The 135,007-nt window shown below is 42.0% G+C and overlaps 41 non-coding genes and 94 pseudogenes across 41 annotated transcripts; 133 read left to right on the top strand and 2 right to left on the bottom strand.

Annotated features, from left to right (window-relative positions):
• Positions 1-31,463: 31,463 nt before the first annotated feature.
• Positions 31,464-31,578, bottom strand: LOC136733972 (U5 spliceosomal RNA). Its single transcript, XR_010810352.1, has one exon. It is a non-coding gene; the product is annotated as a U5 spliceosomal RNA (small nuclear RNA).
• Positions 31,579-47,992: 16,414 nt separating this feature from the next.
• On the top strand, positions 47,993-48,111 carry LOC136733924 (uncharacterized; annotated as a pseudogene).
• Positions 48,112-48,326: 215 nt separating this feature from the next.
• LOC136733917 (uncharacterized) lies at positions 48,327-48,445 on the top strand (annotated as a pseudogene).
• A 219-nt stretch (positions 48,446-48,664) lies between these two features.
• On the top strand, positions 48,665-48,783 carry LOC136734268 (uncharacterized; annotated as a pseudogene).
• Positions 48,784-48,999: 216 nt separating this feature from the next.
• Positions 49,000-49,118, top strand: LOC136733996 (5S ribosomal RNA). The gene has a single exon (XR_010810376.1). It is a non-coding gene; the product is annotated as a 5S ribosomal RNA (ribosomal RNA).
• Positions 49,119-49,328: 210 nt separating this feature from the next.
• LOC136734451 (uncharacterized) lies at positions 49,329-49,447 on the top strand (annotated as a pseudogene).
• A 222-nt stretch (positions 49,448-49,669) lies between these two features.
• On the top strand, positions 49,670-49,788 carry LOC136734483 (5S ribosomal RNA). Its single transcript, XR_010810502.1, has one exon. It is a non-coding gene; the product is annotated as a 5S ribosomal RNA (ribosomal RNA).
• A 225-nt stretch (positions 49,789-50,013) lies between these two features.
• On the top strand, positions 50,014-50,132 carry LOC136734122 (uncharacterized; annotated as a pseudogene).
• A 225-nt stretch (positions 50,133-50,357) lies between these two features.
• LOC136734006 (5S ribosomal RNA) lies at positions 50,358-50,476 on the top strand. The gene has a single exon (XR_010810386.1). It is a non-coding gene; the product is annotated as a 5S ribosomal RNA (ribosomal RNA).
• A 220-nt stretch (positions 50,477-50,696) lies between these two features.
• Positions 50,697-50,815, top strand: LOC136734404 (uncharacterized; annotated as a pseudogene).
• A 215-nt stretch (positions 50,816-51,030) lies between these two features.
• LOC136734156 (uncharacterized) lies at positions 51,031-51,149 on the top strand (annotated as a pseudogene).
• A 215-nt stretch (positions 51,150-51,364) lies between these two features.
• On the top strand, positions 51,365-51,483 carry LOC136733957 (uncharacterized; annotated as a pseudogene).
• Positions 51,484-51,704: 221 nt separating this feature from the next.
• LOC136734289 (uncharacterized) lies at positions 51,705-51,823 on the top strand (annotated as a pseudogene).
• Positions 51,824-52,042: 219 nt separating this feature from the next.
• On the top strand, positions 52,043-52,161 carry LOC136734267 (uncharacterized; annotated as a pseudogene).
• A 215-nt stretch (positions 52,162-52,376) lies between these two features.
• LOC136734061 (5S ribosomal RNA) lies at positions 52,377-52,495 on the top strand. The gene has a single exon (XR_010810440.1). It is a non-coding gene; the product is annotated as a 5S ribosomal RNA (ribosomal RNA).
• A 210-nt stretch (positions 52,496-52,705) lies between these two features.
• Positions 52,706-52,824, top strand: LOC136734149 (5S ribosomal RNA). The gene has a single exon (XR_010810470.1). It is a non-coding gene; the product is annotated as a 5S ribosomal RNA (ribosomal RNA).
• A 210-nt stretch (positions 52,825-53,034) lies between these two features.
• On the top strand, positions 53,035-53,153 carry LOC136734450 (uncharacterized; annotated as a pseudogene).
• A 224-nt stretch (positions 53,154-53,377) lies between these two features.
• On the top strand, positions 53,378-53,496 carry LOC136734178 (uncharacterized; annotated as a pseudogene).
• Positions 53,497-53,711: 215 nt separating this feature from the next.
• LOC136734060 (5S ribosomal RNA) lies at positions 53,712-53,830 on the top strand. The gene has a single exon (XR_010810439.1). It is a non-coding gene; the product is annotated as a 5S ribosomal RNA (ribosomal RNA).
• Positions 53,831-54,039: 209 nt separating this feature from the next.
• Positions 54,040-54,158, top strand: LOC136733991 (5S ribosomal RNA). The gene has a single exon (XR_010810371.1). It is a non-coding gene; the product is annotated as a 5S ribosomal RNA (ribosomal RNA).
• A 209-nt stretch (positions 54,159-54,367) lies between these two features.
• On the top strand, positions 54,368-54,486 carry LOC136734448 (uncharacterized; annotated as a pseudogene).
• Positions 54,487-54,703: 217 nt separating this feature from the next.
• On the top strand, positions 54,704-54,822 carry LOC136734176 (uncharacterized; annotated as a pseudogene).
• A 221-nt stretch (positions 54,823-55,043) lies between these two features.
• LOC136734086 (5S ribosomal RNA) lies at positions 55,044-55,162 on the top strand. Its single transcript, XR_010810464.1, has one exon. It is a non-coding gene; the product is annotated as a 5S ribosomal RNA (ribosomal RNA).
• Positions 55,163-55,386: 224 nt separating this feature from the next.
• On the top strand, positions 55,387-55,505 carry LOC136734121 (uncharacterized; annotated as a pseudogene).
• Positions 55,506-55,728: 223 nt separating this feature from the next.
• On the top strand, positions 55,729-55,847 carry LOC136734067 (5S ribosomal RNA). Its single transcript, XR_010810446.1, has one exon. It is a non-coding gene; the product is annotated as a 5S ribosomal RNA (ribosomal RNA).
• A 220-nt stretch (positions 55,848-56,067) lies between these two features.
• Positions 56,068-56,186, top strand: LOC136734402 (uncharacterized; annotated as a pseudogene).
• A 215-nt stretch (positions 56,187-56,401) lies between these two features.
• Positions 56,402-56,520, top strand: LOC136734155 (uncharacterized; annotated as a pseudogene).
• Positions 56,521-56,735: 215 nt separating this feature from the next.
• On the top strand, positions 56,736-56,854 carry LOC136733956 (uncharacterized; annotated as a pseudogene).
• A 221-nt stretch (positions 56,855-57,075) lies between these two features.
• LOC136733853 (5S ribosomal RNA) lies at positions 57,076-57,194 on the top strand. Its single transcript, XR_010810332.1, has one exon. It is a non-coding gene; the product is annotated as a 5S ribosomal RNA (ribosomal RNA).
• Positions 57,195-57,414: 220 nt separating this feature from the next.
• Positions 57,415-57,532, top strand: LOC136734019 (5S ribosomal RNA). Its single transcript, XR_010810398.1, has one exon. It is a non-coding gene; the product is annotated as a 5S ribosomal RNA (ribosomal RNA).
• Positions 57,533-57,748: 216 nt separating this feature from the next.
• On the top strand, positions 57,749-57,867 carry LOC136734471 (5S ribosomal RNA). Its single transcript, XR_010810501.1, has one exon. It is a non-coding gene; the product is annotated as a 5S ribosomal RNA (ribosomal RNA).
• A 225-nt stretch (positions 57,868-58,092) lies between these two features.
• On the top strand, positions 58,093-58,211 carry LOC136734113 (uncharacterized; annotated as a pseudogene).
• A 218-nt stretch (positions 58,212-58,429) lies between these two features.
• Positions 58,430-58,547, top strand: LOC136734393 (uncharacterized; annotated as a pseudogene).
• Positions 58,548-58,763: 216 nt separating this feature from the next.
• LOC136733943 (uncharacterized) lies at positions 58,764-58,882 on the top strand (annotated as a pseudogene).
• A 224-nt stretch (positions 58,883-59,106) lies between these two features.
• Positions 59,107-59,225, top strand: LOC136734056 (5S ribosomal RNA). The gene has a single exon (XR_010810435.1). It is a non-coding gene; the product is annotated as a 5S ribosomal RNA (ribosomal RNA).
• A 216-nt stretch (positions 59,226-59,441) lies between these two features.
• On the top strand, positions 59,442-59,560 carry LOC136733946 (uncharacterized; annotated as a pseudogene).
• Positions 59,561-59,780: 220 nt separating this feature from the next.
• Positions 59,781-59,899, top strand: LOC136734356 (uncharacterized; annotated as a pseudogene).
• A 224-nt stretch (positions 59,900-60,123) lies between these two features.
• Positions 60,124-60,242, top strand: LOC136734279 (uncharacterized; annotated as a pseudogene).
• Positions 60,243-60,453: 211 nt separating this feature from the next.
• LOC136734460 (5S ribosomal RNA) lies at positions 60,454-60,572 on the top strand. Its single transcript, XR_010810500.1, has one exon. It is a non-coding gene; the product is annotated as a 5S ribosomal RNA (ribosomal RNA).
• Positions 60,573-60,782: 210 nt separating this feature from the next.
• Positions 60,783-60,901, top strand: LOC136734485 (uncharacterized; annotated as a pseudogene).
• Positions 60,902-61,111: 210 nt separating this feature from the next.
• LOC136734028 (5S ribosomal RNA) lies at positions 61,112-61,230 on the top strand. Its single transcript, XR_010810407.1, has one exon. It is a non-coding gene; the product is annotated as a 5S ribosomal RNA (ribosomal RNA).
• Positions 61,231-61,446: 216 nt separating this feature from the next.
• Positions 61,447-61,565, top strand: LOC136734305 (uncharacterized; annotated as a pseudogene).
• Positions 61,566-61,781: 216 nt separating this feature from the next.
• LOC136734047 (5S ribosomal RNA) lies at positions 61,782-61,900 on the top strand. The gene has a single exon (XR_010810426.1). It is a non-coding gene; the product is annotated as a 5S ribosomal RNA (ribosomal RNA).
• Positions 61,901-62,110: 210 nt separating this feature from the next.
• On the top strand, positions 62,111-62,229 carry LOC136734365 (uncharacterized; annotated as a pseudogene).
• A 217-nt stretch (positions 62,230-62,446) lies between these two features.
• LOC136734449 (5S ribosomal RNA) lies at positions 62,447-62,565 on the top strand. The gene has a single exon (XR_010810499.1). It is a non-coding gene; the product is annotated as a 5S ribosomal RNA (ribosomal RNA).
• Positions 62,566-62,784: 219 nt separating this feature from the next.
• LOC136734042 (5S ribosomal RNA) lies at positions 62,785-62,903 on the top strand. The gene has a single exon (XR_010810421.1). It is a non-coding gene; the product is annotated as a 5S ribosomal RNA (ribosomal RNA).
• Positions 62,904-63,113: 210 nt separating this feature from the next.
• On the top strand, positions 63,114-63,232 carry LOC136734422 (uncharacterized; annotated as a pseudogene).
• Positions 63,233-63,449: 217 nt separating this feature from the next.
• LOC136734296 (uncharacterized) lies at positions 63,450-63,568 on the top strand (annotated as a pseudogene).
• Positions 63,569-63,787: 219 nt separating this feature from the next.
• LOC136734282 (uncharacterized) lies at positions 63,788-63,906 on the top strand (annotated as a pseudogene).
• Positions 63,907-64,124: 218 nt separating this feature from the next.
• Positions 64,125-64,243, top strand: LOC136734396 (uncharacterized; annotated as a pseudogene).
• Positions 64,244-64,464: 221 nt separating this feature from the next.
• LOC136733872 (uncharacterized) lies at positions 64,465-64,573 on the top strand (annotated as a pseudogene).
• A 210-nt stretch (positions 64,574-64,783) lies between these two features.
• LOC136734246 (uncharacterized) lies at positions 64,784-64,902 on the top strand (annotated as a pseudogene).
• A 208-nt stretch (positions 64,903-65,110) lies between these two features.
• On the top strand, positions 65,111-65,229 carry LOC136734100 (uncharacterized; annotated as a pseudogene).
• Positions 65,230-65,438: 209 nt separating this feature from the next.
• On the top strand, positions 65,439-65,557 carry LOC136734107 (uncharacterized; annotated as a pseudogene).
• Positions 65,558-65,767: 210 nt separating this feature from the next.
• On the top strand, positions 65,768-65,886 carry LOC136734045 (5S ribosomal RNA). Its single transcript, XR_010810424.1, has one exon. It is a non-coding gene; the product is annotated as a 5S ribosomal RNA (ribosomal RNA).
• A 219-nt stretch (positions 65,887-66,105) lies between these two features.
• On the top strand, positions 66,106-66,224 carry LOC136734116 (uncharacterized; annotated as a pseudogene).
• Positions 66,225-66,442: 218 nt separating this feature from the next.
• LOC136733941 (uncharacterized) lies at positions 66,443-66,561 on the top strand (annotated as a pseudogene).
• A 210-nt stretch (positions 66,562-66,771) lies between these two features.
• LOC136734219 (uncharacterized) lies at positions 66,772-66,890 on the top strand (annotated as a pseudogene).
• Positions 66,891-67,120: 230 nt separating this feature from the next.
• LOC136734099 (uncharacterized) lies at positions 67,121-67,239 on the top strand (annotated as a pseudogene).
• Positions 67,240-67,449: 210 nt separating this feature from the next.
• LOC136734204 (uncharacterized) lies at positions 67,450-67,568 on the top strand (annotated as a pseudogene).
• A 211-nt stretch (positions 67,569-67,779) lies between these two features.
• LOC136734164 (uncharacterized) lies at positions 67,780-67,898 on the top strand (annotated as a pseudogene).
• A 210-nt stretch (positions 67,899-68,108) lies between these two features.
• LOC136734259 (uncharacterized) lies at positions 68,109-68,227 on the top strand (annotated as a pseudogene).
• A 211-nt stretch (positions 68,228-68,438) lies between these two features.
• Positions 68,439-68,557, top strand: LOC136734106 (uncharacterized; annotated as a pseudogene).
• Positions 68,558-68,767: 210 nt separating this feature from the next.
• LOC136733912 (5S ribosomal RNA) lies at positions 68,768-68,886 on the top strand. Its single transcript, XR_010810338.1, has one exon. It is a non-coding gene; the product is annotated as a 5S ribosomal RNA (ribosomal RNA).
• A 219-nt stretch (positions 68,887-69,105) lies between these two features.
• LOC136734334 (uncharacterized) lies at positions 69,106-69,224 on the top strand (annotated as a pseudogene).
• Positions 69,225-69,439: 215 nt separating this feature from the next.
• On the top strand, positions 69,440-69,558 carry LOC136733995 (5S ribosomal RNA). The gene has a single exon (XR_010810375.1). It is a non-coding gene; the product is annotated as a 5S ribosomal RNA (ribosomal RNA).
• A 220-nt stretch (positions 69,559-69,778) lies between these two features.
• LOC136733965 (5S ribosomal RNA) lies at positions 69,779-69,897 on the top strand. Its single transcript, XR_010810345.1, has one exon. It is a non-coding gene; the product is annotated as a 5S ribosomal RNA (ribosomal RNA).
• Positions 69,898-70,113: 216 nt separating this feature from the next.
• LOC136733994 (5S ribosomal RNA) lies at positions 70,114-70,232 on the top strand. Its single transcript, XR_010810374.1, has one exon. It is a non-coding gene; the product is annotated as a 5S ribosomal RNA (ribosomal RNA).
• Positions 70,233-70,456: 224 nt separating this feature from the next.
• On the top strand, positions 70,457-70,575 carry LOC136733948 (uncharacterized; annotated as a pseudogene).
• A 219-nt stretch (positions 70,576-70,794) lies between these two features.
• LOC136734401 (uncharacterized) lies at positions 70,795-70,913 on the top strand (annotated as a pseudogene).
• A 545-nt stretch (positions 70,914-71,458) lies between these two features.
• Positions 71,459-71,576, top strand: LOC136734292 (uncharacterized; annotated as a pseudogene).
• A 219-nt stretch (positions 71,577-71,795) lies between these two features.
• Positions 71,796-71,914, top strand: LOC136734438 (5S ribosomal RNA). The gene has a single exon (XR_010810498.1). It is a non-coding gene; the product is annotated as a 5S ribosomal RNA (ribosomal RNA).
• A 210-nt stretch (positions 71,915-72,124) lies between these two features.
• LOC136734367 (uncharacterized) lies at positions 72,125-72,243 on the top strand (annotated as a pseudogene).
• Positions 72,244-72,467: 224 nt separating this feature from the next.
• On the top strand, positions 72,468-72,586 carry LOC136734012 (5S ribosomal RNA). Its single transcript, XR_010810392.1, has one exon. It is a non-coding gene; the product is annotated as a 5S ribosomal RNA (ribosomal RNA).
• A 212-nt stretch (positions 72,587-72,798) lies between these two features.
• On the top strand, positions 72,799-72,917 carry LOC136733932 (uncharacterized; annotated as a pseudogene).
• Positions 72,918-73,132: 215 nt separating this feature from the next.
• On the top strand, positions 73,133-73,251 carry LOC136733904 (uncharacterized; annotated as a pseudogene).
• Positions 73,252-73,465: 214 nt separating this feature from the next.
• On the top strand, positions 73,466-73,584 carry LOC136734254 (uncharacterized; annotated as a pseudogene).
• Positions 73,585-73,803: 219 nt separating this feature from the next.
• On the top strand, positions 73,804-73,922 carry LOC136734146 (uncharacterized; annotated as a pseudogene).
• Positions 73,923-74,139: 217 nt separating this feature from the next.
• On the top strand, positions 74,140-74,258 carry LOC136734447 (uncharacterized; annotated as a pseudogene).
• Positions 74,259-74,482: 224 nt separating this feature from the next.
• Positions 74,483-74,601, top strand: LOC136734119 (uncharacterized; annotated as a pseudogene).
• Positions 74,602-74,811: 210 nt separating this feature from the next.
• Positions 74,812-74,930, top strand: LOC136734446 (uncharacterized; annotated as a pseudogene).
• Positions 74,931-75,154: 224 nt separating this feature from the next.
• Positions 75,155-75,273, top strand: LOC136734118 (uncharacterized; annotated as a pseudogene).
• Positions 75,274-75,482: 209 nt separating this feature from the next.
• On the top strand, positions 75,483-75,601 carry LOC136734360 (uncharacterized; annotated as a pseudogene).
• A 214-nt stretch (positions 75,602-75,815) lies between these two features.
• LOC136734174 (uncharacterized) lies at positions 75,816-75,934 on the top strand (annotated as a pseudogene).
• A 219-nt stretch (positions 75,935-76,153) lies between these two features.
• Positions 76,154-76,272, top strand: LOC136734239 (uncharacterized; annotated as a pseudogene).
• Positions 76,273-76,488: 216 nt separating this feature from the next.
• On the top strand, positions 76,489-76,607 carry LOC136733907 (uncharacterized; annotated as a pseudogene).
• Positions 76,608-76,831: 224 nt separating this feature from the next.
• LOC136734287 (uncharacterized) lies at positions 76,832-76,950 on the top strand (annotated as a pseudogene).
• Positions 76,951-77,159: 209 nt separating this feature from the next.
• On the top strand, positions 77,160-77,278 carry LOC136734109 (uncharacterized; annotated as a pseudogene).
• Positions 77,279-77,489: 211 nt separating this feature from the next.
• On the top strand, positions 77,490-77,608 carry LOC136734445 (uncharacterized; annotated as a pseudogene).
• Positions 77,609-77,824: 216 nt separating this feature from the next.
• On the top strand, positions 77,825-77,943 carry LOC136734274 (uncharacterized; annotated as a pseudogene).
• Positions 77,944-78,157: 214 nt separating this feature from the next.
• On the top strand, positions 78,158-78,276 carry LOC136734218 (uncharacterized; annotated as a pseudogene).
• A 220-nt stretch (positions 78,277-78,496) lies between these two features.
• On the top strand, positions 78,497-78,615 carry LOC136734444 (uncharacterized; annotated as a pseudogene).
• A 216-nt stretch (positions 78,616-78,831) lies between these two features.
• Positions 78,832-78,950, top strand: LOC136734309 (uncharacterized; annotated as a pseudogene).
• A 223-nt stretch (positions 78,951-79,173) lies between these two features.
• On the top strand, positions 79,174-79,292 carry LOC136734418 (uncharacterized; annotated as a pseudogene).
• Positions 79,293-79,502: 210 nt separating this feature from the next.
• LOC136734426 (5S ribosomal RNA) lies at positions 79,503-79,621 on the top strand. Its single transcript, XR_010810496.1, has one exon. It is a non-coding gene; the product is annotated as a 5S ribosomal RNA (ribosomal RNA).
• Positions 79,622-79,838: 217 nt separating this feature from the next.
• On the top strand, positions 79,839-79,957 carry LOC136734065 (5S ribosomal RNA). The gene has a single exon (XR_010810444.1). It is a non-coding gene; the product is annotated as a 5S ribosomal RNA (ribosomal RNA).
• A 216-nt stretch (positions 79,958-80,173) lies between these two features.
• Positions 80,174-80,292, top strand: LOC136733905 (uncharacterized; annotated as a pseudogene).
• A 224-nt stretch (positions 80,293-80,516) lies between these two features.
• LOC136734183 (uncharacterized) lies at positions 80,517-80,635 on the top strand (annotated as a pseudogene).
• A 209-nt stretch (positions 80,636-80,844) lies between these two features.
• On the top strand, positions 80,845-80,963 carry LOC136734221 (uncharacterized; annotated as a pseudogene).
• A 210-nt stretch (positions 80,964-81,173) lies between these two features.
• LOC136734443 (uncharacterized) lies at positions 81,174-81,292 on the top strand (annotated as a pseudogene).
• A 222-nt stretch (positions 81,293-81,514) lies between these two features.
• LOC136733898 (uncharacterized) lies at positions 81,515-81,633 on the top strand (annotated as a pseudogene).
• Positions 81,634-81,843: 210 nt separating this feature from the next.
• On the top strand, positions 81,844-81,962 carry LOC136733914 (uncharacterized; annotated as a pseudogene).
• A 216-nt stretch (positions 81,963-82,178) lies between these two features.
• LOC136733998 (5S ribosomal RNA) lies at positions 82,179-82,297 on the top strand. The gene has a single exon (XR_010810378.1). It is a non-coding gene; the product is annotated as a 5S ribosomal RNA (ribosomal RNA).
• A 209-nt stretch (positions 82,298-82,506) lies between these two features.
• Positions 82,507-82,625, top strand: LOC136733886 (uncharacterized; annotated as a pseudogene).
• A 224-nt stretch (positions 82,626-82,849) lies between these two features.
• On the top strand, positions 82,850-82,968 carry LOC136733945 (uncharacterized; annotated as a pseudogene).
• Positions 82,969-83,188: 220 nt separating this feature from the next.
• LOC136734225 (uncharacterized) lies at positions 83,189-83,307 on the top strand (annotated as a pseudogene).
• Positions 83,308-83,526: 219 nt separating this feature from the next.
• On the top strand, positions 83,527-83,645 carry LOC136734463 (uncharacterized; annotated as a pseudogene).
• Positions 83,646-83,859: 214 nt separating this feature from the next.
• On the top strand, positions 83,860-83,978 carry LOC136733951 (5S ribosomal RNA). Its single transcript, XR_010810342.1, has one exon. It is a non-coding gene; the product is annotated as a 5S ribosomal RNA (ribosomal RNA).
• Positions 83,979-84,199: 221 nt separating this feature from the next.
• On the top strand, positions 84,200-84,318 carry LOC136734185 (5S ribosomal RNA). Its single transcript, XR_010810473.1, has one exon. It is a non-coding gene; the product is annotated as a 5S ribosomal RNA (ribosomal RNA).
• Positions 84,319-84,529: 211 nt separating this feature from the next.
• Positions 84,530-84,648, top strand: LOC136733899 (uncharacterized; annotated as a pseudogene).
• Positions 84,649-84,854: 206 nt separating this feature from the next.
• LOC136734442 (uncharacterized) lies at positions 84,855-84,973 on the top strand (annotated as a pseudogene).
• A 222-nt stretch (positions 84,974-85,195) lies between these two features.
• On the top strand, positions 85,196-85,314 carry LOC136734415 (5S ribosomal RNA). Its single transcript, XR_010810495.1, has one exon. It is a non-coding gene; the product is annotated as a 5S ribosomal RNA (ribosomal RNA).
• Positions 85,315-85,523: 209 nt separating this feature from the next.
• On the top strand, positions 85,524-85,642 carry LOC136734022 (5S ribosomal RNA). Its single transcript, XR_010810401.1, has one exon. It is a non-coding gene; the product is annotated as a 5S ribosomal RNA (ribosomal RNA).
• Positions 85,643-85,852: 210 nt separating this feature from the next.
• Positions 85,853-85,971, top strand: LOC136734431 (uncharacterized; annotated as a pseudogene).
• A 223-nt stretch (positions 85,972-86,194) lies between these two features.
• LOC136734077 (5S ribosomal RNA) lies at positions 86,195-86,313 on the top strand. Its single transcript, XR_010810455.1, has one exon. It is a non-coding gene; the product is annotated as a 5S ribosomal RNA (ribosomal RNA).
• A 209-nt stretch (positions 86,314-86,522) lies between these two features.
• LOC136733940 (5S ribosomal RNA) lies at positions 86,523-86,641 on the top strand. The gene has a single exon (XR_010810341.1). It is a non-coding gene; the product is annotated as a 5S ribosomal RNA (ribosomal RNA).
• Positions 86,642-86,851: 210 nt separating this feature from the next.
• On the top strand, positions 86,852-86,970 carry LOC136733870 (uncharacterized; annotated as a pseudogene).
• A 222-nt stretch (positions 86,971-87,192) lies between these two features.
• LOC136734308 (uncharacterized) lies at positions 87,193-87,311 on the top strand (annotated as a pseudogene).
• A 210-nt stretch (positions 87,312-87,521) lies between these two features.
• On the top strand, positions 87,522-87,640 carry LOC136734266 (uncharacterized; annotated as a pseudogene).
• Positions 87,641-87,858: 218 nt separating this feature from the next.
• LOC136733878 (uncharacterized) lies at positions 87,859-87,978 on the top strand (annotated as a pseudogene).
• Positions 87,979-88,187: 209 nt separating this feature from the next.
• Positions 88,188-88,306, top strand: LOC136733890 (uncharacterized; annotated as a pseudogene).
• A 208-nt stretch (positions 88,307-88,514) lies between these two features.
• LOC136734412 (uncharacterized) lies at positions 88,515-88,633 on the top strand (annotated as a pseudogene).
• Positions 88,634-88,856: 223 nt separating this feature from the next.
• On the top strand, positions 88,857-88,975 carry LOC136734034 (5S ribosomal RNA). Its single transcript, XR_010810413.1, has one exon. It is a non-coding gene; the product is annotated as a 5S ribosomal RNA (ribosomal RNA).
• Positions 88,976-89,194: 219 nt separating this feature from the next.
• On the top strand, positions 89,195-89,323 carry LOC136733938 (uncharacterized; annotated as a pseudogene).
• Positions 89,324-89,542: 219 nt separating this feature from the next.
• On the top strand, positions 89,543-89,661 carry LOC136734082 (5S ribosomal RNA). The gene has a single exon (XR_010810460.1). It is a non-coding gene; the product is annotated as a 5S ribosomal RNA (ribosomal RNA).
• Positions 89,662-89,877: 216 nt separating this feature from the next.
• LOC136734075 (5S ribosomal RNA) lies at positions 89,878-89,996 on the top strand. Its single transcript, XR_010810453.1, has one exon. It is a non-coding gene; the product is annotated as a 5S ribosomal RNA (ribosomal RNA).
• A 226-nt stretch (positions 89,997-90,222) lies between these two features.
• On the top strand, positions 90,223-90,341 carry LOC136734211 (uncharacterized; annotated as a pseudogene).
• Positions 90,342-90,564: 223 nt separating this feature from the next.
• LOC136734286 (uncharacterized) lies at positions 90,565-90,683 on the top strand (annotated as a pseudogene).
• A 216-nt stretch (positions 90,684-90,899) lies between these two features.
• LOC136734080 (5S ribosomal RNA) lies at positions 90,900-91,018 on the top strand. The gene has a single exon (XR_010810458.1). It is a non-coding gene; the product is annotated as a 5S ribosomal RNA (ribosomal RNA).
• A 215-nt stretch (positions 91,019-91,233) lies between these two features.
• Positions 91,234-91,352, top strand: LOC136734350 (uncharacterized; annotated as a pseudogene).
• Positions 91,353-91,893: 541 nt separating this feature from the next.
• Positions 91,894-92,012, top strand: LOC136734488 (uncharacterized; annotated as a pseudogene).
• Positions 92,013-92,228: 216 nt separating this feature from the next.
• LOC136734328 (uncharacterized) lies at positions 92,229-92,347 on the top strand (annotated as a pseudogene).
• A 224-nt stretch (positions 92,348-92,571) lies between these two features.
• LOC136734329 (uncharacterized) lies at positions 92,572-92,690 on the top strand (annotated as a pseudogene).
• A 6,515-nt stretch (positions 92,691-99,205) lies between these two features.
• LOC136733985 (U5 spliceosomal RNA) lies at positions 99,206-99,320 on the top strand. The gene has a single exon (XR_010810365.1). It is a non-coding gene; the product is annotated as a U5 spliceosomal RNA (small nuclear RNA).
• A 24,385-nt stretch (positions 99,321-123,705) lies between these two features.
• LOC136733966 (U5 spliceosomal RNA) lies at positions 123,706-123,820 on the bottom strand. Its single transcript, XR_010810346.1, has one exon. It is a non-coding gene; the product is annotated as a U5 spliceosomal RNA (small nuclear RNA).
• Between the last annotated feature and the right edge of the window lie 11,187 nt (positions 123,821-135,007).

Here is a 135,007-nt window from a genome sequence, read left to right as displayed (position 1 = left end):
GTTTCAGTTAAAACAAAATGTGTTCTTCAAACAAAGAAAATACTTGTGTTTCTTTTCCCTCTTTACCTGCTCTTATCACAAAGCTTCTCAACACAATCTCAGGTGCAGGTGCACTCTGCGCTATCCTTTGCCCGAGCTTTGTCCAGGAAAACTCACTGTAGCCATCTTAGTTCAACACGGGCTCTCCTTACCTGCGAGTCACACGGGTCCAGTTCACATTGCAAGTGAACAGTCTCTTCTCAGAAACAATAAGGAAACTTGGAAAGAAACACAATCCCAGGTCGGTGTTAAAAAAAAGTTCTTTGTTTTCATATTAAAAGAAAACATTTGTATTTTCTCTGCACACTTCACAGCTCCAATTAGCACACTCAACTAATCCCTGCCCCCCTCAGAACCGTCACTAAAGAAAGGTACTCACAGTCATTTTAAATATGACATCCTGTAGTGCTTGTTTTCAAAATATGATCTTATTATCACTTGAACCAAATAAATCCTTTGACCCACTAATACCAAATTACAGTTAGGGGGGCCACAGATGTGATTTGAAAATACAATCTTCCATGTCTTTCTGTTGTGTTTTGACCTGGGGATCTGTAATTGTCCAAGTGGCTACTGCACATGTACTTATTTAATATTAAATGTGTTATTTAATTAGGCTTGGTTCTGGTGAGCATGTACAAGACGTCAGCTTTTTAAATAACTGTGTGTATTGGATCATACACATTTTAGAAATACTCTCTCAAACTTCCCGCACTGGTACCTCACCAGGGAGGTAGAAAACAGCAATAGCATTGAAAAAGTGTGATTGTAGTTCTGCTCTTCTGCAATATATTTCTACAATATCTTTAACATCTTCTTTAACATTGTTTTAAAGGCTGGGACCAATATGGTGGAATATCTCCAACACACGGACATTGAGAGACTCGACCCCTTTGTGCTGCTGCTCAGAGACCAACTCTCAGTTGTCTCTGAGTAGGCTATGGATCAACTTCCTTTCCTAATATGAAGGAGACAATGGATACAAAACCTATAGGCAACTATGAAAAACAGGCGATTATTGTTATTCTTCTCATTATAAACTACTTAATACATCTCTCGCATAAAGTACAACAGGATAGTGGTGACGTCATTCAGGATTGGATTGCCATTGGTCAAAAGCCCTCTGAGAGAAATTGTGTGGCGACACTCCACACTCTTAGAAGAAATTGTTCTGCACAGAACCATAAAGGGTTCCTCGAGTAATCGCTCTGGTGGATCCCTTTATGGTTCTATGTAGAACCCCTTCAAAGGGGTTACATGAAGAACCCCCAAACATAGCGTTCTACACAGAACCATTCGTTTTAAAATGTTATATATAGAACCCATTCAAAAGGGGGACACGTGCTATACCTGAATTTGTTTTCCAAATACAATCTTTAAAAAATGTATGAGTTCATATATACAAACACACATACACAACGTAGAAATCACACTACTAGTGAAGTAACTTCATTTACATTATATGCCACAACTCCTCAATTTGGAAAGCAAAAACAAGACATATGATGTAAAAGTGTAAACTAATTACGAACAGCACTTTTGATTTTTATCTTCAATTCAGGGGCTACTTATTCGCACAGTAAACTGTATTCTCTCTTCAGAGTGACTGGAATGTTTTTGCCTACATTCAACTTAAATATGAAAGTTTCCAAAAACGGCATAGTTTTCTTTAAGGCTATTCAATGCCAAACACAAAATTCTCTCTGCTTTCAGTGCTTGTCCTTCAGCACAATTACACAGGTTCATGATGTTCTCATTTCAATACATTGTTTTCTTATTTAAACTATTTGACTTTGAGCTTACATTGAGAATAAAATCACTTTTGCAAGTAAAACCTGGCCAAGAAAGGAAGCAGCACTACAATAAAACAATACACAGAATACAAAGCAGTTCCTTCAAAAGTGAAAGTGATAAAGAGTGATGTCTGTCAGTAAATTACGTTGAGATACATATTGGTTATTTTGAATTAGGAGTCCAACTTCAATAACTTCTATTAACAAGCCAAAATACAAATCAGAATTACGGGTAATTGAAAAGAATATGTAGCGCCTAGGTAAGCTTGGATGTGTTCAGAGAAACACTAAAAACGGATTGGCTTCATTTGTGGAATGCAATCCTGAAGAGTATTTGATATTTTGGGTAATAAGCTGACCGAAAATATTAGGAGAGCCATATGCACAAAATAGTATAGTCTCCTAGTGCACGTCACCGCCCTCTATTGCATAATCTACAACACCTTATACATCAAACCCAATTTACTAATATTATTGTTATGCATTCATTTGTCACATCTGCCTTTGCTGGTAAGGATAACAGTACAGGATCATCAAAATGTACTGTAACGAAACCTGTCCTAGTAAGGTCGTGTCCTAACTGGATTTGACAGAGGAGCGTGTAGCTGCCACCACCTTTGGTTTACCGGACGGTCTGGTCGAATAACCCTGGAAGCTAAAATTAGTGATGTTAAAGGGAGAGTGAAAAGCCAAGAGGAAGTATATAACCAAGTCTTTTTAATAACCAATTTAATACGCTGGGTACACAATGTGCAATTTAGGCAAATAGAATAACAATCACAGTATCACTAAACAATCCATAAAAAGTCAATATCCATTAAACAGTTAAGTTAATTTCTCCCTCAAATACATACGACCAATTAATATAATAAAACCGCAATTGACCTTCATTAAAGAAATACTAAAATAAACCATACAATAAACACCAATGTAAGTGAAAAGAAACCACAATATAAACATCAGATAAACCATACAATAAACACACCAATATAAGTTACCACAATTACAACAGCAATTTCAACTATAAAAGCACAATACAAACTCTTCAATGTAAAGCCAAAAAAAAAAAAAAAAATGGGTTAATTGTTGTTTTAGATCAATTGATTGGAATATAGCTAATAGGATCAGCACAATCCAATCAATCAATCACTCACTTGGCCCTGTTACACAGACTGATTAATAGCAGTATGTTTAAGTCTAACCATAAATTCATAAATTAAAGCAAAGAAACTGATACTATGTTTAAACTTGGTTTTATACAAGTCCTTGCCCAATGAAAACATGTAATCAAATACACATAATCCCACAAACAAACACATATAGATTTAAAATAGAGTCAGAGAGCTCCCGTCAACTGAACAGCTCCCCAGCATTTGGCGCACACTGCACACTGCACACTGCACACTGCACACTGCACACTGCACACTGCACACTGCACACTGCACACTGCACACTGCACACTGCACACTGCACATGTAAAAACAAGCAGCCCCCTATTATCTGCACACAAACCAACACAAGCAATGCTAGCCGTAGAAAGAGTCTCTCTTGTGTCTTCTGAGCACTGCTTATATCCCCATCTGCTCCCGGTATGACATCCCGTGATTGGTCGCAATGCTCAGTCCAATTAGGGTTAATAAGAGCCAATTCAATCAGTGACAGAGCCGACTGGCTCATCACAGTACTACTATATTTACAGCATGACATAACAGCGCGGCGCTGGAGCGGGAAAGTGCGCTTCTTTTTGCACATCGTCTACATGCGCGAAAAGCCTGGACACTTGGGCTAAAAAAAAGACAAACATAGAAAGTGTGAAATATGAACGTTAACATTGTAGCGCAAACATTGGGCTTCGAGCCACGTGTAACAGACAGTGCGATTCAGAACAAAGTCAAAAATAGCTTCTGCACAACAATACAACTCTTAGCTAGTAAATTCATGTGGAAAATGGACGCCCCGTCTACAGGGCTGCGGCAAGTCGTGGCCTATTTGTTGGGGAAGGATGTTGAGCTCGGTTTTCCAAACGAGCCGCTGCATATTGACCTATGTCTATTGTCTAAATGTCTATTTATTTATTGATGTATTCATTTATTTCTTTCAACATGTATTGATTCATTGATGATTTTCTCTGTGTATTCATTTTTAATTCTGGCATGGATTATCCTGCATACAAAAGCAAAGGCCCGGGACAGTGCGAGCATGACTTATACAGCGCAGTGCAATCATGGTCGCTGCTTGACATCGTCCTGCAAATAAAAAAACATTGGCTGGATGTCAAGTCACACATTGCCGGGCCAGACCTCGAACCCGGATCCTCCGGATCGTCACCCTGCTGCTCTCCAGCTGAGCTACTCCGGCAACGGAGCATCGGCGCGGAAGGGCGCTATTAACTGTGCGCTGTTTCTGCCGTCACTCATCTCCTGCAATGCCGTGTTTATGTGAGAGCTGTGACGCGCTGTAGCAGCAACTACATGTTTACTACATCTCATCTCCTCTGGGGTTTCAGTGTTTGTGAGACGGTGACACTAAACGCTGAAGTATAATGTCGGCCAATAAGCGCACTGGACACCGCCCACTGGCTGTGATTGACACAGCGGGCTTGTATGACGTCATTCACTGCTACAATGATCGAGCGCAGAGATACACCGTGGTCGTGCAAAAATGCTTTTTCTACTCTTGCGGTTTTTATTTTACACTACAGGAATAAATAACTAAACCAATATTAAATACATAGATACATGTCCCTGCCGATTCCAATGTTGGCGATTCATTGAACATGTAGCACTATTTGCACATGCATGTATTTATTGTCTCACATTAGAGATGAGATGTAGAAAACATGTAGTTGCTGCTACAGCGCGTCACAGCTCTCACATAAACACGGCATTGCACATGCCTGTAGCCAAAGTCCGTTTTTTTGTCTTCATTAAAATGATCCTTTACAGGAGTATTACATGCGAAGCCAAGGCCGGCCCTATCGGAATAGGCAAATGCTAGGGGCGCCCGAAAGAGTGAACATTTGTACGGAGGTTTGTTGCACTCAGTGCTTGTTATTGTGTGGAACCAAGTCACAGCAATTCCTGGTTATTAGCCAATAGGATGTGAGTGTTAATATGGGATGTCCTGTATAGAGCTGCTGTTAGGGAGTCAGTCAGTGAGTTGACTGCGCGCAGATTCCCTGCTCTCTCTGCACTGGGCAACAGCGGCACTTTGTACTGTCAAAAACAACACAAACACAGCTATTGGGTTTTGCTGATTTCTATACATAAGCAGCTCAAATTGGACATTGTCAACCTCGCCTCTAAAATATAAAAGTGCGCACACGACCGGGGGTCACGGTGCCATAGCTTGTGTTCACCTAGAAACTCGTCCGGCAGCGGCGGACGCAGCGGATTTCAGTGCAGACGCGTTTCAGCAGCGACACGTTTCCATCACACCCACCGGCACCGCGTCCAGTTTGCATATATAATGTTGCTTGATATGGGATTTTCCGCTGCTGATGTGTGGTTGTGAAGCAAAGATATGTTTGAGTCCAAATCTGCCTGATTTCATGGAGATTTTGAGCTGTTTTTTGACTTGTCTCCAGTTGTTAAAATCTTCCCCAGAACCCGCACCCTGAATTACTCAATCGTCTTCGCCCTCATTTTTCAACACTAATTTTGTGCAGTGCACAGTGGGACAAAGGGAAATGGTACAGACTTTAATCTAATAAGACACAAAATGCTTGAAAGTTTCTATTATGTTTATCTATATGACTACAATAATCTTTAACAAATTAAAATGTAAGTGGTCTGAAACCGTTTTAATACAAATATATACATTTATTTAACCAGTTGATTTTTGTACTTTGTGAAATGAATGTACTAAATATAAGCAACGGGGTAAATGACTAATTCACAGATTTAGTCCATGTCTGGACCTTGACTATACCTTGACCAAGAAATGTGGACCCTGACACAACATAATTGACTACCCCTGCTGTAGAACATTGCTACATTATGCATATTGCACTAAGGTGTCTGTAATATCGTTTTTTCGTGCAATACTTTTATAATACTGTATTTATAATTCATTTTATGTCACTTGTTTCTTTAATACTGTTTTTATACTGTTTGTGTGGGGGTTTTGTTTCTAAAATAAAGAAGATCTCAAAGACATAAAGCTATGCAGTCTGTGAGTGTATGAACACAATGACCCTGCGATGCAGGGGGCACCACTTAAAATCTTGCCTAGGGCACCAAATTGGCCCTGTGCGCAGCAACTGACGTTATGCAAACGACATCAAGCTGGATAGTGAGTATGGGGTGAAAAGAGCAGGAGAGACGGGAGAGAAAGCAGGCAGCAGCGTCATTGTCGCAGAATATTGAACATATGTTCAAAAACACTGCCAAACAGGGTAAGGTTGTTATATTTACTACCTAATCTAACAGTTGAGATAGATAACGCTAACTACGTGCTAGCAAACAGTCGTCAACTCCACGCAGAAGGTAGCTAATGTTTTTACTCGTGTGTGTCTGTGTCTGTCAGATTACACAAAAACTACAAGACCGATTTTCACGAAACTCAGTGGAGGGGTGTAGCATGGGTCAAGGAAGAACACAGTAAATTCTGACCATTATCCATCCAGTGGGACTAGCTAGCTACAGTGACCGATTCAGAAGATTTTTACCCTGAATATGTGTGATGTGTCGGCGCTCCATTCACGTGTGTGTGTGTGTGTGTGTGTGTGTGTGTGTGTGTGTGTGTGCGCATGTGTCTGTGTGTCTGCGTGCGTGCATGCGTGTGTTTGGACTGAAAAAGGTGGTACATGATCTTGGTAAGCAATTTGACAACATTGTAGTAAATATTTTCGGTGCATCAAAAAGCGTCCTCGTTAAGATACCAGCAGACAAGCTAATCCAGCACAAATTAGTGCATAAAAAGTAACCAAAATGAAGTATTTAAACCTCATAATTGAATACAAAATGAGGGGAAAAACTGCAAAAAGGTCCACTTTTTGAAAAAAAGAACCCCCCTTCCACTAGGCTGGCTACGGGCCTGTTGCAGGAGATGAGTGACAGCAGAAACAGCGCACAGTTAATAGCGCTCTTCCGGGTCTTTCCGGAGTTGCCCGAGTAGCTCAGTCGGGAGCGCGTCAGACTGAAGGTATGAAGCCCCAGGTCCGATCCCTGGCTCTGGCAATGAGCTACACTGTTTCCACTTCCACACTTTTACTCTGCACAACAATCTGACGCAGAGCAACCATGATTTTACAGCAAAGTGAAATCATGGTCACTCTGCTTCAGATTGTTCTGCAAAGTAAAAGCTTTCATTTCATGTTGTGTAAAAAAAGTGCAAAAGTCCAAAAGTGTCTTGACAAGTGTTGAAATTAAAGCTAGACCCACGCTAAAGCGATTCTTTAAATCCCAGACGATATTTAAAATGGTGGGCTGCTCACATTTAACGACAGGCAGGATTTCACGGAATTTAGGTCTTTTGCATCATGATGCCCCAAAACAACTATTGTTATTTGAGGTATTTGAATCAATACTTATGAAAGTCAAAATCAAAAACTCAAAATAATGTAACTTGTTTTCGTGGATGTGCTCGACTCTCATTGGCTGCTGCCGGTCTCGGACCCGAGTCGCATCTTTAATATGAATTGTGTTGGATCTACTCGCCTGCCTGGCGAGCTGCAGGTTTGAGCAGAGGGCAGCGGCTCATCGGTTAGGCCCCGACCTGCTGCTTTCTGTTCAACCGGACACTCAATGACTCCATTGAATGAACAACCGGCTTAGATTGTACTTTTCAAATTGTGTAAAAAATAGTTGGTTCTTTAATATGTTATTCATACAATTCTATGCTTAACTTAAACCCTCTACAGTTAAAAATAATGAAAATGCTCTGATTAAGGTTCAATTAAGCAATCGAGAGCTCTGTTGGAACAGATACCACAGGCAGTGCCCATCTTGCCCATCTTGCCAAAGACTATCAACATCAATATTATTAGCATTAGTAATGTAACTATTCTCAATTTCCCAGCTGAGCTCACAGACACTTTCACTGACCCCCCCCTCCTTCCTGGGGGGTGAATCCCTTCCTAATTGATAGGGTATTTCTGTTAGTGAAAGGACTATTTCCATACAATATCATGACTTTAGACTTTAAACTATATCTCATTCAATGATTTATTTATTTTACATTAAGTTATACCTTCAGTAACTTCCTTATTTTCCCTCATATTCCATTCAACCACCTTCACAACTCTCATGCTGAAAGTGGCAGCACATGTCTTTCACACATATCAAACTCCCTTTTTCCAGCTTCCCAAGCCTCATCAACTCTTAAACCCCTCGTCAACTTCCTCAAACCTTCCTCAACATCGCCCAGACCCACTAAATTGCTCTGTATCCTAACAGCTGTTCTTTCTCCTTTTCCTAATTTCTTACAAGAAAATTCAAGTTATATTTATTGACATGTATTATTACTATTTATACACACATTTCACTCCATTATTTTAACTAAAATATTTACTTAACAAAATATCTTTTAGAAAATAAGCCTTTTAATTGATTTCAATAATGATTCCCAGGTACCTCAGGAAAACAAAGTTTCAAAAAATGTGTCCAGTCAATGATTTCCCCAATGAAGAGTTTGCGTGGGCACTAAGACTGTCCACCTGCGCGGCTCATATGTCCTTATTGTGTCAACTTCCTCCTATTGAAGTCCAATCTACACCGGTACATGTTCAGAAGAACTGTTCCCGAAACTAGGTTGAACTGATCAATAGTTAATTTCTTACCTACACATTGTATTTAGGGATCTTATATTTGGGAATTTCAAAAACTCTTCATTGTGGAACTCACAGCTACCAAACGACCCTTTAATTTCCTGGAGTATCTGGTTATCTATTGAAGACTCTGTAAAGGAAGTTGAAGAAAGTGTTTTGTGATAATTATATAATGTTTTATATTAATACTAGCATTAGAAGTAGTTTGTATACAGACTGAGCAGATTAGATTTAGCAGCACAAGTAAAGGGTCAACAAGGTTGATTTGTTAGAAACTCCTGTCAGAAATGAAAGATCACCCAGTGCCGAAATAGCCTACAGATGTCTGCTGAGAATTTGTTTATGACTTAATCGTTTCTCCAGATAGGCAGGAATTGTTTCTGTTAACGAGCGATTGACACTAGGTAAATGACGACCGTGGGATCGCATCTTCCTAGTGCACATCAAAGACGGACATCTGCTTTGGATCCATCACCTCTTCACGGGAGGACAGATCATAAAACGGACCCGGACCTGTATCTTCTGATTGGATGAACGGCCATAAGATGTTACGTCATTTTCCTATAAAGCTGCACTCATGTTGGTAAACATTAAGTTCTCACTGAAGGAATTATTCCTGACGTGGGGCTTCCGAGCGGCTTGATTAAAGTTCTATTTGCTTTATCTCCACGATTTCTCCACTTATTTGCGAGACGGTTCTACATCTATGTATTCATATCTTCACCATATTTTACTGTTTCCTCAGATTCCCATTTCAGAAATTAGCTCAAATTCAATTTTCAACATTTTATTTTGTATTTCTGGGTTGTAAAATAGTATTTTATTTTTATTTTCTCCTTTAAATGGTTCAATGTTAATTTAGCTCACTTCTTCAATGCTTGTCATTTTATATTTCTATAGTATCCTTCAAATTCGTACCCTTTGACTACTTCACTCATCTTAAATCCAAGGTCTAATTTATTTCAGGTATTTTATGCTGGCCCCAAACATTTTCTGAAAATAAGACTATAATATATCACTATTCTGTTTACATTCTCCTGCCTGGATTTTACATCAGGCTGTCAGGGCTGCACCAGAGTGCTGCTCCTGTGGATGTCAGCCTTTCATTTCCCTTTAATTTGACTTTATAGAATTTGTCCATAATATGATTTTTAACAAACAAACCCTTGTCCTTCTGGGTCTTAGACGACACCATTACTATTTATTTACTTTATTATTACTTTATTTTTATTATTTAGTGTATATTGTGTATTACTTTAACATTATTCTCATAATAGAATATATAATTTATTTATAATTTGTGATGCCTTATGCACTCTATATACAGTTAAATGTTTAGATCCAGCCTGGAGCTGAACCTCTGGAGCCACTGGGGAGCTGTTCAGTTGACGGGAGCTCTCTGACTCTATTTTAAATCTATATGTGTTTGTTTGTGGGATTATGTGTATTTGATTACATGTTTTCATTGTTTAAACTTGGTTTTATACAAGTCCTTGCCCATAGTAACAGTTTCTTTGCTTTAATTTATGAATTTATGGTTAGACTTAAACATACTGCTATTAATCAGTCTGTGTAACAGGGCCAAGTGAGTGATTGATTGATTGGATTTTGCTGATCCTATTAGCTATATTCCAATCAATTGATCTAAAACAGCAATTAACCCGTTTTTTTTTTGGCTTGTTGTGAATTTTGGCTTTACATTGAAGAGTTTGTATTGTGTGCTTTTATAGTTGAAATTGCTGTTGTAATTGTGGTAACTTATATTGGTGTGTTTATTGTATGGTTTATCTGATGTTTATACTGTGGTTTCTTTTCACTTACATTGGTGTTTATTGTATGGTTTATTTTAGTATTTCTTTAATGAAGGTCAATTGCGGTTTTATTATAATAATTGGTCGTATGTATTTGAGGGAGAAATTAACTTAACTGTTTAATGGATATTGACTTTTTATGGATTGTTTAGTGATACTGTGATTGTTATTCTATTTGCCTAAATTGCACATTGTGTACCCAGCGTATTAAATTGGTTATTAAAAAGACTTGGTTATATACTTCCTCTTGGCTTTTCACTCTCCCTTTAACATCACTAATTTTAGCTTCCAGGGTTATTCGACCGGACCGTCCGGTAAACCAAAGGTGGTGGCAGCTACATGCTCCTCTGTCAAATCCAGTTAGGACACGACCTTACTAGGACAGGTTTCGTTTCAGTACATATTGATGATCCTGTACTGTTATCCTAACCAACAAAGGCAGATGTGACAAATTAATGCATAACAATAATATTAGTAAATTGGGTTTGATGTATAAGGTGTTGTAGATTATGCAATAGATCTCAACGTAATTTACTGACAGACATCACTCTTTATCACTTTCACTTTTGAAGGAACTGCTTTGTATTCTGTGTATTGTTTTATTGTAGTGCTGCTTCCTTTCTTGGCCAGGTTTTACTTGCAAACGTGATTTTATTCTCAATGTAAGCTCAAAGTCAAATAGTTTAAATAAGAAAACAATGTATTGAAATGAGAACATCATGAACCTGTGTAATTGTGCTGAAGGACAAGCACTGAAAGCAGAGAGAATTTTGTGTTTGGCATTGAATAGCCTTAAAGAAAACTATGCCGTTTTTGGAAACTTTCATATTTAAGTTGAATGTAGGCAAAAACATTCCAGTCACTCTGAAGAGAGAATACAGTTTACTGTTCGAATAAGTAGCCCCTGAATTGAAGATAAAAATCAAAAGTGCTGTTCGTAATTAGTTTACACTTTTACATCAGATGTCTTGTTTTTGTGTTCCAAATTGAGGAGTTGTGGCATATAATGTAAATGAAGTTAGTTCACTAGTAGTGCGATTTCTACGTTGTGTATGTGTGTTTGTATATATGAACTCATACATTTTTTAAAGATTGTATTTGGAAAACAAATTCAGGTATAGCACGTGTCCCCCTTTTGAATGGGTTCTATATATAACATTTTAAAACGAATGGTTCTGTATAGAACGCTATGTTTGGGGGTTCTTCATGTAACCCCTTTGAAGGGGTTCTACATAGAACCATAAAGGGATCCACCAGAGCGATTACTCGAGGAACCCTTTATGGTTCTGTGCAGAACAATTTCTTCTAAGAGTGTGGAGTGTCGCCACACAATTTCTCTCAGAGGGCTTTTGACCAATGGCAATCCAATCCTGAATGACGTCACCACTATCCTGTTGTACTTTATGCGAGAGATGTATTAAGTAGTTTATAATGAGAAGAATAACAATAATCACCTGTTTTTCATAGTTGCCTATAGGTTTTGTATCCATTGTCTCCTTCATATTAGGAAAGGAAGTTGATCCATAGCCTACTCAGAGACAACTGAGAGTTGGTCTCTGAGCAGCAGCACAAAGGGGTCGAGTCTCTCAATGTCCGTGTGTTGGAGATATTCCACCATATTGGTCCCAGCCTTTAAAACAATGTTAATGAAAGGTACTCACAGTCATTTTAAATATTACATCCTGTAGTGTTTCCTTTCAAAATATAATCTTATTATGACTTGAACTAAATAAATCCTTTGACCCACTAATACCAAATTACAGTTAGGGGGGCCACAGGTGTGATTTGAAAATACGATCTTCCATGTCTTTCTGTTGTGTTTTGACCTGGGGATCTGTAATTGTCCAAGTGGCTACTGCACATGTACTTATTTAATATTAAATGTGTTATTTAATTAGGCTTGGTTCTGGTGAGCATGTACAAGACGTCAGCTTTTTAAATAACTGTGTGTATTGGATCATACACATTTTAGAAATACTCTCACAAACTTCCCGCATTGGTACCTCACCAGGGAGGTAGAAAACAGCAATAGCATTGAAAAAGTGTGATTGTAGTTCTGCTCTTCTGCAATATATTTCTACAAGATCAAGAACGGGCTCTGAAAACACTGAGGGTACAGGACGAGGACAGCGAAGCAATGAGCAACACTTGATACAGGATAAGAGCAATGGATACTTAGAATTTATAGGTGTAGGCCCCGTAGTAAAATATTCCCATCCGTTTTCATGGTACAATACTTTGATAATGACCCCCAATAGTCTTTCAAATGCCTGAATATCTGATAAACATTTTTTTTTCTGAATTGAAAACCCCAGCTGGCTATGCATTCGTTTGGCACCATATAACATTTCGGAATCTGTGCATTCTTTACCCTTCCACAGGCGGTACACACTGGCAGCAAAACATAAATTGTTACCTTGGTTTATGTCTATTATTTTACTAAATAATATACCTTTTAAGCGCCTCCGCACACCACCACCACCTTGCATATTTCTAATCACAGTGACCGTTATTCGCAAACTCACATGTGATAGAATTTTGTTGTGACTTTGTAGTAAATTAGCTATGCTCTCTAAGAAATCTGCAGCGTCCAGCTCCCCCACATTTCGCCTCCTCGATTAGAAAGGATTATTTAATGACCCCGAGCTCGGTCTCAGCTGTACAAAATCATTAGGACCCACATTGTGTGATATTTCATTTAGCAATCCTTGCACAGCTGCATGCACAATACGGACAGCATTCATATAAGATTGTACCAGATCCAGGTTCACAAACCTGAATTCTTCATAAAACTCCATAGCCCGAAACCTATTAATTTCTCGGTCATAGCGACGAATAATCTCCAAAAACCCCCGAGGAGGGTCCCCGCCAACGCCACCCTCAGCCATTTGTTCATCATTTTCATTATTCATCTCTAACATTGCAGCATCACCACCCCCGATCTGATTATCATTGTTATTAGCTACCGATGCTAGTTCCTTAGATACATCCTGATCTATATATTCCTGAATTTCCAAGTTTACCGGATGGCCTCCCGTCTGGAGAGTGTGCAACAGTGTCTGTGACCGTGCTAATTGTGACACATTTGTTCTAAATTTAAGCCTACGCAGCATTCTTTTCGCAGCATTAATTTTATTTCGCATTACCCCCCTAATTACACAAGCAGACTGACAGTTTTTGTGCTTCTCCTTTTTCATTGTTTGTCAATTGTTGTTTTCAGAATTGGTTGTTTTTTGTAACAACCCTTCTCGATCTTGCAGAGACTGATTGATTCACAGTGTGAATTACAGATTCATCAAACTCTCATCAGAAACGGGTCAATTCCCTATTTGTTTTAACAAATTTGTCAAAACATGTATTTTGCACTGAGCGGTGTTTAACGCCTCCACAAGCTGACTGCATATCTTGCTAAACACCAGGGCCCTACAATCACCAGGGGTCTGTATGTCAACACAGGGTGATTGATCACATTTCATCTCAGTATCCCCACTAGTGGTGGCTTTAACTGTGCTTTTACCCCGTTTACCTCTTTTTACAGTAGCGGAGCTCGGTCGGTTCACTTTCACACATTGCACCCCCACATCGGTGGTGTCGTGTGCCACCCGGTTTGTCTTACTCAGGGCTTTTCTGGGCGCTGTGTTTCCCCTTTGTGTGACTGGTGGCTGTCTCCCCCGCTGTAGAACGGACCTCCCTTTATCAGCACGATCGGATCTCTTCAGCTGTTTTCCACTTGACACGCCTCTCAAGCAGGGCAATGCAGGCTGTGCCGCATTTTTAGCTATAATAAAACAAACATGTCAATTACACTTTATACAGTGACTTTTCACTACATTTCGAACAAATACAAAATATAATATTATTATTATTATTATTATTATTATTATTATTATTATTATTAATAACATTGGTAAAAACGGTGAATGTTACACACCTCCATTCAAAGTTTGCTCTGTGACTTGGGGTGGGTGGGGGAGTGTGTAGTTATGTGGGTTAAACAACTGTCAAATCAAAAAACAAACATTGGTCACATAAATGTACACGATATTATGTTTTAGAAGATGTAATTAATTCATAATATGTAACAACTTGTTCTATGGCATACCATGAAATCTGAATAAAACTGGCCATTAAACACATTGCTTTGGCCCACCTTCAGAACACGTGTCTCCTGCGGTTTGGAAGGCGCTGTTCGGGACGTAGGCGTTGGGGGTTGTGAGTTCCACTCTCCGTGGTCCCCTGCGGGGTGCTCGGCCCGACAGTCTCGGCTCTGTTATTCTGTGCTGTAATATCTCGGTTCTCTCTCACCTTAAATTATACAAACCATGAACTATGCATGATATACTAACACTTTTAAACCCAACTCTATTACTATAAAAAACATTCTTACCATCAATACATGACAACGCATTTACTAGCTCTTCCTCATCAAATGGACCCCAGTCAGATGCCATTATGAAGAGTGTGTCCCTTCATATATTATATTGGATGTGTAAAATTAACTGCTTGGAGCGGCTTATTTATGGGGGGGCAAAATGGTATTTCATAATTTTTCTAAGAATCACACAAAATTGTATTCCACATAACATACCAGGAAACCGCCAAAAATGTTGTTCTTATTACAGAATTCAGTTGGGGCGGTATGTTGGGGTGTCTATTTCACTCCGATAAAGTTGATCTCCAACAGACATCTGTATCTATGCGTGCTATGGTCATGGTCTCACGTTCAAAACAACGTGTACACACTGGGTGAGGTGACCATTTGGAGAGATAAATTGTTATCACATATTTGTTATGGACACGAGCCTAATGGGTACAAATGACTGTACCCACGTGGCACCCATACACGCACCCAACTCCGCCCACACTCCTCCTCCTCTGTAGAGCCACTGCCCCCCATTTACCCACGTGTCCCCACACACGCCCCCAACCCCACCCACACCCCGCCTCCTCTGTAGAGCCGCCGGCCACCATTTACAGTATAAAGAGCATGCTGGTAAACACAGAAAACATGTCACCCGTTCGGGACAGAACAGGTCTGCGGTAACTGGTGGAAACCCCCATAGCGCACTATGGCTACACCAGCTAAGAAGACACCCCCTAGCGACCACGCTGCTGATGAAGATGCGGGGGCACCTAACACAAAATTAAGATGGTCGGAAGACAGGGACCCAAAAGAGGTAACACTTTATTTTACTTTAAAAACGTGTTTAGAATATTATTATTAATTTTAAACGTATGCCGGTGTTTACATGCTGTTAGGCCGTATGTGTGTATATATAAATTTCAATGCAAAGTGAATTTAAATGCATGTTTTCTTCTTTGTATGTTTATCAAAAGAATAGTGTCAGCGCTCCTCCTCCGAGCCCCAGGGATGCTCTCCCAATGGCTGATGAAGACGAAGGTGTCAACACTGGTGATGAGTCTGAAGATGATGACAAGGACCATGAACATGGCAGGGAGGATAAAACCTCAGACACTGATGATGGAATTGGACCATCAATGGAAAGAGAGGTAAATATAGAGGTCCTACAACTGTGTATAGTTGTGTACTTCTTTACTGACCGACACACATTACAGTTTTAAGTGTTATTTTCTTTTCTCTTCATTAGAATAGTGGAGTACCAGACACCAGTGATATGGATTCCTCTGTCAACTCTTTAAGACCCCGAACAAGATTGAACATTGCATGCTTCTGTTCTTGCCTTGCTAGAACCCACAAGAGTTTTGATTCAGACAGGGAAGTTCCGAGATATAATTGTAAAAACTATGATGATCATGTAACACTAGTGATGACACACACCATAAAGGGCATTATTGCGCTAGTGTTACAACATTGTATTGGCCGTGAATTAGTTGATAAGTGTGAGGCCTGTCTGATAGGTGACCCCAGCCAAGCACAGCATCTCTGTCTAACTTTAGATCACGAGCAAGGGAGTGTCTGGAGTAGTGTCGCTCTTATATGTAACAAAATAAGTGTCACCCACTTTCTAAATGTTGTGTTATGTGTTGCACGTGCCCTATGTGGGCTATGCATCACCAGACAGACTGAGAAAGAAGTGAAATCTCTTTTGCATAGCTTAGAAACATGCACAACGGAATTAATGTTTAGTTCCCCCCCCCGCTGTACCGAACCCATAACGAACCGAGACTTCAAAACCGAGGTATGTACCGAACTGTCAGTTTTGTGTACCGTAACGTTACACCCCTAACAAATGCTGTTAAACGGCATATTTGAAACAATACATTTTTGGGAAACAGTCGCGGCTATCTAAGTTTATTTATTCAACGTTGCAGAACCTGAAGGGCAGGGAGTCATATCTCAAAGGAGATCTGATAACACTTTATTTTAAGGGGCCAGAAGTATGCATTAGTTAAGCACAAACACACTCGTAATTAATTTTTAACTTTACATATTAGTCATTATTTATTAAACATTTGAAGGATCCACATTCATGCAATGAATAAACATAAACCTAGTAATTAATGATTAACCGAATGCACAGTAAATGCATTTTAGCCATTATTTACAACTTAGCAAACCATATATTATTGTAGTGTTATGTTGGGTGTATTTTGATAAGAGCATTTTAGCTCTGAGCTGAAGCACTGATCTAAAGAAGACTTCTCCCCCCACCAAAAGTTATCAGAGTTCCTTAACTCATCAGCTTGGAACTGGTTTACATCAAAGTGACAGTTTTGGGGAGGATGGCACCGAGAATAGGCCAAATAGTTTGGAATCCTGCTATGAGATAGGAGAAAGGGGCCAGTAGGTAATAAAAACTCTTTGAAGTGGACGAGAGCCGAAATCCCGACATAGAGCTACGAACCCGGGCCAACCGGCATTTCCAAAAGATGGCATGGATTGACATCAGTCATAAATCAAGCCCCCCTCCAATAGGACACTGGGGGCTGAAACCGAAATCCAATCTAAAAAAATCAAGAACCAATCACCTATTGATCTGACAGACTATAAAGAACAGCGCACGGTCTCTCTCTCTTACTCTCTCTCTCACCTGAACCAGAAACTCGCAACCTGTAGCTCTGTTGCCAGAACCGGAACCAGAAACCAACCAAGTCTTTGCCGGCAACAGAAGAATTAAACTGGGAGAAGGAGATTGAGCCGTACGAAGAATTCTTTTAAAGGACTTTATTAAATAAATAACTTTACAGACCCACCTGATCAGTGGAGTTTTACAGCTGGACAATTGACTAAGTCGACTGAATACGAAAGTGTCAGTCATTTAAATAGCTATTTGAGTCTTAAGAAACTTGACCCTTGGAACGAACAGGGCCCTGCTTTCCTCAAAGACTTTGTCTTCAAGTAACTACGGTGGAAACCTGCTTACAAAGAAGATTTTGTGCACAACCTTGGAGCCTTCAAACCAGTGGAAAATCTGTTTGGAAAAGACTCTACATTCGCGAAACCCCAACTTCCAGGTGCATCGACTGAGTGGAAGTTCTTGGACAAAGCCGAACCGGACTGCCTTTGTTCCAAACCACACGGACCTCGTGCCGTGTGCTGTTATCTGAGCCCGAAGCCAGAGAGGCCTCTCTGCGACGAAGTTCAGATAAGTTTAACAGTTTGGAGTTCGTGATTCATGACATTTGAGAAATCAATTAGAAATGTTAATCTGTGATTCATAACTCTAGAATGTGTAATATCATTTAGTTTTCTTAAATATAAATGTGTGTTGCATTCAACTGTTTTGTTGATAATTTTAGAAATAAAATCTGTCAACGCCGAGAAATATCTTCTCATTCCTGTTTAACTGTTTAGTCTGAAATTGACACAAGTTAATAGACACCAGATTATAGGTGGCCCTGGCTATCCTTAATGATTGAATAATAATCAGTTAAGGGAAATTGTGGTAACAAGTAATGATAGGATCGTTCTCTCCACCTAAACGTTAATGAGACTGATATATATATAACGAGAAGTTACCTGACATAAATACTAACCTGCGTAGTTATTTAATGTCTGACTAATAATACTAACGAGAGACTCACCTTCGTCTTACTAACCGGTATTGTAGTCAATGTGTTTATAACCTTTTTTGTTTAACGATTTGTTAAACGGAATGTACGTGCTCTGTGCTGTCATAGCAGTAAGCTGAGAGAGGCTCGTCATGTCATCGCTGAGCTGGCTGGCTGGCTGGCTGGCTCTCTGTGTGTGTGTGTGTGTGTGTGTGTGTATGTGTGTCTCTCTGTCTGTCTGTCTGTCTGTCTCTCTCTCTCTCTCTCTCCCTCTCAATTCAATTCATTTGTATTGTCAAAGCAATTGGACATGCATACATACATACATACATATATATGGAAAATAAACAATATGTGTACATCTCTTTCGGCATTAGTGGTGCCCTCACAGATGTGCAAGTTACATGACAGACAGACAGACAGACACACACACACTTTCACACACACACAGATAGACAGACACAGACACACACAGACACACACACACATACTTTGACAGACAGACAGACAGACACACGCATATTATGGGTCTTTGTTGGGTAGTGAAATGGGTAGCATCAGTCGCAGTGTGGGTAATGTCAGGGAGCCAATCATAGTCCCCGTTATTTGCATATCGTGGCGCAAAGCATTCTGGGAAAAGCAACTTAACACGTTTAGTCATGTATTTGTCCATAGTTTACACATGAGATGAAAGAGACAGTATGACGTATTGAGCACCTGGGATTCCTCATGTGTATGTGAGGGGCAGAGGAACCGGATCCCAAGTGTGCGTCCCAGGTGCTATAGGTTTCAAAGCATGCAGGGGAATAGGCACCCCACCCTGACACCTATAGAAGACTGGATAGGGAGATATAAATAGCAATGGGGAGACTCTTGTACTTGGTGTGGCTCTATCCATATAGTGGGGCCAGCAGCCACTTAGCAGGTGTAGCAATAGAAGCTCAGCCTGGGGAGACTGGATTTAGCATTTCCTCTCCATTTTGATAACTATCCATAATCATTTCTGCAAAATACTTCTATGATACCTATGTATGTTTTTTACTTGTACTATATTATACTATCAAGTATCAGTGTACACATACAATGTGACCTGTTACATTAATACAGAGGCCACGGAAGGCCAGATCACTAATAGCCACTGTCCCCTGATATTACACTTTTTTACAATCACTTTGGCACTCATTTCAGAACCTTGATGTCATTTTTCAAAACTCTAGACACTAAACTCACACCCGATGATCAAAATGCACATTTTTCAAAACTCTAACACTTTTTTACAATTGCTTGGATACAATACACATCAACCTCAGATCATTTGTTCATTGAACTAAAATGACACAACTTAACATCAAAGTATTACCATTTCAAAATGCAATTCACACATTACATCTGAGATCACTGTCTATTCATTTCATTACAAAGATCTAACTATCAATTGATACAGCTGCTCAAAATGATAAGTGACTGTTGCATTACTCTTAATGCATAGTTTTATGGAAACTGACAAACAGTATTCCATGTTTCGATCATGAAAGTTTCAGGATAATGAGATCCATTGACACCAATAACCGAGGAGCATGGTTTCTTAGGGTTACCATAGACTTGACTGTGTCTTCTTGTTTGTGAAGGAACAGGACTGTGTTTTCCTGTCTGGGTTCCCGCAGGCTTAAGTGTGTTTGTAAACTGCAGCGTAGGTTTGACCTACTATTAGAAAAAAAAAAAAAAAGGAGCGCTAATTAATTGTTCAATATCTGATACGCCGGTGATAATATAAAATAACGTGTTTATAGTTTATAGAAGTTTATAGTGTTTATGGTAAATGAAGAAAAGTCATTAAGTTATATACAAGTTCTATAAATGCAAACATTGAAAAGCATGTTTGTTGTTATTCCTATATAGGATTTAGTATTATTTGTGTTTTCTTGTTTTTTGCTATGTTTTCTCCCCTGTCGTTTATTGTTATTTTGCGGGCTTGCACGCCTTGGTTGTTGTGTACAAAACGATACATAGAAAATGGGAAAACGTGTTACTGTGTGGGAACAGCTCTAGTAAGACGGGCGACCCGCCACTTAAAGGTACACATGTAAGGTACATGTATGATAACTATGGAGTGAAGCGGTGCGTTTGACTGGACAATAGGTGACAGAAAATTAAGGTTTCCAGAAGATGGGACTTTTGATTCAGATAGACTTGAGCACCTAAAAACGGTTTTGCAAAATAGGAATACAAAGCATTAAGAAATGAGAAACCAAAGCTAGCTATCTTAAAACATTTGTTAGAGAAAAGAAAGAAAAGACAACAGGCATAATTCAATCTGAATGCCCCGAAGACAAATTAAAAATATATATATATATGTTTTTCAGTATAAATGACAGTCCTCAAGATACTGAAGGAAAATTACTAGATAAGTAATAAATAAGGGTAGTTTGAGACACTGCAGGTCAATATAACATGCCAACCAAAACCATGGTATCTGAATTTACTATGGATATAAATTAATATGTGTCTCTTTGTATGTTTGTACGTTTTCAGTTTGCGCAAGGTAAATGTCCATATTTTGACTTTTTCATGTACTGTATAGTCCAGAATATGACTAAGAGAGTCATAAGTCACAAATAGTTACAGAATGATAGCTAAAAAACGCCAGTTAAATATGTTGTAATAACAGACCTACAAGAAAGTCAGCATTTAACTGTACACAGAATGCTATTGCAAACAGAAATAATAATACAAAATTAAGTTATTTAAATAGGTCTTACGAATACAGAAGTTAAAAGTAACATGTTAGAAATGGAATTAGAGCCAAATTTAGAAATAGGAATCCGAGGCAACCACAAACATTCGGTGAAGGTTTCTTACATATTGATAAATAGATAACCAGATACTCCAGGAAATTAACGATGTGCTCATTTGGAAGCTATGAGTTCCACAATGAAGAGTTTTTAAATCCCTAGAAATAGATCCCTAAATACAATGTGTAGGTAAGAAATTAACTATTGATCAGTTCAATCTGGATTCGGGAACAGTTCTTCTGAACCTGTACTGGTGTAGATTGGACTTCAATAGGAGGAAGTGACACAATAAAGACATGAGCCGCGCAGGAGGACAGTCTTAGTGCCCACGCAGGTTCTTAGTTGGGGAAATCATTGACTGGACACATTTTTTGAAAATGTGCTTTCCTGAAGTACCTGGACATCATTATTGAGATCAATGAAAAGGCTTATTTTCCAAAGATTAAATACATTCATTAACTACAATAATGTAGTGAAATGTATATAAATAGTAATAATACAAATCGATCAAATATAACTTGCATTTTCTTGTAAGAAATTAGGAATAGGAGAAAGAACAGCTGTTGGGATGCAGTGCGATGTTATCCAAAATTGAAAGCGGTTGAGAAAGGAGAGTTTGTTCTGTGTGAGACAAATGTACTGCCACGAGAGACTCTGATGGTGATTGACTGGAATATGAGGGAAAATAATGAAGTTACTACAGGTATAACTAAAGGTGTAACATAACTAATTTAATGAAACATAGTCATGGCAAGTTATAAAACTGTTTGGAAATAGTCCTTTCACAAACAGAAATACCCTATCAATTAGGAAGAGGGGGGCAGCGGGCAAGGGCCGTATGTGCTCCTCTGCTCCCCCTGTTCGCCTGAGCAGACAAGCAGCCTGAGATGAGAGAGAGAGAGAGAGAGAGAGAGAGAGAGAGAGAGAAGTCAGAGACAAGGCAGAGACTGTAAGTACGTGTAAGGGTTCATAACTTATTACAAACAGAGCAAGAGTGTAATGAATGGTAATTTACACTGCTTGTATTAATAATGATAATAATATTGATGTTGATACAGACGAATACATCACATACTAGATGACAACCGCATAAAACTAATAATAATGAAAATAGGAATAATAGGAGTATGGAAATAATTTCAAATTATGGTTTATTGGTAAAAAATGAATTGAGAAACAAAGATTAATAACTGCCATCATTTACCCAACTACTATTAACTATGGTGTTGAAGGAGCTGCTGTAATAGTTATTGTAATGTTCTCAGGTATTTAAGTTAGATAAAAGGACAAAGATAAGCACATTGTTTTGAAACTTTGACAACTCCACACAAAAAGAGTATCTACACTAGGAAGTAAAGCTGATTCAATAAACACAGGAGATATGATGCTGCTGACGACAGCTGAGTGCTGTACTGAAATAATTTGATAAATGAGATAAATTGGAATCAAGATTATTATTATTTTGAATTGTCCCTTTACTAGAAACCTTATAGATTGTGCGAATGTCAACTAATGTGATAGAGATGCCTTTTATAAGGACGATCTCTGATGTTGTGTGAACCACACATTGTGTCTTCAGACTGATTTATTCCACATGGCAGATATGCATATTATGAATCGTGTCCTGAAGGAACCGATGTCTGACCCATATGGAGAAGATGCTGGTGTTCTTGTTGAGACACAGTAGGCCGAGGGCGCGGCTTTAAAGACAGCCTCACAGCAACTTGAACAGACCAATGCTGAGGTCCACTACGCTGAAGTGATGCTTGACTCAGTGGAGAAATAAGTTAAAATACTATAATTAAAGGTTTTCCAGATTATAGGAATCTACAATATATTGTGAAACTGCTCAGATGACGTCCGCAGTAGCACATATTCTTCTATTGATAGTTTAATTTATAATGTACTATTAGTGGAGATGTCACATTATTCAAATGAATAGAATGACAGCCATGAAGTCAGAATCAGTCCATTGCCCTTCACTTAAGATTTGTACAATGTATAATGTTTATAAATCAAAACGCAACAAATATATGTACAATACAGTTTACAAACTGAATTTGTAAAAAAGAATGTTTTGCTGACTTTTGTATTCTCTTTGAAGCAACAAAATGTATGTGTTATGTATGTCGTAACTAGGGTTTGACTTTTATGACCTGGGGCTGGATGAAATTTAATTTGAGATGCACTGTAAAAGCTCCAGGAAATTGCAACTGGCCACTGCACCTTCCATAAGAGAGCTCAAACATTTGCTAATGCATTGGTTGCCTCACAGGCACTCTTTCCCTGGTTTGCCCATGTGGCGCATGGTGTTGGCCACACGGGCAAAGGGGGGATGTGTGCATCAGTCTTTTAAATTGGTTTGCCCCAGGTTTTATAGTAACAGCTTAGCAATATTGTAGAACTTGCCACATTTGTCAAGCTCATAATCCTGCAATATGCAAATAGATTGTGTTCAAAAGCTTAAATGTTGTGGATATGAATATATACTTGTAATAATATATAGGTGTTCTAAATGGGTTGAAGCCTATCCCGTAGGAAGGCTGAAGTAGTAAAAGTAGCAAAAATACAGTTAAGGGATGTTATATGTAGATTTCGCATTCCAGGGAAATTTCCAGTGATAGGAACACTCACTTCACTGGGACAATAGTGCAGGAACTATGCAAAGCCCTGCGAGGTAAACAACATTTTCACTGCCCCATCAGGCTCAGTCAGCTGGAGCAGTGGAGAAACAAAATGGGATATTAAAGAATAAGCTGTCTAATATATGCAAACAAACAGGACTCAAACGTCCAGATCCCCTTCCTATAGTCCTAATGACAATGAAATCGTCAGCAAATTGAGAAAAACAGGTCTTTCTCCGTGTGAGATTATTATGGGATGACTTATGAGACTCTCCATCACTCCTCCATTGTCTGTAAGGGAAATGGACATCCACTTGATGGATGATGCTATGTTGTCTTTTTGTATGGGACTAACACGTGCTTTCGAAGCTGTCCATTCACAGATGAAAGCCGCCCAGACTGAACCATCCCAGCAGGTTTACCACCCCTTCCAGCAAGGTGACTGTGTATATCAAAGCACACAAGAGAAAGTCCTCCCAACAGCCCAGGTGGACAGGGCCCTACCAGGTGCTCCTGACCACCCACACAGCTGTGAAGCCTAGGAACGACGACATGGATCCACTCCTCACACTGCAAACTTGCCAATCGAGGCGAACAGCACAACCCTGGTGGAGAACAGAGGGATAAAGGAATTGTTCTTCCACATCAGATTTGACATTACTGTATGTATGCAGGCCCTTGTAATTGCTTTTCCAATACTGCCAACTGGTTATTGATGATTGATTTCACATTGTGGTACGAGTATCGAGTGAAATGAGTGCTATCCACCTCAACAACACAGCGATAACATGGAGCCGGCAGGTGATCCAGGTCACAATAGAGGTCAAGCAGTGGGAGGAGGAAGACGTGGTGGTCAAAGGTGTAGCGTAAGGTACACTTATAAAATTCAATTAAAGAAGTGAATTTATAGTATCACCTTATCACGAATCCTGGAATCTTGTAGAACTCAATTTCTGTAATAATTGGACGCAGACACCAATTCCAAAGATATAAATTGTCAAATTTATTCAAAAACAAAGACTAAATGTAGCACTACATTAATTATACAAAAGGGAAAAACTAATTAAAATTCAACTCTAGATCAACAAATCAAAGACAAATCACTTCCGTGACCAAATCAAAGACCATGGGATCGCATATGATAACACACAAATCATTAAACAAAAAAGGTTATAAACACATTGACTACAATACCGGTTAGTAAGACGAAGGTGAGTCTCTCATTAGTATTGTTAGTCAGACATTCAATAACTATGCAGGTTAGTATTTATGTCAGGTAACTTCTCGTTATATATATATCAGTCTCATTAACGTTTAGGTGGAGAGAAAGATCCTATCATTACTTGTTACCACAATTTCCCTTAACTGATTATTATTCAATGATTAAGGATAGCCAGGGCCACCTATAATCTGGTGTCTATTAACTTGTGTCAATTTCAGACTAAACAGTTAAACAGGAATGAGAAGATATTTCTCGGCGTTGACAGATTTTATTTCTAAAATTATCAACAAAACAGTTGAATGCAACACACATTTATATTTAAGAAAACTAAATGATATAACACATTCTAGAGTTATGAATCACAGATTAACATTTCTAATTGATTTCTCAAATGTCATGAATCACAAACTCCAAACTGTTAAACTTATGTGAACTTCGTCACAGAGAGGCCTCTCTGGCTTCGGGCTCAGATAACAGCACACGGCACGAGGTCTGTGTGGTTTGGAACAAAGGCAGTCCGGTTCGGCTTTGTCCAAGAACTTCCACTCAGTCGATGCACCTGGAAGTTGGGGTTTCGCGAATGTAGAGTCTTTTCCAAACAGATTTTCCACTGGTTTGAAGGCTCCAAGGTTGTGCACAAAATCTTCTTTGTAAGCAGGGTTCCACCGTAGTTACTTGAAGACAAAGTCTTTGAGGAAAGCAGGGCCCTGTTCGTTCCAAGGGTCAAGTTTCTTAAGACTCAAATAGCTATTTAAATGACTTTCGTATTCAGTCGACTTAGTCAATTGTCCAGCTGGATGGCTGGGCACAGGCGGGCAGCGCAGTCTGTAAAGTTCTTTATTTAATAAAGTCCTTTAAAAGAATTCTTCGTACGGCTCAATCTCCTTCTCCCAGTTTAACCCTTCTGTTGCTGGTAAAGACTTAGTTGGTTTCTGGTTCCGGTTCTGGCAACAGAGATACAAGTTGAGCTGTGGCAGCGAGTTACTGGTTTAGGTGAGAGAGAGAGAGAGATGCCGTGCGTTACCCTTTATACGCCTGTCAGATCAATAGGTGATTGGTTCTTTAGTTTGTGAGATTGGATTTCGGCTTCAGCCCCCAGTGTCCTATTGGAGGGGGGCTTGATTTATGACTGATGTCAATCCATGCCATCTTTTGGAAATGCCGGTTGGCACGGGTTCGTAGCTCTGTGTCGGGATTTCGGCTCTCGTCCATTTCAAAGAGTTTTTATTTCCTACAGGCCCCCTTCCCCAGACATCTCACAGCAGGGATTCCAAGCTATTTGGCCCATTCTTGGTGCCATCCTCCCAAGACTGTCACTTTGATGTAAACCAGTTCACATGCTGATGAGTTAAGGAAATCTGATAAATTTGGGGGGGAGAGGTCTTCTTTAGATCAGTGCTTCAGCTCAGAGCTAAAATGCTCTTATCAGAATACACCCAACATAACGCTACACTGGTTAATTCTGTTCTGGGAAAACCACAATCCTGCAGGTTTAATAAGTCTCTCTACACATCAGTCCCTGAGTACCTTCAACCAATGGTCATTTTGACCAATTAAGCCCAAGAATTGAGTCAATTAAGTTGTCATGGACTACCCAGTGAAGACGTGAACTAACGACTAGGTCACACTGTGAGCTCACCAGAGCAGACATTACACTGAGCTCACTGTGAGCTCACTTAGCGCTTTTCCAGCGACATGGTGCCGGTGCTGGAGCCGGAGCTGCTGCTCGGCCTGGGATCCAGCTGATCTTTTTTGAACCGGCCCGCTTTTCCAACGGTTTTGACGTCACTGGATGTGGGCGTTCCCAAGCATGGAGTAGAAGTGGAGAAACACAGCAATAGTAATCAGCACCGAGGCGACTGCGTCTTTAAACCCCATTTAACATCACAATCAAACTCATTCCACGTCTATGGCAAATCGTAACCCTAATGTTACAAATGTTCCCTAAACACCTATTTTGCAGGATCAATAAAAAATTATTAGGATTTTTTAAACTTTTACTGACACACATAGTTAATAGCAATGTGTTATAACTTTACCGAAAATAATAATCTGTATATCTTTAATTGTTTAGACGTTATTAAGATATAATGCATCTTTCACATAGGGAACATTTGTAACATGTTAGGAAAAACAAACAAATGATTTGAAAATATTCATAATTACAGCATACAATTTGTCAGGCTTCATAACAATGGTATTTATAACATACTCTGTAAAAATCAAGCAAATAGCATTTGTGGTTCACGAGAAAATATGTATATATAATCAAAGCTATCAGACTATAGCAGCCGGTGTATGAAGACACATACGATTATACAGCATTATTTGGCAGCTTCGCAAGACCTAATTTTAAACGTTGTTGGTAAGTTAGATAATTAGTGGGGACCCGCTATTTGCAGTTCTTCCCCTCCATAATTGCTAAAATAAAGTTTTACTGACATTTTATTGACCCTACCACTGCATAGGGCACATCTGTAACATGAACGCTACTGAATGGCACATACATTGAAAACTACGGAGAACTGAGACAAATCCACTTTACACTTCATAAATAATCTTAAAACGTTTCCAACCAAGGCAACACCCACTTGAAATACGTTCATTCTCATTTTTGGTAAACAAAAAGAGAGATTGTTACATATGTTCCCTATGATGCATCTACAGAGAGAGAGAGACAGACAGACAGACACTAACTCTCTCTCTCTCTCTCTCTCTCTCTCTCTCTCAGCTGGGAGTGTGTGGGAGGGGTCTGCAGTGAGCGGGAGTGCTGCTGAGAGCTCTGTCCTTTGGCTGCGTTTTTTTGTTGCTTTACTTTTTTCAGTTTGTTTATTTTGTCTTCTGTTTTCAGTGCTTTTCTTATTGTGGGGGAACAGGGGAGGGGAGGGGGGAGTACCGGTAGTTCTTCCCGGGTCGGGGGGTCGGACCCCCTGAATGCGTCTTTTGAAAAACTGACCCGACGCCATGGAGTCAAGATCGCTCCGGTGCAGTTCTGCCGCCTAGAGCAGTGTGTGTTAGCGGTTGGGGAGGTAGCAGGGTGTGAAAATATCAAGTCTGCTGCCATTGTTATCTTCTTAAAAACCACTGATCTGCTCAATCAGCTAGTGGCTAATGGCACAGTGTTAGACGACACTTTCACCCCGGTGTTGCCGCTCGCTGCTCCTGCCCGGAAGGTAACGCTGTCTAACGTCCCTCCGTTCATCCGCACCGGCTCGGGCAGCTGATGTCCGGCATTAAGAGGGTCCCGCTGGGCTGCAAAGCCCCGCAACTGAAACACGTCGTGTCCTTCCGAAGGCAGCTGTATATGATCCTCAATAACATCAATGAGGATCTTAATGTCTCCGAAGTTGGATCTCTCTTGCTGCCACCACCACGAAGATTGCTCTTTAGTAATGTTGGAAAGTCAAAGACAGCAACCGTCAGGGTTCTTGCATATGACGTATTCGTGCTGCACCTCTCTGCAAGGATCCAGGACAGTTTGTCAATGTAAACTCCAGTGCCTGGGAATATTTCCACCTAAAAGACAATGGTAAATAAAAAACAAGTTTATCCCCAAACTATTCTTATATTATGTTAAGTGGAATACATTATCAGTAAGGCTGTGATTTTGTTACAGAAATGTGTTATTAAAGACCACAGTATGTCTCAATTCTAAGTTTATTAATTTACAGACATAATAAAGTCAGTGAATCTGTGACACCCATAATTCAATTACATTCTTATTATCAACTATAACTATGAATATAACTGATAATGTAGCATCATTAGATTGTTTACAACCAATATTTGTTTTCAATATATATATTTTTACCTTGTCTTTGTAATATTGTAGACCAAGAGTGTTATACCTGTTTTGGTGATTCTTTGTCAGATTCAGAACAATTTGCTGTGGGGCTGTCAGAACCACTTGATGGTGACACACTTTTGTCTTCATTGCTGATAAATGTGGCTTTTGTTACAATTTTTTTCAGATTGTCCAAAAGGTCTGGAATCTCTGGAGAAAAAAACCTTAGTATTAAATGATAATCATTTCTAGTAATATATTTAATACAAAGTGAAAACAAAACCATCAATGCCTGCAATTATACTTGAGAGACTTGCTCTATGTTATTGGCAAACTGACCTTTTTGTGGGTCATTAACATTAGCTACGAAAAAAATAAAAAAGATAAAATACAACAATTACCAGGTCTAATGTAATGCATATAGTCATTAATGTAGGATTATGAAGTTATGTTGAAAAACTTTATTTAATAATCAGTATTATTAAACTATTAGACAGTGCACATTAAGAGTCTGTATTGTGGTTCTAGATTACTTCAGTATGATCAACTATAATACATTACTCTGGAATCTAAATTACTGAAGAATAACATTTATCAAGGTAAGGAATTATTTGCTATAAATAAAAAAACTTACCATCAACCATACGGTTTCGAAGACATTGGTTTTCATTTTTAAGTCTTGTGTTTTCCTTTTCGAGCTGCTTAACTTTTTGCTGTAGCTCAACTTCACTGGACTCTTTAAATGTCTGTAGAATATGACGGGATCTAATTCTTGAAGCTCCATCGGTTTTCTTTCTTATTTTGTGCTGTATTCAGAGAGGAAGAGAGTTTAAAATGAAAATATATATATATATATATATGAATATGATTAAAAAAAAACAATCCTGCAATACATTTATTTAATATTTGCAGTAATTATCTCACCGGTAACTGTGGTTCATCAAGGTCACTATCATCTGAAATTTGAAGTTTTTTGTTTGGTTTAGGTACTCTCTTCATTTTAGGACAGGGCATTTTTGTTAGGTCATTAAGTTTTCTTCTTAGTTCGCCTTCTTTTCCTAAAATAAAAATAAAATAAATAAAACCCTGCATTATGTCCACAGATATTTGGGGATTATATTTATTTGTCATAAAAATACTGTGCTTTGACCATACAAATTAAGATGAACAGCCAACACTGAATCAAAACTGAAGTTAAATTATATCTGGTTTAATTTATTTTGTGATTTGGGGGATTTTATTGTAAAGCACAACACCCAATAAATCGTTCTTACAAATGCCAGTCAAGTATGACGAGTTTTTAGCGCCCTCACCACCACCTACCATGTTATAAGAGTATGTTAGAAGTACAACACATTAATAACTTAAACATTCATTTCAAATATACTGTGATTGTATATATCAAATAGCATGTAAAGACTTTAATGTTTTTTTTTTAAATAAACATTGTTACCAGTCATAATGATCTGCGCTTCATGGACAGGCCATCCACCTTTTGGAGGTTTGTTCGTGTCTCTCCACTCTGCTCTGAAGTTTCGAGTCGTCTCTTCGTCATCATCAGCAATGCTGAAAAAATCAAAATTGCGAAAGCAAGCAGTGGGAATCACGCTGTAAGAGTCTTTGTCGACCCCGCTTTCCCACTTCACCAACGCGTGCATCACCGCCATACTACCTTCACCTTCTCGTCCGTTTTTTCTGCGCCTTTTTCCCCCGACAAGTCACGGCACAAAAAACAGTCCCGCTCTGCATTCTGGTACTTGGCGTTCTTAATAACACCAACAGGGTGTAATCGCATAGACCACTCGAGTATAAAGTACTACATATCCCATCAGTTACAGTTTTTTTTCATCTTCTGAAACTGCAATTTAGCACTTTCAACTGTTTCTTAGTGATTCCTAGAATTACTAACCGGTATTGTAGTCAATGTGTTTATAACCTTTTTTGTTTAACGATTTGTGTGTTATCCTATGGGATCCCATGGTCTTTGATTTGGTCACGGAAGTGATTTGTCTTTGATTTGTTGATCTAGAGTTGAATTTTAATTAGTTTTTCCCTTTTGTATAATTAGTGTAGTGCTACATTTAGTCTTTGTTTTTAAATAAATTTGACAATTTATATCTTTGGAATTGGTGTCTGCGTCCAATTATTACAGAAATTGAGTTCTACAAGACTCCAGGATTCGTGATAAGGTGATACTATGAATTCACTTCTTTAATTGAAATGTATAAGTGTACCTTACGCTACATATATGTATGTATGTATGTATGTATGTCCAATTGCTTTGACAATACAAATGAATTGAATTGAGAGGGAGAGAGAGAGAGAGAGAGAGAGAGAGACAGACAGACAGACTGACAAACAGAAAAACAGACAGACACAGACACACACACACACAGAGCCAGCCAGCCAGCCAGCTCAGCGATGACATCACGAGCCTCTCTCAGCTGACTGCTATGACATCACAGAGCACGTACATTCCGTTGCTTGCCGTCTGTCAACCACTCAGTCACTGCCAGCCAGACTGGCTGGCTGGCTGGATGGGGGGGCTGCTTGCTGCTGCTGCGTACCTTAGCAAGCTTATTTGCTTGACCGGCCTTCCTCCTCCGCCCACATGCCCACCTATGTCCGATCTGCTGTTCACCTGGATCACAGCTCCGCCCCAACAAGGCAGAGCCCCCCAAGAATGGTACAAACTCACCCACGATCCCCTCCACGGAAAGCTTTAGCAAAAGGCAAAAGCGTTATACGTAATGAAGAGGAACCCGAGTCCAAGACGCATCCGACCAGCCATACATATTTGTGTGTATTAAAGATCACATTTTCTTACATTTAGTTTTTCTGTACTTTATTACATCTTATTGTGATTTATAAAAGTATTGTTTCTTTTCCATATGTATGTATGTATGTGTGTGTGTGTGTGTGTGTGTGTGTGTGCCTGTCTCTGTGTGAAAGTGTGTGTGTGTGTGTGTGTGTGTGTGTGTGTGTATATGTCTCTCTGTGAAAGTGTGTGTGTGGGTGTGACAGTGTGTGTGAGTGTCTGTCTGTCTGTCTGTCATGTAACTCGCACTTCTGTGAGGGCACCATTTTTGCAGAAGAGATGTACACATTTTGGAGCAACATATGCTGCCATCCAGACATCATCTTTTCCAGTGACGTCCCTGCATTTTCAAACAGATCACATTTTATTACACTTTGTTTATCTGTACCTTATTACATCTTATTGTGATTTATACTTGTAATGTTTCTTTTCCATATATATGTATGTACAGTGGGGGAAAAAAGTAATTGATCCCCTGCTGATTTTGTACGTTTGCCCACTGACAAAGAAATGATCAGTCTATAATTTTAATGGTAGGTGTATTTTAGCAGTGAGAGACAGAATAACAACAAGAAAATCCAGAAAAATGCATTTCAAAAAAGTTATAAATTGATTTGCATGTTAATGAGGGAAATAAGTATTTGACCCATTTTCAATGCCCTGGCTTAGGGTTCTCACCCATGATTTGACAGTACATGGCCCCGTCCATCGTCCCTTTGATGCGGTGCAGTTGTCCTGTCCCCTTAGCAGAAAAACAGCCCCAAAGCATAATGTTTCCACCTCCATGTTTGATGGTGGGAATGGTGTTCTTGGGGTCATTCCTCCTCCTCCAAACACGGCGAGTTGAGTTGATGGCAAAGAGCTTGATTTTGGTCTCATCTGAGACCACTTTCATCCAGTTCTCCTCTGAATCATTCAGATGTTCATTGGCAAACTTCAGACGGGTCTGTACATGTGCTTTCTTGAGCAGGGGGACCTTGCGGGCGCTGCAGGATTTCAGTCCTTCACGGCATAGTGTGTTACCAATTGTTTTCTTGGTGACTATGGTCCCAGCTACCTTGAGATCATTAACAAGATCCTCCCATGTAGTTCTGGGCTGATTCCTCACCGTTCTCATGATCATTGAAACTCCACGAGGTGAGATCTTGCATGGAGCCCCAGACTGAGGGAGACTGACAGTTATTTTGTGTTTCTTCCATTTGCGAATAATCGGACCAACTGTTGTCACCTTCTCACCAAGCTGCTTGGTGATGGTCTTGTAGCCCATTCCAGCCTTGTGTAGGTCTACAATCTTGTCCCTGACATCCTTGGACAGCTCTTTGGCCATGGTGGAGAGTTTGGAATCTGATTGATTGATTGCTTCTGTGGACAAGTGTCTTTTATACAGGTAACGAGCTGAGATTAGGAGCACTCCCTTTAAGAGAGTGCTCCTAATCTCAGCTCGTTACCTGTATGAAAGACACCTGGGAGCCAGAAATCTTGCTGATTGATAGGGGATCAAATACTTATTTCCCTCATTAACATGCAAATCAATTTATAACTTTTTTGAAATGCGTTTTTCTGGATTTTCTTGTTGTTATTCTGTCTCTCACTGCTAAAATACACCTACCATTAAAATTATAGACTGATCATTTCTTTGTCAGTGGGCAAACGTACAAAATCAGCAGGGGATCAAATACTTTTTTCCCTCACTGTATGTATGTATGTATGTATGTATGTAAGTGTGTGTGTGTCTGTCTCTGTGTGAAAGTGTGTGTGTGTGTCTGTCTGTGAAAGTGATTGTGTGTGAAAGTGTGTGTGTCTGTCTGTCTGTCTGTGAAAGTGTGTGTGTGTGTGTGTGTGTGCGTGTGTCTGTCTGTGAAAGTGTGTGTTTGTGTGTGTATGGGTGTGACAGTGTGTATGAGTGTCTGTCATGTAACTCGCACATCTGTGAGGGCACCATTTTTGCAGAAAGAGATGTACACATTTTGGAGCAACATATGCTGCCATCCAGACATCGTCTTTTCCAGGGACGTACCTGCATTTTTCAGCAGGATAACGCCAAACCACATTCTGCCCAGATTTCAAGCGCATGGTTGCATAGGCAGAGAGTGCGGGTGCTAGCATGGCCTGCCTGCAGTCCTGACCTGTCTCCGAATTGAGAATGTGTGGCGCACTATGAAGTGCAAATTAAGACAACGAAGGCCCTGTGCAGTTGCGCAGCTGAGGAAATGCATAATGGATGAATGGGGGAAAATCCCGCTTGCTAAACTTAACCAAGTGGTGTCTTCAGTGCCCAAGTGCTTAATAAGTGTTATTAAAAGAAAAGGTGATGTTACATAGTGGTAAACAGTCGACTGTCCCAACTTTCTTGGTTTCTTTTCACTGCTAATGAGATGCTGTAGAGTGAGTTAGTTATATTGCTTTCAGGAGCTCTAATCGTATTGATGAGTTCATGCAGCATTTGTAATTGAATTTCAAAAAGAAATCTTTGCTGTCTGGCCTGTGTGTATGAGATGTACTCTGTCAATCTTTGGCTAACAACTGAAACATTGGTAGAACAGAAATGGCAACATAAAAAAGAAAAGTACATTTTAAAAGAGCACATTAAATAGGATGAATATACAGTTTTTTACAATCACTTTGTCACTAATTTCAGAACCTTGATGTCATTTTTCAAAACTCTAGACACAAAACTCAAAACGGTCATCACTTGTAACACAGGCTGTCCAATGTTCAAAACATTGCATTGTGCATTCATATCTTTAAAGAAACCTAGCACTTGCAGACTTGTTGGTTCAAATAACTCATTTATCATGAAATACCATAGTAACATAGTAACACAGAAGATACCGATAGTTTCACTGTGTAGTTGTTCGTACAATCATTAAATATTGTAGTACAAAATATGTGATACATGTTTCATTATGGTACTACACATAAATACATCACTGTAAAAGGACTAGTAGAGAGAATACTACAGACACAGTGGAATCATTGAACAAAATCTGAAATGTATTGATGCAATACAATCAAATCACACCATAGGTTTCTTTGAATCCATGCAAAAATAATTAGCTACAAAAACGAACAAAACTACAGTAAAATGTCAACTGCAGTGTTCCTCACCTGGCTTAGTGTAAAAAGCAAAACAAAGGATTGATTACTGTACTTCTAAATTTCCATCAGCCCTGTGTTCAGGTTCAGGTTCTCACAACCATTTTTCACAAGAGGCATCTTGAAACTGAACATACCTGAACATACTCAGTCATCAGCTGCTTCACTCTGTCTGCATTTCTTTCAAAAGGCACACTATACTCTGTGCTACACATTGGTATGCAGTATACAGTCATTTGACAATTGAGAGTAGCCTAATGTTTAGTGCATGCTGAAGACTTGCCGCTTCTCAGTACGGACATTTCTGATGATTGAGGCCACAGTTGATCCTGAGTTGATTCTGAGGTTTGATTGAATCATTGTAGCTGCCTCAGTCATGGTCATGCCATGATTTACAACATGTTCTACAACTATTTCTCGGATTTCACTGGACACTATTTGCTGTTGCTGCCGCTGTCTGGTCCGTGGCCTTGTCCTCTACCACGTTCCCCCAACACCTCTCAAATGAGGCCCATGGCTGCCTCTCTGGTGAGGCCTAAGCCCTCCTCTATGACGAGGCCCACGACCACCTCTCAGAAGGGGTGCATGTCCCCTTCCATTCCTTTGACCACCACGTCTTCCTCCTCCCACTGCTTGACCTCTATTGTGACCTGGATGACCTGCCGGCTCCATGTTATCACTGTGTTGCTCGGGTGGATAGCACTCATTTCACTCGATACTCGTACCACAATGTGAAATCAATCATCAATAACCAGTTGGCAGTATTGGAAAAGCAATTACAAGGGCCTGCATACATACAGTAATGTCAAATCTGATGTGGAAGAACAATCATCTTCAACCAGGTTGGAGCGTTAGTTGCAATGCCTTTAATACACGCAGCGTGGAGAGGAACAGTGACTCAAGAAGATCCCAAAGTCGCTCTGCCTTCATTTTAACAGTCAGAGCTTTTATACACAAAAATCAAAGAGCTGGTTATAATCAGAAAGTCATTACTATGTTATCTTAAAAGTTAGCTAAGCAGAATTTATATCATTATAGGACAGAGTTCATAGATCAACACATGGATTAGGGAGCAGGCACTTCAATCATACTGTTTGACATTGTCTCCAAGATTCTCATCGTAAATAACAAGCAGAAATCAAACTACCTTCTGGCCTGACCTTCTAGCTTGACCTTATCTTTCTTAAGTATACAAGAGAGAAAAACAGGTATTAGAGAAAGAATTTCTAACTTTCCTTCCACACTGAAAACATGGTGTGGAAAAGTGCTACATGATGATGAATGATGATGAAATATTACATCCATAGATAATGTAGTCCAACTGGTTCATGCTCCTCGGTTATTGGTGTCAATGGATCTCATTATCCTGAAACTTTCATGATCGAAACATGGAATACTGTTCGTCAGTTTCCATAAAACTATGAATTAAGAGTAATGCAACAGTCACTTATCATTTTGAGCAGCTGTATCAATTGATAGTTAGATCTTTGTAATGAAATGAATAGACAGTGATCTCAGATGTAATGTGTGAATTGCATTTTGAAATGGTAATACTTTGACGTTAAGTTGTGTCATTTTAGTTCAATGAACAAATGATCTGAGGTTGATGTGTATTGTATCCAAGCAATTGAAAAATGTGCATTTTGATCATCGGGTGTGAGTTTTGTGTCTAGAGTTTTGAAAAATGACATCAAGGTTCTGAAATGAGTGCCAAAGTGATTGTAAAAAAGTGTAATATCAGGGGACAGTGGCTATTACTGATCTGGCCTTCCGTGGCCTCTGTATTAATGTAACAGGTCACATTGTATGTGTACACTGATACTTGATAGTATAATATAGTACAAGTAAAAAACATACATAGGTATCATAGAAGTATTTTGCAGAAATGATTATGGATACTTATCAAAATGGAGAGGAAATGCTAAATCCAGTCTCCCCAGGCTGAGCTTCTATTGCTACACCTGCTAAGTGGCTGCTGGCCCCACTATATGGATAGAGCCACACCAAGTACAAGAGTCTCCCCATTGCTATTTATATCTCCCTATCCAGTCTTCTATACGTGTCAGGTATACAAGTGTGTGTGTGTGTGTGTGTGTGTGTGTGTGTGTGTCTGTCTGTCTGTCTGTGAAAGTGTGTGTGTGTGTGTGTGTGTGTGAAAGTGTGTGTGAGTGTCTGTCTGTCTGTCTGTCATGTAACTTGCACATCTGTTAGGGCACCATTAATGCAGAGATGTACACATATTGTTTATTTTCCATATATATGTATGTATGTATGTATGCATGTCCAATTGCTTTGACAATACAAATGCACTGAATTGAGACAGAGAGAGAGAGAGAGAGAGAGAGAGAGGTGCTAAGGCACATTTGTAACATAAATTAGGGAACATTTGAAACTTGCTTAGGGAACATTCATAAGAACATAAGAACATAAGAACATAAGAAAGTTTACAAACGAGAGGAGGCCATTCGACCCATCATGCTCGTTTGGTGTCCATTAATATCTAAGTGATCCATGGATCCTATCCAGTCTATTTTTAAATGTTCCCAAACTTTCAGCTTCTACCACTTTCCATCTTGAATGCCTTGAAGCCCAATTTCCATTTGTTGTCCCCTGGTGCGTGTGTCCCTGCTGATCTGGAAAAGCTCCTCTGGTTTGAGGAACCTTTCATGATTTTGAAGACTTGGATCAAGTCCCCACGTAATCTCCTCTGTTCCAGGGTGAAAAGGTTCAGTTCCCTCAGTCTCTCCGAGTAGGACTTTCCCTTCAGACCTGGAATAAGTCTGGTTGCTCTCCTCTGAACTGTCTCTAAAGCAGCAATATCCTTCTTGAAGTGTGGTGCCCAGAACTGTACACAGTATTCCAGATGAGGTCTAGCGCATTGTACAGTCTTAACATTACTTCCCTTGTTTTAAATTCTACACTTTTGACGATATACCCTAGCATTCTGTATGCCTTTTGTATTGCTTCCTCACATTGTTTGGATGGAGAAAGTGAATCCACATAGATTCCTAGGTCTTTCTCATGCATTACTTCATCTAGATCTGTACCTCCCATAGTGTAATTATAGTGGACATTTTTGTTTTACTGCATGTATTACCTTGCACTTGTCCACATTGAATTTCATTTGCCAGGTGTCAGCCCACAACTGAATTTATCTAAGTTCCTCTGAATAGCATGTGCTGCCAAGATTGTATCTGCTAAGCCACCTATTTTAGTATCATCTGCAAATTTGACAAGGTTGCTAAGTATCCCAGAGTCCAGATCATTAATATAGATTAGAAAAAGCAAAGGCCCTAGTACTGATCCCTGTGGAACTCCACTAACAACCTCACTCCAGTTAGAAGTGACTCCTCTAATCTGTTTCCTATACATCAACCAGTTCATAATCCATCTACTTACATGACCCTGAATGCCTACAGCTTCCAATTTGAGGATCAGTCTTTGGTGTGGAACCTTATCAAAAGCTTTTTGGAAATCTAAGTATATCATATCATATGCTTTCACGTGATCTACAGCTGCAGTTGCATGTTCAAAAAAATGTATTAAGTTAGTAAGACATGATCTGCCTCGTCTAAACCCATGTTGACTATCTCCAAGAATATGGTTTTCATTGAGATGCTCCTCTATTTTCTGTCTAATCATTTTTTCCAACATTTTACAGGTGATGCAGGTGAGACTGATTGGTCTGTAATTTCCTGGCTCAGTTTTGTCCCCTTTCTTGTGGATTGGTATGAAATTTGCTGTCTTCCAGTCAGTGGGAACATCCCCTGTTCTAAGTGTCATTTGAAATAATCGAGTTAACGGCCTATACATAATTTCCCTCATTTCTTTAAGTACTGTTGGAAATATCCCATCTGGCCCAGGTGATTTGTTTGATTTTAATTCTGCTAGTCCCTTTAGTACCTCCTCCTCATTTATCCTGATCTCTCTTAGGGTTTGACTGGATTGATTGTCAACCTGTGGCATGTCATCTGTTTTTTCTTTTGTACAAACCTCTGTGAAATACTCATTTAGAATATTTGCCACATCTTGTTCGTTTTCCAAGATACCTCCATTTTTGCCCTTTATCTGTTTCACCTCCTCCTTAATTGACCGCTTGCTGTTGTAATTTTGAAAAAAGCTCATTGCATTGGTTGTAGCTCCAAGAGCTATGTTTCTTTCTATTTCCCTCTTTGCTTTCCTGATCCCTCTCTTAAGATCTCTTTGCAGCTCAACATATTCTATGTATTTTGTTTCATCACCATCCCTTTTGTATGTGCTATACAACATTTTCTTCCTCTTTATATTTTTTTGCATGCCTCTGGTTTGTATGTATGTATGTATGTATGTATGTATGTATGTGTGGAAGGAAAGTTAGAAATTCTTTTCTCACAACTGTTTTTCTCTCTTGTATACTTAAGAAAGATAAGGTCAAGCTAGAAGGTCAGGAGGCCATAAGGTAGTTTGATTTCTCTTTGTTATTTACAATGAGAACCTTGGAGACAATGTCAAACAGAATGACCTACGTGCCTGTTCCCTAATACCATGTATAGACCTATGAACTCTGTTCGATAATGATATATGTTCTGCTTAGTTAGCCTTTAAGATAACATAGTAATGACTTTCTAGCATGTATGTATGTATGTATATATATATATATATATATATATATATATATATATATGTATGAATGTATGTATGTCCAATTGCTTTTGACAATACAAATGAATTGAGAGGGAGAGAGAGACAGACAGACAGACTGACAAACAGAAAAACAGACACACACACAAACACACACACACACAGAGCCAGCCAGCCCGCCAGCCAGCCAGCCAGCTCAGCCATGACATCACGAGCCTCTCTCAGCTGACTGCTATGACATCACAGAGCACGTACATTCCGTTGCTTGCCGTCTGTCAACCACTCAGTCACTGCCAGCCAGACTGGCTGGCTGGCTGGATGTGGGGGCTGCTTGCTGCTGCTGCGTACCTTAGCAAGCTTATTTGCTTGACCGGCCTTCCTACTCCTCTGCCCACATGCCCACCTATGCCTCTACTCCAAGATACTTATACAATAGAAAAACTATGGTAATAATAATATAGCCCAAGACAAAAAATATTAATCTTTCTAGACTGTATTAAAGTTCAGCACTTCGGAAAAATAGAATTATTTTGTATTTCAATAAAACACACACCCAACCAATGTAAATGTCACGGACGGTGTTAATTAGCTCCTTAATCACCATTACTTATTATATTTATATTTCACTTCACTTTATGCAATATGGCTTGTGTATTTTGTTTGGTTCTATATTGCCATTATTTTGTGTGTTGATTATCTTTCACTTTATTGTTTAATTTGTTATTCACTTAGTATTATTTTGATTGTTTGCACGCGTGCCTTATTATTTTTGTTTCTTCTTTCTTTCACAACTCACCTGGGTCCACCTGCACTCTTCACACGCGTCCCCACTTAATCACCCTGCCCTGGGAGAGGAGAGGATTATCTGCTGTAGTCCACTTTCCAATGTGGGAGGTCTCTGCGGCTCATATCTCATTCAATTATTTATTCATTTATCCTACATCAAGTTTATTTATTTTCCCACGTTTCATTCAATCACCATCAGAAGCTCTCTGTGCTAAAAGTGGCAGCACATTTGTCTCACACACATCAAACTCACCTTTTCCTGCTTCCCAAGCCTTATCAACTTACTCAGACCCTCGTCAACTTACTCAAACCCTCTTCAACTTTGGTTAACATTGCTCTGCATTCTAACAGCTATTCTTTCTCCTATTCTTAATTTCTTACAAGAAATGTATTCAGGTTTTTTTATCAATATGTTTTATTTATATTTATACAGATGTCACTCCATTATTCGTTTATTGAAGTCATATATGTACCTAACAAAATATTAGCCAATAGGCCATTGATCTCAATAATGATTCCCATAATCCTAGGACACCTTCTCTTTTACTCTCCCTTTCCATTCTTACTTTTCTCCTGTAAAGCATTTTATATTACTTGAGCTTACTTATTCTATAGTTGTAATCTTATACTTCTGCGGTATCTTACCCTTTTCCTACATCACTCATCTTAAAACCATGGTCTACTTTGACTTTCATTTCAGGTATTATATGCTAGGCACCAATAACCAAACATTTTCTGAAAGACTGTAACATGTCACCAGACTGTTTACATTCTCCTGCTTTCACAGGCTGTCAGGGCTGCACCAGGCTCTCTTCTAGCCTTTCGTTTCCTTGAATTTGACTTTTGACAGAGCTTGTCCATAACATGATGTTTAACAAACAAATTCTGGTTCTTCTTGTGGAGACACCATGACTATTTATGTATTACTATTATTATCCATCTGTTTATTCAATGTATATTTTGGATTACTTTTCTTATAATAGTCTTTCTTTCTGATTTCTGATGCTTGAGGCACTCTGTATAGAGCCAAAGATCCTCATGAATATGATAAATCTGTTGTTACATTTTTAAATATAATTCTAAAATGATTGCCAAAACATAGACATTTACCTTATATCACCTTCAAACTATACATATACATAAACACACAAAGCACATACACATTGATATCTAAAGATAATTCAGATATCCGATCTGTGGCATGTTTTATTGACCCTGCAGTGTCTCAAACAGCCCTTATAACTTATTATTTAAGCTTATGATTATTTAGAATAAAATGTCAAATAATCCCACTCGATTATTTCATTATTTCACTATCTCAGTTTTCTTGATCCATTGTGAAAAAGTTCTGTTATTTCCTCCTCATCTGTAGAGGCTACATTAGCCCACTCCCCGGTCTGATATTCTCGTAGTAACTGTATCCAAATGTTGGGCGGACATTTAGCCTTCACGATGATGTGTACATCGTGCGGGTGAAGGAGGTGAATAACCATCTTTTCATCTAGAATATCCCAAAAAGTTGTGTTACCCTGGTTTGGTTTTAATTTTGGGAGGGACGCCCATATCATTTCTTTTTCTCCTGGGGAGAAGGGGACATGGGTTTTAGTCGTATAGACTATTGATTGACCTTCCTCTTTACTCTGTCTAGTTTTGACTTGCATGGGTGCAGCTGGGACCGTTTTCAGAGCGGTCAGATCTGGATACAATGTATTATTATAACCAAAATCAGTGATTGATTTATATTCCGGATTATATGGGGGAGGAGCGCTAGCAAAACCTCCTTTTTCATATTCCCATGCTTTGCGATCTAAATCATCCCAATCGGGCCTGTCGTCCTCGGAGTGATCTGTGTCGCGACGCGCTCCTAACACGGCAGCACATCGCGCACCTACACCTTCACCTTTTCTGACCACTTTTCTTGCCCTTCTAATTTGCCTTGTAGTTCTATTAATTCTATCGTATTTTTCACAACTTCTTCTCTCAATTCACATTACTGTTTATGATGATCTTCCATTTCTGTTATTTTCTTTTCTTGATTCTCACCAACCTGACACAATATCACAATTCCTTTCTCTGTCTTATCTGGTTGTTGTTGCTTCCACCAGTCCCGGTGCTCCTTCGGAGACCAGTCTTTCTCCCAACTTCCTTCCAACATTTTCTTCTCTACATTCTGTTTTTTTATTTCTCAAAAAACCAATAATGCTGGTGTCACTCACTGTGACGATTTATCTGAAATATTACATTATTATATATTATATTATGTATATATATTATAATAAAAACAAACACTCCAGTAAGGTACGGACACCCGTACATGACACTGGCTAAGGTAAGGGAACCCATAAACAACCATAAGCACCCCCGGACCTAGGACAGACTGTAACTTGCTAACTTGCTGTTTTGTTTGCTTCTCATCGTTTGCTGCTAGTTGCATGCCAAATGAGTTCGTTCTGTCCAAAATATAAGCTTTTTTCTTCTAATAAACTCAATAAAAATACAGTGCACTAGCAACTATTTCCCTTTCAAAAGTTGTAGTCCCGTTTCAGTTAAAACAAAATGTGTTCTTCAAACAAAGAAAATACTTGTGTTTCTTTTCCCTCTTTACCTGCTCTTATCACAAAGCTTCTCAACACAATCTCAGGTGCAGGTGCACTCTGCGCTATCCTTTGCCCGAGCTTTGTCCAGGAAAACTCACTGTAGCCATCTTAGTTCAACACGGGCTCTCCTTACCTGCGAGTCACACGGGTCCAGTTCACTTTGCAAGTGAACAGTCTCTTCTCAGAAACAATAAGGAAACTTGGAAAGAAACACAATCCCAGGTCGGTGTTAAAAAAAAGTTCTTTGTTTTCATATTAAAAGAAAACATTTGTATTTTCTCTGCACACTTCACAGCTCCAATTAGCACACTCAACTAATCCCTGCCCCCCTCAGAACCGTCACTAAAGAAAGGTACTCACAGTCATTTTAAATATGACATCCTGTAGTGTTTGTTTTCAAAATATGATCTTATTATCACTTGAACCAAATAAATCCTTTGACCCACTAATACCAAATTACAGTTATGGGGGCCACAGATGTGATTTGAAAATACGATCTTCCATGTCTTTCTGTTGTGTTTTGACCTGGGGATCTGTAATTGTCCAAGTGGCTACTGCACATGTACTTATTTAATATTAAATGTGTTATTTAATTAGGCTTGGTTCTGGTGAGCATGTACAAGACGTCAGCTTTTTAAATAACTGTGTGTATTGGATCATACACATTTTAGAAATACTCTCTCAAACTTCCCGCATTGGTACCTCACCAGGGAGGTAGAAAACAGCAATAGCATTGAAAAAGTGTGATTGTAGTTCTGCTCTTCTGCAATATATTTCTACAATATCTTTAACATCTTCTTTAACATTGTTTTAAAGGCTGGGACCAATATGGTGGAATATCTCCAACACACGGACATTGAGAGACTCGACCCCTTTGTGCTGCTGCTCAGAGACCAACTCTCAGTTGTCTCTGAGTAGGCTATGGATCAACTTCCTTTCCTAATATGAAGGAGACCATGGATACAAAACCTATGAAAAACAGGTGATTATTGTTATTCTTCTCATTATAAACTACTTAATACATCTCTCCCATAAAGTACAACAGGATAGTGGTGACGTCATTCAGGATTGGATTGCCATTGGTCAAAAGCCCTCTGAGAGAAATTGTGTGGCGACACTCCACACTCTTAGAAGAAATTGTTCTGCACAGAACCATAAAGGGTTCCTCGAGTAATCGCTCTGGTGGATCCCTTTATGGTTCTATGTAGAACCCCTTCAAAGGGGTTACATGAAGAACCCCCAAACATAGCGTTCTACACAGAACCATTCGTTTTAAAATGTTATATATAGAACCCATTCAAAAGGGGGACACGTGCTATACCTGAATTTGTTTTCCAAATACAATCTTTAAAAAATGTATGAGTTCATATATACAAACACACATACACAACGTAGAAATCGCACTACTAGTGAAGTAACTTCATTTACATTATATGCCACAACTCCTCAATTTGGAACGCAAAAACAAGACATCTGATGTAAAAGTGTAAACTAATTACGAACAGCACTTTTGATTTTTATCTTCAATTCAGGGGCTACTTATTCGAACAGTAAACTGTATTCTCTCTTCAGAGTGACTGGAATGTTTTTGCCTACATTCAACTTAAATATGAAAGTTTCCAAAAACGGCATAGTTTTCTTTAAGGCTATTCAATGCCAAACACAAAATTCTCTCTGCTTTCAGTGCTTGTCCTTCAGCACAATTACACAGGTTCATGATGTTCACATTTCAATACATTGTTTTCTTATTTAAACTATTTGACTTTGAGCTTACATTGAGAATAAAATCACTTTTGCAAGTAAAACCTGGCCAAGAAAGGAAGCAGCACTACAATAAAACAATACACAGAATACAAAGCAGTTCCTTCAAAAGTGAAAGTGATAAAGAGTGATGTCTGTCAGTAAATTACGTTGAGATACATATTGGTTATTTTGAATTAGGAGTCCAACTTCAATAACTTCTATTAACAAGCCAAAATACAGATCAGAATTACGGGTAATTGAAAATAATATGTAGCGCCTAGGTAAGCTTGGATGTGTTCAGAGAAACACTAAAAACGGACCTTCCTCACACCCGTCTTGTTGAGGTGGACGTGGTCATACAGGTGATGTGGCTGGATGTCTCAGTGGTGTGCCAGGTGGACGTTGGGGAGGAGGGCACATCTTCGGGATACTTCTGCGTTGATGGCCTGGGTGATGTGCAGGGGCACGTCTGTGCGGGGCAGCAGTGTGGAGATGGTGATTTTGGCAGTTTGGAATTCCTCTGTGGCTTTCTTTGCCACCTGTCTCAGGGCTGAGGCCACATCGCCCCTGCGGGCACTCAGGTCGTTAGTGCCGGTGTGGATGAGGATGTGTTTGACCTGGCACAGCCTCCTCTTGGAGAGCAGCTCCAGGGCTCTCTGTGCTGTCGGGCACCAAAGCTTTTTCACTTTTCGCCCAGGGAAGAGGCGCCTCTCATCCAGGAACTTCCCATTGGAGTCGCTCAGAATGACCACCTCTGTGTTGACCTGCCACTCCGGGTTTTGCGTCGGGAGTGGTGGGGGCAGCGGGTGTGTTTTAGGGGAGTGGCGTTTCAGGGGTTTGTGTATTAGTGGCAGGTCTGGTGATAGTGGGGGTGTCAGGAGTGGTGGGGAGTGTGGGTGGATCAGTGGGTGCGTCAGTGGGTGCGTCAGGGGTTGTAGGTGTTGTGGGGTCAGTGCAGTGCAGTCTCTGTGCTCCTCTCTTAGCTTCTCCAGCTGGCTCTGCAGGCTCCTCAGCTGGCTGTGCTGGGGTGTCCTGGTCAGCTCCTCCCTCGCTCTGTGCAGCTCCGTCCTCAGGGTTTGGCTCTGCTCCTCCTGGTCTCTCACTGCTGCTCTCAGCTTATGGATCTCAGCCTTGTGGTGCATCTTTAGTCCCTGAACTCCGCAAACTTCAGCTCCAGCACTGATAGGCATTCCTTTAGTGTTTTAATGTTGCTGGAGAGTTTGGGTAGACAGGGGGGCAGTCTGTGGGAGATGGGGCACTGTCTGGCTCCGTGTGGCTGGGGGCAGACTGCAGGGTGGCTGGCTCTGGCTTGTGTTTCTCTACCTCAGTCTGCTGCTTTGAGGTGTGGAAGCCGAGAGATAATTGGTCCAGGCTGCTCTCGCTGTCCTGCACCATGATGGTCCCGTTGTGGTATACATTAAAAGTGAGCATCACACTGTCTGTGTCTTTCTCTACCAGCACTGAGATCTGCCTGCCTCTGCTAATGCCCCTCTTGTTGTTATTGGGGTATGTCTGGCACAGGGTTTTGTGAAAGGCGGTGGGGTACTGAGTGTAGAACAGTAGATTGTTCTTGACCCTGTTTTCTCCTTTACCGGTGTAGTCTAGGATGAGGGTCTCAGGAGATGCTCTCATCACAGCTTGTTTGTAGTCCTTCTTAGCCTGTGCAGAGCGAATGTCTTCAGGGTATCGGATTTCAAAAGGCAGCTCTGCAGTCAGACTGCTGTTCGATAGATTTCTATCAGTCTCAGTGGCAGTTGGGCTCTCTCCTACTGTCACTCTATTCAAATCGGAGCTCTGCATTTTCATTGGCTGAGTCAACTACTGAGAATGCTTATTTATTTTATTAATACATATTTTTTTGTTTAATTATTTGTCTCTTACCTCCAATTCTTGTCTTCAGCTTTTCTTTTCTGACTTTTCTTCCTGAACTGTCTCTCTGCTTTCTTCTTTTTGTGTTTCTCTTAAAATTATTATTTTTTGAATACTTTTTCTTCTGAATTTCTATTCCATGTCTTCTGTGTATGTTTATAGTGCTATATATTCATTTGTAAATCACAAATTAAATCCGCTTATGTATAAAAACAAATGTTTTTTAGGAGCTCATATTCCTCTCTCTCTCTCTCTCTCTCTCTCAATTCATTTCATTTGTATTGTCAAAGCAATTGGACATACATAAACATACATACATATACACTCACCTAAAGGATTATTAGGAACACCTGTTCAATTTCTCATTAATGCAATTATCTAATCAACCAATCACATGGCAGTTGCTTCAATGCATTTAGGGGTGTGGTCCTGGTCAAGACAATCTCCTGAACTCCAAACTGAATGTCTGAATGGGAATGAAAGGTGATTTAAGCAATTTTGAGCGTGGCATGGTTGTTGGTGCCAGACGGGCCGGTCTGAGTATTTCACAATCTGCTCAGTTACTGGGATTTTCACGCACAACCATTTCTAGGGTTTACAAAGAATGGTGTGAAAAGGGAAAAACATCCAGTATGCGGCAGTCCTGTGGGCGAAAATGCCTTGTTGATGCTAGAGGTCAGAGGAGAATGGGCCGACTGATTCAAGCTGATAGAAGAGCAACTTTGACTGAAATAACCACTCGTTACAAACGAGGTATGCAGCAAAGCATTTGTGAAGCCACAACACGTACAACCTTGAGGCGGATGGGCTACAACAGCAGAAGACCCCACCGGGTACCACTCATCTCCACTACAAATAGGAAAAAGAGGTGAGACATTCAGATGGTAGAGTCAGAATTTGGCGTAAACAGAATGAGAACATGGATCCATCATGTCTTGTTACCACTGTGCAGGCTGGTGGTGGTGGTGTAATGGTGTGGGGGATGTCTTCTTGGCACACTTTAGGCCCCTTAGTGCCAATTGGGCATCGTTTAAATGCTACGGCCTACCTGAGCATTGTTTCTGACCATGTCCATCCCTTTTTGACCACCATGTACCCATCCTCTGATGGCTACTTCCAGCAGGATAATGCACCATGTCACAAAGGTCGAATCATTTCAAATTGGTTTCTTGAACATGACAATGAGTTCACTGTACTAAACTGGCCCCCACAGTCACCAGATCTCAACCCAATAGAGCATCTTTGGGATGTGGTGGAACGGGAGCTTCGTGCCCTGGATGTGCATCCCACAAATCTCCATCAACTGCAAGATGCTATCCTATCAATATGGGCCAACATTTCTAAAGAATGCTTTCAGCACCTTGTTGAATCAATGCCATGTAGAATTAAAGCAGTTCTGAAGGCGAAAGAGGGTCAAACACAGTATTAGTATGGTGTTCCTAATAATCCTTTAGGTGAGTTCATCGTAGCTCTTAATACTCTCTTTCTGTCTGGAGGAGATATAATTGAAGTATTGTACACGTACCCGGCTACTTTCAACACCCATTGCTGCACTGATATTTTTCCCTCCATTTTTCTTTATCCATTTTTTTTTTGCTGGAAGTTCCGTCAATACCCGTCAGCCTTTAAGAGACATCATGCAGCCAGGCCTCTTGGCTTGCGGCCACACCGTCCTGAACGCGCCCAATCTCATCAGATCTCGGAAGCTAAACGGGGCAAGGGTTCGTCAGTACTTGGATGGGTGACCTCCTGGAGATATCAGGTGCTGCAAGTTATTTCGTCTCCTGGGTAACTTTATCGTAGCTCTAAATACTCTCTTTCTGTCTGGAGGAGATATAATTGAAGAATTGTACACATACCCGGCTACTTTCAACACCCTTTGCTGCACTGATATTTTTCCCTCCATTTTTCTTTTTTCTTTTTTATTTTGCTGGAAGTTCCGTCAATAACCTCCAGCCTTTAAGAGACATCATGCAGCCAGGCCTCTCGGCTTGCGGACACAAAGTCCTGAACGCGCCCGATCTCGTCAGATCTCGGAAACTAAACGGGGCAGGGCCTGGTCAGTACTTCGATGGGAGATCTCCTGGAAATACCAGGTGCTGCCAGCTTTTTACGTCTCCTGGGGAACTTCATCGTAGCTCTTAATACTCTCTTTCTGTCTGGAGAAGACATAATTGAAGAATTGTACACGTACCCGGCTACTTTCAACACCCTTTGCTGCACTGATATTTTTCCCTCCATTTTTCTATTTTTTTTTTTTTTTTTTTGCTGGAAATTCCGTCAATACCCGCCAGCCTTTAAGAGACATCATGCAGCCAGGCATCTCGGCTTGCGGCCACACCATCCTGAACGCGCCCGATCTCGTCAGATCTCGGAAGCTAAACGGGGCAGGACCTGGTCAGTACATGAATGTGAGACCTCCTGGAAATACCTGGTGCTGCAAGCTTTTACGTCTCCTGGGTAACTTTATCGTAGCTCTTAATACTCTCTATCTGTCTGGAGGAGATATAATTGAAGTATTGTACACGTACCCAGCTACTGTCAACACCATTTGCTGCACTGATATTTTTCCATCCATTTTTCTTTTTTTTTTTTTTTTTTTGCTGGAAGTTCCGTCAATACCCGCCAACCTTTAAGAGACATCATGCAGCCAGGCCTCTTGGCTTGCGGCCACACCGTCCTGAATGCGCCCGATCTCGTCAGATCTCGGAAGCAAAACGGGGCAGGGCCTGGTCAGTACTTGGATGGGAGACCTCCTAGAAATACCAGGTGCTGCAAGCTTTTTACGTCTCCTGGGTAACTTAATCGTAGCTCTTAATACTCTCTTTCTGTCTCCAGGAGATATAATTGAAGAATTGTACACGTACCCGGCTACTTTCAACACCCTTTGCTGCACTGGTATATTTCCCTCTATTTTTCTTTTTTTTTTTTGGTGGCAGTTCCGTCAATACCCGCCAGCCTTTAAGAGACATCATGCAGCCAGGCATCTCGGCTTGCGGCCACACCATCCTGAACGCGCCCGATCTCGTCAGATCTCGGAAGCTAAACGGGGCAGGACCTGGTCAGTACATGAAAGTGAGACCTCCTGGAAATACCTAGTGCTGCAAGCTTTTACGTCTCCTGGGTAACTTTATCGTAGCTCTCAATACTCTCTCTCTGTCTGGAGGAGATATAATTGAAGTATTGTACACGTACCCAGCTACTGTCAACACCCTTTGCTGCACTGATATTTTTCCATCCATTTTTCTTTTTTTTTTTCTTTTTTTTTTTTTGCTGGAAGTTCTGTCAATACCCGCCAACCTTTAAGAGACATCATGCAGCCAGGCCTTTCGGCTTGTGGCCACACCGTCCTGAATGCGCCCGATCTCGTCAGATCTCGGAAGCTAAACGGGGCAGGGCCTGGTCAGTACTTGGATGGGAGACCTCCTAGAAATACCAGGTGCTGCAAGCTTTTACGTCTCCTGGGTAACTTTATCGTAGCTCTCAATACTCTCTCTCTGTCTGGAGGAGATATAATTGAAGAATTGTACACGTATCCAGCTACTGTCAACACCCTTTGCTGCACTGATATTTTTCCATCCATTTTTCTTTTTTCTTTTTTTCTTTTTTTTTTTTTGCTGGAAGTTCCGTCAATACCCGCCAACCTTTAAGAGACATCATGCAGCCAGGCCTTTCGGCTTGTGGCCACACCGTCCTGAATGCGCCCGATCTCGTAAGATCTCGGAAGCTAAACGGGGCAGGACCTGGTCAGTACTTGGATGGGAGACCTCCTGGAAATACCTGGTGCTGCAAGATTTTACGTCTCCTGGGTAACTTTATCGTAGCTCTTAGTTCTTTCTTTCTGTCTGGAGGAGATATAATTGAAGAATTGCACACGTACCCAGCTACTGTCAACACCCTTTGCTGCACTGATATTTTTCCATCCATTTTTCTTTTTTCTTTTTTTCTTTTTTTTTTTTTGCTGGAAGTTCCGTCAATACCCGCCAACCTTTAAGAGACATCATGCAGCCAGGCCTTTCGGCTTGTGGCCACACCGTCCTGAATGCGCCCGATCTCGTAAGATCTCGGAAGCTAAACGGGGCAGGGCCTGGTCAGTACTTGGATGGGAGACCTCCTAGAAATACCAGGTGCTGCAAGCCTTTTACGTCTCCTGGGTAACTTCATCGTAGCTCTTAATACTCTCTTTCTGTCTCCAGGAGATATAATTGAAGAATTGTACACGTACCCGGCTACTTTCAACACCCTTTCCTGCACTGATATTTTTCCCTCCAGTTTTCTATTTTTTTTTTTTTTTTTTTTGCTGGAAATTCCGTCAATACCCGCCAGCCTTTAAGAGACATCATGCAGCCAGGCATCTCGGCTTGCGGCCACACCATCCTGAACTCGCCCGATCTCGTCAGATCTTGGAAGCTAAACGGGGCAGGACCTGGTCAGTACATGAATGTGAGACCTCCTGGAAATACCTGGTGCTGCAAGCTTTTACGTCTCCTGGGTAACTTTATCGTAGCTCTTAATACTCTCTATCTGTCTGGAGGAGATATATTTGAAGAATTGTACACGTACCCGGCTACTTTCAACACCCTTACCTGCACTGATATTTTTCCATCCATTTTTCTTTTTTTTTTTTTTTTTTGCTGGAAATTCCGTCAATACACGCCAGCCTTTAAGAGACATCATGCAGCCAGACATCTCGGCTTGCGGCCACACCGTCCTGAACGCGCCCGATCTCGTCAGATCTCGGAAGCTAAACGGGGCAGGACCTGGTCAGTACTTGAATGTGAGACCTCCTGGAAATACCTGGTGCTGCAAGCTTTTACGTCTCCTGGGTAACTTTATCGTAGCTCTTAATACTCTCTATCTGTCTGGAGGAGATATAATTGAAGAATTGTACACGTACCCGGCTACCTTCAACACGCTTTGCTGCACTGATATTTTTCCCTCCATTTTTCTTTTTTCTTTTGTTTCTTGCTGGAAGTTCCATCAATACCCTCCAGCCTTTAAGAGACATCATGCAGCCAGGCCTCTTGGCTTGAGGCCACACCGTCCTGAAGACGCAAGATCTCGTCAGATCTCGGAAGAAAAACTGGGCAGGGCCTGGTCAGTAATTGGATGGTTGACCTCCTGGAAATACCAGGTGCTGAAAGCTTTTTACATCTCCTGGGTAACTTCAGCGTAGCTCTTAATACTCTCATTCAGTCTGGAGGAGATATAATTGAAGAATTGTACATGTACCCGGCTACTTTCAACACCCTGTCCTGCACTGATATTTTTCCCTCCATTTTTCTATTTATTTATTTTTTATTTTTTGCTGGAAGTTCCGTCAATACCCGCCAGCCTTTAAGAGACATCATGCAGCCAGGCCTCTTGGCTTGCGGCCACACCGTCCTGAACGCGCCTGATCTCGTCAGATCTCGGAAACTAAACGGGGCAGGGCCTGGTCAGTACTTCGATGGGAGATCTCCTGGAAATACCAGGTGCTGCCAGCTTTTTACGTCTCCTGGGGAACTTCATCGTAGCTCTTAATACTCTCTTTCTGTCTGGAGAAGACATAATTGAAGAATTGTACACGTACCCGGCTACTTTCAACACCCTTTCCTGCACTGATATTTTTCCCTCCATTTTTCTATTTTTTTTTTTTTTTTTTTGCTGGAAATTCCGTCAATACCCGCCAGCCTTTAAGAGACATCATGCAGCCAGGCATCTCGGCTTGCGGCCACACCATCCTGAACGCGCCCGATCTCGTCAGATCTCGGAAGCTAAACGGGGCAGGACCTGGTCAGTACATGAATGTGAGACCTCCTGGAAATACCTGGTGCTGCAAGCTTTTACGTCTCCTGGGTAACTTTATCGTAGCTCTTAATACTCTCTATCTGTCTGGAGGAGATATAATTGAAGTATTGTACACGTACCCAGCTACTGTCAACACCATTTGCTGCACTGATATTTTTCCATCCATTTTTCTTTTTTTTTTTTTTTTTTGCTGGAAGTTCCGTCAATACCCGCCAACCTTTAAGAGACATCATGCAGCCAGGCCTCTTGGCTTGCGGCCACACCGTCCTGAATGCGCCCGATCTCGTCAGATCTCGGAAGCTAAACGGGGCAGGGCCTTGTCAGTACTTGGATGGGAGACCTCCTAGAAATACCAGGTGCTGCAAGCTTTTTACGTCTCCTGGGTAACTTCATCGTAGCTCTTAATACTCTCTTTCTGTCTCCAGGAGATATAATTGAAGAATTGTACACGTACCCGGCTACTTTCAACACCCTTTGCTGCACTGGTATATTTCCCTCTATTTTTCTTTTTCTTTTTGCTAGAAAGTTCCGTCAATACCCGCCAACCTTTAAGAGACATCATGCAGCCAGGCCTCTTGGCTTGCGGCCAAACCGTCCTGAATGCGCCCGATCTCGTCAGATCTCGGAAGCTAAACGGGGCAGGGCCTGGTCAGTACTTGGATGGGAGACCTCCTAGAAATACCAGGTGCTGCAAGCTTTTTACGTCTCCTGGGTAACTTCATCGTAGCTCTTAATACTCTCTTTCTGTCTCCAGGAGATATAATTGAAGAATTGTACACGTACCCGGCTACTTTCAACACCCTTTGCTGCACTGGTATATTTCCCTCTATTTTTCTTTTTTTTTTTTGGTGGCAGTTCCGTCAATACCCGCCAGCCTTTAAGAGACATCATGCAGCCAGGCATCTCGGCTTGCGGCCACACCATCCTGAACGCGCCCGATCTCGTCAGATCTCGGAAGCTAAACGGGGCAGGACCTGGTCAGTACATGAAAGTGAGACCTCCTGGAAATACCTAGTGCTGCAAGCTTTTACGTCTCCTGGGTAACTTTATCGTAGCTCTCAATACTCTCTCTCTGTCTGGAGGAGATATAATTGAAGTATTGTACACGTATCCAGCTACTGTCAACACCCTTTGCTGCACTGATATTTTTCCATCCATTTTTCTTTTTTCTTTTTTTCTTTTTTTTTTTTGCTGGAAGTTCCGTCAATACCCGCCAACCTTTAAGAGACATCATGCAGCCAGGCCTTTCGGCTTGTGGCCACACCGTCCTGATTGCGCCCGATCTCGTAAGATCTCGGAAGCTAAACGGGGCAGGACCTGGTCAGTACTTGGATGGGAGACCTCCTGGAAATACCTGGTGCTGCAAGATTTTACATCTCCTGGGTAACTTTATCGTAGCTCTTAGTTCTTTCTTTCTGTCTGGAGGAGATATAATTGAAGTATTGTACACGTACCCAGCTACTGTCAACACCATTTGCTGCACTGATATTTTTCCATCCATTTTTCTTTTTTTTTTTTTTTTTTGCTGGAAGTTCCGTCAATACCCGCCAACCTTTAAGAGACATCATGCAGCCAGGCCTCTTGGCTTGCGGCCACACCGTCCTGAATGCGCCCGATCTCGTCAGATCTCGGAAGCTAAACGGGGCAGGGCCTTGTCAGTACTTGGATGGGAGACCTCCTAGAAATACCAGGTGCTGCAAGCTTTTTACGGTTCCTGGGTAACTTCATCGTAGCTCTTAATACTCTCTTTCTGTCTCCAGGAGATATAATTGAAGAATTGTACACGTACCCGGCTACTTTCAACACCCTTTGCTGCACTGGTATATTTCCCTCTATTTTTCTTTTTCTTTTTGCTGGAAGTTCCGTCAATACCCGCCAACCTTTAAGAGACATCATGCAGCCAGGCCTCTTGGCTTGCGGCCAAACCGTCCTGAATGCGCCCGATCTCGTCAGATCTCGGAAGCTAAACGGGGCAGGGCCTGGTCAGTACTTGGATGGGAGACCTCCTGGAAATACCTAGTGCTGCAAGCTTTTACGTCTCCTGGGTAACTTCATCGTAGCTCTTAATACTCTCTTTCTGTCTCTAGGAGATATAATTGAAGAATTGTACACGTACCCGGCTACTTTCAACACCCTTTGCTGCACTGGTATATTTCCCTCTATTTTTCTTTTTTTTTTTTGGTGGCAGTTCCGTCAATATCCGCCAGCCTTTAAGAGACATCATGCAGCCAGGCATCTCGGCTTGCGGCCACACCATCCTGAACGCGCCCGATCTCGTCAGATCTCGGAAGCTAAACGGGGCAGGACCTGGTCAGTACATGAAAGTGAGACCTCCTGGAAATACCTAGTGCTGCAAGCTTTTACGTCTCCTGGGTAACTTTATCGTAGCTCTCAATACTCTCTCTCTGTCTGGAGGAGATATAATTGAAGTATTGTACACGTATCCAGCTACTGTCAACACCCTTTGCTGCACTGATATTTTTCCATCCATTTTTCTTTTTTTTTTTTTTTTTTTTGCTGGAAGTTCCGTCAATACCCGCCAACCTTTAAGAGACATCATGCAGCCAGGCCTTTCGGCTTGTGGCCACACCGTCCTGATTGCGCCCGATCTCGTAAGATCTCGGAAGCTAAACGGGGCAGGACCTGGTCAGTACTTGGATGGGAGACCTCCTGGAAATACCTGGTGCTGCAAGATTTTACGTCTCCTGGGTAACTTTATCGTAGCTCTTAGTTCTTTCTTTCTGTCTGGAGGAGATATAATTGAAGAATTGTACACGTACCCAGCTACTGTCAACACCCTTTCCTGCACTGATATTTTTCCATCCATTTTTCTTTTTTTTTTTTTTTTTTTTTTTTGCTGGAAGTTCTGTTAATACCCGCCAACCTTTAAGAGACATCATGCAGCCAGGCCTTTCGGCTTGTGGCCACACCGTCCTGAATGCGCCCGATCTCGTCAGATCTCGGAAGCTAAACGGGGCAGAGCCTGGTCAGTACTTGGATGGGAGACCTCCTAGAAATACCAGGTGCTGCAAGCTTTTACGTCTCCTGGGTAACTTTATCGTAGCTCTCAATACTCTCTCTCTGTCTGGAGGAGATATAATTGAAGTATTGTACACGTATCCAGCTACTGTCAACACCCTTTGCTGCACTGATATTTTTCCATCCATTTTTCTTTTTTCTTTTTTTCTTTTTTTTTTTTGCTGGAAGTTCCGTCAATACCCGCCAACCTTTAAGAGACATCATGCAGCCAGGCCTTTCGGCTTGTGGCCACACCGTCCTGAATGCGCCCGATCTCGTAAGATCTCGGAAGCTAAACGGGGCAGGACCTGGTCAGTACTTGGATGGGAGACCTCCTGGAAATACCTGGTGCTGCAAGATTTTACGTCTCCTGGGTAAATTTATCGTAGCTCTTAGTTCTTTCTTTCTGTCTGGAGGAGATATAATTGAAGAATTGTACACGTACCCAGCTACTGTCAACACCCTTTGCTGCACTGATATTTTTCCATCCATTTTTCTTTTTTTTTTTTTTTTTTTTTTTTTTGCTGGAAGTTCTGTCAATACCCGCCAACCTTTAAGAGACATCATGCAGCCAGGCCTTTCGGCTTGTGGGCACACCGTCCTGAATGCGCCCGATCTCGTCAGATCTCGGAAGCTAAACGGGGCAGGGCCTGGTCAGTACTTGGATGGGAGACCTCCTAGAAATACCAGGTGCTGCAAGCTTTTTACGTCTCCTGGGTAACTTCATCGTAGCTCTTAATACTCTCTTTCTGTCTCCAGGAGATATAATTGAAGAATTGTACACGTACCCGGCTACTTTCAACACCCTTTCCTGCAATGATATTTTTCCCTCCAGTTTTCTATTTTTTTTTTTTTTTTTTTTGCTGGAAATTCCGTCAATACCCGCCAGCCTTTAAGAGACATCATGCAGCCAGGCATCTCGGCTTGCGGCCACACCATCCTGAACTCGCCCGATCTCGTCAGATCTTGGAAGCTAAACGGGGCAGGACCTGGTCAGTACATGAATGTGAGACCTCCTGGAAATACCTGGTGCTGCAAGCTTTTACGTCTCCTGGGTAACTTTATCGTAGCTCTTAATACTCTCTATCTGTCTGGAGGAGATATATTTGAAGAATTGTACACGTACCCGGCTACTTTCAACACCCTTTCCTGCACTGATATTCTTCCATCCATTTTTCTTTTTTTTTTTTTTTTTTGCTGGAAATTCCGTCAATACACGCCAGCCTTTAAGAGACATCATGCAGCCAGACATCTCGGCTTGCGGCCACACCGTCCTGAACGCGCCCGATCTCGTCAGATCTCGGAAGCTAAACGGGGCAGGACCTGGTCAGTACTTGAATGTGAGACCTCCTGGAAATACCTGGTGCTGCAAGCTTTTACGTCTCCTGGGTAACTTTATCGTAGCTCTTAATACTCTCTATCTGTCTGGAGGAGATATAATTGAAGAATTGTACACGTACCCGGCTACCTTCAACACGCTTTGCTGCACTGATATTTTTCCCTCCATTTTTCTTTTTGCTTTTGTTTCTTGCTGGAAGTTCCATCAATACCCTCCAGCCTTTAAGAGACATCATGCAGCCAGGCCTCTTGGCTTGAGGCCACACCGTCCTGAAGACGCAAGATCTCGTCAGATCTCGGAAGAAAAACTGGGCAGGGCCTGGTCAGTAATTGGATGGTTGACCTCCTGGAAATACCAGGTGCTGAAAGCTTTTTACATCTCCTGGGTAACTTCAGCGTAGCTCTTAATACTCTCATTCAGTCTGGAGGAGATATAATTGAAGAATTGTACATGTACCCGGCTACTTTCAACACCCTGTCCTGCACTGATATTTTTCCCTCCATTTTTCAATTTATTTATTTTTTATTTTTTGCTGGAAGTTCCGTCAATACCCGCCAGCCTTTAAGAGACATCATGCAGCCAGGCCTCTTGGCTTGCGGCCACACCGTCCTGAACACGCCCGATCTCATCAGATCTCGGAAGCTAAGCGGGGCAGGGCCTGGTCAGTACTTGGATGGGAGACCTCCTGGAAATACCTGGTGCTGCAAGCTTTTTACGTCTCCTGGGAAACTTCATCGTAGCTCTTAATACTCTCTATCTGTCTGGAGGAGATATAATTGAAGTATTGTACACGTACCCGGCTACTTTCAACAGCCTTTGCTGCACTGATATTTTTCCCTCCATTTTCCATTTTTTTTTTTTTTTTTTTTTGCTGGAAGTTCCATCAATACCCGCCAGCCTTTAAGAGACATCATGCAGCCAGGCCTCTTGGCTTGCGGCCACACCGTCCTGAACGCGCCCGATCTCGTCAGATCTCGGAAGCTAACGGGGCAGGGCCTGGTCAGTACTTGGATGGGTGACCTCCTGGAAATACCAGGTGCTGCAAGCTTTTTACGTCTCCTGGGTAACTTCATCATAGCTCTTAATACTCTCTTTCAGTCTGTAGGAGATATTATTGAAGAATTGTACACGTACCCGGCTACTTTCAAAACCCTTTGCTGCACTGATATTTTTCCCTCCATTTTTCTTTTTTCTTTTTTTTTTTGCTGGAAGTTCCGTCAATACCCGCCAGCCTTAAAGAGACATCATGCAGCCAGGCCTTTCGGCTTGTGGCCACACCGTCCTGAATGCGCCCGATCTCGTCAGATCTCGGAAGCTAAACGGGGCAGGGCCTGGTCAGTACTTGGATGGGAGACCTCCTAGAAATACCAGGTGCTGCAAGCTTTTTACGTCTCCTGGGTAACTTCATCGTAGCTCTTAATACTCTCTATCTGTCTGGAGGAGATATAATTGAAGTATTGTACACGTACCCAGCTACTGTCAACACTATTTGCTGCACTGATATTTTTCCATCCATTTTTCTTTTTTCTTTTTTTAATTTTTTTTTTTGCTGGAAGTTCCGTCAATACCCGCCAACCTTTAAGAGACATCATGCAGCCAGGCCTTTCGGCTTGTGGCCACTCCGTCCTGAACGCGCCCGATCTCATCAGATCTCGGAAGCTAAACGGGGCAGGGCCTGGTCAGTACTTTGATGGGAGACCTCCTGGAAATACCAGGTCCTGCAAGCTTTTTACGTCTCCTGGGTAACTTCATCGTAGCTCTTAATACTCTCTTTCTGTCTCCAGGAGATATAATTGAAGAATTGTACACGTACCCGGCTACTTTCAACAGCCTTTGCTGCACTGATATTTTTCCCTCCATTTTCCATTTTTTTTTTTTTTTTTTTTGCTGGAAGTTCGTCAATACCCGCCAGCCTTTAAGAGACATCATACAGCCAGGCCTCTTGGCTTGCGGCCACACCGTCCTGAACGCGCCCGATCTCATCACATCTCGGAAGCTAACGGGGCAGGGCCTGGTCAGTACTTGGATGGGTGAACTCCTGGAAATACCAGGTGCTGCAAGCATTTTACGTCTCCTGGGTAACTTCATCGTAGCTCTTAATACTCTCTTTCTGTCTCCAGGAGATATAATTGAAGAATTGTACACGTACCCGGCTACTTTCAACACCCTTTGCTGCACTGGTATATTTCCATCCATTTTTCTTTTTTTTTTTTTTTTTTGCTGGAAGTTCCGTCAATACCCGCCAACCTTTAAGAGACATCATGCAGCCAGGCCTTTCGGCTTGTGGCCACACTGTCCTGAATGCGCCCGATCTCGTCAGATCTCGGAAGCTAAACGCGGCAGGACCTGGTCAGTACATGAAAGTGAGACCTCCTGGAAATACCTAGTGCTGCAAGCTTTTACGTCTCCTGGGTAACTTTATCGTAGCTCTTAATACTCTCTCTCTGTCTGGAGGAGATATAATTGAAGTATTGTACACGTATCCAGCTACTGTCAACACCCTTTGCTGCACTGATATTTTTCCATCCATTTTTCTTTTTTCTTTTTTTCTTTTTTTTTTTTGCTGGAAGTTCCGTCAATACCCGCCAACCTTTAAGAGACATCATGCAGCCAGGCCTTTCGGCGTGTGGCCACACCGTCCTGAATGCGCCCGATCTCGTCAGATCTCGGAAGCTAAACGGGGCAGGGCCTGGTCAGTACTTGGATGGGAGACCTCCTAGAAATACCAGGTGCTGCAAGCTTTTTACGTCTCCTGGGTAACTTCATCATAGCTCTTAATACTCTCTTTCAGTCTGTAGGAGATATTATTGAAGAATTGTACACGTACCCGGCTACTTTCAAAACCTTTTGCTGCACTGATATTTTTCCCTCCATTTTTCTTTTTTCTTTTTTTTTTTGCTGGAAGTTCCGTCAATACCCGCCAGCCTTAAAGAGACATCATGCAGCTGGGCCTCTCGGCTTTCGGCCACACCGTCCTGAATGCGCATGATATCGTCAGATCTCGGAAGCTAAACGGGGCAGGACCTGGTCAGTACTTGAATGTGAGACCTCCTGGAAATACCAGGTGCTGCAAGCTTTTACGTCTCCTGGGTAACTTTATCGTAGCTCTTAATACTCTCTTTCAGTCTGCAGGAGATATAATTGAAGAATTGTACACGTACCCGGCTACTTTCAACACCCTTTCCTGCACTGATATTTTTCCTTCCATTTTTCTATTTTTTTTTTTTTTTCTTTTTGCTGGAAGTTCCGTCAATACCCGCCAACCTTTAAGAGACATCATGCAGCCAGGCATCTCGGCTTGTGGCCACACCATCCTGAATGCGCCCGATCTCGTAAGATCTCGGAAGCTAAACGGGACAGGGCCTGGTCAGTACATGAATGTGAGACCTCCTGGAAATACCTAGTGCTGCAAGCTTTTACGTCTCCTGGGTAACTTTATCGTAGCTCTTAATACTCTCTCTCTGTCTGGAGGAGATATAATTGAAGTATTGTACACGTATCCAGCTACTGTCAACACCCTTTGCTGCACTGATATTTTTCCATCCATTTTTCTTTTTTCTTTTTTTCTTTTTCTTTTTTGCTTGAAGTTCCGTCAATACCCGCCAACCTTTAAGAGACATCATGCAGCCAGGCCTTTCGGCTTGAGGCCACACCGTCCTGAATGCGCCCGATCTCGTCAGATCTCGGAAGCTAAACGGGGCAGGGCCTGGTCAGTACTTGGATGGTAGACCTCCTAGAAATACCAGGTGCTGTAAGCTTTTACGTGTCCTGGGTAACTTTATCGTAGCTCTTAATTCTCTCTTTCTGTCTGCAGGAGATTTAATTGAAGAATTGTACACGTACCCAGCTACTGTCAACACCCTTTGCTGCACTGATATTTTTCCATCCATTTTTCTTTTTTTTTTTTTTGCTGGAAGTTCCGTCAATACCCGCCAACCTTTAAGAGACATCATGCAGCCAGGCCTTTCGGCTTGTGGCCACACCGTCCTGAATGCGCCCGATCTCGTCAGATCTCGGAAGCTAAACGGGGCAGGGCCTGGTCAGTACTTGGATGGGAGACCTCCTAGAAATACCAGGTGCTGCAAGCTTTTTACGTCTCCTGGGTAACTTCATCGTAGCTCTTAATACTCTCTTTCTGTCTCCAGGAGATATAATTGAAGAATTGTACACGTACCCGGCTACTTTCAACACCCTTTGCTGCACTGGTATATTTCCCTCTATTTTTCTTTTTTTTTTTTGCTGGCAGTTCCGTCAATACCCGCCAACCTTTAAGAGACATCATGCAGCCAGGCCTTTTGACTTGTGGCCACACCGTCCTGAACGCGCCCGATCTTGTCAGATCTCGGAAGCTAAACGGGGCAGGACCTGGTCAGTACTTAAATGTGAGACCTCCTGGAAATACCAGGTGCTGCCAGCTTTTTACGTCTCCTGGGGAACTTCATTGTAGCTCTAAATACTCTCTTTCTGTCTGGAGAAGATATAATTGAAGAATTGTACACGTACCCGGCTACTTTCAACACCCTTTGCTGCACTTGTATTTTTCCCTCTATTTTTCTTTTTTTTTTTTGCTGGAAGTTCCGTCAATACCCGCCAACCTTTAAGAGACATCATGCAGCCAGGCCTTTCGGCTTGTGGCCACACTGTCCTGAATGCGCCCGATCTCGTCAGATCTCGGAAGCTAAACGGGGCAGGGCCTGGTCAGTACTTGGATGGGAGACCTCCTAGAAATACCAGGTGCTGCAAGCTGTTTACGTCTCCTGGGTAACTTCATCGTAGCTCTTAATACTCTCTTTCTGTCTCCAGGAGATATAATTGAAGAATTGTACACGTACTAGGCTACTTTCAACACCCTTTGCTGCACTGATATTTTTCCCTCCATTTTTCTTTTTATTTTATTTTTTTGCTGGAAGTTCCGTCAATATCCGCCAGCCTTTAAGAGACATCATGCAGCCAGGCCTCTTGGCTTGTAGTCACACCGTCCTGAATGCGGCCGATCATATCAGATTTCGGAAGCTAAACGGGGCAGGGCCTGGTCAGTACTTGGATGGGAGACCTCCTGGAAATACCTGGTGCTGCAAGCTTTTACGTGTCCTGGGTAACTTTATCGTAGCTCTTAATTCTCTCTTTCTGTCTGCAGGAGATTTAATTGAAGAATTGTACACGTACCCGGCTACTTTCAACACCCTTTGCTGCACTGATATTTTTCCCTCCATTTTTCTTTTTTTTTTTTTTTCTTTGCTGGAAGTTCCGTCAATACCCGCCAGCCTTTAAGAGACATCATGCAGCCAGGCATCTCGGCTTGCGGCCACACCATCCTGAACGCGCCCGATCTCGTCAGATCTCGGAAGCTAAATGGGGCAGGACCTGGTCAGTACTTGGATGGGAGACCTCCTAGAAATACCAGGTGCTGCAAGCTTTTTACGTCTCCTGGGTAACTTCATCGTAGCTCTTAATACTCTCTTTCTGTCTCCAGGAGATATAATTGAAGAATTGTACACGTACCCGGCTACTTTCAACACCCTTTGCTGCACTGGTATATTTCCCTCTATTTTTCTTTTTTTTTTTTGCTGGCAGTTCCGTCAATACCCGCCAGCCTTTAAGAGACATCATGCAGCCAGGCATCTCGGCTTGCGGCCACACCATCCTGAACGCGCCCGATCTCGTCAGATCTCGGAAGCTAAACGGGGCAGGACCTGGTCAGTACATGAATGTGAGACCTCCTGGAAGTACCTGGTGCTGCTAGCTTTTACGTCTCCTGGGTAACTTTATCGTAGCTCTTAATACTCTCTATCTGTCTGGAGGAGATATAATTGAAGTATTGTACACGTACCCAGCTACTGTCAACACCCTTTGCTGCACTGATATTTTTCCATCCATTTTTTTTTTTTTTTTTTTTTTTTTTGCTGGAAGTTCCGTCAATACCCGCCAACCTTTAAGAGACATCATGCAGCCAGGCCTTTCGGCTTGTGGCCACACCGTCCTGAATGCGCCCGATCTCGTCAGATCTCGGAAGCTAAACGGGGCAGGGCCTGGTCAGTACTTGGATGGGAGACCTCCTAGAAATACCAGGTGCTGCAAGCTGTTTACGTCTCCTGGGTAACTTCATCGTAGCTCTTAATACTCTCTTTCTGTCTGCAGGAGATATAATTGAAGAATTGTACACGTACCCAGCTACTTTCAACACCATTTCTGCACTGATATTTTTCCCTCCATTTTTCTATTTTTTTTTTTTTTTTTTTTGCTGGAAATTCCGTCAATACCCGCCAACCTTTAAGAGTCATCATTCAGCCAAGTCTCTCGGCTTGCGGCCACACCGTCCTGAATGCGCCCAATCTCGTCAGATCTCGGAAGCTAAACGGGGCAGGGCCTGGTCAGTACTTGGATGGGAGACCTCCTAGAAATACCAGGTGCTGCAAGCCTTTTACGTCTCCTGGGTAACTTCATCGTAGCTCTTAATACTCTCTTTCTGTCTCCAGGAGATATAATTGAACAATTGTACACGTACCCGGCTACTTTCAACACCCTTTGCTGCACTGATATTTTTCCCTCTATTTTTCTTTTTTTTTTTTGCTGGAAATTCCGTCAATACCCGCCATCCTTTAAGAGACATCATGCAGCCAGGCATCTCGGCTTGCGGCCACACCATACTGAACGCGCCCGATCTCGTCAGATCTCGGAAGCTAAACGGGGCAGGACCTGGTTAGTACATGAATGTGAGACCGCCTGGAAATACCTAGTGCTGCAAGCTTTTACGTCTCCTGGGTAACTTTATCGTAGCTCTTAATACTCTCTATCTGTCTGGAGGAGATATAATTGAAGAATTGTACATGTACCCGGCTACTTTCAACACCCTTTGCTGCACTGATATTTTTCCCTCCCTTTTTCTATTTTTTTTTTTTTTTTTTGCTGGAAGTTCCGTCAATACCCGCCAGCCTTTAAGAGACATCATGCAGCCAGGCCTCTTGGCTTGCGGACACACTGTCCTGAACGCGCCTGATCTCATCAGATCTCGGAAGCTAAATGGGGCAGGGCCTAGACAGTACTTGGATGGGTGACCTCCTGGAAATACCAGGTGCTGCAAGCTTTTTACGTCCCCTGGGTAACTTTATCGTAGCTCTTAATACTCTCTTTCTGTCTGGAGGTGATATAATTGAAGAATTGTACACGTACCCGGCTACTTTCAACACCCTTTCCTGCACTGATATTTTTCCCTCCATTTTTCTATTTTTTATTTTTTTTTTATGCTGGAAATTCCGTCAATACCCGCCAGCCTTTAAGAGACATCATGCAGCCAGGCGTCTCGGCTTGTGGCCACACCGTCCTGAACGCGCCCGATCTCGTCAGATCTCAGAAACTAAACGGGGCAGGACCTGGTCAGTACTTGGATGGGAGACCTCCTGGAAGTACCAGGTGCTGCAAGCTTTTTACGTCTCTTGGGTAACTTCATCGTAGCTCTTAATACTCTCTTTCTGTCTGGAGGAGATATAATTGAAGTATTGTACACGTACCCGGCTACTTTCAACACCCTTTCCTGCACTGATATTTTTCCCTCCATTTTCCTTTTTTTTTTGTTTTTTTTTGCTGGAAGTTCCGTCAATACCCGCCAGCCTTTAAGAGACATCATGCAGCCAGGCCTCTCGGCTTGCGGCCACACCATCCTGAACGCGCCCGATCTCGTCAGATCTCGGAAGCTAAACGGGGCAGGACCTGGTCAGTACATGAATGTGAGACCTCCTGGAAATACCTCGTGCTGCAAGCTTTTACGTCTCCTGGGTAACTTTATCGTAGCTCTTAATACTCTCTATCTGTCTGGAGGAGATATAATTGAAGTATTGTACACGTACCCAGCTACTGTCAACACCCTTTGCTGCACTGATATTTTTCCATCCATTTTTTTTTTTTTTTTTTTTTTTTTTTTTTGCTTGAAGTTCTGTCAATACCCGCCAACCTTTAAGAGACATCATGCAGCCAGGCCTTTCGGCTTGTGGCCACACCGTCCTGAATGCGCCAGATCTCGGAAGCTAAACGGGGCAGGGCCTGGTCAGTACTTGGATGGGAGACCTCCTAGAAATACCAGGTGCTGCAAGCCTTTTACGTCTCCTGGGTAACTTCATCGTAGCTCTTAATACTCTCTTTCTGTCTCCAGGAGATATAATTGAAGAATTGTACACGTACTAGGCTACTTTCAACACCCTTTGCTGCACTGGTATATTTCCCTCTATTTTTTTTGTTTTTTTTTGCTGGAAGTTCCGTCAATACCCGCCAGCCTTTAAGAGACATCATGCAGCCAGGCCTTTTGGCTTGCGGCCACACCGTCCTGAACGCGCCCGATCTCGTCAGATCTCGGAAGGTAAAAGGGGCAGGGCCTGGTCAGAACTTGGATGGGTGACCTCCTGGAAATACCTGGTGCTGCAAGCTTTTTTGTCTCCTGGGTAACTTCATCGTAGCTCTTAGTACTCTCTTTCTGTCTGGAGGAGATATAATTGAAGTATTGTACACGTACCTGGCTACTTTCAACAGCCTTTGCTGCACTGATATTTTTCCCTCCATTTTTCTTTTTTTTTTTGCTGGAAGTTCCGTCAATATCCGCCAACCTTTAAGAGACATCATGCAGCCAGGCCTCTCGGCTTGTGGCCACACCGTCCTGAATGCGCCCGATCTCGTAAGATCTCGGAAGCTAAACGGGGCAGGGCCTGGTCAGTACTTGGATGGCTGACCTCCTAGAAATACCAGGTGCTGCAAGCTTTTTACGTCTCCTGGGTAACTTCATCGTAGCTCTTAATACTCTCTTTCTGTCTGGAGGAGACATAATTGAAGAATTGTACACGTACCCGGCTACTTTCAACACCCATTGCTGCACTGGTATTTCTCCCTCCATTTCTCTTTTTTTTTTTGCTGGATGTTCCGTCAAAACCCGCCAACCATTAAGAGACATCATGCAGCCCGGCCTCTTGGCTTGCAGCCACACCGTCCTGAACGCCCCCGATCTCATCAGATCTTGGAATTTAAACGGGGCAGGGCCTGGTCAGTACTTGGATGGGTGACCTCCTGGAAATGCCAGGTGCTGCAAGCTTTTTACGTCTCCTGGGTAACTTCATCGTAGCTCTTAATACTCTCTTTCTGTCTGGAGGAGATATAATTGAAGAATTGTACACGTACCCGGCTACTTTCAACACCCTTTCCTGCACTGGTATATTTCCCTCTATTTTTCTTTTTTTTTTTTGCTGTCAGTTCCGTCAATACCCGCCAGCCTTTAAGAGACATCATGCAGCCAGCCATCTTGGCTTGCGGCCACACCATCCTGAACGCGCCCGATCTCGTCAGATCTCGGAAGCTGAACGGGGCAGGACCTGGTCAGTACTTGGATGGGAGACCTCCTGGAAATACCTGGTGCTGCAAGCTTTTACGTCTCCTGGGTAACTTTATCGTAGCTCTTAATTCTCTCTTTCTGTCTGGAGGAGATATAAGTGAAGAATTGTACACGTACCCGGCTACTTTCAACACCCTTTGCTGCACTGATATTTTTCCCTCCATTTTTCTATTTTTTTTTTTTTTTTTTTTGCTGGAAATTCCGTCAATACCCGCCATCCTTTAAGAGACATCATGCAGCCAGGCATCTTGGCTTGCGGCCACACCATCCTGAACGCGCCCGATCTCGTCAGATCTCAGAAGCTAAACGGGGAAGGACCTGGTCAGTATTTGGTTGGGTGACTTCCTGGAAATACCAGGTGCTGCAAGCTTTTTACGTCTCCTGGGTAACTTCATCGTAAATCTTAATACTCTCTTTCAGTCTGGAGGAGATATTATTGAAGAATTGTACACGTACCCGGCTACTTTCAACAGCCTTTGCTGCACTGATATCTTTCCCTCCATTTTTCTTTTTTTTTTTTTTTTTTTTTGCTGGAAGTTCCGTCAATACCCACCAGCCTAAAGAGACATCATGCAGCCGGGCCTCTTGGCTTTCGGCCACACCGTCCTGAACGCGCACGATATCGTCAGATCTCTGAAGCTAAACGGGGCAGGGCCTGGTCAGTACTTAGATTGGAGACCTCCTGGAAATACCTGGTGCTGCAAGCTTTTTACGTCTCCTGTGAAACTTCATCGTAGCTCTTAATACTCTCTATCTGTCTGGAGGAGATATAATTGAAGTATTGTACACGTACCCGGCTACTTTCAACAGCCTTTGCTGCACTGATATTTTTCCCTCCATTTTTCATTTTTTTTTTTGCTGGAAGTTCCGTCAATATCCGCCAACCTTTAAGAGACATCATGCAGCCAGGCCTCTCGGCTTGTGGCCACACCGTCCTGAATGCGCCCGATCTCGTAAGATCTCGGAAGCTAAACGGGGCAGGACCTGGTCAGTACATGGATGGGAGACCTCCTAGAAATACCAGGTGCTGCAAGCTTTTTACGTCTCCTGGGTAACTTCATCGTAGCTCTTAATACTCTCTTTCTGTCTGGAGGAGACATAATTGAAGTATTGTACACGTACCCAGCTACTGTCAACACCCTTTGCTGCACTGATATTTTTCCATCCATTTTTCATTTTTTTTTTTTTTTTTTTTTTTTTTTTTTTGCTGGAAGTTCCGTCAATATCCGCCAACCTTTAAGAGACATCATGCAGCCAGGCCTCTCGGCTTGTGGCCACACCGTCCTGAATGCGCCCGATCTCGTAAGATCTCGGAAGCTAAACGGGGCAGGGCCTGGTCAGTACTTGGATGGCTGACCTCCTAGAAATACCAGGTGCTGCAAGCTTTTTACGTCTCCTGGGTAACTTCATCGTAGCTCTTAATACTCTCTTTCTGTCTGCAGGAGATATAATTGAAGAATTGTACACGTACCCGGCTACTTTCAACACCCTTTGCTGCACTGGTATTTCTCCCTCCATTTCTCTTTTTTTTTTTTGCTGGCTGTTCCGTCAATACCCGCCAGCCTTTAAGAGACATCATGCAGCCAGGCATCTTGGCTTGCGGCCACACCGTCCTGAACGCGCCCGATCTCGTCAGATCTCGGAGGCTAAACGGGGCAAGGCCTGGTCAGTACTTGGATGGGTGTCCTCCTGGAAATATCAGGTGCTGCAAGCTTTTTACGTCTCCTGGGTAACTTCATCGTAGCTCTTAATACTCTCTTTCAGTCTGGAGGAGATATAATTGAAGAATTGTACACGTACCTGGCTACTTTCAACACCCTTTGCTGCACTGATATTTTTACCACCATTTCTCTTTTTTTTTATTTGCTGGATGTTCCGTCAAAACCCGCCAACCATTAAGAGGCATCATGCAGCCAGGCCTCTTGGCTTGCAGCCACACCGTCCTGAACGCCCCCGATCTCATCAGATCTTGGAATTTAAACGGGGCAGGGCCTGGACAGTACTTGGATGGGTGACCTCCTGAAAATGCCAGGTGCTGCAAGCTTTTTACGTCTCCTGGGTAACTTCATCGTAGCTCTTAATACTCTCTTTCTGTCCGGAGGAGATATAATTGAAGAATTGTACACGTACCCGGCTACTTTCAAAACCCATTACTGCACTGATATTTTTCCCTCCATTTCTCTTTTTTTTTTTTGCTCGCTGTTCCGTCAATACCCGCCAGCCTTTAAGAGACATCATGCAGCCAGGCATCTTGGCTTGCGGCCACACCGTCCTGAACGCGCCCGATCTCGTCAGATCTCGGAAGCCAAACGGGGCAGGGCCTTGTCAGTACTTGGATGGGTGTCCTCCTGGATATACCAGGTGCTGCAAGCTTTTTACGTCTCCTGGGTAACTTCATCGTTGCTCTTAATACTCTCTTTCAGTCTGGAGGAGATATAATTGAAGAATTGTACACGTACCTGGCTACTTTCAACACCCTTTGCTGCACTGATATTTTTACCACCATTTCTCTTGTTTTTTATTTGCTGGATGTTCCGTCAATACCCGCCAGCCATTAAGAGACATCATGCAGCCAGGCCTCTTGGCTTGCAGCCACACCGTCCTGAACGCCCCCGATCTCATCAGATCTTGGAATTTAAACGGGGCAGGGCCTGGTCAGTACTTGGATGGGTGACCTCCTGGAAATGCCAGGTGCTGCAAGCTTTTTACGTCTCCTGGGTAACTTCATCGTAGCTCTTAATACTCTCTTTCTGTCTGGAGGAGATATAATTGAAGAATTGTACACGTACCCGGCTACTTTCAACACCCTTTGCTGCACTGGTATTTTTCCCTCTATTTTTCTTTTTTTTTTTTGCTGGCAGTTCCGACAATACCCGCCAGCCTTTAAGAGACATCATGCAGCCAGGCCTCTTGGCTTGCGGCCACACCGTCCTGAACACGCCCGATCTCGTCAGATCTCGGAAGCTAAACGGGGCAGGGCCTGGTCAGTACTTGGATGGGAGACCTCCTGGAAATACCTGGTGCTGCAAGCTTTTTACGTCTCCTGGGAAACTTCATCGTAGCTCTTAATACTCTCTATCTGTCTGGAGGAGATATAATTGAAGTATTGTACACGTACCCGGCTATTTTCAACAGCCTTTGCTGCACTGATATTTTTCCCTCCATTTTCCATTTTTTTTTTTTTTTTTTTTGCTGGAAGTTCCGTCAATACCCGCCAGCCTTTAAGAGACATCATGCAGCCAGGCCTCTTGGCTTGCGGCCACACCGTCCTGAGCGCGCCCGATCTTGTCAGATCTCGGAAGCTAAACGGGGCAGGACCTGGTCAGTACTTGAATGTGAGACCTCCTGGAAATACCAGGTGCTGCAAGCTTTTACGTCTCCTGGGTAACTTTATCGTAGCTCTTAATACTCTCTATCTGTCTGGAGGAGATATAATTGAAGTATTGTACACGTACCCAGCTACTGTCAACACCATTTGCTGCACTGATATTTTTCCATCCATTTTTCTTTTTTTTTTTTTTTTTTGCTGGAAGTTCCGTCAATACCCGCCAACCTTTAAGAGACATCATGCAGCCAGGCCTCTTGGCTTGCGGCCACACCGTCCTGAATGCGCCCGATCTCGTCAGATCTCGGAAGCTAAACGGGGCAGGACCTGGTCAGTACTTGGATGGGAGACCTCCTAGAAATACCAGGTGCTGCAAGCTTTTTACGTCTCCTGGGTAACTTCATCGTAGCTCTTAATACTCTCTCTCTGTCTGGAGGAGATATAATTGAAGTATTGTACACGTATCCAGCTACTTTCAACACCCTTTCCTGCACTGATATTTTTCCCTCCATTTTTCTATTTTTTTTTTTTTTTTTTTTGCTGGAAATTCCGTCAATACCCGCCAGCCTTTAAGAGACATCATGCAGCCATGCATCTCGGCTTGCGGCCACACCATCCTGAATGCGCCCGATCTCGTCAGATCTCGGAAGCTAAACGGGGCAGGACCTGGTCAGTACTTGGATGGGAGACCTCCTAGAAATACCAGGTGCTGCAAGCTTTTTACGTCTCCTGGGTAACTTCATCGTAGCTCTTAATACTCTCTTTCTGTCTCCAGGAGATATAATTGAAGAATTGTACACGTACCCGGCTACTTTCAACACCCTTTGCTGCACTGATATTTTTCCATCCATTTTTCTTTTTTTTTTTTTTTTTTGCTGGCAGTTCCGTCAATACCCGCCAACCTTTAAGAGACATCATGCAGCCAGGCGTCTCGGCTTGCGGCCACACCGTCCTGAATGCGCCCGATCTCGTCAGATCTCGGAAGCTAAACGGGGCAGGACCTGGTCAGTACTTGGATGGGAGACCTCCTAGAAATACCAGGTGCTGCAAGCTTTTTACGTCTCCTGGGTAACTTCATCGTAGCTCTTAATACTCTCTCTCTGTCTGGAGGAGATATAATTGAAGTATTGTACACGTATCCAGCTACTGTCAACACCCTTTGCTGCACTGATATTTTTCCATCCATTTTTCTTTTTTCTTTTTTTCTTTTTTTTTTTGCTGGAAGTTCCGTCAATACCCGCCAACCTTTAAGAGACATCATGCAGCCAGGCCTTTCGGCTTGCGGCCACACCATTCTGAACGCGGCCGATCTCGTCAGATCTTGGAAGCTAAACGGGGCAGGACCTGGTCAGTACATGGAAGTGAGACCTCCTGGAAATACCTAGTGCTGCAAGCTTTTACGTCTCCTGGGTAACTTTATCGTAGCTCTTAATACTCTCTATCTGTCTGGAGGAGATTTAATTGAAGTATTGTACACGTACCCAGCTACTGTCAACACCCTTTGCTGCACTGATATTTTTCCCTCCATTTTTCTATTTTTTTTTTTTTTTTTTTTGCTGGAAAGTCCGTGAATACCCGCCAGCCTTTAAGAGACATCATGCAGCCAGGCATCTCGGCTTGCGGCCACACCATCCTGAACTCGCCCGATCTCGTCAGATCTTGGAAGCTAAACGGGGCAGGACCTGGTCAGTACATGAATGTGAGACCTCCTGGAAATACCTGGTGCTGCAAGCTTTTACGTCTCCTGGGTAACTTTATCGTAGCTCTTAATACTCTCTATCTGTCTGGAGGAGATATAATTGAAGAATTGTACACGTACCCGGCTACCTTCAACACGCTTTGCTGCACTGATATTTGTCCCTCCATTTTTCTTTTTTCTTTTGTTTTTTGCTGGAAGTTCCATCAATACCCTCCAGCCTTTAAGAGACATCATGCAGCCAGGCCTCTTGGCTTGAGGCCACACCGTCCTGAAGACGCCAGATCTCGGAAGAAAAACTGGGCAGGGCCTGGTCAGTAATTGGATGGGTGACCTCCTGGAAATACCAGGTGCTGAAAGCTTTTTACATCTCCTGGGTAACTTCATCGTAGCTCTTAATACTCTCATTCAGTCTGGAGGAGATATAATTGTAGAATTGTACATGTACCCGGCTACTTTCAACACCCTGTCCTGCACTGATATTTTTCCCTCCATTTTTCTATTTATTTATTTTTTATTTTTTGCTGGAAGTTCCGTCAATACCCGCCAGCCTTTAAGAGACATCATGCAGCCAGGCTTCTTAGCTTGCGGCCACACCGTCCTGAACGCGCCCGATCTCGTCAGATCTCGGAAGCTAACGGGGCAGGGCCTGGTCAGTGCTTGGATGGGTGACCTCCTGGACATACCAGGTGCTGCAAGCTTTTTACGTCTCCTGGGTAACTTTATCGTAGCTCTTAATACTCTCTTTCAGTCTGCAGGAGATATTATTGAAGAATTGTACACGTACCCGGCTACTTTCAACACCCTTTCCTGCACTGATATTTTTCCCTCCATTTTTCTATTTTTTTTTTTTTTTTTTTGCTGGAAGTTCCGTCAATACCCGCCAACCTTTAAGAGACATCATGCAGCCAGGCCTTTCGGCTTGTGGCCACACCGTCCTGAATGCGCCCGATCTCGTCAGATCTCGGAAGCTAAACGGGGCAGGGCCTGGTCAGTACTTGGATGGGAGACCTCCTAGAAATACCAGGTGCTGCAAGCTTTTTACGTCTCCTGGGTAACTTCATCGTAGCTCTTAATACTCTCTTTCTGTCTCCAGGAGATATAATTGAAGAATTGTACACGTACCCGGCTACTTTCAACACCCTTTGCTGCACTGGTATATTTCCCTCTATTTTTCTTTTTTTTTTTTGCTGGCAGTTCCGTCAATACCCGCCAGCCTTTAAGAGACATCATGCAGTTAGGCATCTTGGCTTGCGGCCACACCATCCTGAACGCGCCCGATCTCGTCAGATCTCGGAAGCTAAACGGGGCAGGACCTGGTCAGTACATGAATGTGAGACCTCCTGGAAATACCTAGTGCTGCAAGCTTTTACGTTTCCTGGGTAACTTTATCGTAGCTCTTAATACTCTCTCTCTGTCTGGAGGAGATATAATTGAAGTATTGTACACGTATCCAGCTACTGTCAACACCCTTTGCTGCACTGATATTTTTCCATCCATTTTTCTTTTTTCTTTTTTTTTTTTTTTTTTTTGCTGGAAGTTCCGTTAATACCCGCCAACCTTTAAGAGACATCATGCAGCCAGGCCTTTCGGCTTGTGGCCACACCGTCCTGAATGCGCCCGATCTCGTCAGATCTCGGAAGCTAAACGGGGCAGGGCCTGGTCAGTACTTGAATGGGAGACCTCCTAGAAATACCAGGTGCTGCAAGCTTTTTACGTCTCCTGGGTAACTTCATCGTAGCTCTTAATACTCTCTTTCTGTCTCCAGGAGATATAATTGAAGAATTGTACACGTACCCGGCTACTTTCAACACCCTTTGCTGCACTGATATTTTTCCCTCCATTTTTCTTTTTTTTTTTTTTGCTGGAAGCTCCGTCAATACCCGCCAACCATTAAGACACATCATGCAGCCAGGCCTCTCGGCTTGCGGCCACACCGCCCTGAACACCCCCAATCTCGTCAGACCTCGGAAGCTGAACGGGGCAGTGCCTGTTAAGTACTTGCATGGGAGACCTGCTGGAAATAAAAGGTGCTGCAAGCATCTTACGTCTCCTGAGTAACTTCATCGTAGCTCTTAATACTCTCTTTCTGTCTGGAAGAGATATAATTGAAGAATTGTACACGTACCCGGCTACTTTCAACACCCTTTGCTGCACTGATATTTTTCCCTCCATTTTTCTTTTTTCTTTTTTTTTTGCTGGCAGTTCCGTCAATACCCGCCAGCCTTTAAGAGACATCATGCAGCCAGGCGTCTCGGATTGCGGCCACACCATCCTGAACGCGCCCAATCTCGTCAGATCTCGGAGGCTAAACGGGGCAGGGCCTGGTCAGTACTTTTATAGGTGACCTTCTGGAAATACGAGGTACTGCAAACTTTTTACGTCTCCTGGGTATCTTCATCGTAGCTCTTAATTCTCTCTTTCTGTCTGGAGGAGATATAATTGAAGAATTGTACACGTACCCGGCAACTTTCAACACCATTTGCTGCACTGATATTCTTGCCTCCGTTTTTCTTTTTTTTTTTTTTTTGCTGGAAATTCCGTCAATACCCGCCAGCCTTTAAGAGACATCATGCAGCCAGGCATCTCGGCTTGCGGCCACACCATCCTGAACACGCCCGATTTCGTCAGATCTCGGAAGCTAAACGGGGCAGGACCTGGTCAGTACTTGAATGTGAGACCTCCTGGAAATACCTGGTGCTGCAAGCTTTTACGTCTCCTGGGTAACTTTATCGTAGCTCTTAATACTCTCTTTCAGTCTGGAGGAGATATAATTGAAGAATTGTACACATACCCGGCTACTTTCAACACCATTTCCTGCACTGATATTTTTCCCTCCATTTTTCTATTTTTTTTTTTTTTTTTTATGCTGGAAATTCCGTCAATACCCGCTAGCCTTTAAGAGACATCATGCAGCCAGGCGTCTCGGCTTGTGGCCACACCGTCCTGAACGCGCCCGATCTCGTCAGATCTCGGAAACTAAACGGGGCAGGACCTGGTCAGTACTTGGATGGGAGACCTCCTGGAAGTACCAGGTGCTGCAAGCTTTTTACGTCACCTGGGGAACTTCGTCGTAGCTTTTAATACTCTCTTTCTGTCTGGAGGAGATTTAATTGAAGAATTGTACACGTACCCGGCTACTTTCAACACCCTTTCCTGCACTGATATTTTTCCCTCCATTTTTCCTTTTTCTTTTTTTTTTTTGCTGGAAGTTCCGTCAATACCCTCCAGCCTTTAAGAGACATCATGCAGCCAGGCATCTCGGCTTGCGGCCACACCATCCTGAACGCGCCCGATCTCGTCAGATCTCGGAAGCTAAACGGGGCAGGACCTGGTCAGTACATGAAAGTGAGACCTCCTGGAAATACCTAGTGCTGCAAGCTTTTACGTCTCCTGGGTAACTTTATCGTAGCTCTCAATACTCTCTCTCTGTCTGGAGGAGATATAATTGAAGTATTGTACACGTATCCAGCTACTGTCAACACCCTTTGCTGCACTGATATTTTTCCATCCATTTTTCTTTTTTCTTTTTTTCTTTTTTTTTTTTGCTGGAAGTTCCGTCAATACCCGCCAACCTTTAAGAGACATCATGCAGCCAGGCCTTTCGGCTTGTGGCCACACCGTCCTGAATGCGCCCGATCTCGTCAGATCTCGGAAGCTAAACGGGGCAGGGCCTTGTCAGTACTTGGATGGGAGACCTCCTAGAAATACCAGGTGCTGCAAGCTTTTTACGTCTCCTGGGTAACTTCATCGTAGCTCTTAATTCTCTCTTTCTGTCTCCAGGAGATATAATTGAAGAATTGTACACGTACCGGGCTACTTTCAACACCCTTTGCTGCACTGGTATATTTCCCTCTATTTTTCTTTTTTTTTTTTGCTGGAAGTTCCGTCAATACCCTCCAGCCTTTAAGAGAAATCATGCAGCCAGGCATCTCGGCTTGCGGCCACACCATCCTGAACGCGCCCGATCTCGTCAGATCTCGGAAGCTAAACGGGGCAGGACCTGGTCAGTACATGAAAGTGAGACCTCCTGGAAATACCTAGTGCTGCAAGCTTTTACGTCTCCTGGGTAACTTTATCGTAGCTCTCAATACTCTCTCTCTGTCTGGAGGAGATATAATTGAAGTATTGTACACGTATCCAGCTACTGTCAACACCCTTTGCTGCACTGATATTTTTCCATCCATTTTTCTTTTTTCTTTTTTTCTTTTTTTTTTTTGCTGGAAGTTCCGTCAATACCCGCCAACCTTTAAGAGACATCATGCAGCCAGGCCTTTCGGCTTGTGGCCACACCGTCCTGAATGCGCCCGATCTCGTCAGATCTCGGAAGCTAAACGGGGCAGGGCCTTGTCAGTACTTGGATGGGAGACCTCCTAGAAATACCAGGTGCTGCAAGCTTTTTACGTCTCCTGGGTAACTTCATCGTAGCTCTTAATACTCTCTTTCTGTCTCCAGGAGATATAATTGAAGAATTGTACACGTACCCGGCTACTTTCAACACCCTTTGCTGCACTGGTATATTTCCCTCTATTTTTCTTTTTTTTTTTGCTGGCAGTTCCGTCAATACCCGCCAGCCTTTAAGAGACATCATGCAGCCAGACATCTTGGCTTGCGGCCACACCATCCTGAACGCGCCCGATCTTGTCAGATCTCGGAAGCTAAACGGGGCAGGGCCTGGTCAGTACTTTTATGGGTGACCTTCTGGAAATACGAGGTGTTGCAAACTTTTTACGTCTCCTGGGTATCTTCATCGTAGCTCTTAATTCTCTCTTTCTGTCTGGAGGAGATATAATTGAAGAATTGTACACGTACCCGGCAACTTTCAACACCCTTTGCTGCACTGATATTCTTGCCTCCGTTTTTCTTTTTTTTTTTTTTTTGCTGGAAATTCCGTCAATACCCGCCAGCCTTTAAGAGACATCATGCAGCCAGGCATCTCGGCTTGCGGCCACACCATCCTGAACACGCCCGATCTCGTCAGATCTCGGAAGCTAAACGGGGCAGGACCTGGTCAGTACTTGAATGTGAGACCTCCTGGAAATACCTGGTGCTGCAAGCTTTTACGTCTCCTGGGTAACTTTATCGTAGCTCTTAATACTCTCTTTCAGTCTGGAGGAGATATAATTGAAGAATTGTACACGTACCCGGCTACTTTCAACACCATTTCCTGCACTGATATTTTTCCCTCCATTTTTCTATTTTTTTTTTTTTTTTTTATGCTGGAAATTCCGTCAATACCCGCCAGCCTTTAAGAGACATCATGCAGCCAGGCGTCTCGACTTGTGGCCACACCGTCCTGAACGCGCCCGATCTCGTCAGATCTCGGAAACTAAACGGGGCAGGACCTGGTCAGTACTTGGATGGGAGACCTCCTGGAAGTACCAGGTGCTGCAAGCTTTTTACGTCACCTGGGGAACTTCGTCGTAGCTTTTAATACTCTCTTTCTGTCTGGAGGAGATTTAATTGAAGAATTGTACACGTACCCGGCTACTTTCAACACCCTTTCCTGCACTGATATTTTTCCCTCCATTTTTCCTTTTTCTTTTTTTTTTTGCTGGAAGTTCCGTCAATACCCTCCAGCCTTTAAGAGACATCATGCAGCCAGGCATCTCGGCTTGCGGCCACACCATCCTGAACGCGCCCGATCAAGTCAGATCTCGGAAGCTAAACGGGGCAGGACCTGGTCAGTACATGAAAGTGAGACCTCCTGGAAATACCTAGTGCTGCAAGCTTTTACGTCTCCTGGGTAACTTTATCGTAGCTCTCAATACTCTCTCTCTGTCTGGAGGAGATATAATTGAAGTATTGTACACGTATCCAGCTACTGTCAACACCCTTTGCTGCACTGATATTTTTCCATCCATTTTTCTTTTTTCTTTTTTTCTTTTTTTTTTTTGCTGGAAGTTCCGTCAATACCCGCCAACCTTTAAGAGACATCATGCAGCCAGGCCTTTCGGCTTGTGGCCACACCGTCCTGAATGCGCCCGATCTCGTCAGATCTCGGAAGCTAGACGGGGCAGGGCCTTGTCAGTACTTGGATGGGAGACCTCCTAGAAATACCAGGTGCTGCAAGCTTTTTACGTCTCCTGGGTAACTTCATCGTAGCTCTTAATACTCTCTTTCTGTCTCCAGGAGATATAATTGAAGAATTGTACACGTACCCGGCTACTTTCAACACCCTTTGCTGCACTGGTATATTTCCCTCTATTTTTCTTTTTTTTTTTGCTGGCAGTTCCGTCAATACCCGCCAGCCTTTAAGAGACATCATGCAGCCAGACATCTTGGCTTGCGGCCACACCATCCTGAACGCGCCCGATCTTGTCAGATCTCGGAAGCTAAACGGGGCAGGACCTGTTCAGTACTTGGATGGGAGACCTCCTAGAAATAGCAGGTGCTGCAAGCTTTTTACGTCTCCTTGGTAACTTCATCGTAGCTCTTAATACTCTCTTTCTGTCTCCAGGAGATATAATTGAAGAATTGTACACGTACCCGGCTACTTTCAACACCCTTTGCTGCACTGGTATATTTCCCTCTATTTTTCTTTTTTTTTTTTTGCTGGCAGTTCCGTCAATACCCGCCAGCCTTTAAGAGACATCATGCAGCCAGGCATCTCGGCTTGCGGCCACACCATCCTGAACGCGCCCGATCTCGTCAGATCTCGGAAGCTAAACGGGGCAGGACCTGGTCAGTACATGAAAGTGAGACCTCCTGGAAATACCTAGTGCTGCAAGCTTTTACGTCTCCTGGGTAACTTTATCGTAGCTCTTAATACTCTCTATCTGTCTGGAGGAGATATAATTGAAATATTGTACACGTACCCAGCTACTGTCAACACCCTTTGCTGCACTGATATTTTTCCATCCATTTTTCTTTTTTTTTTTTTTTTTTTGCTGGAAGTTCTGTCAATACCCGCCAACCTTTAAGAGACATCATGCAGCCAGGCTTCTCGGCTTGCGGCCACACCGTCCTGAACGTGCCCGATCTCGTAAGATCTCGGAAGCTAAACGGGGCAGGACCTGGTCAGTACTTGGATGGGAGACCTCATTGAAATACCTGGTGCTGCAAGATTTTACGTCTCCTGGGTAACTTTATCGTAGCTCTTAGTTCTTTCTTTCTGTCTGGAGGAGATATAATTGAAGAATTGTACACGTACCCAGTTACTGTCAACACCCTTTGCTGCACTGATATTTTTCCATCCATTTTTCTTTGTTTTTTTTTTTTTGCTGGAAGTTCTGTCAATACCCGCCAACCTTTAAGAGACATCATGCAGCCAGGCCTTTGGGCTTGTGGCCACACCGTCCTGAATGCGCCCGATCTCGTCAGATCTCGGAAGCTAAACGGGGCAGGGCCTGGTCAGTACTGGGATGGGACACGTCCTAGAAATACCAGGTGCTGCAAGCTTTTTACGTCTCCTGGGTAACTTCATCGTAGCTCTTAATACTCTCTTTCTGTCTCCAGGAGATATAATTGAGGAATTGTACACGTACCCGGCTACTTTCAACACCCTTTCCTGCACTGATATTTTTCCCTCCAGTTTTCTATTTTTTTTTTTTTTTTTTTTGCTGGAAATTCCGTCAATACCCGCCAGCCTTTAAGAGACATCATGCAGCCAGGCATCTCGGCTTGCGGCCACACCATCCTGAACGCGCCCGATCTCGTCAGATCTCGGAAGCTAAACGGGGCAGGACCTGGTCAGTACATGAAAGTGAGACCTCCTGGAAATACCTAGTGCTGCAAGCTTTTACGTCTCCTGGGTAACTTTATCGTAGCTCTTAATACTCTCTATCTGTCTGGAGGAGATATAATTGAAATATTGTACACGTACCCAGCTACTGTCAACACCCTTTGCTGCACTGATATTTTTCCATCCATTTTTCTTTTTTTTTTTTTTTTTTTGCTGGAAGTTCCGTCAATACCCGCCAACCTTTAAGAGACATCATGCAGCCAGGCTTCTCGGCTTGCGGCCACACCGTCCTGAACGTGCCCGATCTCGTAAGATCTCGGAAGCTAAACGGGGCAGGACCTGGTCAGTAGTTGGATGGGAGACCTCATTGAAATACCTGGTGCTGCAAGATTTTACGTCTCCTGGGTAACTTTATCGTAGCTCTTAGTTATTTCTTTCTGTCTGGAGGAGATATAATTGAAGAATTGTACACGTACCCAGCTACTGTCAACACCCTTTGCTGCACTGATATTTTTCCATCCATTTTTCTTTTTTTTTTTTTTTTTTTTTTTTTTGCTGGAAGTTCCGTTAATATCCGCCAGCCTTTAAGAGACATCATGCAGCCAGGCCTCTTGGCTTGTAGTCACACCGTCCTGAACGCGCCCGATCATATCAGATTTCGGAAGCTTAACGGGGCAGGGCCTGGTCAGTACTTGGATGTGTGACCTCCTGGAAATACCAGGTGCTGCAAGCTTTTTACGTCTCCTGGGTAACTTCATCGTAGCTCTTAATACTCTCTTTCTGTCTCCAGGAGATATAATTGAAGAATTGTACACGTACCCGGCTACTTTCAACACCCTTTGCTGCACTGGTATATATCCCTCTATTTTTCTATTTTTTTTTTGCTGGCAGTTCCGTCAATACCCGCCAACCTTTAAGAGACATCATGCAGCCAGGCCTTTCGGCTTGTGGCCACACCGTCCTGAATGCGCCCGATCTCGTCAGATCTCGGAAGCTAAACGGGGCAGGGCCTGGTCAGTACTTGGATGGGAGACCTCCTAGAAATACCAGGTGCTGCAAGCTTTTTACGTCTCCTGGGTAACTTCATCGTAGCTCTTAATACTCTCTCTCTGTCTGGAGGAGATATAATTGAAGTATTGTACACGTATCCAGCTACTGTCAACACCCTTTGCTGCACTGATATTTTTCCATCCATTTTTCTTTTTTTTTTTTTTTTTTTGCTGGAAGTTCCGTCAATACCCGCCAACCTTTAAGAGACATCATGCAGCCAGGCATCTCGGCTTGCGGCCACACCATCCTGAACGCGCCCGATCTCGTCAGATCTCGGAAACTAAACGGGGCAGGACCTGGTCAGTACTTGGATGGGAGACCTCCTGGAAGTACCAGGTGCTGCAAGCTTTTTACGTCACCTGGGGAACTTCGTCGTAGCTTTTAATACTCTCTTTCTGTCTGGAGGAGATTTAATTGAAGAATTGTACACGTACCCGGCTACTTTCAACACCCTTTCCTGCACTGATATTTTTCCCTCCATTTTTCCTTTTTCTTTTTTTTTTTGCTGGAAGTTCCGTCAATACCCTCCAGCCTTTAAGAGACATCATGCAGCCAGGCATCTCGGCTTGCGGCCACACCATCCTGAACGCGCCCGATCAAGTCAGATCTCGGAAGCTAAACGGGGCAGGACCTGGTCAGTACATGAAAGTGAGACCTCCTGGAAATACCTAGTGCTGCAAGCTTTTACGTCTCCTGGGTAACTTTATCGTAGCTCTCAATACTCTCTCTCTGTCTGGAGGAGATATAATTGAAGTATTGTACACGTATCCAGCTACTGTCAACACCCTTTGCTGCACTGATATTTTTCCATCCATTTTTCTTTTTTCTTTTTTTCTTTTTTTTTTTTGCTGGAAGTTCCGTCAATACCCGCCAACCTTTAAGAGACATCATGCAGCCAGGCCTTTCGGCTTGTGGCCACACCGTCCTGAATGCGCCCGATCTCGTCAGATCTCGGAAGCTAAACGGGGCAGGGCCTTGTCAGTACTTGAATGGGAGACCTCCTAGAAATACCAGGTGCTGCAAGCTTTTTACGTCTCCTGGGTAACTTCATCGTAGCTCTTAATACTCTCTTTCTGTCTCCAGGAGATATAATTGAAGAATTGTACACGTACCCGGCTACTTTCAACACCCTTTGCTGCGCTGGTATATTTCCCTCTATTTTTCTTTTTTTTTTTGCTGGCAGTTCCGTCAATACCCGCCAGCCTTTAAGAGACATCATGCAGCCAGACATCTTGGCTTGCGGCCACACCATCCTGAACGCGCCCGATCTTGTCAGATCTCGGAAGCTAAACGGGGCAGGACCTGGTCAGTACTTGGATGGGAGACCTCCTAGAAATAGCAGGTGCTGCAAGCTTTTTACGTCTCCTTGGTAACTTCATCGTAGCTCTTAATACTCTCTTTCTGTCTCCAGGAGATATAATTGAAGAATTGTACACGTACCCGGCTACTTTCAACACCCTTTGCTGCACTGGTATATTTCCCTCTATTTTTCTTTTTTTTTTTTGCTGGCAGTTCCGTCAATACCCGCCAGCCTTTAAGAGACATCATGCAGCCAGGCATCTCGGCTTGCGGCCACACCATCCTGAACGCGCCCGATCTCGTCAGATCTCGGAAGCTAAACGGGGCAGGACCTGGTCAGTACATGAAAGTGAGACCTCCTGGAAATACCTAGTGCTGCAAGCTTTTACGTCTCCTGGGTAACTTTATTGTAGCTCTTAATACTCTCTATCTGTCTGGAGGAGATATAATTGAAATATTGTACACGTACCCAGCTACTGTCAACACCCTTTGCTGCACTGATATTTTTCCATCCATTTTTCTTTTTTTTTTTTTTTTTTTTTTTTTGCTGGAAGTTCCGTTAATATCCGCCAACCTTTAAGAGACATCATGCAGCCAGGCATCTCGGCTTGCGGCCACACCGTCCTGAAGACGCAAGATCTCGTCAGATCTCGGAAGAAAAACTAGGCAGGGCCTGGTCAGTAATTGGATGGGTGACCTCCTGGAAATACCAGGTGCTGAAAGCTTTTTACATCTCCTGGGTAACTTCAGCGTAGCTCTTAATACTCTCTTTCTGTCTCCAGGAGATATAATTGAAGAATTGTACACGTACCCGGCTACTTTCAACACCCTTTGCTGCACTGGTATATTTCCCTCTATTTTTCTTTTTTTTTTTTGCTGGCAGTTCCGTCAATACCCGCCAGCCTTTAAGAGACATCATGCAGCCAGGCATCTCGGCTTGCGGCCACACCATCTTGAACGCGCCCGATCTCGTCAGATCTCGGAAGCTAAACGGGGCAGGACCTGGTCAGTACATGAAAGTGAGACCTCCTGGAAATACCTAGTTCTGCAAGCTTTTACGTCTCCTGGGTAACTTTATCGTAGCTCTTAATACTCTCTCTCTGTCTGGAGGAGATATAATTGAAGTATTGTACACGTACCCAGCTACTGTCAACACCATTTGCTGCACTGATATTTTTCCATCCATTTTTCTTTTTTTTTTTTTTTTTTTGCTGGAAGTTCCGTCAATACCCGCCAACCTTTAAGAGACATCATGCAGCCAGGCCTTTCGGCTTGTGGCCACACCGTCCTGAATGCGCCCGATCTCGTTAGATCTCGGAAGCTAAACGGGGCAGGGCCTGGTCAGTACTTGGATGGGAGACCTCCTAGAAATACCAGGTGCTGCAAGCTTTTTACGTCTCCTGGGTAACTTCATCGTAGCTCTTAATACTCTCTTTCTGTCTCCAGGAGATATAATTGAAGAATTGTACACGTACCCGGCTACTTTCAACACCCTTTGCTGCACTGGTATATTTCCCTCTATTTTTCTTTTTTTTTTTGCTGGCAGTTCCGTCAATACCCGCCAGCCTTTAAGAGACATCATGCAGCCAGGCATCTCGGCTTGCGGCCACACCATCCTGAACGCGCCCGATCTCGTCAGATCTCGGAAGCTAAACGCGGCAGGACCTGGTCAGTACATGAAAGTGAGACCTCCTGGAAATACCTAGTGCTGCAAGCTTTTACGTCTCCTGGGTAACTTTATCGTAGCTCTTAATACTCTCTCTCTGTCTGGAGGAGATATAATTGAAGTATTGTACACGTATCCAGCTACTGTCAACACCCTTTGCTGCACTGATATTTTTCCATCCATTTTTCTTTTTTCTTTTTTTCTTTTTTTTTTTGGCTGGAAGTTCCGTCAATACCCGCCAACCTTTAAGAGACATCATGCAGCTGGGCCTCTCGGCTTTCGGCCACACCGTCCTGAATGCGCATGATATCGTCAGATCTCGGAAGCTAAACGGGGCAGGACCTGGTCAGTACTTGAATGTGAGACCTCCTGGAAATACCAGGTGCTGCAAGCTTTTACGTCTCCTGGGTAACTTTATCGTAGCTCTTAATACTCTCTTTCAGTCTGCAGGAGATATAATTGAAGAATTGTACACGTACCCGGCTACTTTCAACACCCTTTCCTGCACTGATATTTTTCCTTCCATTTTTCTATTTTTTTTTTTTTTTCTTTTTGCTGGAAGTTCCGTCAATACCCGCCAACCTTTAAGAGACATCATGCAGCCAGGCCTTTTGACTTGTGGCCACAACGTCCTGAATGCTCCCGATCTCGTCAGATCTCGGAAGCTAAACGGGGCAGGGCCTGGTCAGTACTTGGATGGGAGACCTCCTAGAAATACCAGGTGCTGCAAGCTTTTTACGTCTCCTGGGTAACTTCATCGTAGCTCTTAATACTCTCTTTCTGTCTCCAGGAGATATAATTGAAGAATTGTACACGTACCCGGCTACTTTCAACACCTTTTCCTGCACTGATATTTTTCCCTCCATTTTTCTTTTTTTTTTTTTTTTTTTTTGCTGGAAATTCCGTCAATACCCGCTAGCCTTTAAGAGACATCATGCAGCCAGACAACTCGGCTTGCGGCCACACCGTCCTGAACGCACCCGATCAAGTCAGATCTCGGAAGCTAAACGGGGCAGGACCTGGTCAGTACATGAAAGTGAGACCTCCTGGAAATACCTGGTGCTGCAAGCTTTTACGTCTCCTGGGTAACTTTATCGTAGCTCTTAATACTCTCTATCTGTCTGGAGGAGATATAATTGAAGTATTGTACACGTACCCAGCTACTGTCAACACCCTTTGCTGCACTGATATTTTTCCATCCATTTTTTTTTTTTTTTTTTTTTTTGCTGGAAGTTCCGTCAATACCCGCCAACCTTTAAGAGACATCATGCAGCCAGGCCTCTTGGCTTGCGGCCACACCGTCCTGAATGCGCTCGATCTCGTCAGATCTCGGAAGCTAAACGGGGCAGGGCCTGGTCAGTACTTGGATGGGAGACCTCCTAGAAATACCAGGTGCTGCAAGCCTTTTACGTCTCCTGGGTAACTTCATCGTAGCTCTTAATACTCTCTTTCTGTCTCCAGGAGATATAATTGAAGAATTGTACACGTACCCGGCTACTTTCAACACCCTTTCCTGCACTGATATTTTTCCCTCCATTTTTCTATTTTTTTTTTTTTTTTTTTTTGCTGGAAATTCCGCCAATACCCGCCAGCCTTTAAGAGACATCATGCAGCCAGGCCTCTTGGCTTGCGGCCACACCGTCCTGAACGCGCCCGATCTCGTCAGATCTCGGAAGCTAAACGGGGCAGGGCCTGGTCAGTACTTGGATGGGAGACCTCCTAGAAATACCAGGTGCTGCAAGCTTTTTACGTCTCCTGGGTAACTTCATCGTATTTCTTAATACTCTCTTTCTGTCTCCAGGAGATGTAATTGAAGAATTGTACACGTACCCGGCTACTTTCAACACCCTTTGCTGCACTGGTATATTTCCCTCTATTTTTCTTTTTTTTTTTTTGCTGGCAGTTCCGTCAATACCCGCCAGCCTTTAAGAGACATCATGCAGCCAGGCATCTCGGCTTACGGCCACACCATCCTGAACGCGCCCGATCTCGTCAGATCTCGGAAGCTAAACGGGGCAGGACCTGGTCAGTACATGAAAGTGAGACCTCCTGGAAATACCTAGTGCTGCAAGCTTTTACGTCTCCTGGGTAACTTTATCGTAGCTCTTAATACTCTCTATCTGTCTGGAGGAGATATAATTGAAGTATAGTACACGTACCCAGCTACTGTCAACACCCTTTGCTGCACTGATATTTTTCCATCCATTTTTTTTTTTTTTTGCTGGAAGTTCCGTCAATACCCGCCAACCTTTAAGAGACATCATGCAGCCAGGCATCTCGGCTTGCGGCCACACCATCCTGAACGCGCCCGATCTCGTCAGATCTCGGAAGCTAAACGGGGCAGGACCTGGTCAGTACATGAAAGTGAGACCTCCTGGAAATACCTAGTGCTGCAAGCTTTTACGTCTCCTGGGTAACTTTATCGTAGCTCTTAATACTCTCTCTCTGTCTGGAGGAGATATAATTGAAGTATTGTACACGTATCCAGCTACTGTCAACACCCTTTGCTGCACTGATATTTTTCCATCCATTTTTCTTTTTTCTTTTTTTTTTTTTTTTTTGCTGGAAGTTCCGTCAATACCCGCCAACCTTTAAGAGACATCATGCAGCCAGGCCTTTCGGCTTGTGGCCACACCGTCCTGAATGCGCCCGATCTCGTCAGATCTCGGAAGCTAAACGGGGCAGGGCCTGGTCAGTACTTGGATGGGAGACCTCCTAGAAATACCAGGTGCTGCAAGCTTTTTACGTCTCCTGGGTAACTTCATCGTAGCTCTTAATACTCTCTTTCTGTCTCCAGGAGATATAATTGAAGAATTGTACACGTACCCGGCTACTTTCAACACCCTTTGCTGCACTGGTATATTTCCCTCTATTTTTCTTTTTTTTTTTGCTGGCAGTTCCGTCAATACCCGCCAGCCTTTAAGAGACATCATGCAGCCAGGCATCTCGGCTTGCGGCCACACCGTCCTGAACGCGCCCGATCTCGTCAGATCTCGGAAGCTAAACGGGGTAGGGCCTGGTCAGTACTTGGATGGGAGACCTCCTAGAAATACCAGGTGCTGCAAGCTTTTTACGTCTCCTGGGTAACTTCATCGTAGCTCTTAATACTCTCTTTATGTCTGGAGAAGATATAATTGAAGAATTGTAAACGTACCCGGCTACTTTCAACACCCTTTGCTGCACTGGTATTTTTCCCTCTATTTTTCTTTTTTTTTTTTGCTGGCAGTTATGTCAATACCCGCCAGCCTTTAAGAGACATCATGCAGCCAGGCATCTCGGCTTGCGGCCACACCATCCTGAACGCGCCCGATCTCGTCAGATCTCGGAAGCTAAACGGGGCAGGACCTGGTCAGTACGTGAAAGTGAGACCTCCTGGAAATACCTAGTGCTGCAAGCTTTTACATCTCCTGGGTAACTTTATCGTAGCTCTTAATACTCTCTCTCTGTCTGGAGGAGATATAATTGAAGTATTGTACACGTATCCAGCTACTGTCAACACCCTTTGCTGCACTGATATTTTTCCATCCATTTTTCTTTTTTCTATTTTTCTTTTTTTTTTTTGCTGGAAGTTCCGTCAATACCCGCCAACCTTTAGAGACATCATGCAGCCAGGCCTTTCGGCTTGTGGCCACACCGTCCTGAATGCGCCCGATCTCGTCAGATCTCGGAAGCTAAACGGGGCAGGGCCTGGTCAGTGCTTGGATGGGAGACCTCCTAGAAATACCAGGTGCTGCAAGCTTTTTACGTCTCCTGGGTAACTTCATCGTAGCTCTTAATACTCTCTTTCTGTCTCCAGGAGATATAATTGAAGAATTGTACACGTACCCGGCTACTTTCAACACCCTTTGCTGCATTGGTATTTTTCCCTCTATTTTTCTTTTTTTTTTTGCTGGCAGTTATGTCAATACCCGCCAGCCTTTAAGAGACATCATGCAGCCAGGCATCTTGGCTTGTGGCCACACCATCCTGAACGCGCCCGATCTCGTCAGATCTCGGAAGCTAAACGGGGCAGGGCCTGGTCAGTACTTGGATGGGAGACCTCCTAGAAATACCAGGTGCTGCAAGCTTTTTACGTCTCCTGGGTAACTTCATCGTAGCTCTTAATACTCTCTTTATGTCTGGAGAAGATATAATTGAAGAATTGTAAACGTACCCGGCTACTTTCAACACCCTTTGCTGCACTGGTATTTTTCCCTCTATTTTTCTTTTTTTTTTTTGCTGGCAGTTATGTCAATACCCGCCAGCCTTTAAGAGACATCATGCAGCCAGGCATCTCGGCTTGCGGCCACACCATCCAGAACGCGCCCGATCTCGTCAGATCTCGGAAGCTAAACGGGGCAGGACCTGGTCAGTACATGAAAGTGAGACCTCCTGGAAATACCTAGTGCTGCAAGCTTTTACATCTCCTGGGTAACTTTATCGTAGCTCTTAATACTCTCTCTCTGTCTGGAGGAGATATAATTGAAGTATTGTACACGTATCCAGCTACTGTCAACACCCTTTGCTGCACTGATATTTTTCCATCCATTTTTCTTTTTTCTTTTTTTCTTTTTTTTTTTGCTGGAAGTTCCGTCAATACCCGCCAACCTTTAGAGACATCATGCAGCCAGGCCTTTCGGCTTGTTGCCACACCGTCCTGAATGCGCCTGATCTCGTCAGATCTCGGAAGCTAAACGGGGCAGGGCCTGATCAGTGCTTGGATGGGAGACCTCCTAGAAATACCAGGTGCTGCAAGCTTTTTACGTCTCCTGGGTAACTTCATCGTAGCTCTTAATACTCTCTTTCTGTCTCCAGGAGATATAATTGAAGAATTGTACACGTACCCGGCTACTTTCAACACCCTTTGCTGCACTGGTATTTTTCCCTCTATTTTTCTTTTTTTTTTTTGCTGGCAGTTATGTCAATACCCGCCAGCCTTTAAGAGACATCATGCAGCCAGGCATCTCGGCTTGCGGCCACACCATCCTGAACGCGCCCGATCTCGTCAGATCTCGGAAGCTAAACGGGGCAGGACCTGGTCAGTACATGAATGTGAGACCTCCTGGAAATACCTGGTGCTGCAAGCTTTTACGTCTCCTGGGTAACTTTATCGTAGCTCTTAATACTCTCTATCTGTCTGGAGGAGATATAATTGAAGTATTGTACACGTACCCAGCTACTGTCAACACCCTTTGCTGCACTGATATTTTTCCATCCATTTTTCTTTTTTCTTTTTTATTTTTTTGCTGGAAATTCCGTCAATACCCGCTAGCCTTTAAGAGACATCATGCAGCCAGACATCTCGGCTTGCCGGCCACACCGTCCTGAACGCGCCCGATCTTGTCAGATCTCGGAAGCTAAACGGGGCAGGACCTGGTCAGTACTTAAATGTGAGACCTCCTGGAAATACCAGGTGCTGCCAGCTTTTTACGTCTCCTGGGGAACTTCATCGTAGCTCTTAATACTCTCTTTATGTCTGGAGAAGATATAATTGAAGAATTGTAAACGTACCCGGCTACTTTCAACACCCTTTGCTGCACTGGTATTTTTCCCTCTATTATTCTTTTTTTTTTTGCTGGCAGTTATGTCAATACCCGCCAGCCTTTAAGAGACATCATGCAGCCAGGCATCTCGGCTTGCGGCCAAACCATCCTGAACGCGCCCGATCTCGTCAGATCTCGGAAGCTAAACGGGGCAGGACCTGGTCTGTACACGAATGTGAGTCCTCCTGGAAATACCTCGTGCTGCAAGCTTTTACGTCTCCTGGGTAACTTTATCGTAGCTCTTAATACTCTCTATCTGTCTGGAGGAGATTTAATTGAAGTATTGTACACGTACCCAGCTACTGTCAACACCCTTTGCTGCACTGATATTTTTCCATCCATTTTTTTTTTTTTTTTTGCTGGAAGTTCCGTCAATACCCGCCAACCTTTAAGAGACATCATGCAGCCAGGCCTTTCGGCTTGTGGCCACACCGTCCTGAATGCGCCCGATCTCGTCAGATCTCGGAAGCTAAACGGGGCAGGACCTGGTCAGTACATGAATGTGAGTCCTCCTGGAAATACCAGGTGCTGCTAGCTTTTTCGTCTCCTGGGTAACTTTATCGTAGCTCTTAATTCTCTCTATCTGTCTGGAGGAGATATAATTGAAGAATTGTACACGTACCCAGCTACTGTCAACACCCTTTGCTGCACTGATATTTTTCCATCCATTTTTTTTTTTTTTTTTTTTTTTTTTTTTTTTGCTGGAAGTTCCGTCAATACCTGCCAACCTTTAAGAGACATCATGCATCCAGGCCTTTTGACTTGTGGCCACACCGTCCTGAATGCGCCCGATCTCGTCAGATCTCGGAAGCTAAACGGGGCAGGGCCTGGTCAGTACTTGGATGGGAGACCTCCTAGAAATACCAGGTGCTGCAAGCTTTTTACGTCTCCTGGGTAACTTCATCGTAGCTCTTAATACTCTCTTTCTGTCTCCAGGAGATATAATTGAAGAATTGTACACGTACCCGGCTACTTTCAACACCCTTTCCTGCACTGATATTTTTTCCTCCATTTTTCTTTTTTTTTTTTTTTTTTTTTGCTGGAAATTCCGTCAATACCCGCCAGCCTTTAAGAGACATCATGCAGCCAGACATCTCGGCTTGCGGCCACACCGTCCTGAACGCGCCCGATCTTGCCCGATCTTGTCAGATCTCGGAAGCTAACCGGGGCAGGACCTGGTCAGTACTTAAATGTGAGACCTCCTGGAAATACCAGGTGCTGCCAGCTTTTTATGTCTCCTGGGGAACTTCATCGTAGCTCTTAATACTCTCTTTCTCTCTGGAGAAGATATAATTGAAGAATTGTACACGTACCCGGCTACTTTCAACACCCTTTGCTGCACTGATATTTTTCCCTCCATTTTTCTATTTTTTTTTTTTTTTTTTTGCTGGAAATTCCGTCAATACCCGCCAGCCTTTAAGAGACATCATGCAGCCAGGCTTCTCGGCTTGCGGCCACAGCGTCCTGAACGCGCCCGATCTCGTCAGATCTCGGAAGCTAAACGGGGCAGGTCCTGGTCAGTACTTGGATGGGTGACCTCCTGGAAATACCTGGTGCTGCAAGCTTTTTACGTCTCCTGGGTAACTTCATCGTAGCTCTTAATATTCTCTTTCAGTCTGGAGGAGATATAATTGAAGAAATATACACGTACCTGGCTACTTTCAACACCCATTGCTGCACTGATATTTTTCTCTCGATTTTTCTTTTTTCTTTTTTTTTTTGCTGGAAGTTCCGTCAATACCCTCGTGCCTTTAAGATACATCATGCAGCCAGGCTTCTCGGCTTGCGGCCACAGCGTCCTGAACGCGCCCGATCTCGTCAGATCTCGGAAGCTAAACGGGGCAGGTCCTGGTCAGTACTTGGATGGGTGACCTCCTGGAAATACCAGGTGCTGCAAGCTTTTTACGTCTCCTGGGTAACTTCATCGTAGCTCTTAATACTCTCTTTAAATCTGGAGGAGATATAATTGAAGAATTGTACACGTACCCGGCTACTTTCAGCACCCTTTGCTGCACTGATATTTTTCCCTCCGTTTTTCTGTTTTTTTTAATTTTTTTTTTTTTTTTGCTAGAAGTTCCGTCAATACCCGCCAGCCTTTAAGAGACATCATGCAGCCAGGCTTTTTGGCTTGCGGCCACACCGTCCTGAATGCGCCCGATCTCGTCAGATCTCGGAAGCTAAACGGGGCAAGGTCTGGTCAGTACTTGGATGGGTGACCTCCTGGAAATACCTTGTGCTGCAAGCTTTTTACGTCTCCTGGGTAACTTCATCGTAGCTCTTAATATTGTCTTTCAGTCTGGAGGAGATATAATTGAAGAATTGTACACGTACCCGGCTACATTCAACACCCTTTGCTGCACTGATATTTTTCCCTCCATTTTTATATTTTTTCTTTTTTTCTTTTTTTAGCTGGAAATTCCGTCAATACCCGCCAGCCTTTTGGGGACATCATGCAGCCAGACCGCTTGGCTTTCGGCCACACCATCCTGAACGCGCCTGATCTCGTCAGATCTCGGAAGCTAAACGGGGCAGGGCCTGGTCACTACTTGGATGGGTGACCTACTGGAAATACCAGGTGCTGCAAGCTTTTTCGTCTCCTGGGTAACTTCATCGTAGCTCTTAATACTCTCTTTCAGTCTGGAGGAGATATTATTGAAGAATTGTACACGTACCCGGCTACTTTCAACACCCTTTGTTTGCTCTGATATTTTTCCCTCCATTTTTCTTTTTTCTTTTGTTCTTTGCTGGAAGTTCCGTCAATACCCTCCAGCCTTTAAGAGACATCATGCAGCCAGGACTCTTGGCTTGCGGCCACACCGTCCTGAACGCGCCCGATCTCGTCAGATCTCGGAAGCTAAACGGGGCAGGGCCTGGTCAGTACTTGGATTGTTGACCTCCTGGAAATACCAGGTGCTGCAAGCTTTTTACGTCTCCTGGGTAACTTCATCGTAGCTCTTAATACTCTCTTTCAGTCTGGAGGAGATATAATTGAAGAATTGTACAGGTACCCGGCTACTTTCAACACCCTTTACTGCACAGATATTTTTCCCTCCATTTTTCTTTTTTCGTTTTTTTTTGCTGGAAGTTCCGTCAATACCCTCCAGCCTTTAAGAGACATCATGCAACCAGGCCTCTTGGCATGCGGACACATTGTCCCGAATGCGCCTGATCTCATCAGATCTCGGAAGCTAAACGGGGCAGGGCCTGGTCAGTACTTGAATGTGAGAACTCGTGGAAATACCTGGTGCTGCAAGCTTTTTACGTCTCCTGGGTAACTTCATCGTAGCTCTTAATACTCTCTTTCTGTCTGGAGGAGATATAATTGAAGAATTGTACACGTACCCGGCTACTTTCGACAGCCTTTGCTGCACTGATATTTTTCCCTCCATTTTTCTTTTTTTTGCTTGAAGTTCCGTCAATACCCGCCAGCCTTTAAGAGACATCATGCAGCCAGGCTTTTTGGCTTGCGGCCACACCGTCCTGAACGAGCCCGATCTTGTCATATCTTGGAAGCAAAACGTGGCAGGGCCTGGTCAGTATTTGGATTGGTGACCTCCTGGAAAAACTAGGTACTGCAAGCTTATTACGTCTCTTGGGTAACTTCATCGTAGCTGTTAATAATCTCTTTCTGTCTGGAGGAGATACAATTGAAGAAATGTACACGTACCCGGCAACTTTCTAACACCCTTTGCTGCACTGATATTTTTCCCTCCATTTTTCTTTTTTCTTTTTTTTTTGCTGGAAGTTCCGTCAATACCCTCCAGCCTTTAAGAGACATCATGCAGCCAGGCCTCTTGGTTTGCGGCCACACCGTCCTGAACGCGCCCGATCTCGTCATATCTCAGATTCTAAACGGGGCAGGGCCTGGTCAGTACTTGGATGGGTGACCTCCTGGAAATACCAGGTGCTGCGAGCTTTTTACGTCTCCTGGGTAACTTCATCGTAGCTCTTAATACTCTCTTTCAGTCTGGAGGAGATATAATTGAAGAATTGTACACGTACCCGGCTAATTTCAACACCCATTGCTGCACTAATATTTTTCCCTCCATTTTTCTTTTTTCTTTTTTTTTTTGCTGGAAGTTCCGTCAATACCCTCCAGCCTTTAAGACACATCATGCAGCCTGGCGTCTCGGCTTGCGGCCACACCGTCCTGAACGCGCCCGATCTCGTCAGATCTCGGAAGCTAAACGGGGCAGGACCTGGTCAGTACTTGAATGTGAGACATCCTGGAAATACCTGGTGCTGCAAGCTTTTACGTCTCCTGGGTAACTTTATCGTAGCTCTTAATACTCTCTATCTGTCTGGAGGAGATATAATTGAAGTATTGTACACGTACCCAGCTACTGTCAACACCCTTTGCTGCACTGATATTTTTCCATCCATTTTTCTTTTTTTTTTTTTTTTTTTTTTTTTCTGCTGGAAGTTCCGTCAATACCCTCCAGCCTTTTAGAGACATCATGCAGCCAGGCCTCTTGGCTTGTGGCCACACCGTCCTGAACGTGCCCGATCTCGTCAGACCTTGGAAACTAAACGGGCCAGGGCCTGGTTAGTACTTGGATGGGTGACCTCCAGGAAATACCAGGTGATGCAAGTTTTTACGTCTCCTGGGTAACTTCATCGTAGCTCTTAATACTCTTTATCTGTCTGGTGGAGATATAATTGAAGTTCTGTACACTTTGTCTTAGGGACAGTCTGGCTAGCAGTGACTGAGTGGTTGACAGACGACAAGCAACGGAATGTACGTGCTCTGTGATGTCATAGCAGTCAGCTGAGAGAGGCTCGTGATGTCATCGCTGAGCTGTCTGTCTGTCTGTCTGTCTCTCTCTCTCTCTTTCTCTCTCTCTCTCTCTCTCTCTTCCTCTCAATTCAATTCATTTGTATTGTCAAAGCAATTGGACATACATACATACATATATATATATATATATATATATATATATATATATATACATACATACATACATCCATACATGCTAGAAAGTCATTACTATGTTATCTTAAAGGCTAACTAAGCAGAACATATATCATTATAGAACAGAGTTCATAGGTCAACACATGGTTTTAGGGAACAGGCACGTAGGTCATACCGTTTGACATTGTCTCCAAGGTTCTCATCGTAAATAACAAACAGAAATCAAACTATCTTCTGGGCTGACCTTCTAGCTTGACCGTATCTTTCTTAAGTATACAAGAGAGAAAAACAGGTGTAAGAAAATAATTTCTAATTTTCCTTCTACACATATATACATACATACATACATATGTAGCGTTATGTTGGGTGTATTTGGATAAGAGCATTTGGGCTCTGAGCTGAAGCACTGTTCTAAAGAAGACCTCTCCCCCCCCAAAGTTATCAGATTTCCTTAGCTCATCAGCTTGGAACTGGTTTGCATCAAAGTGACAGTTTTGGGGAGGATGGCACCGAGAAGAGGCCAAATAGTTTGGAATTCTGCTATGAGATGTCTGGAGAAAGGGGCCTGTTGGTGATAAAAACTCTTTGAAGTGGATGAGAGCCGAAATCCCGACATAGAGCTACGAACCCAGGCCAACCGGCATTTCCAAAAGATGGCATGGATTGACATCAGTCATAAATAAAGCCTCCCTCCAATAGGACACTGGGGGCTGAAACCGAAATCCAATCTCAAGAACTCAGGGACCAATCACCTACTGATCTGACAGACTATAAGGAACAGCGGACAGTCTTTCTCTCTCTTTCTCTCTCACCTGAACCAGAAACTCGCTGCCACAGCTCAACCTGTAGCTCTGTTGCCAGAACCGGAATCAGAAACCAACCAAGTCTTTGCCGGCAACAGAAGAGTTAAACTGGGAGAAGGAGATTGAGCGAAGAATTATTTTAAAGGACTTTATTAAATAAATAACTTTACAGACCCACCTGATCAGTGGAGTTTTACAGCTGGACAATTGACTAAGTCGACTGAATACGAAAGTGTCAGTCACTTAAATAGCTATTTGAGTCTTAAGAAACTTGACCCTTGGAACAAACAGGGCCCTGCTTTCCTCAAAGACTTCGTCTTCAAGTAACTACGGTGGAACCCTGCTTACAAAGAAGATTTTGTGCACAACCTTGGAGCCTTCAAACCAATGGAAAATCTGTTTGGAAAAGACTCTACATTCGCGAAACCCCAACTTCCAGGTGCATCGACTGAGTGGAAGTTCTTGGACAAAGCCGAACCGGACTGCCTTTGTTCCAAACCACACGGACCTCGTGCCGTGTGCTGTTATCTGAGCCCGAAGCCAGAGAGGCCTCTCTGCGACGAAGTTCACATAAGTTTAACAGTTTGGAGTTTGTGATTCATGACATTTGAGAAATCAATTAGAAATGTTAATCTGTGATTCATAACTCTAGAATGTGTAATATCATTTAGTTTTCTTAAATATAAATGTGTGTTGCATTAAACTGTTTTGTTGATAATTTTAGAAATAAAATCTGTCAACGCCGAGAAATATCTTCTCATTCCTGTTTAACTGTTTAGTCTGAAATTGACACAAGTTAATAGACATTAGATTATTGGTGGCCCTGCCTATCCTTAATCATTGAATAATAATCAGTTAAGGGAAATTGTGGTAACAAATAGGATCTTTCTCGGCACCTAAACGTAAATGAGACTGATATATATATAACGAGAAGTTACCTGACATAAATACTAACCTGCGTAGTTATTGAATGTCTGACTAACAATACTAATGAGAGACTCACCTTCGTCTTACTAACCGGTATTGTAGTCAATGTGTTTATAACCTTTTTTGTTTAACGATTTGTTAAACGGAATGTACGTGCTCTGTGATGTCATAGCAGTAAGCTGAGAGAGGCTCGTCATGTCATCGCTGAGCTGGCTGGCTGGCTGGCTGGCTCTCTGTGTGTGTGTGTGTGTGTGTGTGTGTGTGTCTCTCTGTCTGTCTGTCTGTCTGTCTGTCTCTCTCTCTCTCTCTTACACTCTCTCTCTCCCTCTCAATTCAATTCATTTGTATTGTCAAAGCAATTGGACATGCATACATACATACATACATATATATGGAAAATAAACAATACGTGTACATCTCTTTCTGCATTAGTGGTGCCCTCACAGATGTGCAAGTTACATGACAGACAGACAGACAGACACACACACACTTTCACACACAGACAGATAGACACATACACACACAGACACACACACACATACTTTGACAGACAGACAGACAGACACACGCATATTATGGGTCTTTGTTGGGTAGTGAAATGGGTAGCATCAGTCGCAGTGTGGGTAATGTCAGGGAGCCAATCATAGTCCCCGTTATTTGCATATCGTGGCACAAAGCATTCTGGGAAAAGCAACTAAACACGTTTAGTCATGTATTTGTCCATAGTTTACACATGAGATGAAAGAGACAGTATGACGTGTTGAGCACCTGGGATTCCTCATGTGTATGTGAGGGGCAGAGGAACCGGATCCCAAGTGTGCGTCCCAGGTGCTATAGGTTTCAAAGCATGCAGGGGAATAGGCACCCCACCCTGACACCTATAGAAGACTGGATAGGGAGATATAAATAGCAATGGGGAGACTCTTGTACTTGGTGTGGCTCTATCCATATAGTGGGGCCAGCAGCCACTTAGCAGGTGCAGCAATAGAAGCTCAGCCTGGGGAGACTGGATTTAGCATTTCCTCTCCATTTTGATAACTATCCATAATCATTTCTGCAAAATACTTCTATGATACCTATGTATGTTTTTTACTTGTACTATATTATACTATCAAGTATCAGTGTACACATACAATGTGACCTGTTACATTAATACAGAAGCCACGGAAGGCCAGATCACTAATAGCCACTGTCCCCTGATATTACACTTTTTTACAATCACTTTGGCACTCATTTCAGAACCTTGATGTCATTTTTCAAAACTCTAGACACTAAACTCACACCCGATGATCAAAATGCACATTTTTCAAAACTCTAACACTTTTTTACAATTGCTTGGATACAATACACATCAACCTCAGATCATTTGTTCATTGAACTAAAATGACACAACTTAACATCAAAGTATTACCATTTCAAAATGCAATTCACACATTACATCTGAGATCACTGTCTATTCATTTCATTACAAAGATCTAACTATCAATTGATACAGCTGCTCAAAATGATAAGTGACTGTTGCATTACTCTTAATGCATAATTTTATGGAAACTGACAAACAATATTCCATGTTTCGATCATGAAAGTTTCAGGATAATGAGATCCATTGACATCAATAAACGAGGAGCATGAACCAGTTGGACTACATTATCTATGGATGTAATATTTCATCATCATTCATCATCATGTAGCACTTTTCCACACCATGTTTGCAGTGTGGAAGGAAAGTTAGAAATTCTTTCTCTAATACCTGTTTTTCTCTCTTGTATACTTAAGAAAGATAAGGTCAAGCTAGAAGGTCAGGCCAGAAGGTAGTTTGATTTCTGCTTGTTATTTACGATGAGAATCTTGGAGACAATGTCAAACAGTATGATTGAAGTGCCTGCTCCCTAATCCATGTGTTGATCTATGAACTCTGTCCTATAATGATATAAATTCTGCTTAGCTAACTTTTAAGATAACATAGTAATGACTTTCTGATTATAACCAGCTCTTTGATTTTTGTGTATAAAAGCTCTGACTGTTAAAATGAAGGCAGAGCGACTTTGGGATCTACTTGAGTCACTGTTCCTCTCCACGCTGCGTGTATTAAAGGCATTGCAACTAACGCTCCAACCTGGTTGAAGATGATTGTTCTTCCACATCAGATTTGACATTACTGTATGTATGCAGGCCCTTGTAATTGCTTTTCCAATACTGCCAACTGGTTATTGATGATTGATTTCACATTGTGGTACGAGTATCGAGTGAAATGAGTGCTATCCACCCCAGCAACACAGTGATAACATGGAGCCGGCAAGTCATCCAGGTCACAATAGAGGTCAAGCAGTGGGAGGAGGAAGACGTGGTGGTCAAAGGAATGGAAGGGGACATGCACCCCTTCTGAGAGGTGGTCGTGGGCCTCGTCATAGAGGAGGGCTTAGGCCTCACCAGAGAGGCAGCCATGGGCCTCATTTGAGAGGTGTTGGGGGAACGTGGTAGAGGACAAGGCCACGGACCAGACAGCGGCAGCAACAGCAAATAGTGTCCAGTGAAATCCGAGAAATAGTTGTAGAGCATGTTGTAAATCATGGCATGACCATGACTGAGGCAGCTACAATGATTCAATCAAACCTCAGAATCAACTCAGGATCAGCTGTGGCCTCAATCATCAGAAATTTCCGTACTGAGAAGCGGCAAGTCTTCAGCATGCACTAAACATTAGGCTACTCTCAATTGTCAAATGACTGTATACTGCATACCAATGTGTAGCACAGAGTATAGTGTGCCTTTTGAAAGAAATGCAGACAGAGTGAAGCAGCTGATGACTGAGTATGTTCAGGTATGTTCAGTTTCAAGATGCCTCTTGTGAAAAATGGTTGTGAGAACCTGAACCTGAACACAGGGCTGATGGAAATTTAGAAGTACAGTAATCAATCCTTTGTTTTGCTTTTTACACTAAGCCAGGTGAGGAACACTGCAGTTGACATTTTACTGTAGTTTTGTTCTTTTTTGTAGCTAATTATTGTTGCATGGATTCAAAGAAACCTATGGTGTGATTTGATTGTATTGCATCAATACATTTCAGATTTTGTTCAATGATTCCACTGTGTCTGTAGTATTCTCTCTACTAGTCCTTTTACAGTGATGTATTTATGTGTAGTACCATAATGAAACATGTATCACATATTTTGTACTACAATATTTAATGATTGTACGAACAACTACACAGTGAAACTATCGGTATCTTCTGTGTGGGTGATCTAAATAAATGTTACTATGGTATTTCATGATAAATGAATTATTTGAACCAACAAGTCTGCAAGTGCAAGGTTTCTTTAAAGATATGAATGCACAATGCAATGTTTTGAACATTGGACAGCCTGTGTTACAAGTGATGACCGTTTTGAGTTTTGTGTCTAGAGTTTTGAAAAATGACATCAAGGTTCTGAAATTAGTGACAAAGTGATTGTAAAAAACTGTATATTCATCCTATTTAATGTGCTCTTTTAAAATGTACTTTTCTTTTTTATGTTGCCATTTCTGTTCTACCAATGTTTCAGTTGTTAGCCAAAGATTGACAGAGTACATCTCATACACACAGGCCAGACAGCAAGGATTTCTTTTTGAAATTCAATTACAAATGCTGCATGAACTCATCAATACGATTAGAGCTCCTGAAAGCAATATAACTAACTCACTCTACAGCATCTCATTAGCAGTGAAAAGAAACCAAGAAAGTTGGGACAGTCGACTGTTTACCACTATGTAACATCACCTTTTCTTTTAATAACACTTATTAAGCACTTGGGCACTGAAGGCACCTCTTGGTTAAGTTTAGCAAGCGGGATTTCCCCCCATTCATCCATTATGCATTTCCTCAGCTGCGCAACTGCACAGGGCCTTCGTTGTCTTAATTTGCACTTCATAGTGCGCCACACATTCTCAATTCGGAGACAGGTCAGGACTGCAGGCAGGCCATGCTAGCACCCGCACTCTCTGCCTACGCAACCATGCGCTTGTAATCTGGGCAGAATGTGGTTTGGCGTTATCCTGCTGAAAAATGCAGGGACGTCCCTGGAAAAGACGATGTCTGGATGGCAGCATATGTTGCTCCAAAATGTGTACATCTCTTTCTGCAAAAATGGTGCCCTCACAGATGTGCGAGTTACATGACAGACAGACACTCATACACACTGTCACACCCACACAAACACATACACTTTCACAGACAGACACACGCACACACACTCACTTTCACACAGAGACAGACACACAAACACAGAGACAGACACACACACTTACAGACACACACACACACACTCACTTTCACACAGACACACACACACATACATACATACATATATAAGGAAAAGAAACAATACATTTAAAAATCACAAAAAGATGTAATAAAGTACAGAAAATCTAAATGTAATAAAATGTGATCTTTAATACATACAAATATGTATGGCTGGTCGGATGCGTCTTGGACTCGGGTTCCTCTTCATTACGTATAATGCTTTTGCCTTTTGCTATAGCTTTCCGTGGAGGGGATCGTGGGTGAGTTTGTACCATTCTTGGGAGGCTCTGCCTTGTTGGGGCGGAGCTGTGATCCAGGTGAACAGCAGATCGGACATAGGTGGGCATGTGGGCGGAGGAGGAAGGCCGGTCAAGCAAATAAGCTTGCTAAGGTACGCAGCAGCAGCAAGCAGCCCCACCATCCAGTCAGCCAGCCAGTCTGGCTGGCAGTGACTGAGTGGTTGACAGACGGCAAGCAACGGAATGTACGTGCTCTGTGATGTCATAGGAGTCACCTGAGAGAGATGTTTGTGATGTCATCGCTGAGCTGGCTGGCTCTGTGTGTCTTGCTGGCTGTGTGTGTGTGTGTGAGAGAGAGAGAGACTTTTTGACTTTTATCAGACTTCATTGCCTGTTTGCAACACGCAATAATTCATACAAAAGAAAATAAATAAATAAATAAAAAATAGTGTTCCCCTTTGTTTGTCTCCCCCCAACAAGCATTAACTCCGCCACTGATCTGTACACTTTTAAAGAAAGCAACCCAATACACACAACAAAACAACCATCAAATACTAAACCCTATAAATGAATTACATAATAAAAACCAACTCCCCGTCATACAATTCACAAAGGGCATCATTAATACACCAGACCTGTTCAAAACTCTCCAAATCATTCATCAGCCTGTAATAGTTAAACTCTAGTCTGACTCTGCACTTGACCAGCATGGCAAACACTCTCACTGCATCCTCACTGCCCTCCCCACACACTCTGTTCTTCCTAGTCTTATAGACGGCCATTTTAGCCTGGCCCAGCAAGAAGTTTACCAGCTGGTCCACATGTTTGGTCTTTCTGGTGTATCGCGCCCCTAAAATAAAAACCTTTGTGTTAAAAATCAGGTTAAGATCAGTAAAAAGACGAGTTAAAAGACTAAAAATGGGTGACAACCGAGAGCAAGTGCTGAAACAGTGAAACACGGTCTCTCTCTGAGCACAGAATGGGCAGGCGTCGGACACAGCAGGGTTAAGAACAGTAATAAAAGAATTGACAGCAATAATGGTGTGTAACACCCTCCACTGCAGATTGCCAGCTCTCTTATTGAGGGGGGCTTGTACAGGCTTCTCCAGGCGGGCGCAGTGTCTTCCCCCAGCCCCAGCCTGTAAAGTAATTTTAGGAATCACAAAGAAACAGTTGAAAGTGCTAAATAAGTATTTTGATGCACAATATTAATTTAGGAAATTTACATGTTGTTTTTCATCAGCTTCTGTATCTGATGGCTCCACATCACTGGCTGGATTGACAGCAACGACACTCTAAAAAAAGAAGTGTTAAGTTTGAGCATTCAGGACTTGTTTTGAAGATCCTGAATATCACTGGTCCACAATTTATCTGTGAAACTATGGGTTAATCTCCATATACAAAATACTTTTCACACACACTTTAAATTTACAACTAAATTCACATGTTGATGTCTTTCGTCAGCTTCTGTATTTGATGGCTCAATATAACTGGTTGCATTAACAGCAACGGCACACTACAAGAAAATAACATTATATTTAAACATTCAGGACTGGTTTAGCATCACCTCGAATATCCCTAGCCCTTGAGGTCGATTGTTATTGTGGTCTTCAAGACCAGTGCTTCTCAACCTTAGTCCTGGAGGAGGCCCACTGTCTGCTGATTTTCATTACAACAACATTGTAGGTTATATCAGTGACTGTGGTCCTAAAGTACCCCTATGCCTGCTGTTTTTTTTCCAGTTGAGCTCTTAATTACCTAATTGGCTTAACTGAAGCCATTTAACCCTTTTCCCAGGTCTTTGGTTGTTGATGAGTTACAAAGAGCTGGATTGTGGCCCGCCATGACTGGAAGTGAAGAACACTCACTCTAGGCCTTTAACTTAATGTTCATATGTAGGGGCCTATCCATCTGATTTGTTTTTGCACATTTATTAACAGAAAAATTGATGGTACGTGAAATCATCTGAGCTGAAAAATATAATGTTCCACCAATAATAAAATAAATGTATTAATTAAAATTATAGAGATAATAGAATGTTCACAGATTATTAGTTCAGAAAACAAAATATTTTTTTATATCTTAAATAGAATTAACACTCAAATCAGTTGTAGGGTAAACAAGGTCTATTTTTTGGATTGATTTTATAATTATACATGTATGGCTGCATGAAGCTTACCTGAGAATCTGATATTTTAGTAACTTTGTTGCTTCTTGTTGGGTAGTCCACGTTTGCCGCCGTTCTTTTTCTGTAAATGTAAATCAAAAGGCAATAATTACATACTGTAATTAAAATACAAAAAGTATAAACATTGTATTATTATTTTTTTATCCTGTTTCTCCATCTCGATGCTGTTCTTTTTGGAATTGCATATCTAGGTTTACTTAAATACTGTTTATAAGATTGTAAACTCATCATCCAAATTTCTTAATTTGCCAAACTTTATGTAGTGCGCTTGCAGTTTCAGAAGAAGAAAAAAAACTGTAACAGATGGGATATGTAGTACTTTATACTCGAGTGGTCTATGCGATTACACCCTGTTGGTGTTATTAAGAACGCCAAGTACCAGAATGCAGAGCGGGACTGTTTTTTGTGCCGTGACTTGTCGGGGGAAAAAGGCGCAGAAAAAACGGACGAGAAGGTGAAGGTAGTATGGCGGTGATGCACGCGTTGGTGAAGTGGGAAAGCGGGGTCGACAAAGACTCTTACAGCGTGATTCCCACTGCTTGCTTTCGCAATTTTGATTTATTCAGCATTGCTGATGATGACGAAGAGACGACTCGAAACTTCAGAGCAGAGTGGAGAGACACGAACAAACCTCCAAAAGGTGGATGGCCTGTCCATGAAGCGCAGATCATTATGACTGGTAACAATGTTTATTTAAAAAAAAAAAACATTAAAGTCTTTACATGCTATTTGATATATACAATCACAGTATATTTGAAATGAATGTTTAAGTTATTAATGTGTTGTACTTCTAACATACTCTTATAACATGGTAGGTGGTGGTGAGGGCGCTAAAAACTCGTCATACTTGACTGGCATTTGTAAGAACGATTTATTGGGTGTTGTGCTTTACAATAAAATCCCCCAAATCACAAAATAAATTGTGTTGGCTGTTCATCTTAATTTGTATGGTCAAAGCACAGTATTTTTATGACAAATAAATATAATCCCCAAATATCTGTGGACATAATGCAGGGTTTTATTTATTTTATTTTTATTTTAGGAAAAGAAGGCGAACTAAGAAGAAAACTTAATGACCTAACAAAAATGCCCTGTCCTAAAATGAAGAGAGTACCTAAACCAAACAAAAAACTTCAAATTTCAGATGATAGTGACCTTGATGAACCACAGTTACCGGTGAGATAATTACTGCAAATATTAAATAAATGTATTGCAGGATTGTTTTATTTAAATCATTTTCATATATATATATATATATATTCTTTTTAAACTCTTTTCCTCTCTGAATACAGCACAAAATAAGAAAGAAAACCGATGGAGCTTCAAGAATTAGATCCCGTCATATTCTACAGACATTTAAAGAGTCCAGTGAAGTTGAGCTACAGCAAAAAGTTAAGCAGCTCGAAAAGGAAAACACTTAAAAAAACCTTACCTTGATAAATGTTATTCTTCAGTAATTTAGATTCCAGAGTAATGTATTATAGTTGATCATACTGAAGTAATCTAGAACCACAATACAGACTCTTAATGTGCACTGTCTAATAGTTTAATAATACTGATTATTAAATAAAGTTTTTCAACATAACTTCATAATCCTACATTAATGACTATATGCATTACATTAGACCTGGTAATTCTTGTATTTTATCTCTTTTATTTTTTTGTAGCTAATGTTAATGACCCACAAAAAGGTCAGTTTGCCAATAACATAGAGCAAGTCTCTCAAGTATAATTGCAGGCATTGATGGTTTTGTTTTCACTTTGTATTAAATATATTACTAGAAATGATTATCATTTAATACTAAGGTTTTTTTCTCCAGAGATTCCAGACCTTTTGGACAATCTGAAAAAAATTGTAACAAAAGCCACATTTATCAGCAATGAAGACAAAAGTGTGTCACCATCAAGTGGTTCTGACAGCCCCACAGCAAATTGTTCTGAATCTGACAAAGAATCACCAAAACAGGTATAACACTCTTGGTCTACAATATTACAAAGACAAGGTAAAAATATATATATTGAAAACAAATATTGGTTGTAAACAATCTAATGATGCTACATTATCAGTTATATTCATAGTTATAGTTGATAATAAGAATGTAATTGAATTATGGGTGTCACAGATTCACTGACTTTATTATGTCTGTAAATTAATAAACTTAGAATTGAGACATACTGTGGTCTTTAATAACACATTTCTGTAACAAAATCACAGCCTTACTGATAATGTATTCCACTTAACATAATATAAGAATAGTTTGGGGATAAACTTGTTTTTTATTTACCATTGTCTTTTAGGTGGAAATATTCCCAGGCACTGGAGTTTACATTGACAAACTGTCCTGGATCCTTGCAGAGAGGTGCAGCACGAATACGTCATATGCAAGAACCCTGACGGTTGCTGTCTTTGACTTTCCAACATTACTAAAGAGCAATCTTCGTGGTGGTGGCAGCAAGAGAGATCCAACTTCGGAGACATTAAGATCCTCATTGATGTTATTGAGGATCATATACAGCTGCCTTCGGAAGGACACGACGTGTTTCAGTTGCGGGGCTTTGCAGCCCAGCGGGACCCTCTTAATGCCGGACATCAGCTGCCCGAGCCGGTGCGGATGAACGGAGGGACGTTAGACAGCGTTACCTTCCGGGCAGGAGCAGCGAGCGGCAACACCGGGGTGAAAGTGTCGTCTAACACTGTGCCATTAGCCACTAGCTGATTGAGCAGATCAGTGGTTTTTAAGAAGATAACAATGGCAGCAGACTTGATATTTTCACACCCTGCTACCTCCCCAACCGCTAACACACACTGCTCTAGGGGGCAGAACTGCACCGGAGCGATCTTGACTCCATGGCGTCGGGTCAGTTTTTCAAAAGACGCATTCAGGGGGTCCGACCCCCCGACCCGGGAAGAACTACCGGTACTCCCCCCTCCCCTCCCCTGTTCCCCCACAATAAGAAAAGCACTGAAAACAGAAGACAAAATAAACAAACTGAAAAAAGTAAAGCAACAAAAAAACGCAGCCAAAGGACAGAGCTCTCAGCAGCACTCCCGCTCACTGCAGACCCCTCCCACACACTCCCAGCTGAGAGAGAGAGAGAGAGAGAGAGAGAGAGAGAGAGTTAGTGTCTGTCTGTCTCTCTCTCTCTGTAGATGCATCATAGGGAACATATGTAACAATCTCTCTTTTTGTTTACCAAAAATGAGAATGAACGTATTTCAAGTGGGTGTTGCCTTGGTTGGAAACGTTTTAAGATTATTTATGAAGTGTAAAGTGGATTTGTCTCAGTTCTCCGTAGTTTTCAATGTATGTGCCATTCAGTAGCGTTCATGTTACAGATGTGCCCTATGCAGTGGTAGGGTCAATAAAATGTCAGTAAAACTTTATTTTAGCAATTATGGAGGGGAAGAACTGCAAATAGCGGGTCCCCACTAATTATCTAACTTACCAACAACGTTTAAAATTAGGTCTTGCGAAGCTGCCAAATAATGCTGTATAATCGTATGTGTCTTCATACACCGGCTGCTATAGTCTGATAGCTTTGATTATATATATATATATTTTCTCGTGAACCACAAATGCTATTTGCTTGATTTTTACAGAGTATGTTATAAATACCATTGTTATGAAGCCTGACAAATTGTATGCTGTAATTATGAATATTTTCAAATCATTTGTTTGTTTTTCCTAACATGTTACAAATGTTCCCTATGTGAAAGATGCATTATATCTTAATAACGTCTAAACAATTAAAGATATACAGATTATTATTTTCGGTAAAGTTATAACACATTGCTATTAACTATGTGTGTCAGTAAAAGTTTAAAAAATCCTAATAATTTTTTATTGATCCTGCAAAATAGGTGTTTAGGGAACATTTGTAACATTAGGGTTACGATTTGCCATAGACGCGGAATGAGTTTGATTGTGATGTTAAATGGGGTTTAAAGACGCAGTCGCCTCGGTGCTGATTACTATTGCTGTGTTTCTCCACTTCTACTCCATGCTTGGGAACGCCCACATCCAGTGACGTCAAAACCGGTGGAAAAGCGGGCCGGTTCAAAAAAGATCAGCTGGATCCCAGGCCGAGCAGCAGCTCCGGCTCCAGCACCGGCACCATGTCGCTGGAAAAGCGCTAAGTGAGCTCACAGTGAGCTCAGTGTAATGTCTGCTCTGGTGAGCTCACAGTGTGACCTAGTCGTGAGTTCACGTCTTCACTGGGTAGTCCATGACAACTTAATTGACTCAATTCTTGGGCTTAATTGGTCAAAATGACCATTGGTTGAAGGTACTCAGGGACTGATGTGTAGAGAGACTTATTAAACCTGCAGGATTGTGGTTTTCCCAGAACAGAATTAACCAGTGTAGCGTTATGTTGGGTGTATTCTGATAAGAGCATTTTAGCTCTGAGCTGAAGCACTGATCTAAAGAAGACCTCTCCCCCCAAATTTATCAGATTTCCTTAACTCATCAGCATGTGAACTGGTTTACATCAAAGTGACAGTCTTGGGAGGATGGCACCGAGAATGGGCCAAATAGCTTGGAATCCCTGCTGTGAGATGTCTGGGGAAGGGGGCCTGTAGGAAATAAAAACTCTTTGAAATGGACGAGAGCCGAAATCCCGACACAGAGCTACGAACCCGTGCCAACCGGCATTTCCAAAAGATGGCATGGATTGACATCAGTCATAAATCAAGCCCCCCTCCAATAGGACACTGGGGGCTGAAGCCGAAATCCAATCTCACAAACTAAAGAACCAATCACCTATTGATCTGACAGGCGTATAAAGGGTAACGCACGGCATCTCTCTCTCTCTCTCACCTAAACCAGTAACTCGCTGCCACAGCTCAACTTGTATCTCTGTTGCCAGAACCGGAACCAGAAACCAACTAAGTCTTTACCAGCAACAGAAGGGTTAAATTGGGAGAAGGAGATTGAGCCGTACGAATAATTATTTTAAAGGACTTTATTAAATAAAGAACTTTAAAGACTGCGCTGCCCGCCTGTGCCCAGCCATCCAGCTGGACAATTGACTAAGTCGACTGAATACGAAAGTCATTTAAATAGCTATTTGAGTCTTAAGAAACTTGACCCTTGGAACGAACAGGGCCCTGCTTTCCTCAAAGACTTTGTCTTCAAGTAACTACGGTGGAACCCTGCTTACAAAGAAGATTTTGTGCACAACCTTGGAGCCTTCAAACCAGTGGAAAATCTGTTTGGAAAAGACTCTACATTCGCGAAACCCCAACTTCCAGGTGCATCGACTGAGTGGAAGTTCTTGGACAAAGCCGAACCGGACTGCCTTTGTTCCAAACCACACAGACCTCGTGCCGTGTGCTGTTATCTGAGCCCGAAGCCAGAGAGGCCTCTCTGTGACGAAGTTCACATAAGTTTAACAGTTTGGAGTTTGTGATTCATGACATTTGAGAAATCAATTAGAAATGTTAATCTGTGATTCATAACTCTAGAATGTGTAATATCATTTAGTTTTCTTAAATATAAATGTGTGTTGCATTCAACTGTTTTGTTGATAATTTTAGAAATAAAATCTGTCAACGCCGAGAAATATCTTCTCATTCCTGTTTAACTGTTTAGTCTGAAATTGACACAAGTTAATAGACACCAGATTATAGGTGGCCCTGCCTATCCTTAATCATTGAATAATAATCAGTTAAGGGAAATTGTGGTAACAAGTAATGATAGGATCTTTCTCTCCACCTAAACGTTAATGAGACTGATATATATATAACGAGAAGTTACCTGATATAAATACTAACCTGCGTAGTTATTGAATGTCTGACTAACAATACTAATGAGAGACTCACCTTCGTCTTACTAACCGGTATTGTAGTCAATGTGTTTATAACCTTTTTTGTTTAATGATTTGTGTGTTATCATATGCGATCCCATGGTCTTTGATTTGGTCACGGAAGTGATTTGTCTTTGATTTGTTGATCTAGAGTTGAATTTTAATTAGTTTTTCCCTTTTGTATAATTAGTGTAGTGCTACATTTAGTCTTTGTTTTTGAATAAATTTGACAATTTATATCTTTGGAATTGGTGTCTGCGTCCAATTATTACAGAAATTGAGTTCTACAAGATTCCAGGATTCGTGATAAGGTGATACTATAAATTCACTTCTTTAATTGAATTTTATAAGTGTACCTTACGCTACACCTTTGACCACCACGTCTTCCTCCTCCCACTGCTTGACCTCTATTGTGACCTGGATCACCTGTCGGCTCCATGTTATCGCTGTGTTGTTGAGGTGGATAGCACGCATTTCACTCGATACTCGTACCACAATGTGAAATCAATCATCAATAACCAGTTGGCAGTATTGGAAAAGCAATTACAAGGGCCTGCATACATACAGTAATGTCAAATCTGATGTGGAAGAACAATTCCTTTATCCCTCTGTTCTCCACCAGGGTTGTGCTGATCGCCTCGATTGGCAAGTTTGCAGTGTGAGGAGTGGATCCATGTCGTCGTTCCTAGGCACTTCACAGCTGTGTGGGTGGTCAGGAGCACCTGGTAGGGCCCTGTCCACCTGGGCTGTTGGGAGGACTTTCTCTTGTGTGCTTTGATATACACAGTCATCTTGCTGGAAGGGGTGGTAAACCTGCTGGGATGGTTCAGTCTGGGCGGCTTTCATCTGTGAATGGACAGCTTCGAAAGCACGTGTTAGTCCCATACAAAAAGACAACATAGCATCATCCATCAAGTGGATGTCCATTTCCCTTACAGACAATGGAGGAGTGATGGAGAGTCTCATAAGTCATCCCATAATAATCTCACACGGAGAAAGACCTGTTTTTCTCAATTTGCTGACGATTTCATTGTCATTAGGACTATAGGAAGGGGATCTGGACGTTTGAGTCCTGTTTGTTTGCATATATTAGACAGCTTATTCTTTAATATCCCATTTTGTTTCTCCACTGCTCCAGCTGACTGAGCCTGATGGGGCAGTGAAAATGTTGTTTACCTCGCAGGGCTTTGCATAGTTCCTGCACTATTGTCCCAGTGAAGTGAGTGTTCCTATCACTGGAAATTTCCCTGGAATGCGAAATCTACATATAACATCCCTTAACTGTATTTTTGCTACTTTTACTACTTCAGCCTTCCTACGGGATAGGCTTCAACCCATTTAGAACACCTATATATTATTACAAGTATATATTCATATCCACAACATTTAAGCTTTTGAACACAATCTATTTGCATATTGCAGGATTATGAGCTTGACAAATGTGGCAAGTTCTACAATATTGCTAAGCTGTTACTATAAAACCTGGGGCAAACCAATTTAAAAGACTGATGCACACATCCCCCCTTTGCCCGTGTGGCCAACACCATGCGCCACATGGGCAAACCAGGGAAAGAGTGCCTGTGAGGCAACCAATGCATTAGCAAATGTTTGAGCTCTCTTATGGAAGGTGCAGTGGCCAGTTGCAATTTCCTGGAGCTTTTACAGTGCATCTCAAATTAAATTTCATCCAGCCCCAGGTCATAAAAGTCAAACCCTAGTTACGACATACATAACACATACATTTTGTTGCTTCAAAGAGAATACAAAAGTCAGCAAAACATTCTTTTTTACAAATTCAGTTTGTAAACTGTATTGTACATATATTTGTTGCGTTTTGATTTATAAACATTATACATTGTACAAATCTTAAGTGAAGGGCAATGGACTGATTCTGACTTCATGGCTGTCATTCTATTCATTTGAATAATGTGACATCTCCACTAATAGTACATTATAAATTAAACTATCAATAGAAGAATATGTGCTACTGCGGACGTCATCTGAGCAGTTTCACAATATATTGTAGATTCCTATAATCTGGAAAACCTTTAATTATAGTATTTTAACTTATTTCTCCACTGAGTCAAGCATCACTTCAGCGTAGTGGACCTCAGCATTGGTCTGTTCAAGTTGCTGTGAGGCTGTCTTTAAAGCCGCGCCCTCGGCCTACTGTGTCTCAACAAGAACACCAGCATCTTCTCCATATGGGTCAGACATCGGTTCCTTCAGGACACGATTCATAATATGCATATCTGCCATGTGGAATAAATCAGTCTGAAGACACAATGTGTGGTTCACACAACATCAGAGATCGTCCTTATAAAAGGCATCTCTATCACATTAGTTGACATTCGCACAATCTATAAGGTTTCTAGTAAAGGGACAATTCAAAATAATAATAATCTTGATTCCAATTTATCTCATTTATCAAATTATTTCAGTACAGCACTCAGCTGTCGTCAGCAGCATCATATCTCCTGTGTTTATTGAATCAGCTTTACTTCCTAGTGTAGATACTCTTTTTGTGTGGAGTTGTCAAAGTTTCAAAACAATGTGCTTATCTTTGTCCTTTTATCTAACTTAAATACCTGAGAACATTACAATAACTATTACAGCAGCTCCTTCAACACCATAGTTAATAGTAGTTGGGTAAATGATGGCAGTTATTAATCTTTGTTTCTCAATTCATTTTTTACCAATAAACCATAATTTGAAATTATTTCCATACTCCTATTATTCCTATTTTCATTATTATTAGTTTTATGCGGTTGTCATCTAGTATGTGATGTATTCGTCTGTATCAACATCAATATTATTATCATTATTAATACAAGCAGTGTAAATTACCATTCATTACACTCTTGCTCTGTTTGTAATAAGTTATGAACCCTTACACGTACTTACAGTCTCTGCCTTGTCTCTGACTTCTCTCTCTCTCTCTCTCTCTCTCTCTCTCTCATCTCAGGCTGCTTGTCTGCTCAGGCGAACAGGGGGAGCAGAGGAGCACATACGGCCCTTGCCCCCTGCCCCCCTCTTCCTAATTGATAGGGTATTTCTGTTTGTGAAAGGACTATTTCCAAACAGTTTTATAACTTGCCATGACTATGTTTCATTAAATTAGTTATGTTACACCTTTAGTTATACCTGTAGTAACTTCATTATTTTCCCTCATATTCCAGTCAATCACCATCAGAGTCTCTCGTGGCAGTACATTTGTCTCACACAGAACAAACTCTCCTTTCTCAACCGCTTTCAATTTTGGATAACATCGCACTGCATCCCAACAGCTGTTCTTTCTCCTATTCCTAATTTCTTACAAGAAAATGCAAGTTATATTTGATCGATTTGTATTATTACTATTTATATACATTTCACTACATTATTGTAGTTAATGAATGTATTTAATCTTTGGAAAATAAGCCTTTTCATTGATCTCAATAATGATGTCCAGGTACTTCAGGAAAGCACATTTTCAAAAAATGTGTCCAGTCAATGATTTCCCCAACTAAGAACCTGCGTGGGCACTAAGACTGTCCTCCTGCGCGGCTCATGTCTTTATTGTGACACTTCCTCCTATTGAAGTCCAATCTACACCAGTACAGGTTCAGAAGAACTGTTCCCGAATCCAGATTGAACTGATCAATAGTTAATTTCTTACCTACACATTGTATATAGGGATCTATTTCTAGGGATTTAAAAACTCTTCATTGTGGAACTCATAGCTTCCAAATGAGCACATCGTTAATTTCCTGGAGTATCTGGTTATCTATTTATCAATATGTAAGAAACCTTCACCGAATGTTTGTGGTTGCCTCGGATTCCTATTTCTAAATTTGGCTCTAATTCCATTTCTAACATGTTACTTTTAACTTCTGTATTCGTAAGACCTATTTAAATAACTTAATTTTGTATTATTATTTCTGTTTGCAATAGCATTCTGTGTACAGTTAAATGCTGACTTTCTTGTAGGTCTGTTATTACAACATATTTAACTGGCGTTTTTTAGCTATCATTCTGTAACTATTTGTGACTTATGACTCTCTTAGTCATATTCTGGACTATACAGTACATGAAAAAGTCAAAATATGGACATTTACCTTGCGCAAACTGAAAACGTACAAACATACAAAGAGACACATATTAATTTATATCCATAGTAAATTCAGATACCATGGTTTTGGTTGGCATGTTATATTGACCTGCAGTGTCTCAAACTACCCTTATTTATTACTTATCTAGTAATTTTCCTTCAGTATCTTGAGGACTGTCATTTATACTGAAAAACATATATATATATATTTTTAATTTGTCTTCGGGGCATTCAGATTGAATTATGCCTGTTGTCTTTTCTTTCTTTTCTCTAACAAATGTTTTAAGATAGCTAGCTTTGGTTTCTCATTTCTTAATGCTTTGTATTCCTATTTTGCAAAACCGTTTTTAGGTGCTCAAGTCTATCTGAATCAAAAGTCCCATCTTCTGGAAACCTTAATTTTCTGTCACCTATTGTCCAGTCAAACGCACCGCTTCACTCCATAGTTATCATACATGTACCTTACATGTGTACCTTTAAGTGGCGGGTCGCCCATCTTACTAGAGCTGTTCCCACACAGTAACACGTTTTCCCATTTTCTATGTATCGTTTTGTACACAACAACCAAGGCGTGCAAGCCCGCAAAATAACAATAAACGACAGGGGAGAAAAAATAGCAAAAAACAAGAAAACACAAATAATACTAAATCCTATATAGGAATAACAACAAACATGCTTTTCAATGTTTGCATTTATAGAACTTGTATATAACTTAATGACTTTTCTTCATTTACCATAAACACTATAAACTTCTATAAACTATAAACACGTTATTTTATATTATCACCGGCGTATCAGATATTGAACAATTAATTAGCGCTCCTTTTTTTTTTTTTTTCTAATAGTAGGTCAAACCCACTTAAGCCTGCGGGAACCCAGACAGGAAAACACAGTCCTGTTCCTTCACAAACAAGAAGACACAGTCAAGTCTATGGTAACCCTAAGAAACCATGCTCCTCGGTTATTGGTGTCAATGGATCTCATTATCCTGAAACTTTCATGATCGAAACATGGAATACTGTTTGTCAGTTTCCATAAAACTATGCATTAAGAGTAATGCAACAGTCACTTATCATTTTGAGCAGCTGTATCAATTGATAGTTAGATCTTTGTAATGAAATGAATAGACAGTGATCTCAGATGTAATGTGTGAATTGCATTTTGAAATGGTAATACTTTGATGTTAAGTTGTGTCATTTTAGTTCAATGAACAAATGATCTGAGGTTGATGTGTATTGTATCCAAGCAATTGTAAAAAAGTGTTAGAGTTTTGAAAAATGTGCATTTTGATCATCGGGTGTGAGTTTAGTGTCTAGAGTTTTGAAAAATGACATCAAGGTTCTGAAATGAGTGCCAAAGTGATTGTAAAAAAGTGTAATATCAGGGGACAGTGGCTATTAGTGATCTGGCCTTCCGTGGCCTCTGTATTAATGTAACAGGTCACATTGTATGTGTACACTGATACTTGATAGTATAATATAGTACAAGTAAAAAACATACATAGGTATCATAGAAGTATTTTGCAGAAATGATTATGGATAGTTATCAAAATGGAGAGGAAATGCTAAATCCAGTCTCCCCAGGCTGAGCTTCTATTGCTACACCTGCTGGCCCCACTATATGGATAGAGCCACACCAAGTACAAGAGTCTCCCCATTGCTATTTATATCTCCCTATCCAGTCTTCTATAGGTGTCAGGGTGGGGTGCCTATTCCCCTGCATGCTTTGAAACCTATAGCACCTGGGACGCACACTTGGGATCCGGTTCCTCTGCCCCTCACATACACATGAGGAATCCCAGGTGCTCAATACGTCATACTGTCTCTTTCATCTCATGTGTAAACTATGGACAAATACATGACTAAACGTGTTTAGTTGCTTTTCCCAGAAAGCTTTGCGCCACGATATGCAAATAACGGGGACTATGATTGGCTCCCTGACATTACCCACACTGCGACTGATGCTACCCATTTCACTACCCAACAAAGACCCATAATATGCATGTGTCTGTCTGTCTGTCTGTCTGTCAAAGTATGTGTGTCTGTGTCTGTTTGTGTGTGTTTGTGTGTCTGTCTCTGTGTGAAAATGTGCCTGTCTCTGTGTGAAAGTGAGTGTGTCTGTGTCTGTGTCTGTCTGTCTGTGAAAGTGAGTGTGTGAAAGTGTGTGTGAGTGTCTGTCTGCCTGTCTGTCTTTGAAAGTGTGTGTGAGTGTCTGTCTGTCATGTAACTTGCACATCTGTTAGGGCACCATATGCAGAGATGTACACATATTGTTCCTTTTCCATATACACTCACCTAAAGGATTATTAGGAACACCATACTAATACTGTGTTTGACCCCCTTTCGCCTTCAGAACTGCCTTAATTCTACGTGGCATTGATTCAACAAGGTGCTGAAAGCATTCTTTAGAAATGTTGGCCCATATTGATAGGATAGCATCTTGCAGTTGATGGAGATTTGTGGGATGCACATCCAGGGCACGAAGCTCCCGTTCCACCTGTAGCGTAAGGTACACTTATACATTTCAATTAAAGAAGTGAATTTATAGTATCACCTTATCACGAATCCTGGAATCTTGTAGAACTCAATTTCTGTAATAATTGGACGCAGACACCAATTCCAAAGATATAAATTGTCAAATTTATTCAAAACAAAGACTAAATGTAGCACTACACTAATTATACAAAAGGGAAAAACTAATTAAAATTCAACTCTATATCAACAAATCAAAGACAAATCACTTCCGTGACCAAATCAAAGACCATGGGATCGCATATGATAACACAAATCGTTAAACAAAAGAGGTTATAAACACATTGACTACAATACCAGTTAGTAACATGAAGGTGAGTCTCTTGTTAGTATTATTAGTCAGACATTAAATAACTACGCAGGTTAGTATTTATGTCAGGTAACTTCTCGTTATATATATATCAGTCTCATTAACGTTTAGGTGGAGAGAAAGATCCTATCATTACTTGTTACCACAATTTCCCTTAACTGATTATTATTCAATGATTAAGGATAGGCAGGCAGGCCACCTATAATCTGGTGTCTATTAACTTGTGTCAATTTCAGACTAAACAGTTAAACAGGAATGAGAAGATATTTCTCGGCGTTGACAGATTTTATTTCTAAAATTATCAACAAAACAGTTTAATGCAACACACATTTATATTTAAGAAAACTAAATGATATTACACATTCTAGAGTTATGAATCACAGATTAACATTTCTTATTGATTTCTCAAATGTCATGAATCATGAACTCCAAACTGTTAAACTTATCTGAACTTCGTAGCAGAGAGGCCTCTCTGCCTTCGGGCTCAGATAACAGCACACGGCACGAGGTCCGTGTGGTTTGGAACAAAGGCAGTCCGGTTCGGCTTTGTCCAAGAACTTCCACTCAGTCGATGCACCTGGAAGTTGGGGTTTCGCGAAAGTAGAGTCGTTTCCAAACAGATTTTCCACTGGTTTGAAGGCTCCAAGGTTGTGCACAAAATCTTCTTTGTAAGCAGGGTTCCACCGTAGTTACTTGAAGACAAAGTCTTTGAGGAAAGCAGGGCCCTGTTCGTTCCAAGGGTCAAGTTTCTTAAAACTCAAATAGCTATTTAAATGACTGACACTTTCGTATTCAGTCGACTTAGTCAATTGTCCAGCTGTAAAACTCCACTGATCAGGTGGGTCTGTAAAGTTATTTATTTAATAAAGTCCTTTAAAAGAATTCTTCGCTCAATCTCCTTCTCCCAGTTTAACTCTTCTGTTGCCGGCAAAGACTTGGTTGGTTTCTGGTTCCGGTTCGGGCAACAGAGCTACAGGTTGAGCTGTGGCAGCGAGTTACTGGTTCAGGTGAGAGAGAGAGAGAAAGAAAGGCCGTGTTTGTCCTTTATAGTCTGTCAGATCAATAGGTGATTGGTTCCTGAGTTCTTGAGATTGGATTTCGGTTTCAGCCCCCAGTGTCCTATTGGAGGGAGGCTTGATTTATGACTGATGTCAATCCATGCCATCTTTTGGAAATGCCGGTTGGCCTGGGTTCGTAGCTCTATGTCGGGATTTCGGCTCTCATCCACTTCAAAGAGTTTTTATCACCCACAGGCCCCTTTCTCCAGACATCTCATAGCAGAATAACAAACTATTTGGCCTCTTCTCGGTGCCATCCTCCCCAAAACTGTCACTTTGATGCAAACCAGTTCCAAGCTGATGAGCAAAGGAAATCTGATAACTTTGGGGGGGAGAGGTCTTCTTTAGATCCGTGCTTCAGCTCAGAGCCCAAATACTCTTATCCAAATACACCCAACATAACGCTACACACCCCATCCCAAAGATGCTCTATTGGGTTGAGATCTGGTGACTGTGGGGGCCAGTTTAGTACAGTGAACTCATTGTCATGTTCAAGAAACCAATTTGAAATAATTCGACCTTTGTGACATGGTGCATTATCCTGCTGGAAGTAGCCATCAGAGGATGGGTACATGGTGGTCATAAAGGGATGGACATGGTCAGAAACAACGGGCCGTGGCATTTAAACGATGCCCAATTGGCACTAAGGGGCCTAAAGTGTGCCAAGAAAACATCCCCCACACCATTACACCACCACCACCAGCCTGCACAGTGGTAACAAGGCATGATGGATCCATGTTCTCATTCTGTTTACGCCAAATTCTGACTCTGAAATCGAGACTCATCAGACCAGGCAACATTTTTCCAGTCTTCAACTGTCCAATTTTGGTGAGCTTGTGCAAATTGTAGCCTCTTTTTCCTATTTGTAGTGGAGATGAGTGGTACCCAGTGGGGTCTTCTGCTGTTGTAGCCCATCCGCCTCAAGGTTGTACGTGTTGTGGCATCACAAATGCTTTGCTGCATACCTCGGTTGTAGCGAGTGGTTATTTCAGTCAAAGTTGCTCTTCTATCAGCTTGAATCAAGTCGGCCCATTCTCCTCTGAGCTCTAGCATCAACAAGGCATTTTCGCCCACAGGACTGCCGCATACTGGATGTTTTTCCCTTTTCACACCATTCTTTGTAAACCCTAGAAATGGTTGTGCGTGAAAATCCCAGTAACTGAGCAGATTGTGAAATACTCAGACCGGCCCGTCTGGCACCAACAACCATGCCACGCTCAAAATTGCTTAAATCACCTTTCATTCCCATTCAGACATTCAGTTTGGAGTTCAGGAGATTGTCTTGACCAGGACCACACCCCTAAATGCATTGAAGCAACTGCCATGTGATTGGTTGATTAGATAATTGCATTAATGAGAAATTGAACAGGTGTTCCTAATAATCCTTTAGGTGAGTGTATATGTATGTATGTATGTATGCATGTCCAATTGCTTTGACAATTCAAATGCACTGAATTGAGAGAGAGAGAGAGAGAGAGAGAGAGAGAGAGAGAGAGAGAGAGAGAGAGAGAGTTGTAGTCCAGAGCACTGCAAAATTCCTGCTGAAGTGATCTGGATCACCACCCAATGGCCCAAGGACCACTGCAAACTTGGATTTCAATGTATTTGTGTAATCTGTGTTGCAATAGCACCTACCATGTTCCTTTGTGGTGATCTGGTTAATTCTGATCTGGGAAAACCACAATCCTGCAGGTTTAATAAGTCTCTCTACACATCAGTCCCTGAGTACCTTCAACCAATGGTCATTTTGACCAATTAAGCCCAAGATTTGAGTCAATTAAGTTGTCAAGGACTACCCAGTGAAGACGTGAACTCACGACTACGTCACACTGTGAGCTCACCAGAGCAGACATTACACTGAGCTCACTGTGAGCTCACTTAGTGCTTTTCCAGCGACATGGTGACGGTGCTGGAGCCGGAGCCGCTGCCCTTAGCCGGTGGCTAACCCACCTCTATGTTACAAATGTTCCCTAAACACTTATTTTGCAAGATCAATAAAAATCCTTTAGGAAATTTAAACTTTTACTGACACACATAGTTAATAGCAATGTATTATAACTTTACCAAAAATAATAATCTGTATATCTTTAATTGTTTAGACGTTATTAAGATATAATGCATCTTTCACATAGGGAACATTTGTAACATGTTAGGAAAAACAAACAAATGATTTGAAAATATTCATAATTACAGCATACAATTTGTCAGGCTTCATAAGAATGGTATTTATAACATACTCTGTAAAAATCAAGCAAATAGCATTTGTGGTTCACGAGAAAATATATATATATAATCAAAGCTATCAGACTATAGCAGCCGGTGTATGAAGACACATACGATTATACAGCATTATTTGGCAGCTTCGCAAGACCTAATTTGAAACGTTGTTGGTAAGTTAGATAATTAGTGGGGACCCTCTATTTGCAGTTCTTCCCCTCCATAATTGCTAAAATAAAGTTTTACTGACATTTTATTGACCCTACCACTGCATAGGGCACATCTGTAACATGAACGCTACTGAATGGCACATACATTGAAAACTACGGAGAACTGAGACAAATCCACTTTACACTTCATAAATAATCTTAAAACGTTTCCAACCAAGGCAACACCCACTTGAAATACGTTCATTCTCATTTTTGGTAAACAAAAAGAGAGATTGTTACATATGTTCCCTATGATGCATCTACAGAGAGAGAGAGACAGACAGACACTAACTCTCTCTCTCTCTCTCTCTCTCTCAGCTGGGAGTGTGTGGGAGGGGTCTGCAGTGAGCGGGAGTGCTGCTGAGAGCTCTGTCCTTTGGCTGCGTTTTTTTGTTGCTTTACTTTTTTCAGTTTGTTTATTTTGTCTTCTGTTTTCAGTGCTTTTCTTATTGTGGGGGAACAGGGGAGGGGAGGGGGGAGTACCGGTAGTTCTTCCCGGGTCGGGGGGTCGGACCCCCTGAATGCGTCTTTTGAAAAACTGACCCGACGCCATGGAGTCAAGATCGCTCCGGTGCAGTTCTGCCCCCTAGAGCAGTGTGTGTTAGCGGTTGGGGAGGTAGCAGGGTGTGAAAATATCAAGTCTGCTGCCATTGTTATCTTCTTAAAAACCACTGATCTGCTCAATCAGCTAGTGGCTAATGGCACAGTGTTAGACGACACTTTCACCCCGGTGTTGCCGCTCGCTGCTCCTGCCCGGAAGGTAACGCTGTCTAACGTCCCTCCGTTCATCCGCACCGGCTCGGGCAGCTGATGTCCGGCATTAAGAGGGTCCCGCTGGGCTGCAAAGCCCCGCAACTGAAACACGTCGTGTCCTTCCGAAGGCAGCTGTATATGATCCTCAATAACATCAATGAGGATCTTAATGTCATTTTTAAATTTAAGATCGACAATACCGACTACGTCGTGTTCGCTACTTCGGAGTCCATGAAGTGTTTCAGGTGTGGGAGCGAGGGGCATGTCGTGAGGAACTGTCCCGAGCAGGACAGGGAGCGGGAGGAGGAGCGGGGCGACGCGGGGAGGAATAGAGACACCGGCCCGCAGCCACAGATGCAGCGGGCAGACAGAGATCGAGCCCCGGCGGAGGAGACAGTCGCCGGTCGGACCGATGGTACCACTGATGCCGTGACGGGGGAAGAGCTGCCCGGAGGCGATGACGCACAGCTGGGGGACGGGGTCGAGGCAGCGGGGGATAGTGACGACCGAGACGCCGGGGGGAGATGGTGTTGAGGCGGTGCACGGGGCGCTGGTTAGTGACGAGGAACAACCTCAGCAGCCAGCAGACGGGCGGACAGACACACAGGGTGTAGCCGAGGAGGAGGCAGGGCCAGGCTCGGCGGTACAAGCCGAGGCGCCGGGTGGAAAAAACGCACTAAGAAGGTGCTGGGAGGGAGCACGGACGGTGTTGGTAAATAGTGGCAGTAAAAGAAGTGGTGGCACAGTAGTGAAGCTGGGGTAGCGAGCGGCTTGGTGGGGAAAGGTCCGGCTACACGCTGGAGCATCGCGGCAGCCACCGGGGACGCCTCGGGCTCGGAGTGACAGTGAGGGCGGCTTCACGGATTCCTCTCTCGCCTCCTCGTCCTCGGTGAGTCAGAGCTGCAGTGAAGGATATCAGGAGGTTTTTAGAGAAAACGAAGGGAAAGAGGTCTGTTGTAGTGGAGCAGTTTTTCCCAGATCGTGCACGCCTGCTGGCCTCTATTAAGTTTTTACAGAAACCCTGACCTATCAATTTGTACAACACTCACTGAAAACCATGGTTGGGGTCAATTCCTGTTTTTCAATTCCAATTCCTCCTACAAATCAATTCAAAATTGCAATTACTTTTTGCATTCACAGAATATTCTTTATTGGAATTGAATTGAAAAGGGAATTAAAAATTGAATTGGAATTGACCCCAACCCTGTTGAAAACAAAACAAAAAATACAGATCTGGTTCTTCAAATCTTCACTCTGGTTTCATTCTGTGTCGTAGTTCATTTATCTTGCTGTTAATTGCACCACCAATTACACTCTTTGGGGTACTGGGCAATTTTTTCAAGGTAGCCCCTAAAAAACATGTATCACATAGATTTAATGACTTGCACATAGATATATAAAAATCTTTTAATAAACATACCACATATCTTTGAGAAGGGTTCATTAGTTACATATTGCCACAGTAAATCAACATTTTTGTGTGTGGGTGTATTTAAACGTTTTGGTGTATGCTCTTAAACTTGTCTTACACTAGTTCATAGTAAAATCTGTACTTGGCGAAGCAGCTATGCAAAGGCAGTCTTTTCTCCATTAATACCTTGCTTAAGCATTACATTGATGTGGCACAACTGGACTGAAATGTGAAGTATTTGCTCAAAAGTCAAATTTAAATGAGACATGAAAGTTTATATTGTCAAGGATCCCATGGCACTATTCATTATTATTATGTATTAATATGTCTGAAGCATTAATCCAAGGTGATTTACAAGGTGTTGTTGAAAGAGTGACGTGGCTGAATTCTAAGTCAGGCTTCCCTCAATCAGGTCTAACAAATTTGTTATGACTCCACCTTTACTGCTGTGTAGTAATCTGCTGGTACAAAATGGCTGCACCCCAGAGGGTGGTGGGTGAAGTGAGTCTGTAGAGCACTTTGGGATCTTTCCAGCTGCTACATGTAAGGTATTATTATTTATTAATAAATTAACTCTAGTCTCTGAAACTAAAACAAAGGCCAAAGGAACATTTCAAATGCTAACCCTTTGTGTTCTATACAGTTAAAAAGGAGAGTTAGAAATTTTGTACAACAGCATTTACATACCATATATGGCTTCCACCTTTAAGCGATCCAGAGGTGTCTTTTTCTCCGAAGTTGGATCTCTCTTGCTGCCACCACCACGAAGATTGCTCTTTAATAATGTTGGAAAGTCAAAGACAGCAACCGTCAGGGTTCTTGCATATGACGTATTCGTGCTGCACCTCTCTGCAAGGATCCAGGACAGTTTGTCAATGTAAACTCCAGTGCCTGGGAATATTTCCACCTAAAAGACAATGGTAAATAAAAAACAAGTTTATCCCCAAACTATTCTTATATTATGTTAAGTGGAATACATTATCAGTAAGGCTGTGATTTTGTTACAGAAATGTGTTATTAAAGACCACAGTATGTCTCAATTCTAAGTTTATTAATTTACAGACATAATAAAGTCAGTGAATCTGTGACACCCATAATTCAATTACATTCTTATTATCAACTATAACTATGAATATAACTGATAATGTAGCATCATTAGATTGTTTACAACCAATATTTGTTTTCAATATATATATTTTTACCTTGTCTTTGTAATATTGTAGACCAAGAGTGTTATACCTGTTTTGGTGATTCTTTGTCAGATTCAGAACAATTTGCTGTGGGGCTGTCAGAACCACTTGATGGTGACACACTTTTGTCTTCATTGCTGATCAATGTGGCTTTTGTTACAATTTTTTTCAGATTGTCCAAAAGGTCTGGAATCTCTGGAGAAAAAAACCTTAGTATTAAATGATAATCATTTCTAGTAATATATTTAATACAAAGTGAAAACAAAACCATCAATGCCTGCAATTATACTTGAGAGACTTGCTCTATGTTATTGGCAAACTGACCTTTTTGTGGGTCATTAACATTAGCTACGAAAAAAATAAAAGAGATAAAATACAAGAATTACCAGGTCTAATGTAATGCATATAGTCATTAATGTAGGATTATGAAGTTATGTTGAAAAACTTTATTTAATAATCAGTATTATTAAACTATTAGACAGTGCACATTAAGAGTCTGTATTGTGGTTCTAGATTACTTCAGTATGATCAACTATAATACATTACTCTGGAATCTAAATTACTGAAGAATAACATTTATCAAGGTAAGGAATTATTTGCTATAAATAAAAAAACTTACCATCAACCATACGGTTTCGAAGACATTGGTTTTCATTTTTAAGTCTTGTGTTTTCCTTTTCGAGCTGCTTAACGTTTTGCTGTAGCTCAACTTCACTGGACTCTTTAAATGTCTGTAGAATATGACGGGATCTAATTCTTGAAGCTCCATCGGTTTTCTTTCTTATTTTGTGCTGTATTCAGAGAGGAAAAGAGTTTAAAATGAATATATATATATATATGAATATGATTAAAAAAAAACAATCCTGCAATACATTTATTTAATATTTGCAGTAATTATCTCACCGGTAACTGTGGTTCATCAAGGTCACTATCATCTGAAATTTGAAGTTTTTTGTTTGGTTTAGGTACTCTCTTCATTTTAGGACAGGGCATTTTTGTTAGGTCATTAAGTTTTCTTCTTAGTTCGCCTTCTTTTCCTAAAATAAAAATAAAATAAATAAAACCCTGCATTATGTCCACAGATATTTGGGGATTATATTTATTTGTCATAAAAATACTGTGCTTTGACCATACAAATTAAGATGAACAGCCAACACTGAATCAAAACTGAAGTTAAATTATATCTGGTTTAATTTATTTTGTGATTTGGGGGATTTTATTGTAAAGCACAACACACAATAAATCGTTCTTACAAATGCCAGTCAAGTATGACGAGTTTTAGCGCCCTCACCACCATCTACCATGTTATAAGAGTATGTTAGAAGTACAACACATTAATAACTTAAACATTCATTTCAAATATACTGTGATTGTATATATCAAATAGCATGTAAAGACTTTAATGTTTTTTTTTTTTAAATAAACATTGTTACCAGTCATAATGATCTGCGCTTCATGGACAGGCCATCCACCTTTTGGAGGTTTGTTCGTGTCTCTCCACTCTGCTCTGAAGTTTCGAGTCGTCTCTTCGTCATCATCAGCAATGCTGAATAAATCAAAATTGCGAAAGCAAGCAGTGGGAATCACGCTGTAAGAGTCTTTGTCGACCCCGCTTTCCCACTTCACCAACGCGTGCATCACCGCCATACTACCTTCACCTTCTCGTCCGTTTTTTTTGCGCCTTTTTCCCCCAACAAGTCACGGCACAGAAAACAGTCCCGCTCTGCATTCTGGTACTTGGCGTTCTTAATAACACCAACAGGGTGTAATCGCATAGACCACTCGAGTATAAAGTACTACATATCCCATCAGTTACAGTTTTTTTTCATCTTCTGAAACTGCAATTTAGCACTTTCAACTGTTTCTTAGTGATTCCTAGAATTACTAACCGGTATTGTAGTCAATGTGTTTATAACCTTTTTTGTTTAACGATTTGTGTGTTATCCTATGGGATCCCATGGTCTTTGATTTGGTCACGGAAGTGATTTGTCTTTGATTTGTTGATCTAGAGTTGAATTTTAATTAGTTTTTCCCTTTTGTATAATTAGTGTAGTGCTACATTTAGTCTTTGTTTTTAAATAAATTTGACAATTTATATCTTTGGAATTGGTGTCTGCGTCCAATTATTACAGAAATTGAGTTCTACAAGACTCCAGGATTCGTGATAAGGTGATACTATGAATTCACTTCTTTAATTGAAATTTAAAAGTGTACCTTACGCTACATATATATATATATATATATATATATATATATATATATATATATATATATGTATGTATGTATGTATGTCCAATTGCTTTGACAATACAAATGAATAGAATTGAGAGGGAGAGAGAGAGAGACAGACAGACAGACTGACAAACAGAAAAACAGACAGACATAGACACACACACACACACACACACACACAGAGCCAGCCAGCCAGCCAGCCAGCCAGCTCAGCGATGACATCACGAGCCTCTCTCAGCTGACTGCTATGACATCACAGAGCACGTACATTCCGTTGCTTGCCGTCTGTCAACCACTCAGTCACTGCCAGCCAGACTGGCTGGCTGGCTGGATGGGGGGGCTGCTTGCTGCTGCTGCGTACCTTAGCAAGCTTATTTGCTTGACCGGCCTTCCTACTCCTCTGCCCACATGCCCACCTATGCCCGATCTGCTGTTCACCTGGATCACAGCTCCGCCCCAACAAGGCAGATCCTCCCAAAAATGGTACAAACTCACCCACGATCCCCTCCACGGAAAGCTTTAGCAAAAGGCAAAAGCATTATACGTAATGAAGAGGAACCCGAGTCCAAGACGCATCCGACCAGCCATACATATTTGTGTGTATTAAAGATCACATTTTCTTACATTTAGTTTTTCTGTACTTTATTACATCTTATTGTGATTTATAAATGTATTGTTTCTTTTCCATATGTATGTATGTATGTATGTATGTGTGTGTGTGTGTGCCTGTCTCTGTGTGAAAGTGAGTGTGTGTGTGTGTGTGTATGTCTGTCTGTCTGTGAAAGTGTGTGTGTGTGGGTGTGAGTGTCTGTCTGTCTGTCTGTCATGTAACTCGCACATCTGTGAGGGCACCATTTTTGCAGAAGAGATGTACACATTTTGGAGCAACATATGCTGCCATCCAGACATCATCTTTTCCAGTGACGTCCCTGCATTTGCAAAAAGATCACATTTTATTACATTTTGTTTATCTGTACTTTATTACATCTTATTGTGATTTATACTTGTAATGTTTCTTTTCCATATATATGTATGTACAGTGGGGGAAAAAAGTATTTGATCCCCTGCTGTTTTTGTACGTTTGCCTTGAGATCATTAACAAGATCCTCCCATGTAGTTCTGGGCTGATTCCTCACCGTTCTCATGATCATTGAAACTCCACGAGGTGAGATCTTGCATGGAGCCCCAGACCGAGGGAGACTGACAGTTATTTTGTGTTTCTTCCATTTGCGAATAATCGCACCAACTGTTGTCACCTTCTCACCAAGCTGCTTGGTGATGGTCTTGTAGCCCATTCCAGCCTTGTGTAGGTCTACAATCTTGTCCCTGACATCCTTGGACAGCTCTTTGGTCTTGGCCATGGTGGAGAGTTTGGAATCTGATTGATTGATTGCTTCTGTGGACAGGTGTCTTTTATACAGGTAACGAGCTGAGATTAGGAGCACTCCCTTTAAGAGAGTGCTCCTAATCTCAGCTCGTTACCTGTATGAAAGACACCTGGGAGCCAGAAATCTTGCTGATTGATAGGGGATCAAATACTTATTTCCCTCATTAACATGCAAATCAATTTATAACTTTTTTGAAATGCGTTTTTCTGGATTTTTTGGCTGTTATTCTGTCTCTCACTGTTAAAATACACCTACCATTAAAATTATAGACTGATCATTTCTTTGTGAGTGGGCAAACGCACAAAATCAGCAGGGGATCAAATACTTTTTTCCCTCACTGTATGTATGTATGTATGTATGTATGTAAGTGTGTGTGTGTCTGTCTCTGTGAAAGTGTGTGTGTGTGTGTGTGTGTCTGTGAAAGTGTGTGTGTGTGTGCATGTGTCTGTCTGTGAAAGTGTGTGTGTGTGTGTGGGTGTGACAGTGTGTATGAGTGTCTGTCTGTCATGTAACTCGCACATCTGTGAGGGCACCATTTTTGCAGAAAGAGATGTACACATTTTGGAGCAACATATGCTGCCATCCAGACATCATCTTTTCCAGGGACGTCCCTGCATTTTTCAGCAGGATAACGCCAAACCACATTCTGCCCAGATTTCAAGCGCATGGTTGCGTAGGCAGAGAGTGCGGGTGCTAGCATGGCCTGCCTGCAGTCCTGACCTGTCTCCGAATTGAGAATGTGTGGCGCACTATGAAGTGCAAATTAAGACAACGAAGGCCCTGTGCAGTTGCGCAGCTGAGGAAATGCATAATGGATGAATGGGGGAAAATCCCGCTTGCTAAACTTAACCAAGTGGTGTCTTCAGTGCCCAAGTGCTTAATAAGTGTTATTAAAAGAAAAGGTGATGTTACATAGTGGTAAACAGTCGACTGTCCCAACTTTCTTGGTTTCTTTTCACTGCTAATGAGATGCTGTAGAGTGAGTTAGTTATATTGCTTTCAGGAGCTCTAATCGTATTGATGAATTCATGCAGCATTTGTAATTGAATTTCAAAAAGAAATCCTTGCTGTCTGGCCTGTGTGTATGAGATGTACTCTGTCAATCTTTGGCTAACAACTGAAACATTGGTAGAACAGAAATGGCAACATAAAAAAGAAAAGTACATTTTAAAAGAGCACATTAAATAGGATGAATATACAGTTTTTTACAATCACTTTGTCACTAATTTCAGAACCTTGATGTCATTTTTCAAAACTCTAGACACAAAACTCAAAACGGTCATCACTTGTAACACTGCACAATACAATGTTTTGAACATTGGACAGCCTTTCATATCTTTAAAGAAACCTTGCACTTGCAGACTTGTTGGTTCAAATAACTAATTTATCATGAAATACCATAGTAACATAGTAACACAGAAGATACCGATAGTTTCACTGTGTAGTTGTTCGTACAATCATTAAATATTGTAGTACAAAATATGTGATACATGTTTCATTATGGTACTACACATAAATACATCACTGTAAAAGGACTAGTAGAGAGAATACTACAGACACAGTGGAATCATTGAACAAAATCTGAAATGTATTGATGCAATACAATCAAATCACACCATAGGTTTCTTTGAATCCATGCAACAATAATTAGCTACAAAAAAGAACAAAACTACAGTAAAATGTCAACTGCAGTGTTCCTCACCTGGCTTAGTGTAAAAAGCAAAACAAAGGATTGATTACTGTACTTCTAAATTTCCATCAGCCCTGTGTTCTGGTTCAGGTTCTCACAACCATTTTTCACAAGAGGCATCTTGAAACTGAACATACCTGAACATACTCAGTCATCAGCTGCTTCACTCTGTCTGCATTTCTTTCAAAAGGCACACTATACTCTGTGCTACACATTGGTATGCAGTATACAGTCATTTGACAATTGAGAGTAGCCTAATGTTTAGTGCATGCTGAAGACTTGCCGCTTCTCAGTACGGAAATTTCTGATGATTGAGGCCACAGTTGATCCTGAGTTGATTCTGAGGTTTGATTGAATCATTGTAGCTGCCTCAGTCATGGTCATGCCATGATTTACAACATGCTCTACAACTATTTCTCGGATTTCACTGGACACTATTTGCTGTTGCTGCCGCTGTCTGGTCCGTGGCCTTGTCCTCTACCACGTTCCCCCAACACCTCTCAAATGAGGCCCATGGCTGCCTCTCTGGTGAGGCCTAAGCCCTCCTCTATGACGAGGCCCACGACCACCTCTCAGAAGGGGTGCATGTCCCCTTCCATTCCTTTGACCACCACGTCTTCCTCCTCCCACTGCTTGACCTCTATTGTGACCTGGATGACTTGCCGGCTCCATGTTATCACTGTGTTGCTGGGGTGGATAGCACTCATTTCACTCGATACTCGTACCACAATGTGAAATCAATCATCAATAACCAGTTGGCAGTATTGGAAAAGCAATTACAAGGGCCTGCATACATACAGTAATGTCAAATCTGATGTGGAAGAACAATCATCTTCAACCAGGTTGGAGCGTTAGTTGCAATGCCTTTAATACACGCAGCGTGGAGAGGAACAGTGACTCAAGTAGATCCCAAAGTCGCTCTGCCTTCATTTTAACAGTCAGAGCTTTTATACACAAAAATCAAAGAGCTGGTTATAATCAGAAAGTCATTACTATGTTATCTTAAAAGTTAGCTAAGCAGAATTTATATCATTATAGGACAGAGTTCATAGATCAACACATGGATTAGGGAGCAGGCACTTCAATCATACTGTTTGACATTGTCTCCAAGATTCTCATCGTAAATAACAAGCAGAAATCAAACTACCTTCTGGCCTGACCTTCTAGCTTGACCTTATCTTTCTTAAGTATACAAGAGAGAAAAACAGGTATTAGAGAAAGAATTTCTAACTTTCCTTCCACACTGAAAACATGGTGTGGAAAAGTGCTACATGATGATGAATGATGATGAAATATTACATCCATAGATAATGTAGTCCAACTGGTTCATGCTCCTCGGTTATTGGTGTCAATGGATCTCATTATCCTGAAACTTTCATGATCGAAACATGGAATATTGTTTGTCAGTTTCCATAAAACTATGCATTAAGAGTAATGCAACAGTCACTTATCATTTTGAGCAGCTGTATCAATTGATAGTTAGATCTTTGTAATGAAATGAATAGACAGTGATCTCAGATGTAATGTGTGAATTGCATTTTGAAATGGTAATACTTTGATGTAAGTTGTGTCATTTTAGTTCAATGAACAAATGATCTGAGGTTGATGTGTATTGTATCCAAGCAATTGTAAAAAAGTGTTAGAGTTTTGAAAAATGTGCATTTTGATCATCGGGTGTGAGTTTAGTGTCTAGAGTTTTGAAAAATGACATCAAGGTTCTGAAATGAGTGCCAAAGTGATTGTAAAAAAGTGTAATATCAGGGGACAGTGGCTATTAGTGATCTGGCCTTCCGTGGCCTCTGTATTAATGTAACAGGTCACATTGTATGTGTACACTGATACTTGATAGTATAATATAGTACAAGTAAAAAACATACATAGGTATCATAGAAGTATTTTGCAGAAATGATTATGGATAGTTATCAAAATGGAGAGGAAATGCTAAATCCAGTCTCCCCAGGCTGAGCTTCTATTGCTGCACCTGCTAAGTGGCTGCTGGCCCCACTATATGGATAGAGCCACACCAAGTACAAGAGTCTCCCCATTGCTATTTATATCTCCCTATCCAGTCTTCTATAGGTGTCAGGGTGGGGTGCCTATTCCCCTGCATGCTTTGAAACCTATAGCACCTGGGACGCACACTTGGGATCCGGTTCCTCTGCCCCTCACATACACATGAGGAATCCCAGGTGCTCAATACGTCATACTGTCTCTTTCATCTCATGTGTAAACTATGGACAAATACATGACTAAACGTGTTTAGTTGCTTTTCCCAGAAAGCTTTGCGCCACGATATGCAAATAACGGGGACTATGATTGGCTCCCTGACATTACCCACACTGCGACTGATGCTACCCATTTCACTACCCAACAAAGACCCATAATATGCGTGTGTCTGTCTGTCTGTCTGTCTGTCTGTGTGTGAAAGTGTGTGTGTGTCTGTCTGTCTGTCTGTCATGTAACTTGCACATCTGTGAGGGCACCACTAATGCCGAAAGAGATGTACACATATTGTTTATTTTCCATATATATGTATGTATGTATGTATGCATGTCCAATTGCTTTGACAATACAAATGAATTTAATTGAGAGGGAGAGAGAGAGAGAGAGAGAGACAGACAGACAGACAGACAGAGAGACACACACACACACACACACAGAGAGCCAGCCAGCCAGCTCAGTGATGACATGACGAGCCTCTCTCAGCTTACTGCTATGACAGCACAGAGCACGTACATTCCGTTTAACTAATCGTTAAACAAAAAAGGTTATAAACACATTGACTACAATACCGGTTAGTAAGACGAAGGTGAGTCTCTCGTTAGTATTATTAGTCAGACATTAAATAACTACGCAGGTTAGTATTTATGTCAGGTAACTTCTCGTTATATATATATCAGTCTCATTTACGTTTAGGTGCCGAGAAAGATCCTATTTGTTACCACAATTTCCCTTAACTGATTATTATTCAATGATTAAGGATAGGCAGGGCCACCAATAATCTAATGTCTATTAACTTGTGTCAATTTCAGACTAAACAGTTAAACAGGAATGAGAAGATATTTCTCGGCGTTGACAGATTTTATTTCTAAAATTATCAACAAAACAGTTTAATGCAACACACATTTATATTTAAGAAAACTAAATGATATTACACATTCTAGAGTTATGAATCACAGATTAACATTTCTAATTGATTTCTCAAATGTCATGAATCACAAACTCCAAACTGTTAAACTTATGTGAACTTCGTCGCAGAGAGGCCTCTCTGGCTTCGGGCTCAGATAACAGCACACGGCACGAGGTCCGTGTGGTTTGGAACAAAGGCAGTCCGGTTCGGCTTTGTCCAAGAACTTCCACTCAGTCGATGCACCTGGAAGTTGGGGTTTCGGGAATGTAGAGTCTTTTCCAAACAGATTTTCCACTGGTTTGAAGGCTCCAAGGTTGTGCACAAAATCTTCTTTGTAAGCAGGGTTCCACCGTAGTTACTTGAAGACAAAGTCTTTGAGGAAAGCAGGGCCCTGTTTGTTCCAAGGGTCAAGTTTCTTAAGACTCAAATAGCTATTTAAATGACTGACACTTTCGTATTCAGTCGACTTAGTCAATTGTCCAGCTGTAAAACTCCACTGATCAGGTGGGTCTGTAAAGTTATTTATTTAATAAAGTCCTTTAAAAGAATTCTTCGTACGGCTCAATCTCCTTCTCCCAGTTTAACTCTTCTGTTGCCGGCAAAGACTTGGTTGGTTTCTGATTCCGGTTCTGGCAACAGAGCTACAGGTTGAGCTGTGGCAGCGAGTTTCTGGTTCAGGTGAGAGAAAGAGAGAGAGAAAGACTGTCCGCTGTTCCTTAAAGTCTGTCAGATCAGTAGGTGATTGGTCCCTGAGTTCTTGAGATAGGATTTCGGTTTCAGCCCCCAGTGTCCTATTGGAGGGGGGCTTGATTTATGACTGATGTCAATCCATGCCATCTTTTGGAAATGCCGGTTGGCCCGGGTTCGTAGCTCTATGTCGGGATTTCGGCTCTCATCCACTTCAAAGAGTTTTTATCACCTACAGGCCCCTTTCTCCAGACATCTCATAGCAGAATAACAAACTATTTGGCCTCTTCTCGGTGCCATCCTCCCCAAAACTGTCACTTTTAAGCAAACCAGTTCCAAGCTGATGAGCAAAGGAAATCTGATAACTTTGGGGGGGGGAGAGGTCTTCTTTAGATCCGTGCTTCAGCTCAGAGCCCAAATACTCTTATCCAAATACACCCAACATAACGCTACATATGTATGTATGTATGTATATATGTGTAGAAGGAAAATTAGAAATTATTTTCTTACACCTGTTTTTCTCTCTTGTATACTTAAGAAAGATACGGTCAAACTAGAAGGTCAGCCCAGAAGATAGTTTGATTTCTGTTTGTTATTTACGATGAGAACCTTGGAGACAATGTCAAACGGTATGACCTACGAGCCTGTTCCCTAAAACCATGTGTTGACCTATGAACTCTGTTCTATAATGATATATGTTCTGCTTAGTTAGCCTTTAAGATAACATAGTAATGACTTTCTAGCATGTATGGATGTATGTATGTATATATATATATATATATATATATATATATATATGTATGTATGTATGTATGTATGTCCAATTGCTTTGACAATACAAATGAATTGAATTGAGAGGAAGAGAGAGAGAGAGAGAGAGAGAGAGACAGACAGACAGACAGACAGCTCGGCGATGACATCACGAGCCTCTCTCAGCTGACTGCTATGACATCACAGAGCACGTACATTCCGTTGCTTGCCGTCTGTCAACCACTCAGTCACTGCTAGCCAGACTGGCTGGCTGGCTGGATGGGGGGGCTGCTTGCTGCTGCTGCGTACCTTAGCAAGCTTATTTGCTTGACCGGCCTTCCTACTCCTCTGCCCACATGCCCACCTATGCCCGATCTGCTGTTCACCTGGATCACAGCTCCGCCCCAACAAGGCAGATCTTCCCAAAAATGGTACAAACTGATCCACGTTCCCCTCCACGGAAAGCTTTAGCCCAAAATAAGGGACACATTCTGTAACAACATAATGGATGCCCACCCAACCTGTGACAAATCTTAGAAAAAAGAAAAACGGTCAGTCCTCCTGGGGGAGGGACACACAGCCACCCTGGCTGCCCAATATGTCAGCGCCTACCACAGCCTGAGGGACACAGTGACACACGAGCACCGGCTGTAAATATAATGTAAATACTCATTTGTAATGCATGTCATTGTATTTCAAAAAAGGAATCTGGAAATAGTAAACCAATTTTCTTTATTTGTATGTATTTAAGATCACATTTTATTACATTTTCTTTTTCTGTACTTGATAACATCTTATTGTGATTCAAAATTCTATTATTTATTTTCCGTATGTATGTATGTATGTATGTATGTATGTATGTATGTATGTATGTGTGGAAGGAAAGTTAGAAATTATTTTCTCACACCTGTTAATCTCTCTTGTATACTTAAGAAAGATAAGGTCAAGCTAGAAGGTCAGGCCAGAAGGTAGTTTGATTTCTGTTTGTTATTTACGATGAGAACCTTGGAGACTGTCACGGTCTCCCCTGCTTCTACCTTAGTTCACCACCAGAGGTCTCCCTCTCCCAAATACTAGTTTAGTGCTTCTCTTTTCCTTTGTCCAGTCAAACCAGTCTTTCCACATTCTTCCCTACCAGGTGCACCTGTTCTGTCCTCCTCTCCTATCATTGGTCAATCCTTCATTCACCTCGTTCAATCCCTCTCTCCTTCACAGTACACAGTACCCCTCTGTTTCCTAGATTCATCGCGAAGTCTTGCATTCTCTCCTGAATCAATTCTAAGCCTTGTTTCTTGATTGCCTTCCCGTGTATTTTTGACCTCTTGCTTCCTTCTCTCGTTTACCCCTTTCGGATCTCTCTACTAGCCTGTTCGCTTGATCGTTTGACCTGGACTGTCCCTGTTTATGCTCTCTCGTTTTGCCCTTATTGGATTATCTGCTTCAACTCTAAAGCCTGCACTTGGATCCTTTCCTTTTCCTAAAAAAACCTGTGATTCTTATATGTTCAAACCGAATATTGTAAGGGACATATATGCTGCAAAAAACACATATATAAATTGCATAATATTAATGTATTTTTAATCATATATGTCCTACATACAACTAAAGGCATATAGTTTTTGATGAAGTAAAAACATAGGAAAATAGTGCAAATTTAATATGAATGTCCAGCATATGAAGACATGTATAAAACACAGTGCAGTTTAGCAGTATAAGGCTGTACTTAACTCATGCTCTTGCCTTGTCCTAAGTGGAGCCCTATGCCTATAATCAAACATGGTCATATACTGTATAATCAACCTTAGATCAACTGCTCTTTCAAATCCTGTAGGAAAATGAACAGTCCGCATAAAGGTCAGTGATATTTTGACAGCAGATCCTCGAACCAGTTTCTGCACTGTACAATTTCCAAATTTGCCAACTGCATATAAGTGATATTGGTCATCACTGACACAGAGAAAGTGTGAAATACTGCCATCTTTCAATATCACAACCGAGTTGTTCCTTTTCTTTGTCTTTGTGTATGTTTGGCTTTGAATGACCTCTCCGTTGATAACTATTCTGTTGTAGTACCTGCCAATAGAGGTCCCAGGTACATCTAGCAATGCATGCAATGCATTCATATTATTTTCAGACACTGGCCTAATCTTTGGCACTCCAAGTGCAAGTCATATCTAGTATAATTCTTTACATGACGTTTACCAGAGGTCATTTCTGTGTAGAATGATTTAATTTCAGGTGAAACATCATTGGATGAGCAGGCCTTAGCTATGCGTGGCAATGCCCGAGACCATGCTACTCTTTTGCAAAGCTGCTGAGGCACTGCATTACTGCTTTTGACTTGCTTGAGCAAGTAGCCATTATAGCTCTCAAACATGAAAGCAGACTGGGCCCAGAGAGGACCCAAATTCTCAACACTCTTAGTCAAATGCAGAAGTGAATGCATATTGTAGGTCACCTGATCTTCGCCATACAAAGACTGAACTGATTTAACATAAAGCTCAAGAGCCTCATGAGCATGGTCAATATCCTCTTGGCTAATGTCTGAACCTAGCAAAATGCTCACACCCTCCACAAGTAGAGCCCAGTGGCAAAGATACCTGTTTGGAAGTATCCCCTCCAGGACTGGCAAACTGTAATATAAAAGCCAGTTCTGTCATTCGTGAGCTTTCCAAAACCTTAGCTCAACAATAGACCGTGGGATTCTGGAAAAAATGCTTAGAGGCTTGATTGCTAAAAGATTTACATCCACTGTTACAGTGTTCAAACCAACATACCATGGTTTACTATAGCTTTTGGAATCAAACCATAAAGTGGCTATTTGCCGGCAAACCCCCAGCAACACACAATGCATGTAATCAGGGACCATGCCATTGATCAGGTCAAAATCTGGCAAGTCCACAATTGGAGATGGCCCTTTTATGCCCAAAATGCTCTGTTCATTATTTTTGGCAATCTCACCTATTTGCACAGTTGTGTCATGATCTCTAAGGAACACCTGGATGAAGACAGTGCCCACACCCATACTCTCCATTAAACTGCTTGAAATTTTGCAGTAAAGGTCGTGCAACAGCATCACATATGGCACATAATGCATAGACCTTTGTCGTTTTGATTGAGTGATCTACTGGATCCTGCCACTGAAGACCTGTTTGTCCAAGACTTTTGCATTCCTCCACAAAAGGTTTGAGGAAGCTAGTCATTTGTGGTTTTGATGACCCAAACCACAAGGCACATAGTATGACATTTGTATCTCTTTCCTCTGGGGGTAATTCATTAACAGAGCATAGTAAGGGCCATATGCTGTATTTAGATGACTGGAACACTGGCACTCCATCACAATTGAAAGACAGGGAAAAGAATGAATCACTAACTGATTTCAGATATTTGTACAACTTCCCATCTGAAAAATCTGTTATTCCATCTGTTTTGGTCATTGTAAATATTTGGAATAGGCTCATTCTCCAAAAGAGCTTGAAGTTGATTCCTCAAAGGTATACAAATAAAAAATTGACCCAACTCTAAACTTTGTCTCACAGATGGTATTCTGATTTGTCTACATAATCTTTAAACTCCTTCTCTAGCATGTACTTTCTACTTGGGATGCTTGCAGCATCCCCACTACATAACCTTAACAGCTTCAGTAGGTCCTCCATTAAAGCCTCTGTTACATTGTGCTTCATGGAAAATGCGAGGATGTTCAGCCAACTGGCATCTGTGACATGGTCATTTGAGGGACCTGAAGACACCAGGTTTGATTGGTTGGTATTCTGTAACAAATGGGAAAGAATCCAAATTTGAGTGATCATAAGCAAAGTGTGTACCAAAAGAAACCTGTTTTACTCTAAATGTTGATATTCTTGTTCAACAATATGGCAAGCTGTTTTGACTGTTATTAATTCCCAGGATGTTCATCAAGATTAAAGCTAGTGTTCACAACCCACCCCACCGTCTACCTGTATGCTCCTTTCACTTTTACAGACACAATAATACATTACATTTTAGCATTGCTGTTGTGCTTAGATTTATATTGGTGTCTTGAGATGGAAGCCATCTCCATAGGCTACAGATGAATATATTATTATGACATAAAATTATTAGCCATGCAT

Source organism: Amia ocellicauda, unplaced genomic scaffold (genome assembly GCF_036373705.1).
Source record: "Amia ocellicauda isolate fAmiCal2 unplaced genomic scaffold, fAmiCal2.hap1 HAP1_SCAFFOLD_38, whole genome shotgun sequence".
NCBI lineage: Eukaryota > Metazoa > Chordata > Actinopteri > Amiiformes > Amiidae > Amia > Amia ocellicauda.
The sequence above is the reverse complement of the archived record's forward strand: the minus strand, read 5'-3'. Positions and strand labels throughout refer to the sequence as shown.